General features: G+C 43.9%; 4 protein-coding genes across 4 annotated transcripts in view; 1 reads left to right on the top strand and 3 right to left on the bottom strand.

Annotated features, from left to right (window-relative positions):
• CFAP126 (cilia and flagella associated protein 126) overlaps positions 1–2730 on the bottom strand; it is a 16858-nt gene extending 14128 nt beyond the window's left edge. The window contains exon 1 of the mRNA XM_060758289.2: positions 2514–2730. Within this exon, the coding sequence (XP_060614272.2) occupies positions 2514–2597 (84 nt within the window). The 5' untranslated portion in view covers positions 2598–2730. The remainder of the gene's footprint in view (positions 1–2513) is intronic.
• A 29416-nt stretch (positions 2731–32146) lies between these two features.
• Positions 32147–43195, top strand: LOC132764615 (V-set and immunoglobulin domain-containing protein 8-like). The gene is made up of 5 exons (XM_060758641.2): positions 32147–32463; positions 34857–35021; positions 35111–35233; positions 40559–40694; positions 42339–43195. Exons 1-5 carry the CDS (start codon positions 32250–32252, stop codon positions 42733–42735), a joined length of 1035 nt encoding a protein of 344 aa, XP_060614624.2. The 5' UTR covers positions 32147–32249; the 3' UTR covers positions 42736–43195.
• Positions 43196–59813: 16618 nt separating this feature from the next.
• Positions 59814–101557, bottom strand: VSIG8 (V-set and immunoglobulin domain containing 8). The gene is made up of 7 exons (XM_067472674.1): positions 101509–101557; positions 88297–88475; positions 82637–82838; positions 79216–79377; positions 77325–77447; positions 74099–74333; positions 59814–60400 (listed from the first exon to the last, which is right to left on the bottom strand). The coding sequence occupies exons 1-7, from the start codon at positions 101555–101557 to the stop codon at positions 59953–59955; spliced, it is 1398 nt and encodes a 465-aa protein (XP_067328775.1). The 3' UTR covers positions 59814–59952.
• Positions 101558–111948: 10391 nt separating this feature from the next.
• On the bottom strand, positions 111949–143915 carry CFAP45 (cilia and flagella associated protein 45). The gene is made up of 12 exons (XM_067472446.1): positions 143733–143915; positions 137827–137958; positions 136764–136897; positions 134357–134501; positions 133313–133483; positions 128872–129050; positions 127038–127167; positions 124318–124464; positions 121177–121290; positions 117298–117491; positions 114251–114475; positions 111949–112110 (listed from the first exon to the last, which is right to left on the bottom strand). Exons 1-12 carry the CDS (start codon positions 143862–143864, stop codon positions 112035–112037), a joined length of 1779 nt encoding a protein of 592 aa, XP_067328547.1. The 5' UTR covers positions 143865–143915; the 3' UTR covers positions 111949–112034.
• Positions 143916–144179: the final 264 nt, after the last annotated feature.

The raw sequence follows: 144179 nt of genomic DNA, 5'->3' as shown, positions 1-144179 counted from the left end.
TGTGTCTTCCTTTATTACAGAACTGAATGGCCTTTGGGGTCCCTTGTAACTATGATTCTATAATAATAATCTCTGATGATGATAGTGACGGAGTCTCCATCTCTGGATGGCTGAATGGCCATCTGTCAGGAGAGCTTTGATTGTGTCTTCCTTTATTACAGAACTGAATGGCCTTTGGGGTCCCTTGTAACTCTATGATTCTATAATTAATAATCTCTGATGATGATAGTGAAGGAGTCTCCATCTCTGGATGGCTGGATGGCCATCTGTCAGGAGAGCTTTGATTGTGTCTTCCTTTATTACAGAACTGAATGGCCTTTGGGGTCCCTTGTAACTCTATGATTCTATAATTAATAATCTCTGATGATGATGATGATGATGATAATGACGGAGTCTCCATCTCTGGATGGCTGGATGGCCATCTGTCAGGAGAGCTTTGATTGTGTCTTCCTTTATTACAGAACTGAATGGCCTTTGGGGTCCCTTGTAACTCTATGATTCTATAATAATAATCTCTGGTGATGATAATGACGGAGTCTCCATCTCTGGATGGCTGGATGGCCATCTGTCAGGAGAGCTTTGATTGTGTCTTCCTTTATAACAGAACAGGGTTGAACTGAATGGCCTTTGGGGTCTCTTGTAACTCTATGATTCTATAATAATAATCTCTGATGATGATAATGACGGAATCTCCATCTCTGGATGGCTGGATGGCCATCTGTCAGGAGAGCTTTGATTGTGTCTTCCTTTATTACAGAACTGAATAGCCTTTGGGGTCCCTTGTAACTCTATAATTCTATAATAATGATCTCTGATGATGGTAATGACGGAGTCTCCATCTCTGGATGGCTGGATGGCCATCCGTCAGGAGAGCTTTGATTGTGTCTTCCTTTATTACAGAACTGAATAGCCTTTGGGGTCCCTTGTAACTCTATGATTCTATAATTAATAATCTCTGATGATGATAATGATGGAGTCTCCATCTCTGGATGGCTTTTTTTTTTTTTTTGGTCGTGTCAGGAGCCACTTGAGAAACTGCAAGTCGCTTCTGGTGTGAGAGAATTGGCCATCTGCAAGGATGTTGCCCAGGGGACGCCCAGATGATTTGATGTTTTTTTTATCATCCTTTTGGGAGGCTTCTCTTTTGTCCCCGTATGAGGAGCTGGAGCTGATAGAGGGAGCTCATCTGCCTCTCCAGGCCATCTGTCAGGAGAGCTTTGATTGTGTCTTCCTTTATTACAGAACTGAATGGCCTTTGGGGTCCCTTGTAACTATGATTCTATAATAATAATCTCTGATGATGATAGTGACGGAGTCTCCATCTCTGGATGGCTGAATGGCCATCTGTCAGGAGAGCTTTGATTGTGTCTTCCTTTATTACAGAACTGAATGGCCTTTGGGGTCCCTTGTAACTCTATAATTCTATAATTAATAATCTCTGATGATGATAGTGACGGAGTCTCCATCTCTGGATGGCTGGATGGCCATCTGTCAGGAGAGCTTTGATTGTGTCTTCCTTTATAACAGAACTGAATGGCCTTTGGGGTCCCTTGTAACTCTATGATTCTATAATTAATAATCTCTGATGATGATAGTGAAGGAGTCTCCATCTCTGGATGGCTGGATGGCCATCTGTCAGGAGAGCTTTGATTGTGTCTTCCTTTATTACAGAACTGAATGGCCTTTGGGGTCCCTTGTAACTCTATGATTCTATAATTAATAATCTCTGATGATGATGATGATGATGATAATGACGGAGTCTCCATCTCTGGATGGCTGGATGGCCATCTGTCAGGAGAGCTTTGATTGTGTCTTCCTTTATTACAGAACTGAATGGCCTTTGGGGTCCCTTGTAACTCTATGATTCTATAATAATAATCTCTGATGATGATAGTGACGGAGTCTCCATCTCTGGATGGCTGGATGGCCATCTGTCAGGAGAGCTTTGATTGTGTCTTCCTTTATAACAGAACTGAATGGCCTTTGGGGTCCCTTGTAACTCTATGATTCTATAATTAATAATCTCTGATGATGATAGTGAAGGAGTCTCCATCTCTGGATGGCTGGATGGCCATCTGTCAGGAGAGCTTTGATTGTGTCTTCCTTTATAACAGAACTGAATGGCCTTTGGGGTCCCTTGTAACTCTATGATTCTATAATTAATAATCTCTGATGATGATAATGACGGAGTCTCCATCTCTGGATGGCTGGATGGCCATCTGTCAGGAGAGCTTTGATGGTGTCTTCCTTTATTACAGAACTGAATGGCCTTTGGGGTCCCTTGTAACTCTATGATTCCATAATTAATAATCTCTGATGATGATAATGAAGGAGTCTCCATCTCTGGAGGTTTTTAAGCATTGGCTGGATGGCCATCTGCCAGGAGAGATTTGGGGCTCTCTTTAGGATTCTAGGGTTCCTAAAGAGAGTGTCTAGGCTCTCTTCCATCTTTAGGATGTTCTGACTCCCAAAGACAATCTCTCTAGGCAAAGGTGACACTTTTCTCCCCTTACCTGACCAGAACTGTAATGCGCTGCCATGCTGTTTCCTCTGGATGCTGTTTGGGCTGTTTCTTGGCAACGGTGGACTGTGCGCATGCGCGGAAGACAATAGGCAGGGAGAACAGAGGAGTGGGCGGAGAAGAGGCCTCTGAAGCCACGCCCATCTCTCAGTCAGGCCCCGCCCACTTTCCCCATTCATAGATTCAAATGAAACCTCTTTAAACCTGTTTACCAGGAGTCTCTTCCAACTCTATACATAAACAAGCATGTGGGCAATTCAACAGAAAGGAGGAAACAACAGAGGGGAAACAAACAGGCACATGAAATCACTCTCAACAAAAGATTCCCCCCAGGCACTTCCAAGCCATTGAATGCAAATCAAGGTGAGAGTCGACTGTGAGAGCCGTTCAGCAGTGGAACTCTCTGCCCCGGAGTGTGGTGGAGGCTCCTTCTTTGGAAGCTTTTAAGCAGAGGCTGGATGGCCATCAGTCAGGGGTGCTTTGAATGCAATATTCCTGCTTCTTGGCAGGGGGTTGGACTGGATGGCCCATGAGGTCTCTTCCAACTCTTTGATTCTATGATTCTATGATTCTATGTGATCAGCTGAAACATTCACAGCTAGCCCCAACAAACAAAAGTCCTTTGTATTGTCGAAGGCTTTCATGGCTGGAATCACTAGGTTCTTGTGGGTTTTTTCGGGCTATACAGCCATGTTCTAGAGGCATTTCTCCTGACGTTTCGCCTGCATCTATGGCAAGCACCACACTACCTCTGAGGATGCTTGCCGTAGATGCAGGCGAAATGCCTCTAGAATATGGCTCTATAGCCCGAAAAAACCCACAAGAACCTAAAAGTCCTTTGTCTCACCCTGGTCATTCCACAGATATATAAACCCATTTTTCCTACTTCCAACAGACCTCACTACCTCTGAGGATGCTTGCCGTAGATGCAGGCGAAACGTCAGGAGAAAAATTGCCTCCAGAAAATGGCCATATAGCCCGGAAAAACCTACAACAACCCAGTGATTCCAGCCATGAAAGCCTTCGACAATACAGAAAGGAGGAAACCATGAAAAGGAACAAAATCTGGCTACCAGTATTAAAAAAAACTCTGAAATCAGGTCAGTAAATAAAAAAAAATACTCAAAAGACAGGGGAAGTCTGGACAGGAAATAATCAGGGCGAGCTAACACCTCCCAACAAAGTATTCCACCAGGCAGGAAGAAGCCAGACCTTGAAGGTGCAAGGCCATTCAATGCTAATCAAGATGGCCAATGGAAACATTCACACTTGCCTCAAGCAGACAGGAGTTCTTTCTCCCACCCTGGACATAGTAAAGGTAAAGGTAGTCCCCTGACATTAAGTCCAGCCATGTCTGACTCTGGGGTGTGGTGCTCATCTCCATTTCTAAGCCGAAGAGCCGGCATTGTCCGTAGACACCTCCAAGGTCATGTGGCCGGCATGACTGCATGGAGCGCCCTTACCTTCCCGCTGGAGCGATACCTATTGATCTACTCACATTTGCATGTTTTCGAACTGCTAGGTTGGCAGAAGCTAGGGCTGACAGCCGAAGCTCACGCCGCTCCCCGGAATCGAACCTGCGACCTTTCGATCAACAAGCTCAGCTGCTCAGTGCTTTAACCCACTGCGCCACCGGGGGCTCCTTACACAGATATATCCACGCCATTTTCCTAGTTTCCAACAGACCTCCTCTGAGGATGCCTGCCATAGGTGTGGGTGAAACGTCAGGAGAGAATGCTTCTGGAACATGGCCAGACAGCCTGGAAAACTCACAACAACACAAAATTATTTGTGTATTTATTTATTATTTATTTAGGGCTTTTATATCCCGCCCTTTCTCAACCTCTGCAGAGGGACTCAGGACGGCTAACAAAGTGGCACTCCATGGCGCCCACATCATAAACATACAATTAACAGCAATGTAATAATAACATTAATGTAATGTAATAATATTATTGTTGTATTGTCGAAGGCTTTCATGGCTGGGATCACTAGGTTCTTGTGGGTTTTTTCGGGCTATAGGGCCATGTTCTAGAGGCATTTCTCCTGACGTTTCGCCTGCATCTATGGCAAGCATCCTCAGAGGTAGTGAGGTCTGTTGGAAATAGGACAATGGGTTTATACATCACACAGTCCTAGACACTTGGGAAGTGTCCGATGTGTGATCCAATACAACAGCCAGTAGAGTGTTTTCCGTGGAGTCATCTTGTGGTGTTTCAAATAATAATAATAATAATAATAATAATATCATCGTAGTGCAAAGGCTCTGGCACAAGCCAGTCAAGGTGGTCCCAGTGGTGATTAGCACACTGGGTGCAATGCCTAAAGGCCTTGGCCTTGGCAGGAAAAATGAAATGCAAAGATACAGAATGGGGGACGATGATGCTTGGCTCGAGAGCAGTACATGTGAAAAAGATCTTGGAGTCCTTGTGGACTCCAAGAGCCAACAATGTGGTGTGGTGGCAAAAAAAGCCAATGGGATTTTGGCCTGCATCAATCGGAGCCTAGTGTCTAGATCTAGGGAAGTCATGCTCCCCATGCTCTCTTCCGCTTTGGTTAGACCACACCTGGAATATTGTGTCCAATTCTGGGCACCACAGTTCAAGAGAGATATTGACAAGCTGAATGTGTCCAGAGGAGGACGACTAAAATGATCAAGGATCTGGAGAACAAGCCCTATGAGGAGCGGCTTAAGGAGCTGGGCATGTTTAGCCTGAAGAAGAGAAGGCTGAGAGGAGATATGATAGCCATGTATAAATATGTGAGAGGAAGCCACAGGGAGGAGGGAGCACGCTTCCTTTCTGCTTCCTTGGAGACTAGGACGTGGAACAATGGCTTCAAACTACAAGAAAGGAGATTCCATCTGAACATGAGGAAGAACTTCCATTGCGCCCACATCATAAATATACAATCAACAGCAATGTAATAATAACATTAATGTAATGTAATAATATTTATTTATTTATTATTTATTACTGGTACTTTTACCCCGCCCTTCTCAACCCCCGGAGGGGGACTCAGGGCGGCTTACAAAAAAGGCAGAATTCGATGCCTATACATAATAATACATAGTATACAAAAATATAAAAGAACGATATACAAAATGTAATTAAAAACGATTATCACAATAAACATCAACAACTGGTACCTAAAACATTGTATAAACATCATATAAAACATCATATAAAAGTCATTCTTATAATCAGCGTTTCGTTTCCGGAGTTCCACATGACCAATCCGTTAGTCATTTCCTAGCCATCAATGGAGATCTTCTTCATTTACCCACTTGTCCAAATGACTGGTCCCAGATCCATGTTTTTAGTTTTTTCCTGAAAGAAAGGAGCGTAGTTGCAGATCTGATTTCCCCAGGGAGAGAATTCCATAGGCGGGGGGCCACCACCGAGAAGGCCCTGCTCCCCGTCCCCGCCAATCTCACCTGTGATAGAGGCGGGGTTGAGAGCAGGACCTCCCCAGAAGATCTTAGGCTCCGGGGTGGGACATAGAGGGAGATCCGTTCGGACAGATACACTGGGCCGGAACCGTATAGGGTTTTATAGGTCAAAACCAGCACCTTGAATTGTGCTCGGAACTGGATCGGCAGCCAGTGGATAATATTATTATTATCTGGACGCATTATTCACGGATACATCACCCAGTCCTAGACACTTGGGAAGTGTCCGATGTGTGATCCAATACAACCGCCAGCAGTGATCTTGTTTTCTGTGGACTCTTCTTGTTGTGTTTCAAATAATAATAATAATAATCTTTCTTTGTATACCGCCCTATCTTCCCAAAGGGACACAGGGCGATTTCCAACGTATAAGGCAAAACGTTCAATTGCCCCAAAGGAAAATGTATTCATTACCGAGGAATCACAGGGTGTCTGTGCCCCACACCACTGGAGAAATTACACTGCTTAGCCGGTATTGCACCACCTGACATCCGCCGGGAAGTAGCAGCCAATAGTGAAAGGACCAAGGCAGAGACATCTCCAGCTCATCCCCTGTTTGGGTATCAGCCAGCCCGTCAACGACTTAAATCCAGACATAGTTTTCTAAGATCTACAGAGACACTCGCTGGAACACCTCAGCAAGCGAGAGTCCAAAAGTGGCAGGCTCAAACCCAGAACCTCAACCAAACGAGAGACTCCCCCCTGGGCACACAGAAAACTGGGCGACTTGGAAGGCACTGAACAGACTGCGCTCCGGCACCACGAGATGCAGAGCCAACCTTCAGAAATGGGGCTACAAAGTGGAATCCACGACATGCGAGTGTGGAGAAGAGCAAACCACTGACCACCTGCTGCAATGCAACCTGAGCCCTGCCACATGCACGATGGAGGACCTTCTTGCGGCAACACCAGAAGCACTCCAAGTGGCCAGATACTGGTCAAAGGACATTTAACCAACTACCAAGTTTGCAAAATCTGTGTGTTTTCTTTTTCTTTTTCTTTTTAATCTGTGTGTTTGTTTTGCTCTGTTAGAATTGTAACACAATGGTATGGTTGCTGATGACACGATAAATAAATACCGAGGAATCTAGGGACAACTTCCTCAAAATAGGTCGCGCTCTTGCCTTGATCGTATTTGTCCCTGTTCCAACGAGTCCTTTATAATCCTCGTAAACCACTCGGCTAATCCCCACTGGCACATTTGATAAGCCAGGAAGGGCAAGGATCCAGAGTACATGTGGACACTCTCACCTCTTCTAGGACCTTGTCCACGTCATCAGGCTGAACAACTTGAAACGAAGCCATCAAAACCTGACAGACAGGGGCCTCTGTTACATCCCTTGGTACTGTTCTAAAACTGGCCTCTAAGTCGGAACGTATCCAAGCGACTTTGTCTGCACAATGATGTGCAAACTCAACACATTGAGTTGTAAGTGTTCAGGGGTCCCCCCCCCCCCCGCTCCTGCCTTTCCAACAGCTGAGAGAGAAGTAATCTAAGGAAGTAATGCTACTCCTCTATTTTGCTTTGGTTAGACCACATCTGGAATATTGTGTCCAATTCTGGGCACCACAATTCAAGAGAGATATTGACAAGCTGGAATGTGTCCAGAGGAGAGCGACTAAAATGATAAAAGGTCTGGAGAACAAGCCCTATGAGGAGCGGCTTAAGGAGCTGGGCATGTTTAGCCTGAAAAAGAGAAGGCTGAGAGGAGATATGATAGCCATGTATAAATATGTGAGAGGAAGCCACAGGGAGGAGGAGGGAGCAAGCTTGTTTTCTGCTTCCCTGGAGACTAGAACGTGGAACAATGGCTTCAAACTACAAGAGAGGAGATTCCATCTGAACATGAGGAAGAACTTCCTGACTGTGAGAGCCGTTCAGCAGTGGAACTCTCTGCCCCGGAGTGTGGTGGAGTCTCCTTCTTTGGAAGCTTTTAAACAGAGGCTGGATGGCCATCTGTCAGGGGTGATTTGAATGCAATATTCCTGCTTCTTGGCAGGGGGTTGGACTGGATGGCCCATGAGGTCTCTTCCAACTCTTTGATTCTATGATTCTATGGTGTTGCCGCAAGAAGGTCCTCCATCGTGCATGTGGCAGGGCTCAGGTTGCATTGCAGCAGGTGGTCAGTGGTTTGCTCTTCTCCGCACTCGCATGCCGAGGATTCCACCCTGTAGCCCCATTTCTTAAGATTGGCTCTGCATCTCGTGCTGCCAGAGCACAGTCTGTTCAGCGCCTTCCAAGTTGCCCAGTCTTCTGTGTGCCCAGGGGGGAGTCTCTCATCTGGTATCACCCATGGATTGAGGTGCTGGTTTTGGGCCTGCCACTTTTGGACTCTCACTTGCTGGGGTGTTCCAGCGAGTGTCTCTGTAGATCTAAGAAAACTATGTCTTGATTTAAGTCGTTGACGTGCTGGCTGATACCCACACAGGTGAACCACCGCCTCCTCCTGAGAACAATGTATAATATCACAAAGGACGACCACCTCACCCGCCTCATAGGAAACCTGCTACAAAACAGGAGCTTCTTTGTTGAGTTCCAGGGCCAGAGAAGCAGATGGCGGAAACAGAAGAATGGCCTGCCTCAGGGGAGCGTGCTCGCTCCATCCATGTTCAACATTTACACAAATGACCAGCCACTGCCAGAAGGGATGGAGAGCTTCATCTATGCTGATGATCGTGCCATTACTGCTCAAGCAGGGAGCTTTGAGATGTTTGAACAGAAGCTCTCCGAAGCTCTAGGTGCTCTTACTGCCTATTACAAGAAAAAACCAGCTGATCCCTAATCCATCTAAAACACAGACATGCGCCTTTCACCTTAAGAATGGAAAAGCATCCCGAGCTCTGAGGATTACCTGGGAAGGGATCCCACTGGAGCATTGCAGCGCACCCAAATACCTGGGAGTCACTTTGGACCGTGCTCTGACCTTCCCAATGCCGCGACCCCTTAACATTTATTTGTTTGTTTATTTATTTATTTATTTATTTACAGCTTTTCTATTCCGCCCTTCTCACCCTGCAGGGGACTCAGGGCGGATTACAGTGTACACATATATGGCAAACATTCAATGCCAATTTTTGACATACAAACATACATAGAGGCAATTCAACTTTTTCTGGCCGCCAGGGGAGCTGTCGCTTTCATCGTCCATCTGCGATGCTGATGAAGCACTTCCGCATTCCCCGCATGCTTCCCCGCTGGAATGCTTTGCTGGAGTCTTCTTTATGGCCTCATAAATCAGTTAATTTAGCCTCCCCATACTTTAAGGTGGTACCTTATTTTCCTACTTGACAGATGCAACTGTCTGTCGGGTTGCAAAGGTCGACAACAGGCTACACACAATTGGTTGGAAACCCACTCCAACCCGGGCTGGCTTCGAACTCATGACCTTTTGGTCAGAGTGATCTTAATGCAGCTGACACTCAGCCAGCTGCGCCACAATCACGGTGCTCATATAGTTCCTCATGAGGTGGTGACCCCCAACCATTACATTATTTTCATTGCTACTTCAAAACTGTAATTTTGCCACTGTTTTGAATCGTGATGTAAACATCTGATGTATTTTCATTCACCAAACCAAATTTGACACAAATACCCGTTATGCCCAAATCTGAATACTGGTGAGGTTGGGGCGGAGGGTGGGGCGGAGAATTGATTTTGTCATTTGGGAGTTGTAGTTGCTGGGATTTATAATTCACCTACAATCAAAGAGCATTCTGAATTCCTCCAATGATGGAATTGAGCCAAACTTGGCACACAGAACTCTCATGACCAACAGAAAATACTGGAAGGGTTTGGTGGGCATTGACCTTGAGTTTGGGAGTTGTAGTTCACCTACATCCAGAGAGCACTGTGGACTCAAACTATGACAGATCTGGACCAAACTTTGCACTCAGTATGCCCGAATGTGAACACTGGTGAAGTTTGTGGAAAATAGGCCTTGACATTTAGGAGTTGTAGTTGCTGAGATATATAGTTCCCGTACAATCATAGAATCATAGAGTTGGAAGAGACCTCATGGGCCATCCAGTCCAACCCCCTGCCAAGAAGCAGGAATATTGCATTCAAATCACCCCTGACAGATGGCCATCCAGCCTCTGTTTAAAAGCTTCCAAAGAAGGAGCCTCCACCACACTCCAGGGCAGAGAGTTCCACTGCTAAACAACTCTCACAGTCAGGAAGTTCTTCCTCATGTTCAGATGGAATCCAGCCTCTGTTTAAAAGCTTCCAAAGACATGAGCCAACATGTCTTTGGAAGCTTAAACATGAGCCAACAATGTGATGTGGCCGCAAAAAAAGCCAATGGGATGTTGGCCTGCATCAATAGGAGCCTAGTGTCTAGGTCCAGGGAAGTAATGCTACCCCTCTATTCCGCTTTGGTTAGACCACACCTGGAATATTGTATCCAATTCTGGGCACCACAATTGAAGAGAGATATTGACAAGCTGGAATGTGTACAGAGGAGAGCGACTAAAATGATCAAGGGTCTGGAGAACAAGCCCTATGAGGAGCGGCTTAAGGAGCTGGGCATGTTTAGCCTGAAGAAGAGAAGGCTGAGAGGAGATATGACAGCCATGTATAAATATGTGAGAGGAAGCCACAGGGAGAAGGGAGAAAGCTTGTTTTCTGCTTCCTTGGAGACTAGGACGCAGAACAATGGCTTCAAACTACAAGAGAGGAGATAATAATAATAATAATAATAATAATAATAATAATAATAATAATAATTTTATTTGTACCCCGCTACCATCTCCCGAAGGACTTGGTGTGGCTTACAAGAGGCCGAGCCCAAATAAAATAGTAAAAACAACAGCAACAACAAACAGCAAAATAACTCAAAAAACAAGGCAATAACATTAACAACACACAATGATCCAATTAAAATCAATGGCAGGGCCAAATGTAATAATTAAAATTAAAAGTGCTGGGCATGACCAGGTGGAGTGTTTGGAGGGGGATGGGCATGCAGATATCCTGGATCTCTGATAAAGTGCATTGGGACATAATGTTAGGTGTTTCCTTATTCTTGGAAGCTTCTTTGGAAGCTTTTAAACAGAGGCTGGATGGCCATCTGTCAGGGGTGATTTAAATGCAATATTCCTGCTTTTTGGCAGAATGGGGTTGGACTGGATGGCCCAAACTCTTTGATTCTTTGATTCTATGATTTCCATGAAAGAAGGAGCCTACACCACACTCTGCGGCAGAGAGTTCCCCTGCTGAACGGCTCTCACAGTCAGGAAGTTCTTCCTCATGTTCAGATGGAATCTCCTCTCTTGTAGTTTGAAGCCATTGTTCCATTGCCTCCTAGTCTCCAAGGAAGCAGAGAACAAGCTTGCTCCCTCCTCCCTATGAAGAGTCGGAAAAATGGAATAAACAGCTACATTGCAAAATGGACGGACAACCTAGGCTACTCAATTGCAACATCGGCATGGGAAAATACTTGGAAGAAAAAACTGAAATGGATCAATTCATACAGTCTAAGGGAAAATTGGATAAAAATGCTATATCAGTGGTATCTAACACCAAGTAAACTGGCAAAATATTATAAAAACACAACAGAAAAATGTTGGAAATGCAAAGATAACAAAGGCACCTTTTTCCATCTCTGGTGGACTTGTAAGAAAGTAAAAAAAATTTGGAAGAAAATACATGACATCGTGAAGGAAATACCAGAACTAAGAATGGAGGAAAAAGCACAATATTATTTACTAGGAATCATAGACTTCGAAATAGAGGAGAATAAAGATAAACTCTTTTTCCACATGGCGACCGCCGCGAGATTAGTGTTGGCAAGTAAGTGGAAAAATGAGGACATCCCAACGACAGATGAATGGAGACTTAAGTTGATGGATATAATGAACATGGACAGTTTGACGCAGCATTTGATATCCAAACAGACGATAAGAAGAAAAACTACGGATTGGTCTCTGTAGAGAAATGTTTATTATAAAGTGTTTATTATACTGTGTTTAAACTGTATTTATGTTTTACATGGGTTGCCATGGCCTAGCTGTGAGAGATAGGTTGCCATGGTGACAAGGCAGAAGAGGAGGTGGGCGGAGCTTAAGGAGAAAAAGGTTTGAAAGTGACAGTTAATTTTCAGTCAGGAGGATGAGACCCTGAGAGGAGGAGCAGAGTCAGATAGGACTCTGGGAAAGTAGCAGAGTCAGATAGGACTCTGAGAAAGTAGTTTAGTCAGGAGGAAGAGACCCTGAGAAGAGGAGCAGAGTCAGTTAGGGCTCTGTGTTGTGAAGCAGTGTAAATTCAGTTAGTTCTTAGTATTTGTGAATATTTCTTCAGCAAGGGAGCTGAAGGTGAAACCTCGTTAGATTGCTTGAGTTAAAAAGAATCTAACGGAGGGGGTTTTAGGATCGCCAGTAGCGAAAGACTGGAGATCAGTGGTTTGATCCGGTATAGGACAAACAGTGTGAATATTCACAACAGGGAACACTGAAATAATAAAGCACTTCACTGAAGAAGGAGTTTATAAGATTGTAACATCAGAAGCCTGAATGTATCTCAACCAAGCCATATTGTAACCATCAAGCATGTGCCAAGTTCAACATCTCAATATTATTTATTATTATTATTATTTGCTTTATTTCTATACCGCGTTTCTCAACCTATAATAGGTGACTCAATGCGGTTTACACAATATTAATTACCACAACAATAACAATTAAACACAGCATACCCAATAGCAAACACACAACCATTCATACAATGCCTCGATCGCAAACAAGATCCAGTCTCATATCCTTATGCCGTTCCTATGTTCAGTTTACCGTCATTCTGTGTACAATTGCGCTGATTAGCCAAACGCTTGCTCAAAAAGCCAGGTTTTGAGCTTCTTCCTAAATGCCAGCAACGAAGGGGCCTGTCTGATGTCGTTTGGTAGGGCATTCCATAACCATATTGCAACAATTACGCTTTGTTAACAATAAACTTGTTCTCTTTGTTATTTTAAACCTGCCTCCTCCATTGATTTTACGTTTGGTGCATTCCACTCTACCAAAGTTACCTCACAACGCAAATAGGGATAAACAGAGACTTTAATACCAGCGTCTCTATATATAATGGTGGCAGTTTAATCTAGCAGTCTCGGAACTTCCTTACAGTTAATGGTGGCATTAGGAGAATTAATACTTCCTCACATTTAGTGGGATTAACAGCGTCCTTACACATTTTTGGTGGTCCCATTTAGGTGACATTGGCACGTCTTTACAGTCTCCAATAAGGAACTACTTGGATGGGAAGACAAAAAGACAGGAATGAAGAAAGAGAGAGAAAACAAGAAGAATGAAGAAATAAGCAGAAAGAACGCACGAACACTAACCAACTAACGGGGGGAAATGATAATCTGAGGTATACCATAAAGCATACTAATACACTTCACGTCCCACTTCCTTTACCACCCACACTCCTTACTCTTTCCCCCCCCCCCCACCCCTTCCCGATAAGATAGGATAGGAGACACCTTCACCGTCCGCTACACCCCCCTTCCCCTTACCCCGTCCATTAGAACCCCCCCCCCTTCCCCCGTCCTTGCCCTCCCTACTCTACCCTCCCAACGCAACCCAGTCCAAATTCTATAAAATTTAGTAGTCCAATGATTAACACCTGTCGATGTACTGCTATCAAAAACTTTAATAAAAAATATTTTTTAAAAAAAGAGTCGGAAGCGACTGAACAACTAAACAACAAAGATCAGAATAAATTATAGAGTTTTTTTTAAAGGAGTGTTGTTATTAACATTACCAATGACGAGACATTATTAAATCCAAACCTCAATGTCTAATTTGAATAATTAATTGTAATAGTAACAGTTAACATTCTTTTTGCTCAGTGAAGCTAATTGCAAGTAAGGTTGATCATTATGTGGTTAAGTCATACTACTCCCTGCCTGCTTTCTTAATTAATTTTACTGCTTGGCTTCTCCGCAACAGGGATGTGAGGTGTCCCAAATGTTGTGCACGTCATCCCTCATTGGCAGGTGCAAAAATGAGTAAATTGCTCGCTAAGGTGTGTTTCTTGTCCCATTTAATGCTTCCTGTTTCATTCCAAACCAAACTCAAAAGGGCTCAGTCATGACGCGAGGAGAGGCCCAAAGTGTACAATTGCACTCACTTCCTATTTCTTGACATTCGTGGAGAGTCACATCCTCTGCGTCTCGTGCAAAAGCACAAACCCAACCAGCCGGTTGAACCAACTGTGGCCCATCGCCAAATGCTTCTTTGCCTTTCTTGCCTTGCAGGGAAGGAAACACCAAAGAAGGTGGAAAGGACCAAAGACAAAGAGAAAAAGAAGGGGAAGAAAAGGAGTGGAAAGGAAAGGATTGGAAAGGATAGGATAGGATAGGAAAGGAGAAAGGAAGGAAGGAAGGAAGGAAGGAAGGAAGGAAGGAAGGAAGGAAGGAAGAGAAAAGAAAGGGGAAAAGGCATAAAACAAGGGAAGGATAGAAAGAAGGAAAGAGAAAGGACCAGCTGCGTGGGGTAAGAAAGACAAAGAAGGGGAGAAAGAAAAAGCATGAGGAGAGGGAAATAACAAAAAGAAGGGAAGAGTAAAAAGGGAAGAAAAAGAAAAAATGAAGGGAGGGAAGAAAGGAAAGGAGGGAAGGTGCGAGGGAAGGAGAGAAAAAGATGGGAAGAGAAAGGAAGGGATGAAGGAAGGGAAAAAAATAAGGAAAAGAAATGGATAGAAAGAAGGAAAGAGAAAGGAAGAGAGATGGAGTAAGAACCAACTGTGGCCCATCGCCAAATGCTTCTTTGCCTTTCTTGCCTTGCAGGGAAGGAAACACCAAAGAAGGTGGAAAAGACCAAAGACAAAGAGAAAAAGAAGGGGAAGAAAAGGAGAGGAGAGGAGAGGAGAGGAGAGGAGAGGAGAGGAGAGGAGAGGAGAGGAGAGGAAAGGAAAGGAAAGGAAAGGAAAGGAAAGGAAAGGAAAGGAAAGGAAAGGAAAGGAAAGGAAGGAAGGAAGGAAGGAAGGAAGAGAAAAGAAAGGGGGAAAGGCATAAAGCAAGGGAAGGATACAAAGAAGGAAAGAGAAAGGAGCAGCTGGGTGGGGTAAGAAAGACAAAGAAGGGGAGAAAGAAAAGGCATGAGGGGAGGGAAAGAACAAAAAGAAGGGAAGAGTAAAAAGGGAAGAAAAAGATAAAATGGAGGGAAGAAAGGAAAGCAGGGAAGGTGGGAGGGAAGGAGAGAAAAAGATGGGAAGAGAAAGGAAGGGATGAAGGAAGGGAAGAAAAGAAGGAAAAGAAATGGATAGAAAGAAGGAAAGAGAAAGGAAGAGAGAGATGGAGTAAGAACCAACTGTGGCCCATCGCCAAATGCTTCTTTACCTTTCTTGCCTTGCAAGGAAGGAAACACCAAAGAAGGTGGAAAAGACCAAAGACAAAGAGAAAAAGAAGGGGAAGAAAAGGAGTGGAAAGGAAAGGAAAGGAGAGGAGAGGAGAGGAGAGGAGAGGAGAGGAGAGGAGAGGAAAGGAAAGGAAAGGAAAGGAAAGGAAAGGAAAGGAAAGGAAAGGAAAGGAAAGGAAAGGAAAGGAAAGGAAAGGAAGGAAGAGAAAAGAAAGGGGGGAAGGCATAAAGCAAGGGAAGGATAGAAAGAAGGAAAGAGAAAGGAACAGCTGGATGGGGTAAGAAAGACAAAGAAGGGGAGAAAAAAAAGGCATGAGGGGAGGGAAAGAACAAAAAGAAGGGAAGAGTAAAAAGGGAAGAAAATGCTTCCTGTTTCATTCCAAACCAAACTCAAAAGGGCTCAGTCATGACGCGAGGAGAGGCCCAAAGTGTACAATTGCACTCACTTCCTATTTCTTGACATTCGTGGAGAGTCACATCCTCTGCGTCTCGTGCAAAAGCACAAACCCAACCAGCCGGTTGAACCAACTGTGGCCCATCGCCAAATGCTTCTTTGCCTTTCTTGCCTTGCAGGGAAGGAAACACCAAAGAAGGTGGAAAGGACCAAAGACAAAGAGAAAAAGAAGGGGAAGAAAAGGAGTGGAAAGGAAAGGATTGGAAAGGATAGGATAGGAAAGGAGAAAGGAAGGAAGGAAGGAAGGAAGGAAGGAAGGAAGAGAAAAGAAAGGGGAAAAGGCATAAAACAAGGGAAGGATAGAAAGAAGGAAAGAGAAAGGACCAGCTGCGTGGGGTAAGAAAGACAAAGAAGGGGAGAAAGAAAAAGCATGAGGAGAGGGAAATAACAAAAAGAAGGGAAGAGTAAAAAGGGAAGAAAAAGAAAAAATGAAGGGAGGGAAGAAAGGAAAGGAGGGAAGGTGCGAGGGAAGGAGAGAAAAAGATGGGAAGAGAAAGGAAGGGATGAAGGAAGGGAAAAAAATAAGGAAAAGAAATGGATAGAAAGAAGGAAAGAGAAAGGAAGAGAGATGGAGTAAGAACCAACTGTGGCCCATCGCCAAATGCTTCTTTGCCTTTCTTGCCTTGCAGGGAAGGAAACACCAAAGAAGGTGGAAAAGACCAAAGACAAAGAGAAAAAGAAGGGGAAGAAAAGGAGAGGAGAGGAGAGGAGAGGAGAGGAGAGGAGAGGAGAGGAGAGGAGAGGAAAGGAAAGGAAAGGAAAGGAAAGGAAAGGAAAGGAAAGGAAAGGAAAGGAAAGGAAGGAAGGAAGGAAGGAAGAGAAAAGAAAGGGGGAAAGGCATAAAGCAAGGGAAGGATACAAAGAAGGAAAGAGAAAGGAGCAGCTGGGTGGGGTAAGAAAGACAAAGAAGGGGAGAAAGAAAAGGCATGAGGGGAGGGAAAGAACAAAAAGAAGGGAAGAGTAAAAAGGGAAGAAAAAGATAAAATGGAGGGAAGAAAGGAAAGCAGGGAAGGTGGGAGGGAAGGAGAGAAAAAGATGGGAAGAGAAAGGAAGGGATGAAGGAAGGGAAGAAAAGAAGGAAAAGAAATGGATAGAAAGAAGGAAAGAGAAAGGAAGAGAGAGATGGAGTAAGAACCAACTGTGGCCCATCGCCAAATGCTTCTTTACCTTTCTTGCCTTGCAAGGAAGGAAACACCAAAGAAGGTGGAAAAGACCAAAGACAAAGAGAAAAAGAAGGGGAAGAAAAGGAGTGGAAAGGAAAGGAAAGGAAAGGAAAGGAGAGGAGAGGAGAGGAGAGGAGAGGAGAGGAGAGGAGAGGAGAGGAGAGGAGAGGAAAGGAAAGGAAAGGAAAGGAAAGGAAAGGAAAGGAAAGGAAAGGAAGGAAGAGAAAAGAAAGGGGGGAAGGCATAAAGCAAGGGAAGGATAGAAAGAAGGAAAGAGAAAGGAACAGCTGGATGGGGTAAGAAAGACAAAGAAGGGGAGAAAAAAAAGGCATGAGGGGAGGGAAAGAACAAAAAGAAGGGAAGAGTAAAAAGGGAAGAAAAAGAAAAAATGAAGGGAGGGAAGAAAGGAAAGCAGGGAAGGTGGGAGGGAAGGAGAGAAAAAGATGGGAAGAGAAAGGAAGGGATGAAGGAAGGGAAGAAAAGAAGGAAAAGAAATGGATAGAAAGAAGGAAAGAGAAAGGAAGAGAGAGATGGAGTAAGAAATACAAAGGAAGGGAGAAAGAAGAGAAAGGAAAGGGAAAGGTATGAGAGAAGGGAAAGAACTAGAATGAAGGAAAGAGAAAAGGGAAGAAAAATGAAGGGAGGAAGGGAAGAAAGAGGAAGGGAAGAGAAAGAAAAGCAGGGAAGGCAGGAGGGAAGGAGAAAAAGAGAAAAGATGGGAAGAGAAAGGAAGGGTTGAAGGAAGGAAGGAAGGGAAAGGAAGAATGAAAAGAAAGGATGAAAGGCATAAAACAAGGGGAAAGAAAGAAAGAAAGAAAGAGAAAGAGAGCTGATGGGATAAAAAAGACAAAGGAGGAGAGAAAGGAAGAGAAAGGAAAGGCATGAGCGGAAGGAAAGATCTAGAAAGAAGGGAAGAGTAAAAAAGGAAAGAAAAAGAAAGGATGAAGGGAGGGAAGAAAGGAAAGCAGGGAAGGTGGGAGGGAAGGAGAGAAAAAGATGGGAAGAGAAACGAAGGGATGAAGGAAGGGAAGAAAAAAAGAAATGGATAGAAAGAAGGAAAGAGAAAGGAAGAGAGAGATGGAGTAAGAAAGGAAGGGAGAAAGAAGAGAAAGGAAATGGAAAGGTATGAGAGAAGGGAAAGAACTAGAATGAAGGAAAGAGAAAAGGGAAGAAAAATGAAGGGAGGAAGGGAAGAAAGAGGAAGGGAAGAGAAAGAAAAGCAGGGAAGGTGGGAGGGAAGGAGAAAAAGAGAAAGATGGGAAGAGAAAGGAAGGGTTGAAGGAAGGAAGGAAGCGAAGGGAAGAAAGAAATGGAAGAAAAGAAAGGGTGAAAGGCATAAAACAAGGGGAAAGAAAGAAAGAGAGAGAAAGAGAAAGAAAGAAAGAAAGAAAGAGAGCTGACGGGATAAGAAAGACAAAGGAGGAGAGATAGGAAGAGAAAGGAAAGGCATGAGTGGAAGGAAAACTAGAAAGAAGGGAAGAGTAAAAAGAGAAGAAAAAGAAAGGATGGAGAGAGGGAAGAAAGGAAAGCAGGGAAGGTGGGAGGGAAGGAGAGAAAAAGATGGGAAGAGAAACGAAGGGATGAAGGAAGGGAAGAAAAGAAGAAAAAGAAATGGATAGAAAGAAGGAAAGAGAGAGATGGAGTAAGACATACAAAAGATGGGAGAAAGAAGAGAAAGGAAAGGGAAAGGTGTGAGAGAAGGGAAAGAACTAGAAGGAAGGGAAGAGAAAAGGGAGGAAAACAATGAAGGGAGAGAGGGAAGAAAGAGGAAAGGAAGAGAAAGGAAAGCAGGGAAGGCGGGAGGGAAGGAGAAAAAGAGAAAAGATGGGAAGAGAAAGGAAGGGTTGAAGGAAGGAAGGGAAGAATGAAAAGAAAGGGTGAAAGGCATAAAACAAGGGGATAGAAAGAAAGAAAGAAAGTAAAAGAAAGAGAGCTGATGGGATAAGAAAGACAAAGGAGGAGAGAAAGGAAGAGAAAGGAAAGGAATGAGCGGAAGGAAAGATCTAGAAAGAAGGGAAGAGTAAAAAAGGGAAGGAAAAGAAAGGATGAAGGGAGGGAGAAAGGAAAGCAGGGAAGGTGGGAGGGAAGGAGAGAAAAAGATGGGAAGAGAAACGAAGGGATGAAGGAAGGGAAGAAAAGAAAAGAAGAAACAGAAATGGATAGAAAGAAGGAAAGAGAAAGGAAGAGAGAGATGGAGTAAGAAAGGAAGGGAGAAAGAAGAGAAAGGAAATGGAAAGTTATGAGAGAAGGGAAAGAACTAGAAGGAAGGGAAGAGAAAAGGGAAGAAAACAATGAAGGGAGAGAGGGAAGAAAGAGGAAGGGAAGAAAAGCAGGGAAGGTGGGAGGGAAGGAGAGAAAGAGAAAGATGGGAAGAGAAAGGAAGGGTTGAAGGAAGCGAAGGGAAGAAAGAAATAGAAGAAAAGAAAGGGTTAGAGGCATAAAACAAGGGGAAAGAAAGAAAGAAAAAAGAAAGAGAAAGAAAGAGAGCTGATGGGATAAGAAAGACAAAGGAGGAGAGAAAGGAAGAGAAAGGAAAGGCATGAGCGGAAGGAAAGATCTAGAAAAAAGGGAAGAGTAAAAAGAGAAGAAAAAGAAAGGATGGAGGGAGGGAAGAAAGAGGAAGGGAAGAAAAAGGAAAGCAGGGAAGGTGGGAGGGAAGAAAAGAAATGGGAAAGCATAACATGAGGGATGGAGAGAAAGAAGGAAAGAGAAAGAGAGAGGGATGCGGTATGAAATGCAAAGGAGGGGAGAAAGAAGAGAAAGGAAAGGGAAAGGTATGAGAGGAGGGAACTAGAAACAAGGGAAGAAAAGGATGAAGGGAGGGAGGGAAGAAAGATGAAGGGAAGAGAAATGTGTGGGAGAAAGAAAAGGAAGGGAAGAGAAAAAGGAAAGAAAGAGAGGATGAAGAGAGGGAGGGAAGAAAGAGGAAGGGAAGAGAAAGGTGTGCAGAAAGAAAAGGAAAGGAAGAGAAAGGGGGAAGAAGGAAGGGAGGGAAGAAAGGAAAAAAGTCATGGTGAAGAAAGGAAGGGTACGTAAGGAAAAAACGACATTAAGAAAAAAGAGAGGGAAAAAGCAAGGGAAAAGGGAAGAGACTCCAAGGGCCATCAAGTCCAACCCCCTGCCATACAGGAAAACACAATCAGAGCACACCTAACTGATGGCCATCTAGCTTTTGCTTAAGGAATGAAGGAAATAAAAGTAGAAAAGAAAGATAGATAGAAAAGAAAGAAAGGATATGAGGGAAACGGTGGAAGGAAAGAAAGAACCACAAAGAAAATGCATACCCAAGCCACGCCGGGTATAGACACCAGTAAACTGATAAATCAAAGTATCACATTATGTCCCCATATTCTTAATTCACATAAAGTGAGCCCCCAGTGGCGCAGTGGGTTAAACCCCTGTGCTGGCAGGACTGAAGACCGACAGGTCGCAGGTTCGAATCCGGGGAGAGGCGGATGAGCTCCCTCTATCAGCTCCAGCTCCTCATGTGGGGACATGAGAGAAGCCTCACACAAGGATGATAAAAGCATCAAATCATCCGAGCGTCCCCTGGGCAACGTCCTTGCAGACGGTCAATTCTCTCACACCAGAAGCGACTTGCAGTTTCTCAAGTCGCTCCTGACACGAGAAAAAAAAATTCACATGAAAAGGGACTTAAGTCCCAGACCCCTTAATACAGTTCCTCACGTTGTGGTGGTATTAATAAATGTTGTGGTGACCTCCAACCATATATTATTTTTGTTGCTACTTCACAACTTTCATTTTGCTACTGTTATGAATTGTAATGTAAATGTCTGATAGGCAGGATGCATTTTCATTCACTGGACCAAATTCGGCACAAATACCCAATACTTCCAAATTTGAATACTGGTGGAGTTGGAGAGGGATTGATTTTGTCATTTGGGAGTTGTAGTTGCTGGGATTTATAGTTCACCTACAATCAAAGAGCATTCCCAACTCCCCCAACAATGGAATTGAAGCACAGAGTTCTCCCAAGACCAACAGAAAATATTAGAAGGGTTTGGAGGGCATTGGCCTTGAATTTTGGAGTTATAGTTCACCTACATCCAGAGAGCACTGTGAACTCAAACAATTATGGATATGGACCAAATTTGGCACAAATACCCAATATTCCCAAATGTGAACACTGGTGGAGGGGGGGGGGGGGGGTAGAACTTGACAATTGCACGTTGTAGTTGCTGGGATTTATAGTTCACCTACAATCAAAAGAGCATTCTGAACTCCACCAGTGATGGAATTGAACCAAACTTAGCACACAAACTTGGCAAACTTGGCACATGAGAAAATGATAGAAGAGTGTGATGGGCATTGGCCTTGAATTTTGGAGTTGTAGTTCACCTACATCCATAGAGCTCTGTGGGCTCAAACAATGATAGATCTGAACCAAACTTGTCACGAATACACAATATGCCCAAATGTAAACACTGGTGGAGTTTGGGGGAAATAGACCTTGACATTTGGGAGTTGTCATTGCTGGGATTTATAGTTCACCTACAATTAAAAAGAATTCTGAATTCCACCAACGATGGAATTGAACCAAACTTAGCACACAAACTTGGCTGGCAAACTTGGCACATGAGAAAATGTTAGAAGGATGTGATGGGCATTGGCCTTGAATTTTGGAGTTGTAGTTCATCTACATCCAGAGAGCACTGTGGGCTCAAACAATGAAGGATCTGGACCAAACTTGGCACGAATCTATATAAATAAAAATGTAATGTTTGTTTGTGGGATTAACAGAACTCAAAACCACTGGACGAATAGACACCAAATTAGGACACAAGACACCTAACAACCCAATGTATATCCTTCAATAAAAAATGATTTTGTCATTTGGGAGTTGTAGTTGCTGGGATTTATAGTTCACCTACAATCAAAGAGCATTCTGAACCCCACCAACGATGGAATTGAACCAAACTTGGCACACAGTTCTCCCATGACCAACAGAAAATCCTTGAAGGGTTTGGTGGGCAGTGCCCTTTGGTTTTGGAGTTGTAGTTCACCTACACCCAGAGATCTTTGTGGACTCAAACAATGATGGGTCTGGACCAAACTCTACACAAAGACTCAGTATGCGCAAATGTGAACACTGGTGGAGTTCGGGGAAAATAGAATCTTGACATTTGGGAGTTGTAGTTGCTGGGATTTATAGTTCACCTACAATCACAGAGCATTCTGAACCCCACCAACGATGGAATTGGGCCAAACCTCCCACACAGAACCCCCATGTGGGTCACAGCAACGCGTGGCAGGGGACAGCTAGTACTCAATATGCCAAAATGTGAACACTGGTGGAGTTGGGGGAGTGACCTTGACATTTGGGATTTGTCACTCCTTGGGTGAGTAGGTGTCTTGTGGCCAAATTTGGCGGCAATTCGTCCAGTGGTTTTTGAGTTATGTTAATCTCACAAACAAACATTACATTTTTATTTATATAGATTATTATGATAGGTGCTTGGTTTTGCCGTTGCAGTCCGACCCTCCGGTGCTGAACTTCCAAAAGCCAAGCAGGGAAAGGACATTTGCCCCGTTTGAAAACACTCAGGAGTCACCCTCCATGTGAAAGGAGACTCACTCTCCTCTTGACGGCTGACTAAGAGCATGACTGGGATGGCAACTGGGTGGACGCTTTGCCCATTCATCTTTTAGGAGTATCGGGCCTGAGAGGGAGTGGCCTGGCAGAATATATCAAAAAGAGCGTGGCTCCTAGCCATTTCCATCAAAGACCTCTTCACCCACACCAAAGTCCATTCTGGAAAGATGGCTGGGGCATGGCACCTTAAGCTTTTTCTCCTGTCTCTCATGCCAGGTAAGGGTTAGCGTCAATGAGGACCATCCTCTCCAGGTGGCATATGTCTGTTTTATATCTGGGTTTGGGATGTTGGGATGCATGTATATTGAACGTGAAGTGGGAGTTGTGTGGTTGGGAACCATGCTTGGATCAGCCATTATGCAGGAAAAGATCTTTCTATGGTGATGTCTTTTGGATTTCAGTACAGATCAGATCTTTGATTTCAAATAATTTGTTTGGGAATAGATAGATAGATGTTGTTGTTCATTCGTTCAGTCGTCTCCGACTCTTCGTGACCTCATGGACCAGCCCACGCCAGAGCTCCCTGTCGGCCGTCACCACCCCCAGCTCCTTCAAGGTCAGTCCAGTCACTTCAAGGATGCCATCCATCCATCTTGCCCTTGGTCGGCCCCTCTTCCTTTTGCCTTCCACTTTCCCCAGCATAATTGTCTTCTCTAGGCTTTGATGTGGCCAAATACTTCAACTTTGTCTGTAGTCTCCTTCCCTCCAATGAGCAGCTGGGCTTTATTTCCTGGAGGATGGACTGGTTGGATCTTCTCGCAGTCCAAGGCACTCTCAGCACTTTCCTCCAACACCACAGCTCAAAAGCATCGATCTTCCTTTGCTCAGCCTTCCCTAAGGTCCAGCTCTCACATCTGTGGGTGACTACAGGGAATACCATGGCTTTGACTAGGCAATGGATCTTGGTTGCCAGTGTGATGTCTCTACTCTTTACTATTTTATCGAGATTGGACATTGCTCTCCTCCCAAGAAGGAAGCATCTCCTGATTTCCTGGCCACAGTCTGCATCTGCACTCATCTTTGCGCCTAGAAATACGAAGTCTGTTACGGCCTCCGCGTTTTCTCCTTCTATTTTCCAGTTGTCAATCATTCTTGTTGCCATAAACTTGGTTTTTTTGATGTTTAGCTGCAACCCGGCTTTTGCGCTTTCTTCTTTCACCTTGATTAGAAGGCTCCTCGGCTCCTCCTCGCTTTCGGCCATCAGAGTGGTGTCATCTGCATATCTGAGGTAGTTAATGTTTCTTCCAGCCATTTTCACCCCAGCTTTGCATTCCTCAAGCCCCGCACATCCTCGCATGATGTGTTCTGCATACACGTTAAAAAGGTTGGGTGAGAGTATGCAGCCTTGCCATACGCCTTTCCCAATCTTGAACCAGTCTCCTGTTCCGTGGTCAGTTCTGACTGTGGCTACTTGGTCCTTGTACAGATTCCTCAGGAGAGAGGGAAGGGGGCTTGGGATGCCCATCCCACCAAGAACTTGCCACCATTTGTGATGATCCACACAGTCAAAGGCTTTAGAATAGTCAATGAAGCAGAAGTAGATGTTTTTCTGAAACTCCCTGCCTTTCTCCATTCTCCAGCATCCGGATATTGGCAATCTGGTCTCTCATTCCTCTGCCTTTTCTAAACCCAGCTTGAACATCTGGCAGCTCTCGCTCCATGTCTTGCTGGAGTCTTCCTTGCAGGATCTTGAGCATTCCCTTACTGGCATGAGAAATAAGGGCCACTGTACGGAAGTTTGAGCAGTCTTTCGCATTTCCCTTTTTTGGTATGGGGATATAATAGATAGATAGATAGATAGATAGATAGATAGATAGATAGATAGGATAGATGTATTTCTCCTTCTTGCAATCTAAATATGGTGGCACTCCATGGAAACGTCACTTTTCTGGGTCAAGAACTATGCTATTTTTCAACATGTCAGTGTTGTACTTAAGGGTTTGCATATAAGTATATGGATATGGATATAGATCAATGGAGCCCCCGGTGGCTCAGTGGGTTAAAGCACTGAGCTGCTGAGCTTGTTGATCGAAAGGTCGCAGGTTCGATTCCGGGGAGCGGCGTGAGCTTCCGCTGTCAGCCCTAGCTTCTGCCAACCTAGCAGTTCGAAAACATGCAAATGTGAGTAGATCAATAGGTACCGCTCCAGCGGGAAGGTAACGGCACTCCATGCAGTCATGCTGGCCACATGACCTTGGAGTGTCTACGGACAACGCTGGCTCTTCGGCTTAGAAATGGAGATGAGCACCACACCCCAGAGTCAGACATGACTGGACTTAATGTCAGGGGACTACCTTTACCTTTACCTTATAGATCAGTGTTTCTCAACCTGGGGGGTCGCAAAGGGATTTCAGAGGGGTTGCCAAAGACCATCAGAAAACATGTATTTCTGATGGTCTTCAGAACCCCTATGGCAGAGAAGTCTCTCACCACTTGTCCTTCTCTTCCTATATTTCCTATGAGTCTCCTTCGGGGTGAGAAAGGCGGCATTTAAAGGCCGTAAATAAATAAATAAATAAATAAATTTGGAAACAGGCGGTGAATCCTCCCACCAAAAGCCCTCCCACCTTCTCTCTGGATGTAGGTGAACTACAACTCCAAAACTCAAGGTCAGTGCCCACCAAACCCTTCAAGTGTTTTTTGTTAGTCATGGGGGTCCTATGTGGGAAGTCTGGCCCAATTCTATCATAAGTGGGGTTCAGAAAGCTCTTTGATTGTAGGTGAACTATAAAACCCAGCGACTACAACTGAGCATTCTGAACTCCACCAGAGATGGAATTGACCCAGACTTGGCTCACAGAACGCCCATGACCAGCAAAAAATAATGAAAGGGTTAGGTGAGCATTGGCCTTGAGCTTGGGAGTTGTAGTTCACATATCTCCAGAAAGCACTGTGGACTCAAACAATGATAGATCTGAACTAAACTTGGCACGAATACTGTTGGAGTTTGGGGAAAAATAGACCTTGACATTTGGGAGTTGTAGTTGCTGGGATTTATGGTTCAACTACAACCAGAGAGCATTCTGAACCCCACCAACAGGGGCGGCTCAACCCATTACGTAAAGTAAGCATTTGCAGTATAGTTGATATACTGCGACTAAATATATAGTTGATATATAGCGACTAAAATGATCAAGGGTCTGGAGAACAAGCCCTATGAGGAGCAGCTTAAGGAGCTGGGCATGTTTAGCCTGAAGAAGAGAAGGCTGAGAGGAGACATGATAGCCATGTATAAATATGTGAGAACAAGCCACAGGGAGGAGGGAGCAAGCTTGTTTTCTGCTTCCCTGGAGATTGGACACGAAACAATGGCTTCAAACTGCAAGAAAGGAGATTCCATCTGAACTTGAGGAAGAACTTCCTGACTGTGAGAGCCATTCAGCAGTGGAACTCTCTGCCCCGGAGTGTGGTGGAGGCTCCTTCTTTGGAAGCTTTGAAACAGAGGCTGGATGGCCATCTGTCAGGGGTGATTTGAATGCAATATTCCTGCTTCTTGGCAGAATGGGGTTGGACTGGATGGCCCAGGAGGTCTCTTCCAACTCTTTGATTCTATGATTCTATGATTCTGTTTTGCCCAGGGGTGCTCTTGGGGGAAAATAGACCTTGACATATGTGAGTTGTAGTTACTGGGATGTATAGTTCACCTACAATCAAAGAGCATTCTGAACTCCACCAATGATGGAATTGAACCAAATATGGCACACAGAACTCCCACGACGAACAGAAAACATATATCAGTTATTGGTTGGGGGGGGGCGCCAAAATACTGTTTGCTTACTGTTGAAAATTACCTAGGGCCACCTCTGCCCACCAATGATAGAATTGGGCCAGACTTCCCCCATAGAACTCCCATGACCAACAGAAAATATTGTGTATCCTGATGGTCTTTGGTGACCCCTCCGACCCCCCTTCGCAACCTTCCCAGGGAGCGTCATATAGGGAGCATATCACCCCTCTGCTATGTCAGCTCCACTGGCTGCCGATCCAGTTCCGAGCACAATTCAAAGTGCTGATTCTGACCTACAAAACCCTATACGGTTCCGGCCCAGCGTATCTGTCCGAACGCATCTCCTTCTACGTCCCGCCTCGGAATTTAAGATCTTCTGGGGAGGCCCTGCTCTCGGCTCCACCTCTATCACAAGTGAGGTTGGTGGGGACGAGGAGCAGGGCCTTCTCGGTGGTGACCCCTCACCTGTGGAATTCACTCCCCGGGGAAATTAGGACATTGACATCCCTCCTTTCCTTTAGAAGGAAATTAAAAACATGGATCTGGGACCAGGCTTTTGGGTAATCCGGCAGATAGACAAAGGACAAGCGACGACTAGAATGGATGGATTTGACCATGTGGAATTGAATTTACGGACTCTGAGCTGAAATTGTTGAGCACTAGACCTGTTTTTATGAATTATGAGGTATAATGGAATGTTTTAATTGTTTTAATTACTGCTATATATGTTTTATTTTTATCTTATTGTTGTGTTGGCATCGAATTGTGCCTTTTGTAAGCCACCCTGAGTCCCCCCTCGGGGGTTGAGAAGGGCGGGGTAGAAGTGCAAGAAAGAAATAAATAGTCCCGACCCCCATGTTGAGAAACACTACTCTATAACATCTCCTTAAACCCCACCAGTATTTAAGGTTGGATCATGATGAGTACCAAGTCTGGTCCAGATCCATCAAGCCATGGAGGAACCATCTTGGACCATAGATATAGATAGGATACACACACACACACCTTTATATATAAGCAAATGTATATTCACATGCATTGTATCAATAGCATAATGTCCTCTGCCCAAATATTGCTAGTAAAGTGGGAGCAGTGGTTGATCAGACTCCAATTCTCCACAGAGAAGGAAGAGCGGGTTTCTCTAAGGCAGGATTCTGCAAAACCTTCTGAAAGGTGCAACAGTCTTACCTTGGAAACTAGATTTCTTTTCTCATTATCTTAACCAATGCCCTGTTTTCAAATCTTCCCCATTCACTAGCAATTTTGCCAGCGGTAAGGATCAATGCCAAAGGACGGGAGGTGATTTACTTGGCCAAGGGGCAGTCGGCCAAGCTGGTCTGCCCCTATGAGCTGGAGGCCCACGATGACGGTCCGGACAGCCTGGACATTGAATGGACTCGAATGAACTCCGATCCGACCAGTCTAGATAATGTGGTGAGTAATCATAGAATCATAGAATCAAAGAGTTGGAAGAGACCTCATGGGCCATCCAGTCCAACCCCATTCTGCCAAGAAGCAGGAATATTGTATTCAAATCACCCCTGACAAATGGCCATCCAGCCTCTGCTTAAAAGCTTCCAAAGAAGGAGCCTCCACCACACTCTGGGGCAGAGAGTTCCACTGCTGAACGGCTCTCACAGTCAGGAAGTTCTTCCTCATGTTCAGATGGAATCTCCTCTCTTGTAGTTTGAAGCCATTGTTCCGCGTCCTAGTCTCCAAGGAAGCAGAAAACAAGCTTGCTCCCTCCTCCCTGTGGCTTCCTCTCACATATTTATACATGGCTATCATATCTCCTCTCAGCCTTCTCTTCTTCAGGCTAAACATGCCCAGTTCCCTAAGCCGCTCCTCATAGGGCTTGTTCTCCAGACCCTTGATCATTTTAGTCACCCTCCTCTGGACACATTCCAACTTGTCAATATCTCTCTTGAATTGTGGTGCCCAGAACTGGACACAATATTCCAGATGTGGCCTAACCAAAGCAGAATAGAAGGGTAGCATGACTTCCCTAGATCTAGACACTATGCTCCTGTTGATGCAGGCCAAAATCCCATTGGCTTATTTTGCCGCCACATGACATTGTTGGCTCATGTTTAACTTGTTGTCCACGAGGACTCCAAGATCTTTTTCACACGTACTGCTCTCGAGCCAGGCATTGTCCCCCATTCTGTATCTTTGCATTTCATTTTTTCTGCCAAAGTGGAGTATCTTGCATTTGTCACTGTTGAACTTCATTTTGTTAGTTTTGGCCCATCTCTCTAATCTGTCAAGATCGTTTTGAATCGTCCTCCTGTCCTCTGGACTATTGGCTCTCCCTCCCAATTTGGTGTCATCTGCAAACTTGATGATCATGCCTTCTAGCCCTTCATCTAAGTCATTAATAAAGATGTTGAACAGGACCGGGCCCAGGACGGAACCCTGCGGCACTCCACTTGTCACTTCTTTCCAAGATGAAGAGGAAGCATTAGTGAGCACTCTCTGTGTTCGCCCATTTAACCAATTCCAGATCCACCTCACCGTAGTTTTGCCTTGCCCACATTGGACTAGTTTCCTTGCCAGAAGGTCATGGGGGACCTTGTCGAAGGCCTTACTGAAATCCAGGTACGCTCCATCCACGGCATTCCCCGCATCTACCCAGCTTGTAGCTCTATCGAAGAAAGAGATCAGATTAGTCTGGCATGACTTGTTTTTGATAAATCCATGTTGACTATTAGCGATGACTGCATTTGTTTCTAAGTGTTTGCAGACCGCTTCCTTAACAATCTTTTCCAAAATCTTGCCCGGTATTGACATGAGGCTGACCGAACGGTAGTTGTTTGGGTCATCCTTTTTTCCCTTCTTGAAGATTGGGACCACATTGGCCCTCCTCCAATCTGCTGGAACTTCTCCCGTTCTCCAAGAACTCTCAAAGATAGTTGCCAATGGTTCCGAAATGACTTCCGCTCGTTCCTTCAGTACTCTGGGGTGTAGTTGATCTGGCCCTGAAAGGGGACTTGAACTCATTTAGAGCGGCCAGGTATTCCTTTGTCTTAAATATCTTCTCACATGTCTCCTGTACCATCTTCCAAAAGGTCTTCATTTTGGGGCAAGTCCACCACGCGTGGAAGAAGGTTCCGACTTGCGTTTCGCATTTCCAACATTTGTTCTGGGAATTTTTGTACATTACACTTAATTTTTGGGGAGTCATGTACCATCTGTACATCATCTTGATCTGATTTTCCTTTAGGTCTGTTGAATAGGTATACTTGATCTTTTTGGTCCATAATTTCTCCCATTCTGTCAAATTTATTTCTCTTCCGATGTTTGATGCCCATTTAATCATGCTTTCTTTGACTAGCTCTGTCTCTGTTGCCCAGGTTAGTAATTTGTTGTAGATCTTCATTATCGTTTTTCTTTCTTTCAGTATAATCTTTTCTTGGAAGTCATCTTTTTCAGTAAAGCCTGCTTCTTTGTCTTTCTTAAAATATTCCTTGAGCTGAATATACTGGAACCATGAGACGGTGTTGAATTTTTGGGCGATTTCTTCCTTTGTTTTCAATTGCAGTATACCATCTTTTTTAATTAGTACATCTTTGTATGTAGGCCACTTTGACCATCCTAGTAATCTTCTCTGCCCAGCTTCCAGTGGGGAAATCCATAAGGGGGTCTTTGAGTAGAGTTTGGTTTTATATCTGGTCCAGATTTTCATTAGTGCAGATCTAATTTTTCATTAGTGCAGATCTAATAATGGTGACACTATTATAATGTGATACAATATAATACTAATAGTACAATATAAAATTGTATATTTTATTTTACATGTAATATTACTAATAATATTACGGTATATTGCAGTGGTTCTCAACCTTCGTAATGCCGTGACCCCTTAATACAGTTCCTCATGTGGTCGTGACCCCCGACCATAAAATTACTTTCATTGCTACTTCGTAACTGTAATTTTACTATTGTTATGAATCGTAATGTAAATATCTGATATCCAGGGTGTATTTTCATTCACTGGATCAATCTGGTCACAAATACACCCAAATCTGAATACTGGTGGGGTTGGGGGGAGTAATTTGTCATTTGGGAGTTGTAGTTTCTGGGATTTATAGTTCAGCTACAATTAAAGAGAATCCTGAACTCCACCAATGATGGAATTGAACCAAATTTGGCACACATAACTCCCATGAACAAGAGAAAATACTGGCAGAGTTTGGTGGGCATTGACCTTGAATTTTGGAGTTGTAGTTCACCTACATCCAGAGAGCAGTGTGGACTCAAACAATGGTAGATCTGGACCAAACTTGGCATGAATACTCCATATGCCCAAATGTGAACACTGGTGGAGTTTGGGGAAAATAGACATTGACCTGTGGGATTTGTAATTATGGGATTTATAGTTCGCGTACAATCAATGAGTTTTCTGAACTCCACCAACGATAGAATTGGGCCAAATTTGACACCCGGAACCCCTTTGACCAACAGAAAATACTGTGTTTTCTGATGGTCTTCGGTGACCCCTCTGACACCCCCTCACGACCCCCCCAGGAGTCCCGACCCCCAGGTTGAGAAATGCTGATATAGTGGTATAGTACAATATAGTAATATATCATACTATTATTGTGCTGTTCTAATAATATAATATTTTGTATACACATATAATATTGGTAGTATTGTAATGTAATACAATATAATACTAATAATAATACAATATAATAATTTTATTTTTCATATTACAGGTAATATTACTAATAATATTACAGTATTGTGGTATAGTACAATATAGTAATATATCATACTATTATTGTGCTGTTCTAATAATATAATATGTTGTATACACATATAATATTGATAGTATTATAATATAATACAATATAATACAAATAATAATACAATATAATAATTTTATTTTTCATATTACAGGTAATATTACTAATAATATTACAGTATTGTGGTATAGTACAATATAGTAATATATCATACTATTATTGTGCTGTTCTAATAATATAATATTTTGTATACACATATAATATTGATAGTATTATAATAATATAATAGTAATAATAATACAATATAACAATTTTATATTTCATAATACAAGTAATATTACTAATAATATTACAGTATAGGTAATACTAATAATAATAGAGTAAAATAATGGAAATGTAATATTAACAATAATAATAAATAGAGTAAAATAATAAATGTAATAATAACAACAATAATAAATAGCGTAAAATAATAAATACAATAATAACAATAATAATAATGTAAAATAATAAATGTAATAATAATAATAATAATAATAATAATACATTTATTATGTATTTATAACAGAGTAAAATAATAAATAACCTTGACTCGAGTATAAGCCGAGGTGGACTTTTTCAGCCTACAAAAAGGTCTGAAAAACTAGGCTTATACTCGAGTATATACAGTATATATAAGGACTATAAATAAAGTGTGTGTGTGTGTGTGTATGGGAAGTATTATTGAAATGGAAAGTATTATTCCCGTAGTACCTCTAATAATAGGGTATTACACTCAGTGGGTTAAACCGCTGAGCTGCTGAACTGAACTTGAGGTCGCAGGTTCGAATCCGGGGAGTGGGGTGAGCTTCCACTGTTAGCCCCAGCTTCTGCCAACCTAGCAGTTTGAAAACATGCAAATGTGAGTAGATCAATAGGAAGGTAATGGTGCTCCATGCAGTCATGCTGGCCACATGACCTTGGAGGTGTCTATGGACAACGCCGGCTCTTTGGCTTAGAAATGGTGATGAGCATCAATCCCCAGAGTCGGACACGACTGGACTTTACCTTTACCGACATTCCCAAACCTTTTGTCGATTCAGCAGCGTTCTCTGATTCCTGCCCAGCAGATTCTCAGTTACCACGACCACAAAGTGATCTATCCTGGCAAGCATTACATACAACAAAGAGGGAGTTTTGGAGCTCAGGAACAAGCACAGCATTTAAGCAACTTCAACATGGCGAAAGAGAGCTCCGTTGGACACCGTCTTGGTCTCGTGCCCGACTGCTGTTCTGGTTTGCAACAGCGAATCAACTTTGTCATCCCCGATCCCAGCCAGTATGACGCTTCCATCAACCTGCAAGATGTTCAGATTTCTGATTCCGCAACCTACGAATGTAAGGTGAAGAAAACCACGCTGGCAAGCCGTAAAGTGACCATCATGGTGCTTGGTGAGTTGGGACTTTTCTCAGAGAATAAGGACATTGGTATCTCAAAGTGTGGGGGAATATCCAAAAGTATTTTTGGTATATACTGTATATATTCGAGTATAAGCCTAGTTTTTCAGCCCCCTTTTTAGGCTGAAAAATATCACCTCGGCTTATACTCGAGCAGAGGCGGCCCTAGGTAATTGTCAACGGTAAGCAAACGGTATTTTGCCCCCCCCCCCAACCAATCATTGAAATATATATTCTGTTTGTCGTGGGAGTTCTGTGTGCCACAACCAACCAATCATTGATATATATTTTCTGTTTGTCGTGGGAGTTCTGTGTGCCATATTTGGTTCAATTCCACCATTGGTGGAGTTCAGAATGCTGTTTGATTGTAGGTGAACTATACATCCCAATAACTACACTTGCCGCACTTGCTCCCTTGCCTAGCCTGCTTTGGGTCCGGAGGCGTACCTGCACCAAAAGTCACCTCTTCTCCTGACTTTCTCCTCAGCCATTGGGACCGAGAGAGAGAGAGAGAGAGAGAGAGAGAGAGGTGGAGATGCCCACCTTTCCTGAAGGTAGGCACAAAAACAAAGGAGGGAGCGGAGGTGGGAGGTACCTCCAGCCGGAGGGGCTCTCTCTCTCTCTCTCTCTCTCTCTCCAAATGGCTGAAGAGAAAGTCAGGAGAAGAGGTGACTTTTGGTGCCCACGCTGGGGTCTTCAGACACGCCTCTGGACCTGAAGCGGGCCAGACGTGGCGGCTCCGCCCCTTGGCCCACCCACGGATTGGGGAGAGGAGAGGAGGCGGGTGGAGCGCCGGGGGATCGGGAAAGGGAGCCGGTCATGGGGAAGGGATTGAACGTGGAGAACGGTTGAGCTCGCGGACCCGGTGGCCAGGTGGAGCAGGAACAAGAGGGGCTAGGCGAGGCTCAAGGGCCCTTTGGGAAGAGGATCGCTCGGTAGCAAGGCAAGAAAGCCAAGGCTCCCCCAGACTGCTAGGGCTGTTGTGCACTGAGGGGGCGCTCCTCAAGTGGCGGTCAAGGGGCATTTACAGAGGCGCCTCTGCGCCCCTGGCAAAAAAAAAGTGTTCTGCGACCGCTTACTTTGAGTAATGGATGAGCCGCCCCTGTACTCGAGTCAAGGTTATTTATTATTTTACTCTGCTATTAGTATTTTTTAAAGTTATTTTTATTTAGAATATGTTGCTCCTCGAGACTGGAGCTGAAAGAAAGAGAAGGAGAATACTAGAATTCCCCTTAGGTACATAATAATAATAATAATAATAATAATAATAATAATAATCCTTTATTTATACCCCGCTACCATCTCCCGCAGGACTCAGTGCGGCTTACAAGAGGCCGAGCCCAAAATACATCAGAAACAAAAAACACAACAACAACAGTACAACAATAAATAACTCATAGCAAAGGAAAAAAATAATCATAGAATCATAAAATCAAAGAGTTGGAAGAGACCTCATGGGCCATCCAGTCCAACCCCCTGCCAAGAAGCAGGAATATTGCATTCAAATCACCCCTGACAGATGGCCATCCAGCCTCTGCTTAAAAGCTTCCAAAGAAGGAGCCTCCACCACACTCCGGGGCAGAGAGTTCCACTGCTGAACGGCTCTCACAGTCAGGAAGTTCTTCCTCATGTTCAGATGGAATCTCCTCTCTTGTAGTTTGAAGCCATTGTTCCATTGTGTCCTAGTCTCCAAGGAAGCAGAAAACAAGCTTGCTCCCTCCTCCCTGTGGCTTCCTCTCACATATTTATACATGGCTATCATATCTCCTCTCAGCCTTCTCTTCTTCAGGCTAAACATGCCCAGCTCCTTAAGCCGCTCCTCATAGGGCTTGTTCTCCAGACCTTTTATCATTTTAGTCGCTCTCCTCTGGACACATTCCAGCTTGTCAATATCTCTCTTGAATTGTGGTGCCCAGAACTGGACACAATATTCCAGGTGTGGTCTAACCAAAGCAGAATAGAGGGGTAGCATTACTTCCCTAGATCTAGACACTAGGCTCCTCTTGATGCAGGCCAAAATCCCATTGGCTTTTTTTGCCGCCACATCACATTGTTGGCTCATGTTTAACTTGTTGTCCACGAGGACTCCAAGAGGTTTTTTACACGTACTGCTCTCGAGCCAGGCATCACCCATTTTGTATCTTTGCATTTCGTTTTTCCTGCCAAAGTGGAGTATCTTGCATTTGTCCCTGTTGAACTTCATTTTGTTAGTTTTGGCCCATCTCTCTAATCTGTCAAGATCGTTTTGAATCCTGCTCCTGTCCTCTGGAGTATTGGCTATCCCTCCCAATTTGGTGTCGTCTGCAAACTTGATGATCCTGCCTTCTGGATTCTGGATCCTGTCCACAATCTCTCCATTCCCCAAGCCTCCCTCTCCTTTCTTTCAGAGAGACCATCTGTTCCCAAATGTTCAGTTGTGGGCAAAGTCTCTTTGGGACACGATGTCACCCTCTGCTGTTCCTCGGACGCCGGCAACTCCCCTCTTGCATACCAATGGGCCAGAGTGTCCGGTCACCTTCATGGGAACACCATATCTGCTTTTGCGACAAAAGGTAAGGATGCCGTCAGTGCCCAAAACAATTCATGTTGCATCTTGCCAAACTTGGTTCTCTCACCCAATAATGCTGTCTTGACTCTTCAGGTGTCAATCCTGGTGACATCGTCATTAAGAACCTCTCGCATGAACATGTTGGCCTCTACCAGTGCAGCGTAGCCAACAAGGTTGGATACAGCCAATGCGTGCTGGAGATCAGTCTAGCAGATGGTAAGAGAGCAGCACTGTTTTACATTGTTGAACCACTGAGCAGCTGAACTTGCTCACTGAAAGGTCGGTGGTTTGAATCCACAGGATGGGGTGAGCTTGAAGCTTTAGGGGGGTCAACTCCAAGGGGAGATGACCCTTAGTTCCCACCAAAGAGGGAACGCTACCTTGGCAAGCCTTCAGAGAAGCCTGATTCCAGCAATTTTATTTAATGTTAATAATTGAAATGAGACCCTTGCCAAAGCGAAGAAGGGGCATCGAGGTGTTTATTAGCGATTCAGCTGCAATCGGATGCATTGTAGGAATAATTCCACCACAAGCATGCAGGAGCACAGTGATGCAGGCATATTTATACAATTTTTGAAAACCCAGAGTTCAAACTTCCCGCCCCGGCTCCTCTGACATTCCCCGCTGTGATTGGGCAGCAGGGCGAGCAGCTGGGGAGGAGCCTCCCACCCCCTGGGCTCCTGGACCAATCAGGGAGCTTCAGGGGCGTGCTGGATCCAAGGGGGAGGGCTCCTGTTGCCCGCCGGCCAGCGAATCACAAGAGGGGAGGCGGGACGACAGAACACAAAGAGAGTTCATGAATGGGTCAATGGAAACTGGCCATGTGCTCAGCGAAACAAAGGAAAAATGTCTCCAGCCGATGCAGCTTATTGTCCTTTGAGTGGTGCAAATCACCATATATGAGGAAGTCTGGTTGTTTTCCAGGCTGGCAAACAGGGCGTTTGTGGAGATGAGACTGATACAATTGTGTTGTCGTGAAAGTGCAATTGAGTAAATCAAGGGGAGGGCAAAAGGGAACTCTTTGTCCTCCTGGTAGGAAAATGATATTTCTGCTAAAGGGCAAGCTGAAATGCCTGGGCTATCCTCCGAGGGGCAAAACAGCTGGCCGGATCTATTATCCATGCAAAGGGAAATGACTGATAAACATTCTGAATGATTTGCAGCTCAATAGCTCTTTTCTGGTGGGATTTCTTCATGGGTTTGAGGGGAAACAAAGGCCAGGAGGGGGGAAAGGGGTTCTGGCCATGAAAGGACCAGAAATATAATTTTTATACATGTAAAAAACCCAAAAGGATAGAATTTTATAAAGGTAATCCATGCAGGGGACAGAAAGGAGTTCATAGTAAATGGCAAATCCGTAAGAATCAAATGATAAATCCACAAAAGTATCATCCCTAGGTTCATAAGAGACTTTCAGGAAGGTTCCCAGGAGCCCTGCGCTCCTGCTGGCCCAATGCTGCCCTTGTCCTTAGAGAACTATAAGTCACTATCCCTTATTTGGGGGGGGGGGTGCTCGACATCAAGCTCCCACTGTTAGCCCCAGCTTCTGCCAACCTAACAGTTTGAAAACATGCAAATGTGAGTAGATCAGCGGGAAGGTAACGGTGCTCCATGCAGTCATGCTGGCTACATGACCTTGGAGGTGTCTATGGACAACGCCGGCTCTTCGGCTTAGAAATAGAGATGAGCAGCACCCCCCAGAGTCGGAAACGGCTAGACTTAATGTCAGGGGAAAACCTTTACTATTGATATCAGAATCTACTATAATCAACTAGCGTATATCCCCGGTTGTCCAAAGGATTGCTACCTGCCTTCTTTCTCCATTCTCCAGGCTGAGAAGGCCTACCTCACAATTTCTTCATGGCAAGACTTTAGCAACTCTCTTTGGATAGGCTCTCTAAGTGGCTCTTCCTTTCTTTCCTCCATTTCTGTCTTATATCCTTCCTTCCCTCATATACCTTTCATGAAGGCTTGATGAAAATACATAATTCACATATTGGAAAATATATATTTGATGTAACCATTAGGCTTGGGTAAATTTGGTTCTAAACTCGTTTTGTTTTTAGGGGGCCCTTGCATTTCGTTTTTTTAAATAATTCTGAAATTTTCCTTTTAAAATTTTTGAAATATACGAAATTTCGTATAATTACGAATCGATTCGTTAATGGCGGACGCGATTGCGCAATATGCTAAAAAAACCTCCAAATGGGACAGGGGGAACTTCTGAAGCTTCCCTCTCCCTCTGTTGTTGACTGTTGGTGTGATAAAACAAACAACAACTATAAAACTTGCACCAGACATGCCAAAATAATTACGAAATAATTACAAAATAATTACGAAATAATTACGAAATAAATTGAAAAAATTGTTTCGAATCTAATTTACTCCTCACACTATTCCTGCATGGCTCAATATTGGATCGTAAGCTAATTTAAATACGAATTAATAACGAATTACGAAATTAACGAACGAAACCACCCAAGCCTAGTAACCATATTAGAAAAAGGAGTTAGAAAATATATAAGAGAATTGTATGTATGTATGCATGGCCTTCACTTCACTTGACTTCTTACAAGCTGCAAAATTAGGGAGGCCAACATCTAGGAAAAGGAATGTCTAGAGGCCTGGCATATTTCAAGAGGCACCTGGTTGTTGTTGTTAATTCGTTCAGTCATCTCCGACTCTTCGTGACCTCATGGACCAGCCCACGCCAGAGCTCCCTGTCGGCCGTCACCACCCCCAGCTCCTTCAAGGTCAAGCCAGTCACTTCAAGGATGCCATCCATCCATCTTGCCCTTGGTCGGCCCCTCTTCCTTTTACCTTCCACTTTCCCCAGCATAATTGTCTTCTCTAGGCTTTGGTGTCTCCTCATGATGTGGCCAAAGGACTTCAACTTCGTCTCTAGTCTCCTTCCCTCCAGTGAGCAGCCGGGCTTTATTTCCTGGAGGATGGACTGGTTGGATCTTCTCGCAGTCCAAGGCACTCTCAGAACTTTCCTCTAACACCACAGCTCAAAAGCATCTCTCTTCCTTCGCTCAGCCTTCCCGAAGGTCCAGCTCTCACATCCGTAGGTGACTACAGGGAAGACCATGGCTTTGACTAGGCAATGGATCTTTGTTGCCAGTCTGATGTCTCTACTCTTGACTATTTTATCGAGATTGGACATTGCTCTCCTCCCAAGAAGGAAGCGTCTCCTGATTTCCTGGCCACAGTCTGCATCTGCAGTAATCTTTGCACCTAGAAATACAAAGTCTGTCACGGCCTCCACATTTTCTCCCTTTATTTTCCAGTTGTCAATCATTCTTGTTGCCATAATCTTGGGGTTTTTTTTGGGGGGGGGGGGGGGGTTGTTTTTGTTTTTGTTTTTTTTTTTTTGGTGTTTAGCTGCAACCCGCCTTTTGCGCTTTCTTCTCAGGCACCTTATCGTAAGCCTAATGAGGTGGCCATTAAGAGGTTTCAGGAACACCTTATTTATTTATTTATTTACTTTCTTTGTATACCGCTCTTCTCAGCCCTTAGGCGACTCAGAGCGGTTTACAACAGTTTAGATATACACAATACAAAATCATTAGGCATTTAAAAGCAATAGCATCACAATCTTATCTTAGGATGGATGGAGACTCTTGCTATCAGGTCCAGTAGACATTCTGAAGACGGTCCTCATTAATAGCAACTCTTCAGATAGGGATGCTAATGAAGATTGACAAGGTGTTGAGTTTGAAAATATGCTATTGAAGTCAATGTAAAAGTAGAATTTTGTGACGCACATTGTGATAGAATCATAGAATCATAGAATCAAAGAGTTGGAAGAGACCTCATGGGCCATCCAGTCCAACCCCCTGCCAAGAAGCAGGAATATTGCATTGAAATCACCCCTGACAGATGGCCATCCAGCCTCTGCTTAAAAGCTTCCAAAGAAGGAGACTCCACCACACTCTGGGGCAGAGAGTTCCACTGCTGAACGGCTCTCACAGTCAGGAAGTTCTTCCTAATGTTCAGATGGAATCTCCTCTCTTGTAGTTTGAAGCCATTGTTCCATTGCGTCCTAGTCTCCAGGGAAGCAGAAAACAAGCTTGCTCCCTCCTCCCTGTGGCTTCCTCTCACATATTTATACATGGCTATCATATCTCCTCTCAGCCTTCTCTTCTTCAGGCTAAACATGATGTCTGTATGATGCATGCATAATTATTTTAAAAGGTATATAAACCAAGGATTTCCTTTGTTCTGAACCCTTCTTTCCTGGCTTACCAAGAGGGTCCATATCCGGTTGGCGCCAACCGAGAATAAAGCCGTGTTTTTCAGTTCTCAGGATCTCTCTTTGTCTCTTTTCCTCAAACCTTCTCCCTGCCATTTCACCTTCTCTCTCACACTCTCTTTCTCTTCCTTTTTCTTTTCTCTCCTCCCATCATACTTTTCCTCCTTTCACATCCCTCCCTTTTTCTTTCTCTCCCTCCTTTCTCCCTTTCATTCCCTTCTTTTTCTCTTTCTTCATCCCTTTTTCTTCCCTTCTTCCACCTTCTTTACTTCCTTCCCTTCCAACCTTTTCCCCTTTCCCTTTTCCCTTTCTTCATCCCTCAAACCCCACTAGGAGTTTGAGTTAGTCAGGGGGGTTCTGTGGTCCAATTCCATCTTAATTAAAAATTCCGGTTTTTAATTGCATCGTGCCATTATCGTATTGTTTTGCTTTGTTATGAGTTATTTATTGTTGTATTGTTATTAGAATCATAGAATCAAAGAGTTGGAAGAGACCTCATGGGCCATCCAGTCCAACCCCATTCTGCCAAGAAGCAGGAATATTGCATTCAAATCACCCCTGACAGATGGCCATCCAGCCTCTGCTTAAAAGCTTCCAAAGAAGGAGCCTCCACCACACTCCGGGGCAGAGAGTTCCACTGCTGAACGGCTCTCACAGTCAGGAAGTTCTTCCTAATGTTCAGATGGAATCTCCTCTCTTGTAGTTTGAAGCCATTGTTCCGCGTCCTAGTCTCCAAGGAAGCAGAAAACAAGCTTGCTCCCTCCTCCCTGTGGCTTCCTCTCACATATTTATACATGGCTATCATATCCCCTCTCAGCCTTCTCTTCTTCAGGCTAAACATGCCCAGCTCCTTAAGCCGCTCCTCATAGGGCTTGTTCTCCAGACCCTTGATCATTTTAGTCGCCCTCCTCTGGACACATTCCAGCTTGTCAATATCTCTCTTGAATTGTGGTGCCCGGAATTGGACACAATATTCCAGATGTGGTCTAACCAAAGCAGAATAGAGGGGTAGCATTACTTCCTTAGATCTAGAAACTATGCTCCTATTGTTATGTCTTATGATGTATTTGGGCTCGGCCTCTTGTAAGCCGCACCGAGTCCTGCGGGAGATGGTAGCGGGGTATAAATAAAGGATTATTATTATTATTATTATTATTATTATTATCGTTAAGTGGACACCCCAGCCACACAAACATACATATTTTCACTTTTATTATATGTATACAGTATACAAATTTAATCAGTTATGCAAAATCACAAACATCACAACTTTTCCCCTCTTTCAGATTCCAACCAGATGATCATTGTTATCGGAGTCGTCCTTGGTTCTCTGCTGTTCTTGATCCTGCTTCTGTGTCTCACTATGTGGATTATTTACTGCGTCCGGAGGAGGAAATTCAAAGAAGAAGTCAACCAGATCAGGTGAATTAAGACAAAGACATGGGGACGCATTTAGTTTTAAGTCTGTGCTATGTACTATAATTACATCCCGTTACATCCCGTTTAGACTACTGCAACGCTCTCTACGTGGGGTTGCCTTTGAAGACTCCAGAACGTTGGACTAATTGGAAGCTCCAATTAGTCCAACGTTCGGCAGCCATGATACTAACAGGAGCGGAGCGCAGGGAGCATACAACTCCTCTGCTGCACCAGCTCCACTGGCTGCCGATCTGCTACCGGGCTCAATTCAAAGTGCTGCCGTTGGCCTTTAAAGCCCTAAACGGTTCTGGCCCAACCTACCTATCCGAACGTATCTCGGCCTATCAGCCCACCAGGACCCTAAGATCTTCTGGGGAGGCCCTGCTCTCTATCCCGCCTGCTTCACAGGTGCGGCTGGCGGGGACGAGAGACAGGGCCTTTTCTGTGGTGGCCCCTCGGCTATGGAACGCCCTTCCCATGGAGGTAAGATCAGCCCCCTCGCTGATGGTGTTCCGAAGAAGATTAAAAACCTGGATGTTCGAACAGGCATTTGGTTAATTCGGTGCAATGAATGTGATGATTGAAGGATTGGTAATATGGACGACGAACTGGATCACGATTTTAGTCAGGAGATGCATTGGATTGTTATTGATGTGCCAATATTGTGTATTATGCTTTTATGGTTTTAAATTGTATACTGTTGACTGTTGTATTTTGTTGTAAACTGCATTGAGTCGCCGGCTAGGCTGAGAAACAGCGGTATACAAGTATACCGTCCCCTCTCCAATGCCAGAGATACAGCTTAATGGTGTCACATTAGAAAATGTCGACCATTTCTGCTACCTTGGCAGCCACCTCTCCACCAAAGTCAACATCGACGCCGAAATACAACACCGCCTGAGCTCTGCAAGTGCAGCATTTTCCCGAATGAAGCAGAGTGTTTGAGGACCGGGACATCCCTAGGGATACCAAGGTGCTTGTCTATAAAGCCATTGTCCTCCCAACCCTGCTATATGCCTGTGAGACGTGGACTGTCTACAGACGTCACATGCAGCTCCTGGAACGATTCCATCAGCGCTGCCTCCGGAAAATCCTGCAAATCTCCTGGGAAGACAAGCGGACAAACGTCAGTGTGCTGGAAGAAGCAAAGACCACCAGCATTGAAGCGATGGTCCGGATGCCTGACCACCGTCTCCCAAAGCAGTTGCTCTACTCCGAACTCAAGAACGGAAAACGGAATGTTGGTGGGCAGGAAAAGAGATTTAAAGATGGGCTCAAAGCCAACCTTAAAATATCTGGCATAGACACTGAGAACTGGGAAGCCCTGGCCCTTGAGCGCTCCAGCTGGAGGTCAGCTGTGACCAGCAGTGCTGCAGAATTCGAGGAGGCACGAGTGGAGGGTGAAAGAGCGAAACGTGCCAGGAGGAAGGCGCGTCAAGCCAATGCCCTCACTGCGGAAGAAGATGCAGAGCAAGAATAGGGCTCCACAGCCACATACGGACCCACAAGGAAACCCATGATGGAAGACCATCTTACTCGTCCAACGAGGGATCGCCTAAGTAAGTAAGTAAGTAATACAAGTATAGTAAATAAATAAATAAAAATGCCACAAAATGAGGCAAATATTTATTATTTTCTCTTTTTAAGGGTTGACAGCGCTCCTCCGCGGGGAAGAGGTGGGAGGAAAAGCAACAAAAACGCACAACGAGGAAAGTATGAACCTCCAAAGGAGCAGGAAGCCGTTGAGATGCTCTGTCCAACAGACCAAGATCTGAATTCCAGAAATGCGGAGAGCGAGGTTCAGAACAAGGGCTCCACGTCTGTCATTACAAAGGCCAGAGTCCATTGTCCCCCAGCCATTCCTTCCTTGGCCTCGTCGCAATGTCGAGTTCCAGCTCCGTTTCAACTACCCGCTAGCCCTGTAGGAACGGAGACGTCTACATCTCAACGGGATACGGCTCAGGCAAAGCATGGACCTTCTGAACGATGTGGGGACATTCATACCATTGTGTCAGCCAGGAGTAGAAAAGATCTGGTACTCTAAGTCCCCTTAGTGCAATGTTTCTCTGCCTTCCTAATGCCGCGACCCCTTAATACAGTTCCTCATGTTGTGGTGACGCCCAACCACAAAATTATTTTCATTGCTACTCCATAACTATAATTTTGCTACTGTTTTGAATCATCCTGTAAATATGGAGCCCCCGGCAGCACTGTGCCGGCAGGACTGAAGACCAACAGGTCGCAGGTTCGAATCCGGGGAGAGCTCGGATGAGCTCCCTCTGTCAGCTCCAGCTCCCCATGCATGGACATGAGAGAAGCCTCCCAAAAGGATGGTAAAACACCAAAACATCCAGGCCTCCCCTGGGCAACGTCCTTGCAGACGGGCAATTCTCTCACACCAGAAGCGACTTGCAGTTTCTCAAGTTACTCCTGACATGACCAAAAAAATTTGTAAATATCTGACATGCAGGATATATTTTCATTCACTGGACCAAACTTGGCCCAAATACTGGTAGGGTAGGGTGCGGGTGATTTTGTCATTTGGGAGTTGTAGTTGCTGGAATTTATAGTTCACCTACAATCAAAGAGAACTCTGAACTCCACCAATGATGGAATTGAACCCAACTTGGCACACAGAACTCCCATGACCAATGGAAAATACTGGAAGGGTTTGGTGGGCATAGACCTTGAATTTGGGAGTTGTAGTTCACCTACCTCCAGAGAGGACTCAAACAATGATGGATCTGGACCAAACTTGGCATGAATACTCAGCATGCCCCAATGTGAGTTTGGGGGAAATAGAGCTTTACATTTGGGAGTTGTAGTTACTGGGGTTTATAGTTAACCCACAATCAAAGAGCATTCTGAACCAAGGATAGAATTGGCCAAACTTCCCACACAGAACCTCCCATGCTTTGAAGAGACTTGCTAATGTGAGCCTCCCTCCAGCCTCTATGCTCTCCCTTGCCCATGCATGCGCACCATGTTGCCATGCGCCAAGCATGCCTGCTCTCCCCTCCCCGCTTAGAGTTTCGGAAACAGCCCTCCCCTTGGCTAAGAGGCCGGCCAATCACAGCGAAGGATGGCTTTTGGTGGAAGGATTCACCTGTCTGTTTCCAAAAAGGAAGTGAAGGACAGGCAGAAAGATCTTCAGCCTTCTTTGCCAAAAGGGTTCTGAAGGCCGTCAGAAATATATGTTTTCTGGTGGCCTTTTGTGATGCCCCCAGGGGTCCTGACCTTCAAGTTGAGAAACACTAACATAGTGTTATTCAAAGTTCATTTGGTATGATGAATCATAGAATCATAGAATCAAAGAGTTGGAAGAGACCTCATGGGCCATCCAGCCCAACCCCCTGCCAAGAAGCAGGAATATTGCATTCAAATCACCCCTGACAGATGGCCATCCAGCCTCTGCTTAAAAGCCTCCAAAGAAGGAGCCTCCACCACACTCTGGGGCAGAGAGTTCCACTGCTGAACGGCTCTCACAGTCAGGAAGTTCTTCCTCATGTTCAGATGGAATCTCCTCTCTTGTAGTTTGAAGCCATTGTTCCATTGCGTCCTAGTCTCCAGGGAAGCAGAAAACAAGCTTGCTCCCTCCTCCCTGTGGCTTCCTCTCACATATTTATACATGGCTATCATATCCCCTCTCAGCCTTCTCTTCTTCAGGCTAAACATGCCCAGCTCCTTAAGCCGCTCCTCATAGGGCTTGTTCTCCAGACCTTTTATCATTTTAGTCGCTCTCCTCTGGACACATTCATAGAATCATAGAATCATAGAGTTGGAAGAAACCTCATGGGCCATCCAGTCCAACCCCATTCTGCCAAGAAGCAGGAAAATTGCATTCAAAGCACCCCCAACAGATGGCCATCCAACCCCTGTTTAAAAGCATGAGGATTCATCGTGTCTTTGTTACAGTCTGCCCTTTTTCTTTCATTTAATATAATTTGTTCTATTGTAGCTCACCTTCTGAATGTAAGACTTTCTGACAACGTTCAATAAAAATTTGCAGCTGGCTGTTGAAAGTGATGAAAAGTCATTATGTTTTGCGATTTATCCCTCCCTTGCTGGATCATCACCTTGTTGTGGTGAGCAAAGCCATTTGGGGTCATGCATTCCCAGAATCATCATTGTGTTGGCACGGCTGTGCCAGGAGATTTGAATTTCTTTTCTTGCACTGTTAGTTCGTTTAAATTCATTTGGGCCTTGCATTTTGCAATTGGGTAGCTTTCCCCAGGTTGCAATCATAGGGCCAACAACCTATCAATCATCATTAGAACCGTTAGATCCGCCCCTTTCCCCAGGTTTGGAGGGAAAAGGGGACTTTTAGTGCAGTCTCACAGTTTAGAGCCTTACAGTGTGGACGTGTGGGCTCTTCTCTGCCCCACCTGTAAAAATCTTCGCTTCTTACAGCTCTGCCGGGGTTAAAGATATAGATCTACAGCCAGCCTTTGCTGGGGGAAAAGGGAAAACCTTTGTTAGGGAGTAAAGTTACAGTTCCACAGCTTTGCTAGAGGAATACAATCAGCCTTTGCTGGCCAAGGAAATAGTTCCTACAGCCTTCGTGGAGAAACTAAAAGCTTGGCAGATCTGCTGCAACCATTGCCTAGTAAGGGATCACTCAGGCTATCCATAACGCAGCTTGGAGCCGGGAGTTGGGGCCTCAAGCCAGCAGGGTTAAGAAAGATTGGCCAAGGAGGGTCAGAAGATTTCCCTAAAGAGGAAAGGAACAGTTTTCAAGCAGTTGCCTGTCCCTTGTCAGCAGGTCGAGAAAGCTACCAGTTTTTCAAGATTATAGACTAGGACGCAGAACAATGGTTTCAAACTACAAGAGAGGAGATTCCATCTGAACATGAGGAAGAACTTCCTGACTGTGAGAGCCGTTCAGCAATGGAACTCTCTGCCCCGGAGTGTGGTGGAGGCTCCTTCTTTGGAAGCTTTTAAACAGAGGCTGGATGGCCATCTGTCAGGGGTGATTTGAATGCAATATTCCTGCTTCTTGGCAGGGGGTTGGACTGGATGGCCCATGAGGTCTCTTCCAACTCTTTGATTCTATGATTCTATGATATGGCATTTTATTCATTTGTTCGAAGATTTAAGCCTTAATAAAGAACTTTGTTGGACTTATTTTGAGCCTCTACAGAACTTTGTTTTGGGAAACCTATGGGACCCTTTAGCTGAGGCACCCCAGCGTCCTGTTGGGCATACAGAAAGCACGTCCTATAAACAGTCATTGTCATAGGCCCAGTGCACGACAGCACAATTCTAGCATCCTAGAGTTGGAAGAGACCTCGTGGACCATCCAGTCCAATCCCATTCTGCGAAGAAACAGGAAAATCCCATTCAAAGCACTCTGACAGATGGCCATCCAGTCTCTGTTTCAAAGCCTCTAAAGCATAGAGTTCCACTACTGAACAGATCTCACAGTGACAGTCAGGAAGTTCTTCCTCATATTCAGATGGAATCTCCGTTCTTTCCTGTAGTTTGAAGCCATTGTTCCATTGCGTCCTAGTCTCCAGGGCATCATAGAATCATAGAATCATAGAATCAAAGAGTTGGAAGAGACCTCTTGGGCCATCCAGTCCAACCCCCTGCCAAGAAGCAGGAATATCGCATTCAAATCACCCCTGAAGATGGCCATCCAGCCTCTGCTTAAAAGCTTCCAAAGAAGGAGCCTCCACCACACTCCGGGGCAGAGAGTTCCACTGCTGAACGGCTCTCACAGTCAGGAAGTTCTTCCTAATGTTCAGATGGAATCTCCTCTCTTGGTGTTTGAAGCCATTGTTCCGCGTCCTAGTCTCCAAGGAAGCAGAAAACAAGCTGGCTCCCTCCTCCCTGTGGCTTCCTCTCACATATTTATACATGGCTATCATATCTCCTCTCAGCCTTCTCTTCTTCAGGCTAAACATGCCACGTTCCCTAAGCCGCTTCTCATAGGGCTTGTTCTCCAGACCCTTGATCATTTTAGTCGCCCTCCTCTGGACACATTCCAGAAAACAAGCTTGTTCCTTCCTTCCTATGACCTTCCCTCACATCTTGAAACATGGCCCTCATCATGTCTCATCTTCTCTTCTGCAGGCTAAATGTGCCCAGTTCTTTAAGTCGCTCCTCATAGGTTTTGTTCTCCAGATCCTTAATCCTCTGAGTTGCCCTCCTCTAGACACATTCCAGCTTAGGAGTTGACATCCCCCTTCCATTGCATACAATGTGATTCCAAGTAAAGTGCACTGACAAATGCAGAATAGAGCATGGGTAGCATGGCTTCATGCTACCCTAGACTCCTATTGATGCAGACCAACATCCCATTGGCTTTTTTAGCCACCACATAACATTATTGGCTCCTGTTCACCTTCCTCCCCACGAGGACTCCAAAGTGTGCGCTAGCTGCACCCGTACCTTGGGAAGTCGGATCTGGCCACGGTGATCCACGCTCTTGTTACATCCCGGATAGATTACTGCAATGCACTCTACGTGGGGCTGCCTTTGAAGACTGTTCGGAAACTTCAATTAGTCCAGCGGGAGGCAGCCAGATTGCTCACCGGAGCGTCATACAGGGAGCATACCACCCCCCTGTTATGTCAGCTCCACTGGCTGCCGATCCAGTTCCGAGCACAATTCAAAGTGCTGGTTTTGACCTACAAAACCCTATACGGTTTCGGCCCACCGTGTCTGTCCGAACGCATCTCCCTCTACGTCCCACCTCGGAGTTTAAGGTCCTCCAGGGAGGCCCTGCTCTCGGCCCCGCCTCTATCACAAGTGAGATTGACGGGAACGAGGAGCAGGGCCTTCTCGGTGGTGGCCCCTCACCTATGGAATTCACTCCCCGGGGAGATTAGATCATCACCATCCCTCCTTTCCTTTAGAAGGAAATTGAAGACGTGGATTTGGGACCAGGCGTTTAGGCAAGCTGGCAGATAGATAAATAAAGGACAACGACGACTGATTGGGAAATTGTGGAATGAAGTTATGGACTCTGAGTTGCGAACATTGAGCATAAGATTGATTGTTTTAACTGTCGAAACTGTTTTAATTGCTGTCTATATTTTTATCTGTATTACTGTGCAGGCATCGAATTGTACCTTTTTGTACAATTGTGCCCTGAGTCCCCCCTCGGGGGTTAAGAAGGGTGGGGTAGAAGTATATGAAATAAATAAATAAATAAATTTTTCACGCGTACTGCTGTCGAGCCAGGCACTGCCCCCCATTCTGAATCTTTGCATTTCTTTTTTTCTGCCTAAGTGGAGTATCTTGCATTTGTCCCTGTTGAGTTTCCTTGTGTTAGTCTTGGCCCATCATCTCTCTCATCTGTTCGGATCGTTTTGAAATCTGCGCCTTTCTTCTGAAGTCTTGGCTCTCCCTCCCAATTTAGTCCCATCTGCAAACTTGATGATCCTGCCTTCTCACCCTTCCTCTAGGTCATTCCTTGTCTGCAAACACTTAGACGCTAATGCAGTCATCACTAATAGTCAACACGGATTAATCAAAAACAAGTCATGCCAGACTAATCTGATCTCTTTTTTCGATAGAGTTCCAAGCTGGGTAGATGCAGGGAATGCTGTGGATGGAGCGTACCTGGATTTCAGGAAGGCCTTCGACAAGGTCCCCCATGACCTTCTGGCAAGGAAACTAGTCCAATGTGGGCTAGGCAAAACTACGGTGAGGAGGATCTGGAATTGGTTAAGCAAACGAACCCAGAGGGTGCTTCTCCCCAATTCTTTCTCTTCATCCTGGAAAGAAGTGATGAGTGGAGTGCCATCCGCAGGGTTCCGTCCTGGGACCGGTCCTGATCAGGATCCTCATTAATGACTTGGACGAAGGGTTAGAAGACAGGATCATCAAGTTTGCAGACAGGACCAAATTGGGAGGGAGAGCCAAGACTCCAGAAGATAGGAACAGGATTCAAAATGATCTTGACAGATAAGAGAGATGATGGGCCAAAATTAACAAAATGAAGTTCAGCAAGAGACTCCACTTAGGCAGAAAAAAATGAAACGCAAAGATACAGAATGGGGGACAATGCCTGGCTCGAGAGCAGGACGTGTGAAAAAGATCTTGGAGTCCTCATGGGGAGGAAGGGGAACATGAGCCAACAATGTGATGCAGCGGCAAGAAAAGCCAATGGGATTTTGGTCTGCATCAATAGGAGTCTACTGTCTAGGTCCAGGGAAGTCATGCTCCCCATGCTCTATTCCACCTTGGTCAGACCACATCTGGAATACTGTGTCCAATTCTGGGCACCACAATAGAAGAGAGATGTTGACAAGCTGGAATTGATGGGGAGATATTGGAGATTTTTATGCACATATTGTATGTACTTTACAATAACTGTAATGTATAGAAAAATCAGGAGCATGTTTCTTTGTTTGCTTGCATTTGTAAGAGGTAAAAAAGGCACAGTCAACGCCTTTATCATCACTCTGGTTTGCTTTTGGACACAATTCCTCACCAGAGTCCCAGCTGGAAATAAAGCCGTCATTTTCTTTCTCCATAAATTGATATTATCTCTCCTATCATGCTGCTACATTTAGTTTTCAGAGGAAGGTAACTAAAATGATCAAGGGTCTGGAGAACAAGCCATATGAGGAGCAGCTTAAAGAGCTGGGCATGTTTAGCCTGAAGACGAGAAGGCTGAGAGGAGACATGATAGCCATGTATAAATAGGTGAGAGGAAGTAATAGGGAGGAGGGAGCAAGCTTGTTTTCTGCTGCCCTGGAGACTAGGAACAATGGCTTCGAACTGCAAGAAAGGAGATTCCATCTGAACATGAGGAAGAACTTCCTGACTGTGAGAGTCATTCAGCAGTGGAACTCTCTGCCCTGGAGTGTGGTGAAGGCTCCTTCTTTGGAAGCTTTTAAACAGAGGCTGGATGGCCATCTGTTGGGGGTGCTTTGAATGCAATATTCCTGCTTCTTGGCTGGATGGCCCACGAGGTCTCTTCCCACTCTATGATTCTATGATTCTACTTTTTTCCAGGAGGAAGGGTCTCCCATTGTTAGAGACCCTAAATTGGGTCTTCTTAGGTCCACATCACGGGATCACGTAAGGAAGGAGACAGTCCCAAAAAAAGATTAAAAAACAAGGGTTATTTTAGTTTCTTCATGAAGAAGACGGACAGCGTGTCAGCATACGTAGATGTTACCCTTCCAGTGACTGCCACATCCCCTTGGCTTTTTGACCACTGATATATAACCTCAAGTGAAAAAGAACATTTTTTTTTGTCATGGAAAGTAATCTCTTTCCTGCCCCCTCCCTTGACCTTTTGATGGAAAGTACCTTCTTGTACCTGCAGACTCTGTGCTTAACCACAACCTTTGAACTTAACCACAATACAACTGCTGATCTCTACATGTCACATCTTGTTTCTTAAAAACATTTTCTTCCGTGTTGCTCTTTTTCTACAGAGAAAGGGTATGTTTCTCTTTTGCTGTTAATTTCATTCAAAGCCCCTTGCTTAGCATTTGCAAATTTCACTCAAAGACCCTTTCACGATGGTGGCAAGGCCACAAACAAGCCACCAGGCGAAGCACGATCTAAAGAAGAGAGATGGGCAGTGTAGGCTTTGCATGCACTGCTTCCTTGACATTTGGACCGCCAAGCGGAAAGGTTGCCTTGGCTGCAGCAGAAGAGGAGTCCCTTTCTGGGAAAACAAACAAACACATTTGATGCAATTGGCTTCATAACCGGCATTCCTAATGCTATGCTTCAAAGCCGCGATTAAAAACACAGGCCCATCTGGAGCTTAATTCCTTGGAAAAAACACCACAGCAACAACAATTAAGCACCAATTACATTTGACTGTGTAAATTACCGCCTTAGATTTTGAAGTAAGTGACTGTTTCAGTTGAATTTTCCTAAGGGCAAAATCGTTTCAAACAACATTCCTGAACCAGCCACAAAACAGAATAAGCGGAAGACACGTCTTTAATCTAACTTTTCATAGAATCAGAATCAAAGAGTTGGAAGAGACTTCATGGGCCATCCAGTCCAACCCCATTCTGCCAAGAAGCAGGAATATTGCATTCAAATCACCCCTGACAGATGGCCATCCAGCCCCTGTTTAAAAGCTTCCAAAGAAGGAGCCTCCACCACACTCTGGGGCAGAGAGTTCCACTGCTGAACGGCTCTCACAGTTGGGAAGTTCTTCCTCATGTTCAGGTGGAATCTCCATTCTTGTAGTTTGAAGCCATTGTTCCATTGCGTCCTAGTCTCCAGGGAAGCAGAAAACAAGCTTGCTCCCTCCTCCCTGTGGCTTCCTCTCACATATTTATACATGGCTATCTCCTCTCAGCCTTCTCTTCTTCAGGCTAAACATGCCCAGCTCCTTAAGCTGCTCCTCATAGGGCTTGTTCTCCAGACCCTTGATCATTTTAGTCGCCCTCCTCTGGACACATTCCAGCTTGTCAATATCTCTCTTGAATTGTGGTGCCCAGAATTGGACACAATATTCCAGATGTGGTCTAACTAAAGCAGAATTGAGGGGTAGCATTACTTCCTTAGATCTAGACACTAGGCTCCTATTGATGCAGGCCAAAATCCCATTGGCTTTTTTTGCCGCCACATCACATTGTTGGCTCATGTTTAACTTTTTAAACTTTTCTTTCATATGCCTGGGTCCCCGGCGTTCCCCAGCTTATTTGAAAAAGTCCATTTATAATTGTATGAAATGCATAAGGTTGTGGGTGAACTACAACTCCCATCATGCCAGTTGAAATTTGTTATGTTGGGTAAGTTTGCTCTAGATGCATCCTTGGTGGGGTTCAGTGTGCTCTCTGGCCTGTGGGTGACCTGGGAAGAGGAGCATTTATTTGGTGGGCAAACAATAAGAATAAATGATGTTTTTAGGATTTCAGTACAATCTGTTTTATGGATAACCTCAGTGGACAAGGTCCCAGGAATTTTTAAATGGTATATGTCGCAATTTATTTATTTATTTGTTTGTTTGTTTGTTTATACTAGCTTGGGTACCCTGGCACAACCTGGGGATCACAACCAGACACAGTGAAGACATCTGCCCTTGCGCTATGCTACTCTGCTGCTGAGTATGCATGCCCAGTGTGGAACACATCTCACCACACTAAAATAGTAGATGTGGCTCTTAATGAGACATGCCGCATTATCACAGGGTGTCTGCGCCCCACACCACTGGAGAAATTACACTGCTTAGCCGGCATTGCACCACCTGACATCCGCCGGGAAGTAGCAGCCAATAGTGAAAGGACCAAGGCAGAGACTTCTGACCCCTGTTTGGGTATCAGCCAGCACATCAACGACTTAAATCAAGACATAGTTTTCTTAGATCTACAGAGACACTCGCTGGAACACCCCAGCAAGCGAGAGTCCAAAAGTGGCAGGCCCAAACCCAGTACCTCAATTCATGGGTGATACCAGATGAGAGACTCCCCCCTGGGCACACAGAAGACTGGATGACTTGGAAGGCATTGAACAGACTGCGCTCTGGCACCACGAGATGCAGAGCCAATCTTAAGAAATGGGGCTACCGGGTGGAATCCTTGGCATGCGAGTGCGGAGAAGAGCAAACCACTGACCACCTGCTGCAATGCACCCTGAGCCCTGCCACATGCACAACGGAGGACCTTCTTGCGGCAACCCCAGAGGCACTCCAAGTGGCCAGATACTGGTCAAAGGACATTTAACCAAATACCAAATTTGCAAAATCTGTGTGTTTTTTTTTTCCTTTTTCTTTTTAATCTGTGTGTTTGTTTTGCTCTGTTAGAATTGTAATACAATGGTGGCTGATGACACGATAAATAAATACCCGGTGTTGCCAGAGTTATTTGAAAATGTCAATTTTATAATTGTACAAAAGGCATAAGGTTGAGGGAGAACTACAATGCCCATCATGCCAGGTTTGTCGTCGAGGGCATCCCAGGCCCCTGCCTTCAAGCTGGTGTGACCAGCAAAAGGGAGTTCCACAGTTCCTGGGTGCAAAGATTGTGCCAAACTGGTGAAATGTGCCCCAATAGCAAGCTCAACCAGGGACTCTGCACGGCTGTATGCTCTCTCCTTTCACTTCCCCGCCAAGCCCCAACTTTGTAACAAATCCCTAAATAAAGATTAATGAAATTGCAACTTTTAACTCTCTAGCTTGATACTTTGTGTCTCTTCTTGCCTGAAACAATCCCAATGCATGAAACTAAGCTTTTCCAAGCCGCGGGAGACTGCAGGCCTGCCTGGAATGCCTTCCTGGCGTTCCAGGGAGGCCAAATCTGCGCTCCCCCAAACCGCGGATACGGAAAAACCCACGGGCCCCCGTATCCACAAGATGGCGGATCGCCTCCATTTTGGTGGCATATTTTTCCTAGCTTAATTCTAACACTATCTGCTATCTCACTTTTTGCATTTCGGGCTTCTACGGCCGGGGAATAATCTTTTAAGTTTTGAGAATATTGTTTCAAGAAACAGCTGATTGTCAAAAGGCCAGCTCCGCTGCTGCTGCGCCACTGCGTTTCGCCATTCCATCGCCTCTGCCAAGCCCCTGCCCTGAAGACTCGGTGTGGCTACCCCATGAGGCTCTTGGGGAAGAGCCTGGCCTTTGGACTCCAGTCTTTGGAGGGAGTTATAGTTTCCCAAGGACCAAAGACCAACTCGATCTTGGCGCTGCAGGAATCCATTTCTTGGCTCAGTGGAAATCACCCAGCTCCTTTTGTGGCTGTTGGACTTTCTTCAAAACTTTTTTTTGGATCAAATGATCTCATTTCCCTTATGAAATTGCAGATCCATCGTTGTTTGGGTTCACAGTGCTCTCTGGATGTAGGTGAACTACAACTCCCCCAAATCAGGGTGGATTTTCCCCAAAGACCTCCAGTGCTTTTTGCTGGTCATAGGGGCTCTGTGTACCAAATTTGGTCCAATTCCATCTTTGGTGGAGCTCATTGATTGCAGGTGAACTACAAATCCCAGTAGCTTCAACTCCAGGCCAATTCCTCTCACAACCCACCAGTATTCAAATTTGGGCATATCGGGTATGCATCCCAAGTTTGGTCCAAATCCATCATTATGCGTCCCAAGTTTGGTCCAGATTCATGGTTATGTTGTTATGTTATGTTATTTTATTGTGTATAATTTTGCTTTATCGTCTTTGTACTCATATGTTGTATGTATTTTACTGTGTTGTTATTGTGTTTTGGTTTTACTTTATTGTAATATGCTGTTGGGCATGGCCTCATGTAAGCCACCCCGAGTCCCCATTGGGGAGATGGTGGCGGGGTATTAAATAAAGATTATTATCATTATTATTATTATTATTATTATTATTATTATCATTGTTCGGGTTCATAGTGCACTCTGGATGTAGGTGAACTACAACTCTAAACCCCTCCAAAGACCTCCAGTATTTTTTCTTTCTCATGGGGTTCTGTGTGCCAAGTGAGTTCCAGGTCCGTCATTGGCGGAGTTCAGAGTTCTCTTAGAACTCTGAACTATACATCCCAGTACCTACAACTCCTCTAAATCATGGTGAATTCTTCCCAAACCTCTCTAGTATGTTCAGTTGCTGATCAATTCCTCTGTTTGCCGTGTGGCATAGAAAGGAATAGGAAAGGGTTAAGGGAGAGACAGTGGGCGGGGTCATGCAAATTCCACACAAATGGAAAGAGAAAGGAACCCTGGGATGTCTGTGGTAGAGGAAAAACAGAAAATCTAGGATGAAATTGTCCTTGAATGAAAGCCTTCAGTTGGATGGTGTTGGTGGAGGACATTGGCAGGGCTCTTGGACATGTTCATGGTGCTCACTCTAACCTGCAATGCCATTGGAGGGGAGGCCATTGGTGTTTCCTGAGGAGTGGGAGATGTAGCTGTTTGTGGAGGCAGGAGCTGTCTGTGTAAGTGGGCACTGTGTAAGTGGGCACCCCAGCCACACACATGCATATTTTCACTTTTATTGTGTGTGTGTGTGTTATTGTCACACATAGCATATAATGAACCTGGACCACACTTGGCACACAGAACCCCCATGACTAACTCAACCTACTAGACGGGTTTGAGAGGACAGGACTGACTTACCACAGTGGGAGTTGTAGTTTACCCTGCAGTCAGAGGTCACTTATGATTGATATTGAGCAAGAATTTGGGGGTTTTTGCCTTAGAGACCAATCAGACCCACCAAAGAGGACCCGTTTTAACTCTGGCGAGAAGGAAGCGCCAAATGTAATTTTCCTAATTTTCCCAAATAAATCTCACCAAAGTTGAAGAAAATGCCACCGAGTTGTTTATTTCGTTCCAGCTGGAGCAAATGCCAAACTGCAATCATTTGCCAAAGGCAACATAAAATACAAGGCAAAACTTGGCCTTGGTAGTCCACGCTCTGGTTACATCCCGCTTAGACTACTGCAACGCTCTCTACGTGGGGTTGCCCTTGAAGACGGCTCGGAAGCTCCAATTGGTCCAACGTGCGGCAGCCATGATACTAACAGGAGCAGGGCGCAGGGAGCATATAACCCCCCTGTTGTACCAGCTCCACTGGTTGCCGATCTGCTACCGGGCTCAATTCAAGGTGCTGGCATTGGCCTATAAAGCCCTAAACGGTTCCTGCCCAAGATACCTAACTGACCGCCTCTCGGCCTATGAGCCCACGAGGACTTTGAGATCTTCCGGGGAGGCCCTGCTCTCGATCCCGCCTGCGTCACAGGCACGGCTGGCGGGGACGAGAGATAGGGCCTTCTCGGTGGTGGCTCCTCGGCTGTGGAACACCCTTCCCGCAAACATCAGGCTAGCCCCCTCCCTGTTGATATTCCGCAGGAAGCTAAAGACCTGGTTGTTTGAGAAGGCATTTGAATAGTAGTGCAATGACGGGTAACTCAACCATAGGAATGGAACAACGGAAATGGTATCGGATTGTGAACTTGACGATGAGACAACTCGGAATGGTTTGTAGTTATATTGATGTTTTTGATGTGATGTTTTGATAATGATGTACTATGGATTATTTTTTGTATGTTGTATTTTGCACCTGTTTTTTATGTTGTACACCGCAATGAGTCGCCATTAGGCTGAGAATCACGGTATATAAGCGAAGTAATAAATAAATAAATAAATAAATAAAACAGTACATTTTTATAGAGAAACAGAGCTGTCAAATTCAAACTTCCCGCTCCTGCTCCCCCTCGCCAGCTTTGCGCTCATTGGTTGGAGTCATCAGCCTTAGGGAGAGGTGCAGCTGGCTCAGCTGTGCCTTAGCCAATAGGAGAGCCAGCGCCGCTTTGACCTCTTACAATGGGGAGCGAGGAGGCGGTCCAAGTGGGAAACAATGAACCAGGAGGAAAAGATGAATGGATTAAGTGACCTAATGTTTGTACAATTACCGGCGATAACTTTTTAAGTCCTCAAGCTTGCTTCTTTTATTGTCCTGAGTGCTTGAAATATACCTCTTTGTCTGACTCGGAAGTCAGCCCTTTATAATCCTTAGGTCCAAGATATGGATTTAGTGATGATATCTGACTGTGGTATCAGCCGGAGGAATGGAAACAAAGAGATAGGCTGTGGTGACATCTAGATCCTCCAGAGGCGAGATGTCACCTTTTGTGAGGAGTGATTAAATCTGCCATGGGGCCCATCCTTCAGATGGGCTAAATTGGGTTACTCCGAGGTCTAAAGGATTATGCACATTATTTATTTATTTATTTATTTATTTATTTATTTGACTTGTATACCGCTACTCCCAATTTGGCTCGGAGCGGTCTAGAGCAGTAGATTAAAACAATACAATTAACTTTAAAATACAGTAAAACAACAACAGACATAGTCCCGAGTTATTCACCCATCGAATGCTTGTCGGAAGAGAAAGGTTTTACAGGCTCTCCGAAAAGCAAGTAGGTCTCGGATAGATTGGGTTTCAACTGGCAAGGCATTCCATAAATAAGGGGCTACAATCGAGAAGGCTCTCTGCCTAGTAGAGGACAGATGATAAATCCGGATGTTGGGGACTTCAAGCAAATTTTGGTCTTCGGACCGAAGTAATCTCTGGGGTTGGTAGGGGGGTAAGCGGACCCTCAGGTACGCCGGCCCCAGACCATATAAGGCCTTAAAGGTTAATACCAGCACCTTGAAAGTAATCCAGTACTCAATCAGTAGCCAATGCAGCTGTTGTAGAATTGGGGTGATACGACACCTTGCCGGCGCCCCGGCATTTTGCACCAGCTTCAGTTTCCGGATCACTGACAAAGGAAGGCCAATGTAGAGGGCGTTACAGTAGTCAAGCCTCGAGATGACTGTTGCCTGGATCACCGTAGCCAGGTCATTCCTAGATAGGTAGTGTGAAGGAGACTGTTTTAATGCCACCGAATGCCACCAATTTTGAAGGAGCGTGTGGTTGAAGCTTACTGCCACCTAATCTGTGAGGGAAGCTGGGCAACGATCAATATCAGCCTAGGAGCTATTTTATAAAGGAACTGTTAATGACAGAAGGTTTTATTCAGTGGATAGCGTAGCATTTACTGTCTCTGGCTGACTTCACTATTGCAGGCTGTTCAACTTAGGAGAAACTGTATCAGGCAAGGCTTGAGGAAAACAGTAACAAGTTTATTTTAACAGAAGTATAACATGTTTAACTGTTTCTTCACAAGAGGCACAGATCTTGATGGTTACATTAGAAAGGTTTCATGAATAATTTCAGGCACAGACTTCAAAACGTTTCACAGCAGGCATAGCAGGCTTAAACCCAGCCAAACCTTGATTCTTAATTTAGAATCAACAACCCCCTGTAGCTCTCTCACTACCGGGTCTTTCTCTACAACCACTTTGCTCACCAATTGATTTCCTGAATCCCCACCCTGAGATTCAGTCTTTCCTATAGCACACCGGCTACAGACACATTCCCTGAATCCCCACCCAGAGACTCAGTCCTCTCAGTAGCTCACCGGCTTACTGACTGACTTTTTAAAACAGCTGCCTCCTGAAGAGGCAGTTGGCTCCGCCCCTGTTGCTATGGCAACTCAGCTAACGCCAAGCCACCATCTCCAACAAAACATAATCCTCCATACTTACTATCCCTAAACTACCGTTTAAATTACACATAACCAAAGGAATAAAATTTACACATCGTCACAGGTAGGGAGCCAGTCGCCTAGCCTGATCTTATTGTCCATGCAAGAGTTTCTGTTGAGTCCTTTTGTCAGGGGATTTAGTGGGCTTCAGGAAATGTGAAACTTTTTCCTGTAGCCCTGAGGTGCTGGGTTCACGAAGAGGTGGCATTTTATATTACATATAGGGATATTGCGCCAGTTTGAACGCGATCCATTGACCCGTGAATACAGGGGCCCCATGGGTCTCCATATCCACAGTCCAGGGGACTGCAGTTTCGGCCTCCCCGGGATGCTGGAAATGCATCCCCGGTGAGCCGACAGCGATCTGTGGCTCGGGAGAGGGAAGGTTCACGCTGGAGAGAGTTAGAGGCAGTAAAAGGACACTCTGTAGAGGAAAAAGTTACAATTTGATGATACTTTATTTGGCGATTTGTTACAATGTTAGGGTGAGAGGAAGAAAGCAAGACAAAGGGAGGTTTTTAGTTGAAGCTCTGCTATGGCCACACTCCCAGCGATGCTGGCCCAATTGGACAACCAGGAACTGCGGGACCCCCTGCTGCAGGTCAGATCAGCTTGAACGCAGGGAGCACTCCGTTGCCCGTCATTATATATTTATGCTGTTTACGGGTGAGGGAAAATGTTGGGTTTGTAAACATAAGAGAAAGAAGCAACTCTCTGGACAGGAAAAACCTTTATTAAAGGAATCTAGCCCCATAGACTTGGTTAAGACTCCACAGACATTGGATCATGATACTTAAATAACACCGTAATAATACAAATACAAATATGTTTTCCAAGGTCGACAAGGGCTTTTAAATACAAACAAAGTGTGCTAAATTTATAGGGTGCTATTCCTTAAATATTAGGAAGGATTTCCTGATGGAGAGAACAATTCCATCTTTTTCCAATAGCCTCTTTGTTGTTGTTGATGCCCAAAGGCAACTCCATCTCTGGAGTTGCAGAACCTTTTCTTTATCTGGACGAACACAGTGGACAAACACAGAGAGTGCTCACCAATGCTTCCTCTTCATCCTGGAAAGAAGTGACAAGTGGAGTGCCACAGGGTTCCGTCCTGGGCCCGGTCCTGTTCAACATCTTTATTAATGACTTAGATGAAGGGCTAGAAGGCAGGATCATCAAGTTTGCAGACGACACCAAATTGGGAGGGAGAGCCAATAGTCCAGAGGACAGGAGCAGAATTCAAAACGATCTTGACAGATTAGAGAGATGGGCCCAAACTAACAAAATGAAGTTCAACAGTGACAAATGCAAGATACTCCACTTTGGCAGAAAAAATGAAATGCAAAGATACAGAATGGGTGACGCCTGGCTCGAGAGCAGTACGTGTGAAAAAGATCTTGGAGTCCTCGTGGACAACAAGTTAAGCATGAGCCAACAATGTGATGTGGCAGCAAAAAAAGCCAATGGGATTTTGGCCTGCATCAATAGGAGCATAGTGTCTAGATCTAAGGAAGTCATGCTACCCCTCTATTCTGCTTTGGTTAGACCACATCTGGAATATTGTGTCCAATTCTGGGCACCACAATTCAAGAGAGATATTGACAAGCTGGAATGTGTCCAGAGGAGGGCGACTAAAATGATCAAGGGTCTGGAGAACAAGCCCTATGAGGAGCGGCTTGGGGAGCTGGGCATGTTTAGCCTGAAGAAGACAAGGCTGAGAGGAGATATGATAGCCATGTATAAATATGTGAGAGGAAGCCACAGGGAGGAGGGAGCAAGCTTGTTTTCTGCTTCCTTGGAGACTAGGACGCAGAACAATGGCTTCAAACTACAAGAGAGGAGATTCCATCTGAACATGAGGAAGAACTTCCTGACTGTGAGAGCCGTTCAGCAGTGGAACTCTCTGCCCCGGAGTGTGGTGGAGGCTCCTTCTTTGGAAGCTTTTAAACAGAGGCTGGATGGCCATTTGTCAGGGGTGATTTGAATGCAATATTCCTGCTTCTTGGCAGAATGGGGTTGGACTGGGTGGCCCAAGAGGTCTCTTCCAACTCTTTGATTCTATGATTCTATGATTCTATGATCTTTTGAACATCAAAATGATGATGTTCTTCAGGATGGACTAAAATTGAGATGAAAAACAAAACGAATGCGGGAGAAATACACAGAGTTGTCCGTGTTTCCCAGCTAAGGGTTGAGCCCTCTTCTCGTTTTGGGCATGCTTTGGCCCGACTTCAGTGTCTTGTGGCTCAAAGTCCCAACCGGCCTCATATCAAAAGGCCTTCTTTGGTTGAGGCCTGCATCATGACGACAGCACTCTTGTAGTGCTTGGTGTTCCCGTCCTTCCAGCGGACGCAGCCTGGCTCCGAAGCAGGGCTGTCGAAATTGTGTAAGCTGGAGTAAACCTGAGACTGGCTAGTGTGGTTCTTGCCCTTGGCGTATTGGACGGAGGAGTCGGCGAGGGGATACGGGTCTCTCCGTTTGGAGGCATAGCCGTGGCTGGCGAGAGGCTCTTGCTCCGAACTGGGCAGAGAGACGGGTTCCAGGTCGCTGTCAGAAGGAGAGGCCATCTTGACCTGGACGATGGGAGGGATATACTTGCAGCCGGGGGCTCGGTGGCCGGTCCGGAACTGGTACCCCAGCAGGGAGTGGAGGCTGCCCGTCTGGCTCAAGGCCTGGCTGCAGGGTCGGCTCGGAGGAGCATCGGCGTCCACACTGGGAAGGAAAAAGGTCAGAGATTGTGAAACAAGTCATGGCAGAGCTTTCCAAACATTTCGTGTTTTGGAGACACACATCATTTCACAACATGGGAATTCAGCTTCATGTAAACTGCCTACTTTCCCCCTTCTCCAGATCAGAGAAGGAATAATTTCCATGGCAATGCTGGGCTGGCTCTTTCTTTCCTTTCTCCATTTCCCCCATTCACATTCTCCTCTTTTTTCTCCTTCCTTTCCCTCTTCCCTTGCTTTTCTTCATACACATTCCTTCCTCTTCCTTACTTCTTTCTTTCTTTTTTCTTTCTTTCTTTCTTTCCTTCCTTTTCCTTTTCTTCCTTCCTTCCTTCCTTCCTTCCTTCCTTCCTTCCCCTTCCCTTCCCTTCCCTTTTCTTTCCTTCCTTCCTTCCTTCCTTCCTTCCTTCCTTCCTTCCTTCCTTCCTCTTCCCTTCTTTTTTCTTTCTTTCTTTCTTTCTTTCTTTCATTCCTTCCTTTCCCTTCCCTTCCTCTTTCTTTCTTTCTTTCTTTCTTTCTTTCTTTCTTTCTGTCTTTCCTTCCTCCCTCCCTTCCTTCCTTCCTTCCTTCCTTCCTTCCTTCCTTCCTTCCTCTTCCCTTCTTTTTTCTTTCTTTCATTCCTTCCTTCCTCCCTCCATTTCTTTTCCTTTCTTTTTCTTCCTTCCTTTTCTTTCTTTCTTTCTTTCTTTCTTTCTTTCTTCCTTCCTTCCTTCCTTCTTTCCTTCCTTTCTCTTTCCTTCTTTTTCTTCCTTTCCTTCTGCCTTCATTTCTCCATTTCTTATTCTTCCCTTCTTTCCCATCCTTTCCTTCCTCTCATACTTTTCCCTCTTTCCTTTCTTTCTTCCTTCCCTCTTTATCTTCCTTCCTTCCCTTAATTCATCCTTCCTTTCTCTTCCCTTCTTTTTCTTCCTTCCTTTCCTTCTTTCCTTCCCTTTCTCTCTTTTTTCTTTTCTCCCTCCCTTTCTTTTCCCTTCTTTTTCTTTTTTCTTTCTTTTCCTTCATCTCTTAATTTCTCCATTCCTTATTCTTCCCTTCTTTCCCATTCTTTCCTTCCCTTTCTCTCACGCCTTTCCCCCTTTCCTTTCAACCCCCTTTCCCCTTTTTCCTTCCCTTTAAATAATCTCTTCCTCCTTTCTTTCTCTTCCCTTCATGTTCTTCCTTCCTTCCTTCCTTCCTTCCTTCCTTTCCTTCATTCATCCTTTCTTTCTTTCTTTCTTTCTTTCTTTCTTTCTTTCTTTCATTCTTCCCTTCTCTTCCTTCAACTTTTTGTTCCTCCTTTCCTTATTCTTCCCTTCTTTCCCATTCTTTCCTTTCTCTCATGCCTTTCCCCCTTTCCTTTTAACCCCTTTTCCCCTTCTTTTTCCTTCTTCCTTCCCTTTAAATCATCTCTTCCTCCTTTCTTTCTCTTCCCTTCATGTTCTTCCTTCCTTCCTTCCTTCCTTCCTTTCCTTCATACATCCTTTCTTTCTTTCTTCCTTCCTTCCTTCCTTCCTTCCTTCCTTCCTTCCTTCTCTTCCTTCAACTTTTTCCCCTCCCTTCCTTATTCTTCCCTTCTTTCCCATTCTTTTGTTTCCTTCCTTCCTCTTATACCTTTCCCGCTTTCCTTTCTGTTCCTGCCTTCCTTCCCTCCTTTTCCTTTCCTCCTGCTCTGTCCCTTCCTTCTCCATATCTTTTCATTCTCCTTCCTTCCTTCTCTCCCCCTCACCTAGAAGCGGCCAATCCACTTGGCTCCCTTTCTTTCCCAGTGACATCACAGAGGGCCACTTCACCTAGCTACTTCACCTGGCTTTTCTTCCCTCTGCTCTGAGTCTGAAAGGGGTGGGATTATTTTTTTTAGTTCAAGCTTCTCAATGATTTAAGTAGAAGAAACCAACCAACAGACCAAAATACCTTGATTTTTTATATATGTATATCATAGAATCATAGAATCAAAGAGTTGGAAGAGACCTCATGGGCCATCCAGTCCAACCCCATTCTGCCAAGAAGCAGGAATATTGCATTCAAATCACCCCTGACAGATGGCCATCCAGCCTCTGCTTAAAAGCTTCCAAAGAAGGAGCCTCCACCACACTCCGGGGCAGAGAGTTCCACTGCTGAACGGCTCTCACAGTCAGGAAGTTCTTCCTAATGTTCAGATGGAATCTCCTCTCTTGTAGTTTGAAGCCATTGTTCCGTGTCCTAGTCTCCAAGGAAGCAGAAAACAAGCTTGCTCCCTCCTCCCTGTGGCTTCCTCTCACATATTTATACATGGCTATCATATCTCCTCTCAGCCTTCTCTTCTTCAGGCTAAACATGCCCAGTTCCCTAAGCCGCTCCTCATAGGGCTTGTTCTCCAGACCCTTGATCATTTTAGTCGCCCTCCTCTGGACACATTCCAGCTTGTCAATATCTCTCTTCAATTGTGGTGCCCAGAATTGGACACAGTATTTCAGATGTAGTCTAACCAAAGCAGAATAGAGGGGTAGCATTACTTCCTTAGATCTAGACACTATGCTCCTCTTGATGCAGGCCAAAATCCCATTGGCTTTTTTTGCCGCCACATCACATTGTTGGCTCATGTTTAACTTGTTGTCCACGAGGACTCCAAGATCTTTTTCACACGTACTGCTCTCGAGCCAGGCATCGTCCCCCATTCTGTATCTTTGCATTTCATTTTTTCTGCCAAAGTGGAGTATCTTGCATTTGTCACTGTTGAACTTCATTTTGTTAGTTTTGGCCCATCTCTCTAATCTGTCAAGATCGTTTTGAATTCTGCTCCTGTCCTCTGGACTATTGGCTCTCCCTCCCAATTTGGTGTCATCTGCAAACTTGATGATCATGCCTTCTAGCCCTTCATCTAAGTCATTAATAAAGATGATATATATGACTGATTCTATGCAATGCAGAATCATAGCGCTGCAAAACTATAATCAAAGCCTTTTGCTCCTCAGCCAGGTATATCTCGCCATCTCACCAAACCCTGCTGTCGGAAACAGCTATTCCAAGACGGATTGTATCTGAACAGGCCGGTTTTAACTGTCATGATGAATAAGAGCGGCTGACATTCGCAGGGCTGGGCCAAGGCATTTTGCTTGCCTACGGCAGAGGGCAAGGCGTCTCCCTCTTCCTGATTGCTGTCTGGACAAGCTATTAAGGATTTCTTCATTACTGGCAATGGAAGAGCATCCTCCTCCACCCCTCAAGGACACGGGATCACTGCGGGAGCACCGAATGAGCTTTGTGATCCCCAGCAAATGCCATCTCTCTTGTAGAATCATAGGATTCTAGAGCTGGCCCCAAGAGGCCATCCAGCCCAGCCCCCTCCTGCCAGGCAACGAAACACCATCCAAGCACACACAAAACACAAGCTAAAAAATATTTCAGGCAGACTTTTAAAGAAGAACATTGTTAATATCACGCCAGGGGATGCTGTGTAGTGTTTCCTGTATTTTAAATTCATTATTATTATTCTGGTCACTTCTGATTCCACAGCAAGCTGGCTTCAAGAAAGGCCAAAGCTGCACATCGCAAGTGCTGAACCTGACTCAGCACATAGAAGATGGCTTTGAGAGGCAGCAGATCACAGGCGCTGTCTTCCTAGACCTGTCAGCAGCCTATGATACTGTCAACCACTGCCTCCTCCTGAGAAAAATGTATAATATCACAAAGGACTACCACCTCACCCACCTCATAGGAAACCTGCTACAAAACAGGAGCTTCTTTGTTGAGTTTCAGGGCCAGAGAAGCAGATGGCGGAAACAGAAGAACGGCCTGCCTCAGGGAAGCGTGCTTGCCCCATCCATGTTCAACATCTACACAAATGACCAGCCACTGCCAGAAGGGACAGAGAGCTTCATCTATGCTGATGATCGTGCCATTACTGCTCAAGCAGGGAGCTTTGAGATGGTTGAACAGAAGCTCTCCGAAGCTTTAGGTGCTCTTACTGCCTATTACAGGGAAAATCAGCTGATCCCTAATCCATCTAAAACACAGACATGTGCCTTTCACCTCAAGAACAGACAAGCATCCCGAGCTCTGAGGATTACCTGGGAAGGAATCCCACTGGAACATTGCAGCGCACCCAAATACCTGGGAGTCACTGGACCATGCTCTGACCTACAAGAAGCACTGCCTGAATATCAAGCAAAAAGTGGGTGCTAGAAACAATATCATATGAAAGCTGACTGGCACAACCTGGGGATCACAACCAGACACAGTGAAGACATCTGCCCTTGCGCTATGCTACTCTGCTGCTGTGTACGCATGGCCAGTGTGGAACACATCTCACCATGCTAAAACAGTGGATGTGGCTCTTAATGAGACATGCCACATTATCACGGGGTGTCTGCGTCCTACACCACTGGAGAAATTACACTGTCTAGCCGGTATTGCACCACCTGACATCCGCCGGGAAGTAGCAGCCAATAGTGAAAGGACCAAGGCAGTGACATCTCCAGCTCATCCCGTTTGGGTATCAGCCAGCACGTCAATGACTTAAATCAAGAAATAGTTTTCTAAGATCTACAGAAACACTCGCTGGAACACCCCAGCAAGCGAGAGTCCAAAAGTGGCAGGCTCAAACCCAGAACCTCAACCAAACGAGAGACTCCCTCCTGGGCACACAGAAAACTGGGCGACTTGGAAGGTACTGAACAGACTGCGCTCTGGCACCACAAGATGCAGAGCTAACCTTAAGAAATGGAGCCACAAAGTGGAATCCTCGACATGCGAGTGTGGAGAAGAGCAAACCACTGACCACCTGCTGCAATGCAACCTGAGCCCTGCTACATGCACGATGGAGGACCTTCATCCAGAGGCACTCCAAGTGGCCAGATACTGGTCAAAGGACATTTAATCAACTAGCAGGATTGCAAATTTTGTGTTTTGTCTGTTTGTTTGTTTGTTTTGTTCTGTTAGAAAGGTAATACAATTGTCTGGTTGCCCCTGACACGATAAATAAATAAAAATAAAATGGAAGAGCATCCTCCTCCACCCCTCAAGGAAATGGGATCACTGCGGGAGCACCGAATGAGATTTGTGATCCCCAGCAAATGCCATCTCTCTTATAGAATCATAGAATCCTAGAGCTGGAAGGGACCGCAAGAGGCCATCCAGCCCAGCCCCCTCCTGCCAGGCAACGAGACACCATCCAAGTACACACAAAACACAAGCCAAAAAATATTTCAGGCAGACTTTTAAAGAAAAACATCATTAATATCATGTCAGGGGATGTTGTGTAGTGTTTTCTGTATTTTAAATTCATTATTATTATTATTATTATTATTTAAAAATTCATTATTATTATTATTATTATTATTATTATTATTATTATTATTATTGAATGTATTGTCGAAGGTTTTCATGGCTGGAATCACTGGGTTGTTGTAGGTTTTTCAGCCTATATGGCCATGTTCTAGAAGCATTCTCTCCTGATGTTTCGCCTGCATCTATGGCAAGAATTCTGAGGATGCTGGCCATAGATGCAGGCAAAACGTCAGGAGCGAATGCTTCTAGAACATGGCCATATAACCCAAAAAACCTATTATTATTATTATTATTATTATTATTATTATTATTGGCCCCCTGGTGGCGCAGTAGGTTAAACTGCAAAGCTGCTGAACTTGCTGACCAAATGGTTGGCAGGGTGAGCTCCTGCTGTTACCCCAGCTTCTGCCATCCTAGCAGTTTGAAAACATGCAAATGTGGGAAGATCAATAGGTACCACTCCGAAGGGGAAGGTAACAGCGCTCCATGCAGTCATGCCGGCCACGTGACCTTGAAGGTGTCTGCGGACAACGCCAGCTCTTCGGCTTAGAAATGGAGATGAGCACCATCCCCCAGAGTTGGACATAACCAGACTTAATGTCAAGGGCAATCTTTACCTTTACCATTATTATTATTATTATTATTATTATTATTATTATTATTATTATTAGATACATAACAAGATTAGTACACAACAAACAAGATCGCTACGCTGGCTTTTGTATTGGATCACACGTGAGACACTTCCCAAGTGTCTAGACTGTGTGATGTATGGGCGAAGAATGTGTGCAGATCTGAGTAGGGTTGCAACTGTCCAGTGCTTTGAGTCTGTTTAAGAGAGAAAAAGTGGTATAAATAATAATAATAATAATAATAATAATAATAATAATAATAATAATGCAACTGTCCACTGCTTTGAGTCTGTTTAAGAGAGAAAAAGTGGTATAAATAATAATAATAATAATAATAATAATAATAATGCAACTGTCCACTGCTTTGAGTCTGTTTAAGAGAGAAAAAGTGGTATAAATAATAATAATAATAATAATAATAATAATGCAACTGTCCACTGCTTTGAGTCTGTTTAAGAGAGAAAAAGTGGTATAAATAATAATAATAATAATAATAATAATAATGCAACTGTCCACTGCTTTGAGTCTGTTTAAGAGAGAAAAAGTGGTATAAATAATAATAATAATAATAATAATAATAATGCAACTGTCCACTGCTTTGAGTCTGTTTAAGAGAGAAAAAGTGGTATAAATAATAATAATAATAATAATAATAATAATAATGCAACTGTCCACTGCTTTGAGTCTGTTTAAGAGAGAAAAAGTGGTATAAATAATAATAATAATAATAATAATAATAATAATGCAACTGTCCACTGCTTTGAGTCTGTTTAAGAGAGAAAAAGTGGTATAAATAATAATAATAATAATAATAATAATAATAATAATGCAACTGTCCACTGCTTTGAGTCTGTTTAAGAGAGAAAAAGTGGTATAAATAATAATAATAATAATAATAATAATAATAATGCAACTGTCCACTGCTTTGAGTCTGTTTAAGAGAGAAAAAGTGGTATAAATAATAATAATAATAATAATAATAATAATAATAATGCAACTGTCCACTGCTTTGAGTCTGTTTAAGAGAGAAAAAGTGGTATAAATAATAATAATAATAATAATAATAATAATAATAATAATGCAACTGTCCACTGCTTTGAGTCTGTTTAAGAGAGAAAAAGTGGTATAAATAATAATAATAATAATAATAATAATGCAACTGTCCACTGCTTTGAGTCTGTTTAAGAGAGAAAAAGTGGTATAAATAATAATAATAATAATAATAATAATGCAACTGTCCACTGCTTTGAGTCTGTTTAAGAGAGAAAAAGTGGAATAAATAATAATAATAATAATAATAATAATAATAATAATGCAACTGTCCACTGCTTTGAGTCTGTTTAAGAGAGAAAAAGTGGAATAAATAATAATAATAATAATAATAATAATAATAATGCAACTGTCCACTGCTTTGAGTCTGTTTAAGAGAGAAAAAGTGGAATAAATAATAATAATAATAATAATAATGCAACTGTTCACTGCTTTGAGTCTGTTTAAGAGAGAAAAAGTGGTATAAATAATAATAATAATAATAATAATAATAATAATGCAACTGTCCACTGCTTTGAGTCTGTTTAAGAGAGAAAAAGTGGTATAAATAATAATAATAATAATAATAATAATAATAATGCAACTGTCCACTGCTTTGAGTCTGTTTAAGAGAGAAAAAGTGGTATAAATAATAATAATAATAATAATAATAATGCAACTGTCCACTGCTTTGAGTCTGTTTAAGAGAGAAAAAGTGGTATAAATAATAATAATAATAATAATAATAATGCAACTGTCCACTGCTTTGAGTCTGTTTAAGAGAGAAAAAGTGGAATAAATAATAATAATAATAATAATAATAATAATAATGCAACTGTCCACTGCTTTGAGTCTGTTTAAGAGAGAAAAAGTGGAATAAATAATAATAATAATAATAATAATAATAATAATGCAACTGTCCACTGCTTTGAGTCTGTTTAAGAGAGAAAAAGTGGAATAAATAATAATAATAATAATAATAATGCAACTGTTCACTGCTTTGAGTCTGTTTAAGAGAGAAAAAGTGGTATAAATAATAATAATAATAATAATAATAATAATAATAATGCAACTGTCCACTGCTTTGAGTCTGTTTAAGAGAGAAAAAGTGGTATAAATAATAATAATAATAATAATAATAATAATAATAATGCAACTGTCCACTGCTTTGAGTCTGTTTAAGAGAGAAAAAGTGGTATAAATAATAATAATAATAATAATAATAATGCAACTGTCCACTGCTTTGAGTCTGTTTAAGAGAGAAAAAGTGGTATAAATAATAATAATAATAATAATAATAATGCAACTGTCCACTGCTTTGAGTCTGTTTAAGAGAGAAAAAGTGGAATAAATAATAATAATAATAATAATAATAATAATAATGCAACTGTCCACTGCTTTGAGTCTGTTTAAGAGAGAAAAAGTGGAATAAATAATAATAATAATAATAATAATAATAATAATGCAACTGTCCACTGCTTTGAGTCTGTTTAAGAGAGAAAAAGTGGAATAAATAATAATAATAATAATAATAATAATGCAACTGTTCACTGCTTTGAGTCTGTTTAAGAGAGAAAAAGTGGTATAAATAATAATAATAATAATAATAATAATAATGCAACTGTTCACTGCTTTGAGTCCGTTTAAGAGAGAAAGGTAAAGTTTTCCCCTTGACATTAAGTCCGACTCTGGGGGTAGGTGCTCATCTCCATTTCTAAGCCAAAGAGCCAGCGTTGTCCGTAGACGCCTCCAAGGTTATGTGGCCAGCATCACTGCATGGAGTACCTTTACCTTCCCACAGAAGTGGTACCTCTTGATCTTCTGCTAGGTCAGCAGAAGCTGGGGCCAACAGCAGGAGCTCACCCCACTCCCTGAATTTGAACCACCGACCTTTCGGTCAGCAAGTTCAGCAGCTCAGTGGTTTAACGCACTGTGCCAACAAGGGCCCTTAAGAGTGAAAAGCAGTATATAAATTAATAACAACAGCAACACATCTATTTCATAGAATCATAGAATCAAAGAGTTGGAAGAGACCTCATGGGCCATCCAATCCAACTCCATTCTGCCAAGAATCAGGAATATTGCATTCAAATCACCCCTGACAGATGGCCATCCAGCCTCTGTTTAAAAGCTTCCATAGAAGGAGCCTCCACCACACTCCGGGGCAGAGAGTTCCACTGCTGAACGGCTCTCACAGTCAGGAAGTTCTTCCTCATGTTCAGATGGAATCTCCTCTCTTGAAGTTTGAAGCCATTGCTCCGCGTCCTAGTCTCCAGGGAAGCAGAAAACAAGCTTGCTCCCTCCTCCCTGTGACTTCCTCTCACATATTTAGACATGGCTATCATATCCCCTCTCAGCCTTCTCTTCTTCAGGCTAAACATGCCCAGCTCCTTAAGCCGCTCCTCATAGGGCTTGTTCTCCAGACCCTTGATCATTTTAGTTACCTGTCTGGACACATTCCAGCTTGTATTACATTATAATATTATTATTAATAATGTGTGTGTGTGTTTGTGTGTGTATATATATAATATTATTATCATAGCACAATATTGTTGTTGTTGTTCATTCGTTCAGTCGTTTCCGACTCATTTTAGTCGCCCTCCTCTGGACACATTCCAGCTTGTCAATATCTCTCTTGAATTGTGGTGCCCAGAATTGGACACAATATTCCAGGTGTGGTCTAACCAAAGCAGAATAGAGGGGTAGCATTACTTCCTTAGATCTAGACACTATGCTCCTATTGATGCAGGCCAAAATCTCATTGGCTTTTTTTGCCGCCACATCACATTCCTGACTCATGTTTAACTTGTTGTCCACGAGGACTCCAAGATCTTTTTCACACGTACTGCTCTCGAGCCAAGCATTGTCCCCCATTTTGTATCTTTGCATTTCGTTTTTTCTGCCTAAGTGGAGTATCTTGCATTTGTCACTGTTGAACTTCATTTTGTTAGTTTTGGCCATTCATCTCTCTAATCTGTCAAGATCGTTTTGAATCCTGCTCCTGTCCTCTGGAGTCTTGGCTCTCCCTCCCAATTTGGTGTCGTCTGCAAACTTGATGATCCTGCCTTCTAGCCCTTCATCTAAGTCATTAATATTATTTATTTATTTATTTGATGCATTTATTAACCGCCATTCTCAGCCCTTTAGGGCGACTCATGGCGGTGTACACACATATAAAAGACAATTTACAAAGAGGCAATTACAACAACATATAAACTACATAACAATTACAAAACTACACTAAAAATCCGCTTCGTCTCATAGTGGAATCATAACCAATCTCATATTCCTTGTTCCATTCCAGTCATCTTTACCACATTGTTATAGCACTTAATTAAATGCCTTCTCGAACAGCCATGTCTTGAGGCTTTTTCGGAAGGACATGAGGGAGGGCGCCTGTCTGATGTCTGCAGGGAGAGTGTTCCACAGCCGGGGGGCCACCACCGAGAAGGCCCTCTCCCTCGTCCCCGCCAGGCGTGCCTGTGAGGCAGGCGGGATCGAGAGAAGGGCCTCCCCAGACGATCTCAAGGTCCTCGTGGGCTCGTAGGCCAAGATGCGGTCCGAAAGGTATTTTGGGCCGGAACCGTTTAGGGCTTTGTAGGCCAAAACCAGCACCTTAAATTGGGTCCGGTAGCAAATCGGCAGCCATTATTATTAATATTTAGCATGCAAGCCTTATTTTCTCGGAAGCAATACACCTGACTCTGGGCTGCATCAGGTCCGGTGTGAACGGAAGAGTCAATTGTGCCTTTTGGAAGCCTTAAATGGTGACTACATCTTGCGGCTGCTAATTTCACCCATTAGCCATGTTCGTTCTTAAATGAGGACCTATTTTCCTGTTGTTGTTTTTTTGGGGAGGAAGGGATGCCTGGGAGGGCAGCGGCACTTGGCCTGCTCAACCTGCATTTGGGACTAAACTGGTATAATTACAAAACCATCCTAAGCGCTCATTATTTGCCCGGCAGAAAGGAAGTGAGACCTCTCTTAATAGCTTCCTCTCTGCACTTGGGAAAGGGAGGAGCAGGGCAGCGCTTCCTCACCTCGGGGCTGCAAATTAGAACACATCACAGACCCACTTTGTTTACTCCGGCATTTCCCATTAGCAACGTACTCCTGATCGGCTTTAGCTATCCTTCTATTTCTATTATTATTATTATTATTATTATTATTATTATTTTAAACACAACAAGATGAGTCCACAGCAGACAAGATGACTCTGCTGGCTGTTGTATTGGATCTTGACAGATTAGAGAGATGGGCCAAAACTAACAAAATGAAGTTCAACAGTGACAAATGCAAGATACTCCACTTTGGCAGGAAAAATGAAATGCAAAGATACAGAATGGGGGACAATGCGTGGCTCGAGAGCAGTACGTGTGAAAAAGATCTTGGAGTCCTCGTGGACAACAAGTTAAACATGAGCCAACAATGTGATGTGGCGGCAAAAAAAGCCAATGGGATTTTGGCCTGCATCATTAGGAGCATAGTGTCTAGATCCAAGGAAGTAATGCTACCCCTCTATTCTGCTTTGGCTAGACCACATCTGGAGTATTGTGTCCAATTCTGGGCACCACAATTCAAGAGAGATATTGACAAGCTGGAATGTGTCCAGAGGAGGGCGACTAAAATGATCAAGGGTCTGGAGAACAAGCCCTATGAGGAGCGGCTTAGGGAACTGGGCATGTTTAGCCTGAAGAAGAGAAGGCTGAGAGGAGATATGATAGCCATGTATAAATATGTGAGAGGAAGCCACAGGGAGGAGGGAGCAAGCTTGTTTTCTGCTTCCTTGGAGACTAGGACGCGGAACAATGGCTTCAAACTACAAGAGAGGAGATTCCATCTGAACATGAGGAAGAACTTCCTGACTGTGAGAGCCGTTCAGCAGTGGAACTCTCTGCCCCGGAGTGTGGTGGAGGCTCCTTCTTTGGAAGCTTTTAAGCAGAGGCTGGATGGCCATTTGTCAGGGGTGATTTGAATGCAATATTCCTGCTTCTTGGCAGAATGGGGTTGGACTGGATGGCCCATGAGGTCTCTTCCAACTCTTTGATTCTATGATTCTATGATCATACGTCGGACACTTCCCAAGTGTCTAGGACTGTGTGATGTGAATGATGTGTGCAGATCCCAGTAAGGTGGCCTTCTGCAGCTAGCAGATGGTAATTTTGTCAGTGCCAATTGTGTTTAAGTGCAGGCCAAGGGCTTTAGGCACTGCACCCAGTGTGCCAATCACCACTGGGACCACCTTGACTGGCTTGTGCCAGAGCCTTTGCAGCTCGATATTATTATTATTATTATTATTATTATTATTATTATTATTACTACTATTATTATTATTTGAAACACCACAAGATAATTCCACAGCAAACACTCTACTGGCTGTTGTATTGGATCACGTCAGACACTTCCCAAGTGTCTAGAACTGTGTGATGTATCGGTGATGGCCATCTGTCAGGGGTGATTTGAATGCAATATTCCTGCTTCTTGGCAGAATGGGGTTGGACAGGATGGCCCAGGAGGTCTCTTCCAACTCTTTGATTCTATGATGATGATGATGATGATCATAGAATCATAGAATCAAAAAGTTGGAAGAGACCTTATGGGCCATCCAGTCTTTCTGCCAAGAAGCAGGAATGTTGCATTCAAATCACCCCTGACAGATGGCCATCCAGCCTCTGTTTAAAAGCTTCCAAAGAAGGAGCCTCCACCACACTCCGGGGCAGAGAGTTCCACTGCTGAACGGCTCTCACAGTCAGGAAGTTCTTCCTCATGTTCAGATGGAATCTCCTCTCTTATAGTTTTTAAGGTCCTTTTTAAAGGTTTCTAGGGTAGGGGCTTTCCTAATTAGAAAATGTTGACCATTTCCGCTCCCTTGGCAGCCACCTCTCCACAAAAGTCAACATTGACACTGAAATACAACACCACCTGAGCTGAGTGCAGTATTTTTTCAATGAAGCAGAGAGTGGGGATCTGGACATCCGTAGGGATACCAAGGTTCTTGTTTATAAAGCCATTGTCCTCCCAACCCTGCTAATGCCTGCGAATGGAGGGCAAAAGGGAGAAACGTGGAATAATGTCCAGGAAAGGAGAAAGAACGTTGAGGCTAAGCAGTAGTGTGGGATTGTATACCTACTCTCCAAAGGTGCAGCGGAAGAGCCAGGTTTTAAGGTCCTTTTTAAAGGTTTCCTAATTTCTCCTAGTAGTGAGTTCCAACGTAGAGGAGAAAGCTCTGTGCTTGTGAAGCTGGCAGGGGTGAAAGAAGGGCCTCCCCAGATGAACGAAGGGCCCTGGATGGTACATGGAGGGAGATGCGATCATGAAAGTAGGCTGGTCCCAAAGCAGTTATTATACTCCCAACTCAAAAATGGAAAATGGAAGTTTGGTGAACAGGAAAATAGATTGAAAGATGGGCTTAAAGCTAACCTTAAAAACTGTGGCATAGATACCGAGAACTGGGAAGCCCTGGCTCTTGGGTGCTCTAACTGGAGGTCAGCTGTGACCAGCAGTGCTGCGGAATCCAAAGAGGCACCAGTGGAGGGCCAAAAGGAGAAATGTGCCAAGAGGAAAGAAGGTGTGTCAAGCCAACCCTGACCAGGACTGCCTTCCACCTAGAAACCGATGTCCTCATTATGGAAGAACATGTGATCTCGAATAGGGCTCCACAGTCACCTACGTATCCACCACCAAGACACTAGATTTGGAAGGCCATCATACTTGGAACAAAGGGGATCACCTAAGTAAGTAAGTAAGTAAGTAAGCAAGCAAGCTATCGTGATGCTCACCAGATGTCATTGCCCTTGATCTGCACACACTCCTGCTTGGTGTCTTCAGTGCTGGAGCAACAGGAAGAGCAACAGCAGTCCCAGCAACGGTCTTTTCCGCAACAACTGTCACAACATGCACAACAACGCTTGTTGCGGCAACAGCAGCAGCACCACGTCACTCCCCCTGCGATGAGGGCCGCAGCCAGGAGGCAGATGGTGACCGACCCTCCGATGACCCAATCGTAGTAGAAACCTGCTCAAAACAAAGTAAGCACCATTAGGTTGCAACAGATTTTCCGTCTGGCCATGTTCTAGAAGCATTCTCTCCTGACATTTTGCCCAGACATCCTCAGAGGTTGTGAGGTCTGTTGGAAACTAGGCAAGTGGGGTTGATATATCTGTGGAATAATGTCCAGGGTGGAAGAAAGAACTCTTGTCTGTTTGAGGCAAGTGTGAAAGTTGCCATTGGCCACCTTGATTAGCACTGAATGGCCCGCCAGCTTCAAAGCCTGGCTGCTTCCTGCCTGGGAGAATCCACAGATATTCCACAGGTATATACACTTCGCTTGCCTAGTTTCCAACAGACCTCACCTCTGAGGGAGAAAGAACTCTTGTCTGCTTGAGGCAGGTGTGAATGTTGCCATTGGCCACCTTGATTAGCATTGAATGGCCTTGCAGCTTCAAAGCCTGGCTGCTTCCTGCCTGGAGGGATCCACAGATATTTCACAGGAATATAAACTTTGCTTGCCTCACCTCTGAGGGAGAAAGAACTCTTGTCTGCTTGAGGCAGATGTGAATGTTGCAATTGGACACATTGATTAGCATTGAATGGCCTTGCAGCTTCAAAGCCTGGCTGCTTCCTGCCTGGGGGAATCCACAGATATCCCACAGGTATATACACTTCGCTTGCCTAGTTTCCAACAGACCTCACTTCTGAGGGAGAAAGAACTCTTGTCTGCTTGAGGCAGGTGTGAATGTTGCAATTGGACACCTTGATTAGCATTGAATGGCCTTGCAGCTTCAAAGCCTGGCTGCTTCCTGCCTGGGGGGATCCACAGATATTTCACAGGAATATAAACTTTGTTTGCCTCGCCTCTGAGGGAGAAAGAACTCTTGTCTGCTTGAGGCAGGTGTGAATGTTGCAATTGACCATCTTGATTAGCACTGAATGGCCTTGCAGCTTCAAAGCCTGGCTGCTTCCACAGGTTGCAATTGACCATCTTGATTAGCACTGAATGGCCTTGCAGCTTCAAAGCCTGGCTGCTTCCACAGGTATATACACTTCGCTTGCCTAGTTTCCAACAGACCTCATCTCTGAGGGAGAAAGAACTCTTGCCTGCTTGAGGCAGGTGTGAATGTTGCAACTGGACACCTTGAGGTGGCCTTAAGGACCATGAGTTTTCTATCGCTGGGAAGGAGATGTAACTAGATGGGCCCTGTCTAGGCTTCCATGTAATGCATTATGTGGTAAGATAGACATATAGAATCCTAGAGTTGGAAGAGACCCCATGGGCCCCTGCCATATGGGAAAAGCCCAATCAAAGCACTCCAGACAGATGGCCACCCAGCCTTGTTTAAAAACACCAGGCATGGGCAAACTTCGGCCCTCTCTCCAGGTGTTTTGGACTTCAACTCCCTCATTTCCTAACAAGGCTGGATCTAGATTGCCATATAATGCCCTATATGCTCAGTGCAAACCCATATAATGCAGTTTCAAATGACATTATATGGCAGTGTAGATGAGCCCTATGTGATATTCCTCTGGGTGTAATGATCTAAAAGTTATAGCAAAGTCAATCCTTGTCATATCACACTGATAACAGAAGTTACTGTATATACTCGAGTATAAGCCTAGTTTTTCAGAGCTTTTTTTTAGGCTGAAAAAGTCCCCCTCGGCTTATACGTGAGTCAAGGTTATTTATTATTTTACTCTGTTATAAATACATAATAAATGCATTATTATTATTATTATTATTATTATTATTATTATTAGGTTCTTGTGGGTTTTTTCGGGCTATAGAGCCATGTTCTAGAGGCATTTCTCCTGACGTTTCGCCTGCATCTATGGCAAGCATCCTCAGAGGTTGTGAGGTCCTCAGAAGTTGTGAGACCTCACAACCTCTGAGGATGCTTGCCATAGATGCAGGCGAAACGTCAGGAGAAATGCCTCTAGAACATGGCTCTATAGCCCGAAAAAACCCACAAGAACCTAGTGAGTCCAGCCATGAAAGCCTTCGACAATACATTATTATTATTATTATTACATTTATTATTTTCCTTTATTATTGTTATTATTGCATTTATTATTTTATTTATTTATTTACTTATTTACTTGCAGCTTCTCACGGGGGACTCAGGGCGGATTACAGTGTACACATATATGGCAAACATCCAATGCCAATTTTAACATACAACATATACAGACATACACAGAGGCTATTTAACTTTTTCTGGCCGCCAGGGGAGCTGTCGCTTTCATCGTCCATCTGCTACACTGATGAAGCACTTCCGCATTCCCCGCATGCTTCCCCACTGGAATGCTTTGCTGGAGTCTTCTTTATGGCCTCATAAATCAGTTAACTTAGCCTCCCCGCACTTTAAGGTGGTACCTAATTTTCCTACTTGACAGATGCAACTGTCTTTCGGGTTGCAAAGGTCGACAACAGGCTACACACAATTGGTTGGAAACCCACTCCAACCCGGGCTGGCTTCGAACTCACGACCGTTTGGTCAGAGTGATCTTTAATGCAGCTGACACTCAGCCAGCTGCGCCACAATCTCGATTTACTCTATTTATTATTATTGTTAATATTACATTTCTATTATATTACTCTATTATTATTATTACCTTTATTATTTTAATGTATTGATTTTCATTGGAAGGATACACAAGCACATTTACTTTGAAGAAGGTCAGAATGATGTAATCAGAGTTGGGCAGTCATCTTAAATATTCAAAACCATTTGACCTCTTGATGCCTCAATTAATGGAATTTTATTTGTATCTATTTTTATTTTGAAATTTACTAATAGCTGCTGCATTTCCCACCAAGTCAATACTCAAGTCAATCAATTTTTTGTGGTAAAATTAGGTGCCTTGGCTTATATTCAGGTCGGCTTATACTCGAGTATATACGGTATTTATAATTTGGTTATTTGGTGAAAAATCGATGGCTCGCAAGTAACTTAATAGTTCTAAGGAGGTTTTTCCTGATTCCCGTGACAAATCCGGCAAGCGCCTTACCTCCATCAAATCCGATATCGACTGAGCAATAAGCGACACCCACATTGTTGCCCACTTTGCACTGATAGGTCCCCACATGATCTTCGCACAAGCCATAGATGTGGTAGTCACCCGGCATGGAGCCTGTTTCCAGCGAAAGAAGAAGAAAGTCCCAATTTCAGGTTAGATTTTCCAGACTGAGTCTCTGCACTGAGCTTTCCATTTTTTAAAAAAACATGCCCAAATTTATTTGTGTGTGTGTGTATACACACACACAGATAGTAAAGGTAAAGGATTTCCCTTGACATTAAGTCCAGTCGTGTCCAATTCTGGGGTTTGGTGTGCAACTCCATTTCTAAGCCAAAGAGCCAGCGTTGTTCATAGACGCCTCCAAGGTCGTGTGGTCGGCATGAATGTATGGAGTGCCGTTACCTTCCCTCAGAAGCAGTACCTATTGATCTACCCACATTTGCATGTTTTCGAACTGCTAGGTTGGCAGAACCAGCATGAGCTCACCCCACTCCCTGGATTCGAACCACCAACCTTTTGGTCAGCAAGTTTAGCAGCTCAGTGGTTTAACCTGCTGCACCACCGGGGGCCATATATATGTATATAAATATGTGTGTGTGTATTACATGCGCGCGCACACACACATATCCAAACATATATTTACATATTTACATGTGAGTGCACATATGTATGTGCATATGTGCATATGTAACTTAATAGTAAAGCTTTGCAAACCATCCAAATAACATATAAAGTATTTATGCACAAATAAAACAGAGAAAGGAAGTAAGAAAGTATTCAGAAGGAAGGAAGGAAGGAAGGAAGGAAGGAAAGAAGGAAGGAAGGAAGGAAGGAGAAGGAAGGAAGGAAAGAAGGAAGGAAGGAGAAGGAAGGAAGGAAGGAAAGAAGGAGAAGGAAAGAAAGAAGGAAGGAGAAGGAAGGAAGGAAGGAAGGAAGGAAGGAAGGAAGGAAGGAAGGAAGGAAAGAAGGAGAAGGAAGGAAAGGAGAAAGAAGGAAGAAGGAAGGAAGGAAGGAAGGAAGGAAGGAAGGGAGGAAGGGAGGGAGGAGAAGGAAGGAAGGAAGGAAGGAAGGAGAAGGAAAGAAGGAAGGAAGGAAGGAAGGAAGGAAGGAAGGAAGGAAGGAGAAAGAAAGAAAGAAGAAGGAAGGAAGGAAGGAAGGAAGGAGAAGGGAGGAAGGAAGAGAGGAAGGAGAATGAATGAATGAATGAATGAAGGAAGGAAGGAAGGAAGGAAGGAAAGAAGGAGAAGGAAGGAAGGAAAGGAGAAAGAAGGAAGGAAGGAAGGAAGGAAGGAGAAGGAAGGAAGGAAGGGAGGGAGGAAGGGAGGGAGGGAGGGAGGGAGGAGAAGGAAGGAAGGAAGGAAGGAAGGAAGGAAGGAAGGAAGGAGAAGGAAGGGAGGGAGGGAGGGGAAGTGAGGAAGGAAGGAAGGAAGGAAGGAAGGAGAAGGGAGGGAGGGAGGGAAGGAGGGAGGGAGGAGAAGGAAGGAAGGAGAAGGGAGGAAGGAAGGAAGGAAGGAAGGAAGGAAGGAAGGAGAAGGAAGGGAGGGAGGGAGGCTCTTAAATCACAATCTAATCTCCATTCAGCATTCAGAGCCCCATCTACACTGACCACTGAATGCAGTTTCAAACCAGTATTGAGAAAGTGGTTTGGCTGTGGAGAGGATTACATAGGAAATCCTGGAACCAATTGGAGACTTGAATGTTGATGAGACAAACCACAGAGCACTGATGATACACATGAAGGGCTTTCTTTTGGTGCTCTTCCTTGAGAGTTTGTTGTCCGACTGCAGCTTTGAACTTTGTGTAGTGGTCAGTGTGGATGGGGTCCAGCACCCAAAAGGTCCCATTTAGACCACCCAGGGGCGACCATCCTGCTGCAACTCACCCATAGATCCCCCCGGAAGCCTGTCTATGAAAGGCTGTCCGCCCAACATCGACCAATGATAGCTGAGGGGCTGGGAGCCCACCGAAGTAGAGCAGCGTAGGATGATGTCCTGCCCGTAGGCAACGTCGCCAATGATCCAGCACTGAGGGGCCGCCGGCCTTTCTAGGAGGCAAACAGAGAGTGGGCATCAGCATCGTAAGTAATTATTATTATCCCAATGGCATCTAAATCCCCTTCCATGCTGCCATATAATCCAGATTATCAAAACAGATGATCTGCTTTGAACTGGATTATATGAGTCTACACTGCCATATAATCCAGTTCAAAGCAGATAATCTGGATTTTATATGGCAGTATAGAAGAGGATTCAGATACCACTGGGGTAATAGAGAGGCATTGAACTCACTAGCAAAACTGATCCAAAAGGCTGGGTAATGGGAATGAGATACCTCTACCAGTCTTCTTCTGCTCTTGTATAGAAAACTATGATATCTAAAGATATTAGAACGAATTTAGTTTTCTGAATGAGTGTCCCAAGTAATCCCAGGAACAGGCCTTAAATTTAAGACACCAAAAATATATGTGGTTGGGTTGTGTTATAGGTCCTAGAACAGTGTTTCTCTACCTGGGGGTCAGGTCCCCAAACATGAGGAGGTTTCACAGGGGTCACCAAAGACCATCAGTTGTTGGGTTCACAGTACTCTCTGGATATAGGTGAACTACATCTCCCCTAAATAATTGTCAATTCCTCCAAAATCCCTCCCATGTTTTCTGTTGGTCATGGGGTAAGTTTGGCCCAATTCTATCGTTGATGGGGTTCAGAATGCTCTTTGATTGTAGGTGAACTATAAATCCCAGAAACTACAACTCCCAAATGTCAAGGTTCATTTTCCCCAAACTCTAGCAGTGTTCACATTTGGGCGTACTGAGTATTCATGCCAAGTTTGGTCCAGATCCATCATTGTTTGAGTCCACAGTGCTTCTGGATGTAGGTGAACTACAACTCTCAAACTCAAGGTCAATGCCCACCAAACCCTTCCAGTGTTTTCTGTTGGCCATGGGAGTTCTGTGTGCCAAGTTTGGTTCAATTCAATTGAATACTGGTGAGGTAGGGAGTTGATTGATTTTGTCATTTGGGAGTTGTGAACTATAAATCCCAGCAAGTTTGGTCCAGATCCATCATTGTTTGAGTCCACAGTGTTTCTGGATGTAGGTGAACGACAACTCCCAAACTCAAGGTCAATGCCCATCAAACCCTTCCAGTATTTTCTGTTGGCAATGGGAGTTCTGTGTGCCAAGTTTGGTTCAATTCCATTGAATACTGGTGGGGTTGGGAGTTGATTGGTTTTGTCATTTGGGAGTTATGAACTATAAATCCCAGCAACCACAACTCCCAAATGACAAAATCAATCAACTCCCAACCCCACCAGTATTCAAATTTGGGCGTATGGGGTATTTGTGGCAAATTTGGTTCAGTGAATGAAAATACATCCTGCATATCAGATATTTATATGACAATTCATAACAGTATCAACATTACAGTTATGAAGTAGCAACAGAAATAATGTTACGCTTGGGGGTCACCGCAACAGGAGGAACTGCATTAAGGGATTGCAGGATTGGGAAGGCTGAGGAATACTGTCCCAGAATTCTCCTGTATTCCCTCATCCCGTATGACCAATAGTCAAGGCAAGTTTTCCAAGCTCTAGATAAAGGCATGATGTTAATCCCTCTGTTCCGTCTCCCAGGAGCCTGATTTCCCTTCCTTTATAGTTGATTGAGGTTGCTTCCTCTTGAATTTTCTCCCAGAGTTGCTGCAGCTTTGCAAGAGTCTTAAAAGTTAATAGTATCAGAGTCTGCAGGTCTCTTTGAAACTATTGGCTTAGAGAGCAGCGCTTTGAGTTTAGGGACCGCCTTTTCTCCCAGGGAAAGATCTCCATTTTAGATTCTCCCCTGCCTTTTCAGTTTGAGGAAAGACTTCAGACGTGCTGCTGGCTAGGCAGTTAGCTCTGGGAAACCCATTGCAAAAACTAAATTGAGTAAGCTATATTAAGCTATAGATAGTATATTATACATTATAGATAAGTATTAAGCTATATTGAGTTATTTATTATTATTATTTATTTACTTTGCTTGTATACCGCAGTTTCTCAGCCCGTAGGCGACTCAACGCAGTTCACAACAAGAGCAAAAAGACAATCATAACAACATACAATTTAAAAACCATTAACAGCATAGTATACAAAGTAATGACACATCAATAACAACACATTAACGTCTCGTAACTAGAATCGTGATCCAATTCGTCGTCCATAATTCCGTTCCTATATTCATCGTATTCATTGCACTATTTATCCGAATGCCTGTTCAAACAGCCAGGTTTTTAGTTTCCTTCGAAACACCATTAATGTAGGAGCTGATCTAATGTCCATGGGAAGGGCGTTCCACAGCCAAGGGGCCACCACAGAGAAGGCCCTGTCCCTCGTCCCCACCAGCCGTGCTTGTGATGCAGGCGGGATCGAGAGCAGGGCCTCCCCAGGAGATCTTAGAGTCCTGGTGGGTTCGTAGGCAGAGATACGTTCGGATAGGTAACTTGGGCCCGAACCATTTAGGGCTTTATAGGCCAACGCCAGCACTTTGAATTGAGCCCGGTAGCAAATCGGCAGCCAGTGGAGCTGGTGCAGCAAAGGAGTGGTATGCTCCTTGCGCTCCGCTCCTGTTAGTATCATGGCTGCCAAGCGTTGGACTAGTTGGAGCTTCCGAGCCGTCTTCAAAGGCAACCCCACGTAGAGAGCGTTGCAGTAGTCTAGGCGGGATGTAACCAGAGCGTGGACTACGGTGGCCAAGTCAGACTTCCCAAGGTACGGGCGCAGTTAATATAGATAGTATATTGTGTATTGAGCTGAATTGAGATATTATAGACAGATAAGCTTAATTGAGAAGATTGAGTTATATAGTTATAGAGAGAGAGTCTTGACTGTTTTGTCTCCAGAACTAACTTTAAGTTATAGATAGGGGGGGGGGGGGGGACCTGCTTTTTTCTAAACCACAACAGCTTAAGGTTAGGGTGTAAAGATTCCAGGATCTTATCTGCCATTTGGAGAAAGGGTTACCTCTGTAACTAAAGAAAAGAAAGAAGATTTTTGTAGTTTCATCTACTGACTGTTTATTTGCAACTTTGATGAACTGTGCCAAGTCTTCAAGGACTTTGAATAAATAAATATCCTTTTTTGATGTTTAAACCAGTAATAATCTCAGTTGCTGAGTATCTCAAGCTTCTCAATATAGACACCTGCAGTTTGCCCAGGCATAGAGAAAAGCACATCATAGTTTTATTTTTTATATCATCTGGGCGGACGGCACACCCTCCTTCACCGTAAAGGGGATTTCAACCTTGATCCTGAGGAGAAAAGAGACCCACCTTGCACCGTGATAGTGACTTTGTGGCTGGCTTCCGTGGTTTTCTTGACTTTGCACTCGTATGTGGCGGAGTCCGTGATCTGCACATTCTGCAGTTGCATGGAGGCATCGTACAGGCTGGGGTCTGGGGAAGCAAATCCCACCCGCTGCTGGAGTTCAGGAGGCCCAGGATAGGTGATCCGGTGATCATGGTAACCAAGGAGCTTTTGGGGATTCAAAGCATAATTAACAGAATGAAAAACGAGTTGGAGAGAGGAGAAAACGAGTTGGATACAGACACAGAACGAGGGACACCTGACTTGAGAGCAGTACATGTGAAAAAGATCTTGGAGTCCTCGCGGGAAGTCATGCTCCCCATGCTCTATTCTGCTTTGGTTAGACTACACCTGGAATATTGTCTCCAATTCTGGGCACCACAATTGAAGAGAGATATTGACAAGCTGGAATGTGGGTCCAGAGGAGGGCGACTAAAATAATCAAGGATCTGGAGAACAAGCCCTATGAGGAGCGGCTTAAGGAGCTGGGCATGTTTAGCCTGAAGAAGAGAAGGCTGAGAGGAGATATGATAGCCATGTATAAATATGTGAGAGGAAGCCACAGGGAGGAGGGAGCAAGCTTGTTTTCTGCTGCCCTGGAGACTAGGACGCGGAACAATGGCTTCAAACTACAAGAGAGGAGATTCCATCTGAACATGAGGAAGAACTTCCTGACTGTGAGAGCTGTTCAGCAGTGGAACTTTCTGCCCCGGAGTATGGTGGATGCTCCTTCTTTGGAGGCTTTGAAACAGAGGCTGGATGGCCATCTGTCAAGGGTGCTTTGAATGCAATATTCCTGCTTCTTGGCAGAATGGAGTTGGACTGGATGGCCCATGAGGTCTCTTTCAACTCTTTGATTCTATGATTCTACGTGTGAAAAAGATCTGGGAGTCCTCGTAGACAACAAGTTAAACATGAGCCCACAATGTCATGCGGCAGCTCAAAAGTCAATGGTATTTTGGCCTGCATAAACAGGAGTCTAGTATCTGAGAGAAGTCATGCTACCCATGCTCTATTCTGCTTTGGTCAGACCACACCTGACCAATTCTGGGTACTACAATTGAAGGGAGATGTTGACAATAATAATAATAATAATAATAATAATAATAATAACATCAACTACTACTACTGTTCTGTTGAAACGAATTGCTTTTAAAACAGGACGTGCAACTTTAGCCCAGCGGGAAGCCAGGGGGCCCGAAGAGAAATTCTTAAGGATTTTCACCACAAACAGTCTCTAGAGGGCTTGTGAAATATAACAAAGTCTTTTATTGGTGAACAATCAACAGAAACTTTTTTTGTCTTCAAAAGGTTAAACAAATGCTTTCAGGCTTTTGTGCAACTGGTTGCTTCTAACTGTTACTTTTACTCTACAGGAAAATCCCTTTCCAAACTTCTCCCAGGCTAACTGTGATCCTAAACCTAACTGATGTGGGCTCCACTACCGGGTTGAACTGCGTCTCAAAGCACTGAGTGGACCTACCAAAAGGCCTGTAGTCACTTCAGCTGGAGTTCTTAGATGTTCAAAGCTGTTTTTCCCTCTGAAATTCCTCAGAACTTTAGGGCTGTTTTCCCTGGGAATCTTTGGGAATCCTTTTGCTCTTAAGACTGTTCTCCCCTGGGAAGTCGTAAGGGTTGAAGCCTTTGTACAGGAGAAGTCTGTATAAGTCCTGTACATCGACTTTCCTTGTTGAGAATGACTGAAAATGGCTCCCTTCCCTTCTCAATTGTCCTGAAGAGGGGGCAGAACCAAACTTAACGATGATGGACAGGGGCCCTGCCCTATAACTGCAAAGTTTAACAGGAAGCCACCCTTAGAATCATAGAATCAAAGAGTTGGAAGAGACCTCATGGGCCATCCAGTCCAACCTCCTGCCAAGAAGCAGGAATATTGCATTCAAATCACCCCTGACAAATGGCCATCCAGCCTCTGCTTAAAAGCTTCCAAAGAAGGAGCCTCCACCACACTCCGGGGCAGAGAGTTCCACTGCTGAACGGCTCTCACAGTCAGGAAGTTCTTCCTAATGTTCAGATGGAATCTCCTCTCTTGTAGTTTGAAGCCATTGCTCCGCGTCCTAGTCTCCAAGGAAGCAGAAAACAAGCTTGCTCCCTCCTCCCTGTGGCTTCCTCTCACATATTTATACATGGCTATCATATCTCCTCTCAGCCTTCTCTTCTTCAGGCTAAACATGCCCAGTTCCCTAAGCCGCTCCTCATAGGGCTTGTTCTCCAGACCCTTGATCATTTTAGTCGCTCTCCTCTGGACACATTCCAGCTTGTCAATATCTCTCTTGAATTGTGGTGCCCAGAATTGGACACAATATTCCAGATGTGGTCTAACCAAAGCAGAATAGAGGGGTAGCATTACTTCCTTGGATCTAGACACTATGCTCCTATTGATGCAGGACAAAATCCCATTGGCTTTTTTTGCTGCCACATCACATTGAACCACCATGAGAATTTCGGTGAACCACCATGAGAATTTCGGGGGGGGGGGGGGGGGCTGAAGCCCCTCAAGCCCCCCCCCCCCCCCCCCCCCCCCCCCGGCTACATGCCTGGTCCAATTCCATCTTAATTAAAAAATTCCGGTTTTTAATTGCGTCGTGTCATTGGCTTTTTTTGCCGCCACATCACATTGTTGGCTCATGTTTAACTTGTTATCCACAAGGACTCCAAGATCTTTTTCACACGTACTGCTTTCGAGCCAGGCGTCACCCATTCTGTATCTTTGCATTTCATTTTTTCTGCCAAAGTGGAGTATCTTACATTTGTCACTGTTGAACTTCATTTTGTTAGTTTTGGCCCATCTCTCTAATCTGTCAAGATCGTTTTGAATTCTGCTCCTGTCCTCTGGACTATTGGCTATCCCTCCCAATTTGGTGTCGTCTGCAAACTTGATGCAGAATCCCAAGCCTTGGGCTGCAAGCAGACACTTAATACAAAGCAAATAGAGTTGGAGCTTCTGGTATAGCTGTACCAGCACAACTACTTTATTTATACCCTTCTCCATCTCCCCCAGGGGGATGGCTTACATAAGGCCATGCCCATCAATACAATAAATACAGTATTACACAAAAATATAAAATTGCAAAAACCAATATAATAGACAACACAGCAATATAAAATCAAAACATCAAAACATAAGGAATTTCACTGGGCAGGGCCAATTCAAGAATAAACATGCAAAATTATTAAAAACACTGGGAGATAGGCAATGTAAAATTGTCGTGAAGGGGAAACTGGGGATGAGGAAGGCTTTAATTGAACGAACCATAAAATAAAGTAGGTTCTTGTGGGTTTTTTCGGGCTATAGGGCCATGTTCTAGAGGCATTTCTCCTGACGTTTCGCCTGCATCTATGGCAAGCATCCTCAGAGGTAGTGAGGATGCTTGCCATAGATGCAGGCGAAACGTCAGGAGAAATACCTCTAGAACATGGCCTATAGCCTGAAAAACCCCACAAGAACCTAGTGATTCCAGCCATAAAAGCCTTCGACACCTCACTACCTCTGAGGACGCTTGCCATAGATGCAGGCGAAACGTCAGGAGAAATACCTCTAGAACATGGCCTATAGCCTGAAAAACCCCACAAGAACCTAGTGATTCCAGCCATGAAAGCCTTCGACACCTCACTACCTCTGAGGACGCTTGCCATAGATGCAGGCGAAACGTCAGGAGAAATGCCTCTAGAACATGGCCCTATAGCCCGAAAAAAACCCACAAGAACCTAGTGATTCCAGCCATGAAAGCCTTCGACAATACATAAAATAAAGTGCTTCTGAGGTCATTTTGGACAGGGAGTGTCCTACATCCAATCATTGAAGGCACATTGGAATAACCAGGTTTTCAGGTTCCTCCTGAAAATTGCCAGCATGGGGGCTTGCCAATATCTCTGGGGAGTGAGTGCCACTACAGAGAAGACCCTCTCTCGTCCCCACAAGTCGCACTTGCGATGTGGGTGGGAGTGAGAGAAGGGCCTCTCCGGAAGATCGAAGAAGTCGCAGGGGTCCGTAAATGGAGATGGAAGGTGTCAAGAGGAGGGTGATTCAAAGGATCAAGGATCTGGAGAACAAGCCCTATGAGGAGTGGCTGAAAGAGCTGGGCATGTTTAGCCTGCAGAAGAGAAGGCTGAGGGGAGACACGATGAGGGCCATGGAGTCATAGAGAGGATAGAGCAGGCTTGTTTTCTGCTGTCCTGGAGACTAAGATGCAAACAATAGTTTCAAACTACAGGAAAGGAGATTCCACCTGAACATTAGGAAGAACTTCCTGACTGTGAGAGAGAGCTGCTCAGTGATGGTACTCTCTGCCCCAGAGTGTGGTGGAGGCTTCTTCTTTGGAGGCTTTGAAACAGAGACTGGATGAGCATCTGTCGGGGGTGGTTTGAATGCCATTTTCCTGCATTGGTTGGACTGGATGGTCCACCAGGTCTCTTCCAAATCTATGATCTGATGATTCTAAGATGTATGTTGAAGCAGGCTGCATTACAGGCAAAGCCACAGCTAAGTGGACGAACACAGAGAGTGCTCACTAATGCTTCCTCTTCATCCTGGAAAGAAGTGACGAGTGGAGTGCCACAAGCAGGGTTCCGTCCTGGGCCCGGTCCTGTTCAACATCTTTATTAAAGACTTAGATGAAGGGTTAGAAGGCAGGATCATCAAGTTTGCAGATGACACCAAATTGGGAGGGATAGCCAATACTCCAGAGGACAGGAGCAGAATTCAAAACGATCTTGACAGATTAGAGAGATGAATGGCCAAAACTAACAAAATGAAGTTCAACAGTGACAAATGCAAGATACTCCACTTTGGCAGGAAAAACGAAATGCAAAGATTCAGAATGGGGGACAATGCCTGGCTCGAGAGCAGTACGTGTGAAAAAGATCTTGGAGTCCTCATGGACAACAAGTTAAACATGAGCCAGGAATGTGATTTGGCGGCAAAAAAAGCCAATGGGATTTTGGCCTGCATCAATAGGAGCATAATGTCTAGATCTAAGGAAGTCATGCTACCCCTCTATTCCGCTCTGGTTAGACCACACCTGGAATATTGTGTCCAATTCTGGGCACCACAATTCAAGAGAGATATTGACAAGCTGGAATGTGTCCAGAGGAGGGCGACTAAAATGATCAAGGGCCTGGAGAACAAGCCCTATGAGGAGCGGCTTAGGGAACTGGGCATGTTTAGCCTGAAGAAGAGAAGGCTGAGAGTAGACATGATAGCCATGTATAAATATGTGAGAGGAAGCCACAGGGAGGAGGGAGCAAGCTTGTTTTCTGCTTCCCAGGAGACTAGGACGCGGAGCAATGGCTTCAAACTACAAGAGAGGAGATTCCATCTGAACATTAGGAAGAACTTCCTGACTGTGAGAGCCGTTCAGCAGTGGAACTCTCTGCCCCGGAGTGTGGTGGAGGCTCCTTCTTTGGAAGCTTTTAAACAGAGGCTGGATGGCCATCTGTCAGGGGTGATTTGAATGCAATATTCCTGCTTCTTGGCAGGGGGTTGGACTGGATGGCCCATGAGGTCTCTTCCAACTCTTTGATTCTATGATTCTATGATTCTAGACTATCTGGGTTTAGTACTTGCCGTCCAAATACAATATGGTTATCTAAATAATCCCAAACTCACCTGCTTGTCCTGAGGATAGGGACCAGGCTTCACCTGCTTCCATTCAATGTCCCAGTCATTTTCGGGAGTGTTGTCTTCTGGGTCCGACGCAAAGGGGCATCCCAGCCTGATGGACTCCCCTTTGGGCAGGTAGATGACCTTCTGCTCGCCTTCGTTGATCCTCACAGCACCAGCTCCTACTGAAAAGCAACACAACATACACAACACTGTGTTTATCATCCCAACATATTGGTTGTCTAAAAGTACTGCTGCATCACTTCATGTGGTTGCCACCATGCTCATATCATCAACATATGTTCGTGTTGTCAATGTATGCTCATATGAACATGCTCACTTAAAGAGCTGGGCATGTTTAGCCTGCAAAAGAGAAGGCTGAGAGGAGACATGATGAGGGCCAGGTATCAATACATGAGGGCAAGACATAGGGAGGAGGGAGCAAGCTTGTTTTCTGCTGCCCTGGAGACTCGGATCTGAAACAATGGTTTCAAACTAGAGGAAAGAAAGGAGATTGCACCTGAACATGAAGAAGACTGTTCAGCAGTGGAACTTCTGGAATGAGAGAATCAGCCGTCCACGAAGACGTTGCCCAGGGGACGCCCGGATGTCTTGCAATCCTGTGAGGAGGCTTCTCTCATGTCCCCATGCCAGAAGGGACAGAGAGTTTCATCTATGCTGATGATCGTGCCATTACCGCTCAAGCAGGGAGCTTTGAGATGGTTGAAGAGAAGCTCTCCGAAGCTCTAGGTGCTCGTACTGCCTATTATAGGGAAAACCAGCTGATCCCTAATCCATCTAATACACAGACATGTGCTTTTCACCTTAAGGACAGACAAGCATCCTGAGCTCTGAGGATGACCTGGGAAGGAATCCCATTGGAGCATTGCAGCGCACCCAAATATCTCGGAGTCACTCTGGACCGTGCCCTGACCTACAAGAAGCACTGGCTAAATATCAAACAAAAAGTGGGCGTTAGAAACAATATCATACGAAAGCTGATTGACACAACCTGGGGATCACAACCAGACACAGTGAAGACATCTGCCCTTGCGTTATGCTACTCTGCTGCTGAGTACTCATGCCCAGTGTGGAACACATCTCACCACACTAAAACAGTGGATGTGGCTCTTAATGAGACATGCCGCATTATCATGGCCTGTCTGCACCCTACACCACTGGACAAATTACACTATTTAGCCGGTATTGTACCACCTGATATCCACCGAGAAGTAGCAGCAAATAGTGAAAGGACCAAGGCAGAGACATCTCCAGCTCATCCCCGGTTTGGGTATCAGCCAGCACGTCAACGACTTAAATCAAGAAATAGTTTTCTAAGCTCTACAGAGACACTCGCTGGAACACCTCAGCAAGCGAGAGTCCAAAAGTGGCAGACTCAAACCCAGAACCTCAACCAATGGCTGATACCAAATGAGAGACTCCCTCCTGGGCACACAGAGGACTGGGTGACCTGGAAAGCACTGAACAGACTGCGCTCTGTGACATCTCCAGCTCATCCCCTGTTTGGGTATCAGCCAGCACGTCAACGACTTAAATCAAGAAATACTTTTCTAGAGATTGGCCTGTAGTTGTTTAAAACAGTAGGGTCAAGGCAGGATGGAAATTTCCCCCGAACCAATGAAGCAGTAATAATGAACACAAACCAATCTAATAACCCACCTCTGGCAGTTTAACTACCCAGGAAGTAAGCACGAGTGGTCTTCCTCACAGCCCTAAAGATCCTGTCCACGTCATCAGGTATTTATTTTTTTATCATGTCAGGAGCAAACCAAACAGTTGCATTGCATTTTTTAACAAACAAACAAAACACAAAGTTTGCAAGCTTGGTAGTTGATTAAATGTCCTTTGACCAGTATCTGGCCACTTGGAGTGCCTCTGGTGTTGCCGCAATAAGGTCCTCCATTGTGCATGTGGCAGGGCTCAGGTTGTATTGCAGCAGGTGGTCAGTGGTTTGCTCTTCTCCACTCTCGCATGTCGTGGATTCCACTTGGTAGCCCCATTTCTGAAGGTTGGCTCTGCATCTCGTGGTGCCAGAGAGCAGTCTGTTCAGCGCCTTCTAAGTCGTCCAGTCCTCTGTGTGCCCAGGAGGGAGTCTCTCATTTGGTATCAGCCATTGGCAGAAATTCTGGGTTTGAGCCTGCCACTTTTGGACTCTCGCTTGCTGAGGTGTTCCAGCGAGTGTCTCTGTAGATCTTCGAAAACGATTTTTTGATTTAAGTCGATGACGTGCTGGCTGATATCCAAACAAGGGATGAGCTGGATATTTCACTGCCTTGGTCCTTTAACTTCCCGGCGGATGTCAGGTGGTGCAATACCGGCTAAACAGTGTAATTTCTCCAGTGGTGTAGGGCGCAGACACCCTGTGATAATGCGGCATGTCTCATTAAGAGCCACATCCACTGTTTTAGTGTGGTGAGATGTGTTCCACACTGGGCATGCATACTCAGCAGCAGAGTAGCATAGCGCAAGGGCAGATGTCTTCACTGTGTCTGGTTGTGATCCCCAGGTTGTGCCAGTCAGCTTTCGTATGATGTTGTTTCTAGCGCCCACTTTTTGCTTGATGTTCAGGCAGTGCTTCTTGTAGGTCAGAGCACGGTCCAAAGTGACTCCCAGGTATTTGGGTGTGTTGCAATGCTCCAGTGGGATCCCCTCCCAGGTAATCCTCAGAGCTCGGGATGCTTGTCTGTTCTTAAGGTGAAAGGCGCATGTCTGTGTTTTAGATGGATTAGGGATCAGTTGGTTTTCCCTGTAATAGGCAGTAAGAGCACCTAGAGCTTCGGAGAGCTTCTTTTCAACCATCTCAAAGCTCCCTGCTTGAGTGGTGATGGCAAGATCGTCAGCATAGATGAAACTCTCTGTCCCTTCTGGCAATGACTGGTCATTTGTGTAGATGTTGAACATGGATGGAGCAAGCACGCTCCCCTGAGTCGGGCTGTTCTTCTGTTTCCGCCATCTGCTTCTCTGGCCCTGGAACTCAACAAAGAAGCTCCTGTTTTGTAGCAGGTTTCCTATGAGGCGGGTGAGGTGGTCGTCCTTTGTGATATTATACATTTTTCTCAGGAGGAGGCGGTGGTTCACAGTATCATAGGCTGCTGACAGGTCTATGAAGACGGCTCCTGTGATCTGCTGCCTTTCAAAGCCATCTTCTATGTGCTGAGTCAGGTTCAGCACTTGCAATGTGCTTTTGCCTTTTCTGAAGCCAGCTTGCTGTGGGATCAGACAGGGGTCTATATTTTCCATAATTCATAATTCAAACGGTCCAGAGTGACTCCCAGGTATTTGGGTGTGCTGCAAAGCTCCAGTGGGATTCCTTCCCAGGTCATCCTCAGAGCTCGGGATGCTTGGTCATCAGGTTGAACATGTTGAAATGCATCCCACAAGATCAGACAGAGAGAGGCCTCAGTTATCTCCCCTGGCATTGCATTTAAGTTGGTGTCCAATGTTTTGCAAGATTCTCCATATAATTTCCTTTCCTTCCTGTTTTCAAACCCACCCCATCCAGCAGACATGGGGCATTTTTTTGTGGCTTACGTAGCTTAGTTATATCACTTATTTGAAATATTTCTGTGTCACATTCCAGCCCTCAATGTTCATTTATTTACACCCTGCATTTTCTCTCCACAAAGGAGACTCAATGCAGCTGCTAATGGTTTTAATGATTTTATTGGTTTTCATTCTGTCTTTTTAATCCCTCCCATATTTAATTGTGCTTTAATGTTTAGCGACTTCAGATTTTAATTGGGAGCCGCGTTGGCGCAATGAGTTAATCCCTTGCTGACCTGAATGTCAGTGGTTCGAACCTGCGAGATTATTATTATTATTATTATTATTATTATTATTTATTTGACTTGTATACCGCTACTCCCAATTTGGCTCGGAGCGGTTTACAGCAGTAGATTAAAACAATACAATTAACTTTAAAATACAATAAAAACAAGAACAGACATAGTCCCAAGTTATTCACTCATTGAAAGCTTGTCAGAAGAGAAAGGTTTTACAGGCTTTCCGAAAAGCAAGTAGGTCTCAGATAGTTTGGGTTTCAACTGGCAAGGCATTCCATAAATAAGGGGCTGCAGCTTCCCATGCAGGAACATGAGAGAAGCCTCCCCAGGCACAGATTAACACCTCCCAGCAACAGATTAACACCTCCCAGCAACAGATTTTCCCAGGCTCAGGCAGGCCTTCAAATGCTAATGAAGGTGATCAGCCAAACATTCACACCTAACTGCAGCAGGGAAGAGCTCCTTGCCCCACCCCAGCCATTCCACAGATATATAAACCCATTTTTCCTACTTCCAACAGACCACACAACCTCTGAGGAAGCTTGCCATAGATGCAGGCGAAACGTCAGGAGAAATGCCTCTAGAACATGGCCCTATAGCCCAAAAAAACCCACAAGAACCTAGTGATTCCAGCCATGAAAGCCTTCGACAATACTCCCCAGGATGGTTAAACATTTGGGCATCCCCTGGGCAACGTCTCTGCAGACGGCCAATTCTCTCACATCAGAAGCGACTTGCAGTTATCTCAAGTCACTTCTGACAGAATAAAAAAAAGTTGCACAATTTTAATTAGCTGCTTTGAGTCTCCTTGAGTGAGAGAAAGCGGGATACAAATATCATGAATAAATAAGTAAATGTTTTTATGTGCAATTACGCAAATGGTTTTCCAAAAATTCTATCCATATTTTAATGTATTTGCTTCATGTTTTTACGTGTCATGTTAGTGGCCTTGAGTCAGGAGAAAGGCGGGATAAAAAATAAGTAAACAAATAGTAAACACAGTCTAAAAACAGAATTATAATCCGTTGAAACACCAGTTGTAAACATTGAATAAGACCAACCCAATTTCCTTGAATAGCGACTTCCAGAGTCAAGGCACTGCTACAAAGACCACATCTACATTGCCATTATAAAACAGTTTGAAACTGCATTACATGATCAATAGAGACCAGTTATTCCCAACCTTTTTTTGACCAGGGACCACTCTCCTGTTGGAGCATGTAAGAAATCAGTTTGTGTGTGTGTGTGAACTGTAAGATGCATGACACTGATTGATTAGATTGATTAGCTGAGTGAGCCTGGGACTTTTGGTTACTGTTACAATTTACTCAGGTTTGAGCTATGCAGGTGCTGAGAGAGAAGCAGAGAGAGACAGTTTGGAGTGCGCTCTTGTTTTATGAGCTGCTGGAGGAAGATTTTTCACATGGACAAAGAGAGATTATTTTAAATCTCTCTAAAAGTCGATGCAACTGATCACATAATTATAAATATATTGTTCTGAATTACAAAGAGTAAACTACTTGTTCTTTATTGAGCATATTTTCTTTCTCTGGCAAGACAGTGTGGACTGATCAAACTAGAACTACACGTGGTTTATTTTACATTACGCCACATCTCCAACATTAGCACTGTGCTGTTGCACGCTGGGCCTGTGATAGTGTCTGTTTACAGGACACGCTTTCTGTATGCCCAACGGGATGCCGGGGTGCCTCAGCTGAAGGGTCCCTTAGGTTTCCCAACACAAAATTCTGTAGAGGCTCAAAGTAAATTCAACAAAGTTCTTTATTAGGGCTTAAACCTTCAAACAAATGAATTAAATGCTTTATAATCTTGAAAAACTAGTAGCTTTCCCGAACTGCCAACAAGGGACAGGCAACTGCTTGATAAACCGTTCCTTTCGTTCTTGGGGAAACCTTCTGACCCCTCCTTGGGCAATCTTCCTTTTCCTTATTGGCGTGAGGTCCCTACTCCTGGTTCTAATCTGCTTTATGGATAGCCCGAGTGTCCCTTACCAGATAAGGTTTTTTGAAGATCTGCCAAGCTGGTGTCGTTTAGATTTTCCACGAAGATTGTGGAACCATTCCTTTTGCCTAGCAAAGCGGGCTGTATTTCTCAGCAAAGCTGGCTGTATTTCTTTTCTTTTTTTTTCCCCAGCAAAGCTGTGAGAAATGAAGCCTTTTTGTCTGTTAGGCTCCAAGCTGTGAGACTGAACTAAAAGTCCCCTTTTCCCTCCAAACCTGGGGAAAAGGGCGGATCTAAAGGCTCTAATGATGATTGATAGGTTGTTGGCCCTATGATTGCAATCTGGGGAAGCCACCTGATTGCAAAAAGCATAGCTCGAATAGATTCATGCAAACTAACAGTGAAAGAAAAAGATTCAAATCCCCTGGCACAGCCGTGCCAGCACAGCACCAAAAGGGTTACAAATCACTTTAGATTCGGTCTGGTTATTTGGGGTGCCGATTCAAAAAATTGCATTGGATAGACCACATCAGCTCTAGTTTCTGATACACAACATATGCCATCCAGTAGGCACCCTCTGCTCGCCCACAGAAAACCATATTTAATAATCCAGAGCTGATGTGATAATGGTACTCTTTCATAGGATGTCAGGAGCCTCTCCCCTCCTGACATCCCCATTGCCTTGGCACTATAAGAGGGTTTTGCGAGGCCAGTTGCTTTTGTTGTTGCGTGGTTTCAAGCCAATGTTGTGGTAATGGTGAGGCCGCGGACCATATTTTCATTCTTGCGGACCATTATTGGTCCACAGACCACAAGTGGGGAACTGATGTAGACTCATATAATGCAGCTGAAAGGTTTTCATGTTGTGTTCCCATACATTTCATCGTGACAGTTTATATTAGTGTCTGAATCTCTAATAAGAGGTTGGTTTAACCTCCAGTTAATGAGTGGAACTGAATGACGGTGTTGCGAAATGATGCATAAAAAGTGCTTGGCAATGTCGCTTTTATGTCACTATGTAAAATACCACCTTTGAAGTTTGATAACGTTTTGAATCCCACACCCTTACATCTTTTCTCCCCATCTCGTACACACACAGACACATTGCTTGTTGTGGTTTGTCCTAACCTGTTCTGAAAACTGAGATCACCGTCTCAGATTAAAGTAATAAAAGGCCACGATAATAATTAGGAACCACTCCGTAGTAACCTGTTAGACAGCTCGATCCAACAATTAAAATAATGGGAGAGCATCTCTTCCAACAGTCCCTGCTTACGAGGAATTATCTCGGATTTCTGGCTGTCTGACACCATTGCTTCTGTTGATATTCCGATACCATCATTCCCAGTCTGCATGGCGGATCATCAGAAGGTATGGGAGTTTAGTAACATCTGGGAACCCAAATTGGTAACAACTAAAGAGCATGGAGTACATATATATATATATATCTAGAGCAGAACTTGCCAGACATGTCATGTTGATTATATACATTTTAGACAATGAATCCTTTCACGACAGTCATTCAGTTCTATTCACAAACCGGAGATTAAACCGACTCCTTATAAGACATATAGACATATACATAAACTGTTGTGGATGAGTCTCTGAGTAGTAGTAACAACAGGGAGTTGGAGACTAGGCATGCAAAAAGGTCTACTCAGGAGCAAGAATCTATTGAAGAGCAACAGCAGAAGAGAATTTGGCAAATACTTACTGAACCCACTGATGAAGAGTCTTTTGAAGGGTTTGATGGGGATGATGGGTTTGGCAATGAAGCAGATTATATGAGAAGTGCTGGGAATGGCAGTGATGGGGTTGGGGATGAGATGGGTTGGACAAAAGTAGCAGAAGTGAGAGAAGTGTGTGAGAAGCCTACAAGGAGTGACACATTCAGAGGGCTTGCTGGGGATGAAACTTGTATTTCATTAAAACCTTTCATTTATAGTTTTTACAATATATGTTGTATTACTTATTTCATATAGACTTGTTACGTTTGTGTGACACACTGACACAGGAATACACAAGATTAGCACACAGCAAACAAGATCACTCTTTTTTGCTGTTGTATTGGTTCACACGTCGGACACTTCCCAAGTGTCCGACATCCAAGTGTCTAGGACTGTGTGATGTATCCACAAATAATGCAGGCAGCTCCCAGAAGGGTGGCCTTCTGCAGCTGGCAGATGGTAATTTTGTCAGTGCCAATTGTTTACAAGTGCAGGCCAAAGTCTTGAGGCACTGCACCCAGTGTGCTGATCACCACTGGGACCCCCTTACTGGCTTGTGCCAGAGTCTTTGCAGTTCAATCTTTAAATCCTCATCTCGTGTCAGTTTTTCCAGTTGTGTCTCTTCAATCCTGCTGACGCCTGGGATTGCAACATTTACGATCCATACTTTGTTATTTCCACGATTATGAGGTCAGGAGTCTTGTGCTCCAAAATTCTGTCAGTCTGAATTCAGAAGTCCCATGTTCTTGTCGTTATTTGAAATACAACAAGATTAGTATAGCAAACAAGATCACTTTGCTGGCTGTTGTATTGGATCACACGGCAGACACTTCCCAAGACAGATCCAAGTAGGGTGGCCTTTTGCAGCTGACAGATGGTACTTTTCTCAGTGTTGATTGTGTTTAAGTCCAGGCCAAGGTCTTGAGACACTGCACCCAGTGTGCCGATCACCACTGGGATCACCTTGACTGGCTTGTGCCAGAGTCTTTGCATTATTATTGTTGTTACTAGCTGTCCCCTGCCACGCGTTGCTGTGGCCCACATGGGGGTTATGTGTGGGAGGTTTGGACCAGTTCTATCGTTGGTGGGGCTCAAAATGCTCTTGGGGGAAAATAGACCTTGACATATGCGCGTTGCATTTACTGGGATGTATCGTTCACCTACAATCAAAGAGCATTCTGAACTCCACCAATGATGGACTTGAACTAAATATGGCACACAGAACTCCCACGACGAACAGAAAATATATATCAGTGATTGGTTGGGGGGGGGGGGCACCAAAATACTGTTTGCTTACTGTTGAGGATCACCTCTGCTCCCCACCAAACCCTTCCAGTATTTTCTGTTGGTCATGAGAGAACTGTGTGCCAAGTTTGGTTCAATTCCATCATTGGTGGAGTTCAGAATGCTCTTTGATTGTAGGTAAACTATAAATCTCAGGAAATACAACTCCCAAATGACAAAATCATTTTTTTAGTAAAGGACATACATTGGGTTGTTAAGTGTCTTGCGTCCAAATTTGGTGTCAATTCGTCCAGTGGTTTTTGAGTTCTGCTAATCCCACAAACAAGCATTACATTTTTATTTATATAGATTATTGTTGTTGTTGTTGTTGTTTATTGGGTAATAAGACTTTCTCTAGATAAAGCAACACATGCACCCCTTGGATTGTGGTCTCAAACATAACATAATGATTCCCATATGATAAATATTCCCATTGTGTCATCTAAAATATGGAGCATAACCAAAAGAAGGTGAGCAAACAAATTTGAACTTCCTGCCAGTGTTGGTTCTCCAGGAGTTGGCCAACTTTTGACTGTCAGATATATGGATAATGGGAGTTGTAGTCCAACAACTTCCTAGAGCTAGAATTCATGTGACACATCTGGTGCAAGAAACATCCAGCGCTTGGGGGAAACCCTCAAGCACTGACTAGCATGACACATTGTGTGGAATCCCCAACAGGATCTTATGGAGGTAACAATTGTAAAACAACAACAACAATTTGTTACATGGCTCTCCACAGTTCAAACACAACGGCATCAGAATGCATATATTAAAATAACTCATATGAAGATTAAAATATAATACTAATAGAATGTCAAGTTGGAACTCATCGTTTTGGATTTAGAAAAGCAAGTCGGAACAACAAGAACTATCGTTGGTTAGTTATTGTAGGTTTGCTTGTTTTTCAGATTAAGAAATAAAGCAATTGCTTTTGTATTTCGTGTCATTTGTTTCAATAATAATAATAATAATAATAATAATAATAACAATGGTATAGTGGATTAAACCGCTGAGTTGCTGAACTTGCTGACTGAAAGGTCGCAGGTTCGAATCCGAGGAGCGGGGTGAGCTCCCATTGTTGGACCCAGCTTCTGCCAACCTAGCAGTTTGAAAACATGCAAATGTGAGATCAATAGCAGTCATGCTGGCCACATGACCTTGGAGGTGTCTACAGACAATGCTGGCTCTTCAGCTTAGAAATGGAGATGAGCGCCAGGCTCCAGAGTTGGACACGACTGGACTTAATGTCAGGAGAAAATCTTTACCTTTGCCTAATAATAATTTATTTCTAACCCGCACTTCTTTCCCCGAAGTGCGGGTTAGAAATAAATGTCTTTGTCATTTGTATGATTGTATGTTTGTTCCTTTGAATAAGAATTACTTTTTTTAAAAAAAAAGAGCAAGCATTGTAAAATTATTGTTATTCAAAGTGATTTATTATTATTATTATTATTATTATTATTATTAGTCACTTTGAATAACAATAAAAAATTTGCTTGCTCTTTTTTAAAAAATCTTATTATTATTATTATTATTATTATTATTATTATTATTATTATTATTGGAGCCCTCGGTAGTGCAGTGGGTTCAACCCCTGTGCCGGCAGGACTGAAGACCGACAGGTCACAGGTTCGAATCCGGGGAGAGGCGGATGAGCTCCCTCTATCAGCTCTAGCTCCTCATGCGGGGACATGAGAGAAGCCTCCCACAAGGATGATAAAAACATCAAATCATCCAGGCACTTCTTGCAGACGGCCAATTCTCTCACACCAGAAGTGACTTGCAGTCACTCCTGACACGACAAATTATTATTATTATTATTATTATTATTATTATTATTTATTACTACTACTACTACTACTACTAATTGCTGTTACGATCCAATAACTCTATTGCGGAGGTACAATGGGTTAAACCAGTGTTTCTCAACCTTCCTAATGCTGCAACCCCTTAATACAGTTCCTCATATTGTTGTGACCCCCAACCACAAAATTAGCGACCCCTCTGACACCCCTTCACAGTTGGGGTCCCAATCCCAGGTTGAGAAACGCTAGGTTAAACTCTTACGCCTGCAGGACTGCTGACCAAAAGGTTGGTGGTTTGAATCCAGGGAGCGAGGTGAGCTCCCATCTGTCAACTCCAGCTTCCCATGCAGGGATGATGGGGCGATATTGGTAAAATAGATATTTATTTATGCATATATTGTATGTACTTTACAAGCACTGAAATGTATAGAAAAATCAGGTTCTCTCTCTGTATTAGAAAGAATGCTGAAGGAGATCTGTGTCCAAGGCACAAGCAGGAGGGGGATGAACATTCCAGAAAGGGGGAGATAAGCCCGTCCTAGTAGCAACAGAGATAAGTAAAAAGTAAGGAGCCAATCTCTCTCCCTCCTGACAAGTCAAAGTAGGCCCCTTGATTGATGAATGTAAGCTGTAAGTTGTATGCTGCTCTTTAGAAAGAAATACACAGACATGCCTTTTGTATGTTGGAAGATAGAATTTGATATTTCTATGATGCTAAAGTGACGCAGAGAATGATGTCAGTGTATGTAGAAGCATGTTTCTTTGTTTGCCTGCATTTGAAGTGTATAAAAGGCAGTCAACGCCTTTATTGGACACTCTGGTTGCTTTTGGACACAGCTCCACTCCAGGGTCCCAGCTGGAAATAAAGCCGTACTTTTCTATCTCCGAAGAGGATCTCTCTTGATATTATCTCTCCAATCATGCTGCAACAGAGACATGAGAGAAGCCTCCCACAGAATCATAGAATCATAGAATCAAAGAGTTGGAAGAGACCTCATGGGCCATCCAGTCCAACCCCCTGCCAAGAAGCAGGAATATTGCATTCAAATCACCCCTGACAGATGGCCATCCAGCCTCTGCTTAAAAGCTCCCAAAGAAGGAGCCTCCACCACACTCCGGGGCAGAGAGTTCCACTGCTGAACGGCTCTCACAGTCAGGAAGTTCTTCCTCATGTTCAGATGGAATCTCCTCTCTTGTAGTTTGAAGCCATTGTTCCGCATCCTAGTCTCCAAGGAAGCAGAAAACAAGCTTGCTCCCTCCTCCCTGTGGCTTCCTCTCACATATTTATACATGGCTATCATATCTCCTCTCAGCCTTCTCTTCTTCAGGCTAAACATGCCCAGTTCCCTAAGCCGCTCCTCATAGGGCTTGTTCTCCAGACCCTTGATCATTTTAGTCGCCCATTTAGTCACAGGATGGTAAAACATCAGGTAAAGGACCTGCGGTGGCACAATGGGTTAACCCTTGTTCTGGCTGAACTGCTGACCTGAAGACTTGAAGGTTGGCGGTTCAAATCCACAAGATGGTGAGCTCCCATCTGTCAGCTCCAGCTTCCCATGCAGGGACATGAGAGAAGCCTCCTACAGGATACTAACACATCTGGATGTCCCCTAGGCAACGTCTCTGTAGAAGCTGACTCTTTCACACCAGAAGCAACTTAATAATAATAATAAGATTTTACTTGTTCCCCGCTACCATCTCCCCAAGAGACTCGGTGCGGCTTACATGAGGCCGAGCCCAAACACAACAATACAAGCAATAATAACAACAATACAAGCAATTGAAAGAAAAACTTTCAGTATATTCTCAATTCATGTCTGACACAATTTTTAAAAAGCTACAAAATAAGGCCTAAATTGTATATATGTATGTACCGTATATACTTGAGTATAAGCCGACCCGAATATAAGCCGAGGTACCTAATTTTATCACAAAAAACTGGGAAAAAGTATTGACTCGAGTATAAGCCGAGGGCGAGAAATGCATCCACTATGGGTCGATTTCAAAATAAAAATAGATACCAATAAAATTACATTAATTGAGGCATTAGTAGGATAAATGTTTTCGAATATTTACATAAAACTGTAATTTAAATAAGACTGTCCAACTCTGATTAAACCATTATTCTAACCTTCTTCAATGTGATATGTGATTACATATCCTTCCAATAATAATAAAGAGAGCAAAATAATAAATGTGATGAAAATAACTGAGTAAAATAATGTAAATGTAATAATAATAAATAGAATAATAAATGTAATCAAAACAGTAATATAGAGAGTAAAATAATGCATGTAATAAAATAATAATAAAAAAATAATGTAAATGTAATAATAGAATAAGATAATAAATGTAATAAAAATAATACTTATAACAGAGTAAAATAATAAATAACCTTGACTCGAGTACAAGCCGAAGGGAGCTTTTTCAGCCTAAAAAAGGGACTGAAAAACTAGGCTTATACTTGAGTAGATATAGTATGTTTGTGTGTGTATGTGTGTATAGAATCATAGAATCATAGAATCAAAGAGTTGGAAGAGACCTCATGGGCCATCCAGTCCAACCCCATTCTGCCAAGAAGCAGGAATATTGCATTCAAATCACCCCAATATATTGTGTATATATGCATCTTACCTAGAAAGATGTGGATGAGTAGGATCTGGCAGCCCTTGTTGCTTGCCATGGTGACTTTCCGCAATGCAAATGAATGGCAGGATCCAAGCCGACTGCAGGCAAGGCAGCTCCTGCCAAATAAGTTGGTGAATGGGAGAGTGTTGATGTTTTAACCCTCCTGGGCTTGCATCATGTGTGAGGTCAGGATTCCTTTGGATTGACTTACAGCCGGTGATTGTGCACCTCGAAACCATAAAAGCCGGCCGGGGACCCACCCTGGTCGCCTTTGAAGTTGCCACACACTTAGCAATTAAGACATTTTTTTCCGTCTACAGAGGAAGTTGAGGAGTGAAGTCTCCTTCGGGTGGCATTGGCTGAAGTCTTCTCCAAAGTGTGTCTCCGAGGCCAATGCACCAGAAAAGGAGCCTTCCTTCCGCAAAGACCTTTACATACACCCAATATTGTGTTTTAATTTCATTTTTGAACTACCCTCCTATTTGATGAGGATGTGAGATATACACAATGATATAATAAAACAGCGGGAAAGCAGGGAAACCTTTCACTAGGATTCCTTCTGTAGAGAAATGTTTATTATAAAGTGTTTATTATACTGTGTTTAAACTGTATTTATGTTTTACATTGGTTGTCATGGCCTAGCTGTGAGAAATAGGTTGCCATGGTGACAAGGCAGAAGAGGAGGTGGGCGGAGCTTAAGGAAAAAAAGGTTTGAAAGTGACAGCTAATTTTTAGTCAGGAGGAAGAGACCCTGAGAGGTAGCAGAGTCAGATAAGGACTCTGAGAAAGTAGCTCAGTCAGGAGGAAGAGACCCTGAGAAGAGGGCAGAGTCAGTTAGGGCTCTGTGGTGTGAAGCAGTGTAAATTCAGTTAGTTCTTAGTATTTGTGAATATTTCTTCAGCAAGGGAGCTGAAGGTGAAACCTCGTTAGATTGCTTGAGTTAAAAAGAATCTAACAGAGGGGGTTTTAGGATCACCAGTAGTGGAAGACTGGAGATCAGTGGTTTGATCCGGTATAGGACAAACAGTGAGAATATTCACAACAAGGAACACTGAAATAATAAAGCACTTCACTGTAGAAGGAGTTTATAAGATTGTAACATCTAAAGCCTGAATGTATCTCAACCAAGCCATATTGTAACCATCAAGCATATGCCAAGCTCAACATCTCAATATTGCAACAATTACGCTTTGTTTAACAATAAACTTGTTCTCTTTGTACTTTAAACCTGCCTCCTCCATTGATTTTACGTTCGGTGCATTCCACTCTACCAAAGTTACCTCACAACGCAAATAGGGATAAACAGAGACTTTAAGACCAGCGTCTCTAAACATATTGGTGGCAGTTTAATTTAATAGCAGTCTAGGAACTTCTTTACACTTCTTTCTCTCTTCTGCAGCATTTTTGTCATGTGGACAATAAGGGACTATTGTTATTTATTTATTTGGGGTTCTTCTACCCCGCCCTTCTCACCCCGAAGGGGACTCAGGGCAGCTTACAAAAGCAAAGGCACAATTTGATGCCTGCATCATAAAACAATCATACACAAAATTACATCAATTCACAGTTAACAACAATGTATGCATTATAACCATAAAATCAATAAAATCAATAAAACCAAATACAAACTCAATTTCTCCTCTTACATGGTCAGCGTTCGCTAACTCATAGATCTAGTTTTACGTTCCACTTCATCAATCCTGCTGGTCTTACTCGCCTGATTGTCTGATTTAATTGCCAGAGTACCCAAAGGCCTGGTCCCATAACCAAGTCTTCACCCTCCTCCTAAAGGCGAGGAGGATGATGATGCCCTGATTTCTCCCGGGAGTGAATTCCACAGGTGAGGGGCCACCACTGAGAAAGCCCTGCTCCTCGTCCCCACCAGCCTCACTTGTGACAGTGGTGGGGTCGAAAGCAGGGCCTCCCCAGATGATCTCAGACTTCGGGGTGGGACGTAGAGGGAGATACGTTCGGACAGATACACTGGACCAGAACCGTACAGGGTTTTGCAGGTCAAAACCTGCACCTTGAATTGTGCTCGGAACTGAATCGGCAGCCAGTGGAGCTGACACAGCAGGGGGGTGGTATGCTCCCTGTATGTTGCTCCAGTGAGCAGTCTGGCTGCCGCTCGCTGGACTAGTTGAAGTTTCCGAACAGTCTTCAAGGGCAACCCCACGTAGAGAGCGTTGCAGTAGTCTATTCGGGATGTAACAAGAGCGTGGACCACCGTGGCCAGATCAGACTTCCCGAGGTACAGACGCAACTGGTGCACAAATTTTAATTGCGCAAAAGCTCTCCCACCACCGCTGAGACTTGGGGTTCCAGGCTCAGCGATGAGTCCAGGATCACTCATCGCTATTGTTAGTCCTACCTCGATTAATCAAAACAATTGAACATTATTATCCAACAGATTATTATTATTATTATTATTATTATTATTATTATTATTATTTGCAGTTACAATCCAACAGTGCTCCATGCAGTCATGCCAGCCACATGACCTTGGAGGTGTCTATGGACAATGCCAGCTCTTTGGCTTAGAAATGGAGATGAGCACCAACCCCCAGAGTCGGACACAACTGGACTTAATGTCGGAGAAAACTTTTACCTTACTCTTTACCTATCCAACAGCTGATTTGTTGTTGTTGTTGTTGTCAATTACTAATTATTAGTATCATAATTATTAGTATTATAATTTTATAATATTATTAATTATAATTATAATTATTATTATTATTATTATTAGGCTTTTTACCTTCAAAGCTCCACAGTCACCTACAAACCCACTAGCAAGACATTACACTTGGAAGGCCATCATGCTTGGGCTACGAGGGATCCTTGATCCGCATGTTCTTCCACAGTGAGGACATCGATTTACAGGTGGAAGGTGGTCTCGGTCAGCGTTGGCTTCCTCCTCTTGGCACGTTTCTCCCTTTCACCCTTCATTCATGCCTCTTTGAATTCCACAGCACTGCTGGTCACAGCTGACCTCCAGTTAGAGCATTCAAGGGTCAAGGCTTCCCAGTTCTATGTCTATGCCACAGTTTTTAACGTTGGCTTTAAGTCCATCTTTCAATCTCTTTTATTATCCACTAACATTACATTTCCTATACATTTTTTAATGTATTTATTTTGATACATCCCAACAATCAACAAAATTTTGCCGTACAGAACTTATTTCAATATACATTATTCCAAAAGTAAGCATTCCTTAAATGACCTTCTGTACAATGTATTGTCGAAGGCTTTCATGGCTGGAATCACTAGGTTCTTGTGGGTTTTTTCAGGCTATAGGGCCATGTTCTAGAGGCATTTCTCCTGACATTTCACCTGCATCTATGGCAAGCATCCTCAAAGGTAGTGAAGTATCCTCACTACCTCTGAGGATGCTTGCCATAGATGCAGGCGAAACGTCAGGAGAAATGCCTCTAGAACATGGCCCTATAGCCCAAAAAACCCCACAAGAACCTAGACCTTCTGTACATTCCTTAGTTATGTATCGCCCAACAAACGGGGCACCCCTCTCCCCCCTCTCCCCGGGGCACAGCAATTCTAATTCATGTTGTTGCATCAATTTAACCGTGTGGAAAGCCTGGTTCCAAATGTTGTATCTATTGTCTCCGTCTATTTTGTCTATTAACACAGACCATTTCCTAAACCAATCTTGTTCTCTTTGACTATTTATATACTTGTTTTTTTCCTTTGATTGATAAAATCATTAATTATATATTCTGATAGATAGGCCCATCAGGTTTCCAAATCCCATTTTGTGTCGTCTCTCCATCCTATATTGTGGCCTGTATTGTGGCTGTCATATATTTTAGGATTTCTGTCCAATTATTGTTATCTTCCTTTACCCTTTATGGTGAGGGACATGAACCTGGCTTTATTCCACATTAATTCTTTCCCTATTATGTCTTCCATTACAGTCCTTATTATGCCATAATAGTTCTGGATTTTGATACAATCCCACCACATGTGGGAGAATGTGCCAATCCCCCCACACTTGTGCCAGCATTTGTTTGAGATATTTCCCATTATGTGTGCTAATTGGGTGGGGGTCCTATGCCATTTGGAGATTATTTTCCTTTGGGTTTCCTTGATCCTCATATGTTTAATTTTATGAATATTGTGTCTTGGATTGACAATATTCAATAAGTTCTGTACGTCAAAATTTTGTGAATTGTTGGGATGTATCAAAATAAATAATTTTTTTTAATGTATAGGAAATGTAATGTTAATGGACAATAAAACAGATTGAAAGATGGGCTTAAAGTCAAAGTTAAAAACTGTGACATAGACACTGGGAAGTCTTGGCCCTTGAGCGCTCTAACTGGAGGTCAGCTGTGACCAGCAGTGCTGTGGAATTCAAAGAGGCATGAATGAAGGGTGAAAGGGAGAAACGTGCCAAGAGGAGGAAGCCAACGCTGACCGAGACCACCTTCCACCTGTAAATCGATGTCCTTACTGCAGGAGAACATGCGGATCAAGGATCCCTCGTAGCCCAAGCATGATGGCCTTCCAAGTGTAGTGTCTTGCTAGTGGGTCTGTAGGTGACTGTGGAGCTTTGAAGGTAAAAAGCCTAATAATAATAATAATTATTATTATTATTATTAATAATAATAATAATAATATTATAAAATTATAATACTAATAATTATGATATTAATAATTAGTAATTGAGAACAACAACAACAACAACAACAACAACAAATTAGCTGTTGGACAGGTAAAGAGTAAGGGAAAGGTTTTCCCCTGACATTAAGTCCATTTGTGTCCAACTCTGGGGGTATATGTTCATCTCCATTTCTAAGCTGAAGAGCTGGCATTGTCCATAGACACCTCCAATGTCATGTGTCTGGCATGACTGCATGGAGCACCGTTGGATAGTAACAGCAAATAATAATAATCAGCTGTTGGATAATAATGTTCAATTGTTTTCATTAGTCAAGGTAGGACTAACAATAGGATTGAGGCATGTCTACATACTTTGCCCCTTATTGTCCACATGACAAAAATGCTGCAGAAGGGAGACAGAAGGAATCCTAGTGGAAGGTTTCCCTGCTTTCCCGCTGTTTTATTTGAACTTTTTCCAATTTTCTATAAGTTAATTTCTCACTGAAGTTTTTCTCTTGTTTCCAATTTTCTATAAAGGTCGTTTTTATTTTGTAAGTTAAGGTGATTAATTCCTCATATAGTAGCCCGATAATCCCTTTGTCTATTTCTACTTTCAATTATTCTGTCAAATGGGGTTTCTGCTACTTCTCTTCTTTTCATGGCCTGAGCTTTACTAGACAGACCTAACCATGCTATCCAGTTTCCATGACCACATTTGTCTTTTATCTTATCCCACTTTATTATTTCTCCATTGGGTTCCATGAGGTCCCCTATCCTTTTGATTCCATTTTCCTTAAGTGCCCTAACTAGATTCCTGAATGTCTTGTCCTTATTTTCCAAGATTTCTAATGGGAAATGGTCGATTTTATTTGTAATGTATTTTGACATTTTTTCCAAATTAACAACGTTGTTAAGCATGGGCCGACTTTAAAGTTCTTTAATTCTTTTCTGTCTATTCTCTCTCCCATATACGTTCCCCTTTGCCAACTGTTTGCTTCCTTTTCTATTTGCACTTATCTTTTCGACCCTCCCAATTCGAATTCTAATAATCTTGCCAACTGACTAGCCTCATAATATATTCCCAAAGAGGGAGCCCCCCATCCACCCATTTCTTTACTATAATATAGAAAGTTAGCAATTCTGTTTTTGTTTCCTCCCACATTTCCTATACATGAGCTGGGAGTATTAGTAACTGCTTTAGGAGATGGTGATCAGGCATTCGGACAATGTGGCATTCAGTCCAGCGGAGTTGATGGCGTAGGAGCATCGCTTCAATGCTGGTGGTTTTGCTTCTTCCAGCACGCTGCCATTTCCCTACCTGTCTTCCCAAGAAATTTGTAGGATTTTCCAGAGGCAACGCTGATGGAATCGTTCCAGGAGTTGCGTGTGACGTCTCTAGACAGTCCACATTTTGCAAGCGTAGAATAGGGTTGGGAGGACAAACGCTTTATAAACAAGCACCTTGGTCTCCCTACGGATGTCCCGGTCCTCAAACACTCTCTGCTTCATTCAGAACAATGCTGCACTCGCAGAGCTCAGGCGGTGTTGTATTTCAGTGTCAATGTTGACTTTTGTGAAGAAGTGGCTGCCAAGGGAGCAGAAATGTTCAATGTTTAATGTTACGCCATGAAGTTTTTTTGGCATTGCAGAGGGATTGGCTGGTGGCTGCCGGAAAAGCACTTTGGTTTTCTGTTCAATGAGAGGCCGAGCTTCTCATATGCTTCAGCAAAGGTGTTTAGAATGACTTGTAGTTCTTCTTCTGAATACGCACATTATTACTATTATTAATTGTGGTTACTTATTATTATTATTATTATTATTATTATTGCTCTTATTATCCAATAACTCATATCCAACTCCAGAATGGCAACATCAGCTGATGCGGCATAACATCAGCATGAGATGAAGCAAGGTTTGGGAAGGGAGGAATGGAGCAGAAAGAAGGAAAGAAGGAAGCTTGGCGGAGCCTCCAAGATGCAAATCAGTGCAATGACACAAAGGAGGAAGGGGCCGAGACTGATGAAGGAGGACAGAGGAATGAAGGAAGGCCAGGCAAGCAGCAAGGAGAGCCCCACCAAGGAGGACTTCTGGTGCTCTGCCCCACTCTGCTCAATGGAGGGCTTGCTTGTCTATTAGTCTGTGGCTTAATGGCAAAGATGAGATCCCAATGATAGAGGGGGTGACAGGGGCACAGGAGGGGAGAATGGCAGCCGCAGAAACAAAAGGAACGAGGTACTCCTTCCTTCCTTCTCAGAATAATAGAATTGGAAGAGACCCCAAGGACCATCCATTCATCATAGATTTGGAAGAGACAAGGTCATCTGCCCTTCCTTCCTTCCATCCATCATTCATCCATCATAAAATTGGAAGAGACAAAGGTGATCTGTCCTTCCTTCTTTCCTTCCTTCCTTCCTTCCTTTCTTCCATCCATCTATCCACCCACCCATCATAGGATTGGAAGAGACAAGAGCCTGCTCACCTGCCTCCTTCCCTTCCCTTCCCTTCCCTTCCCTTCCCTTCCCTTCCCTTCCCTTCCCTTCCCTTCCCTTCCCTTCCCTTCCCTTCCCCTTCCCCTTCCCCTTCCCCTTCCCCTTCCTTCCTTCCTTCCTTGAAATACAGATTGAAAGAGACAATAGCCATCTTTCCTTCCGTCCTTCCTTCCTTCCATCCATCCATCCTAGAATTGGAAGAGACAAGAGCCTGCCTTCCTTCCTTCCTGCCTGTCTGCTTGCCTGCCTCCCTCCCTCCTTTCTTCTTTCCTTCCTTCCTAGAATCATAGAATTGGAAGATACAAGAATGATCCTTCCTTCCTTCCTTCCTTCCTTCCTTCCTTCCTTCCTTCCTTCCTTCCTTCTTTCATAAAACTGAAAGAGACAAGGGCCTTCCTTCCTTCCTTCCTTCCTTCCTTCCTTCCTTCCATCCATCCATCCATCCATCCTAGAAGTGGAAGAGACAACGGTGATCTGTCCTTCCTTCCTTCCTTCCTTCCATCTATCCACCCACCAATCATAGAATTGGAAGAGACAAGAGCCTGCTCACCTGCCTCCTTCCCTTCCTTCCTTCCTTCCTTCCTTCCTTCCTTCCTTCCTTCCTTCCTTCCATCCATCCATCCATCCATCCATCCATCCATCCATCCTAGAATTGGAAGAGACAAGAGACTCCCTCCTTCCCTTGAATTATAGAATTGGAAGAGACAAGAATGATCTTTCCTTCCTTCCTTCCTTCCTTCTTGGAATAATAGACTTGAAAGAGACCTGAACAGTTGTCACTGAGTGGCAGAGAGTCTGAGAAAATACCTGGGCGCTTAGCAGTGCCAACTCAGTTTACCCAACGGAATTCTCCCAGTTCCCTCCACCCATCATCTCCTGTTCCTCAGTCAAGGGATGCTCCGGCAGGAGATCCTCTGAAAAGATGCCTCTTTTGTGGCAGGGATAGGACTTCTAAGAACTCTCTCTTCCTTCCCCAGCCCTGCTTCTCCCAGGCTGTTTACCTTCAAAGCTATCCACCTTTCCAAACCCTGAGATCTTGAGTGAAATACAATCTGTAGAGGCCACTCATGGCCTTCCTTGGGGTTTGCTCAAGACTTTTCTTTATCCGACTTGTGAGCACAAAACATGGTGATCTTATCTTGCCCAAACCCTGCTTGTTCCTCTGTTGTGGTGCCATTTTCCTTTGCCCTGGTTTGGAGTTGGCTTGATCAAAACAATATACATTTGACACCATGTTCCAGAGACTTCTTGGTCCATAGTTTTCAGAGGCAGATCTCATACCTTTTTGATAACCCTGGAGTGCCACCCAGTGGGGATAATTCCTGTCTGATATATATCCAACTAATAGCAGGTAATATTTTTCTCAACATGGCAAGCTGTTGTAGATGCAATACTATATACATCAGGCATGGGCAAACTTCGGCCCTCCAGGTGTTTTGGACTTCAACTCCCACAATTCCTAACAGCTGACTGGCTGTTAGGAATTGTGGGAGTTGAAGTCCAAAACAGCTGGCGGGCTGAATTTTGCCCATGCCTGATGTAGAGTGACATTTTCCCAATATGACAAACAGAACGCGTGTGTATAATGTTGGATTTGTGTATAGTCAGCTCATAAGGTGTAAATAAGCTACGTAACAACATTTGAAAAAAAATCTGTTCCCGGTTTGAAAGTGTTATTTCCTGTTGAATTGTGCAGTACTTACTTTGAAAGTACCGTATATACTCGAGTATAAGCCGAACCGAATATAAACTGAGGCACCTAATTTTACCACCAAAAATGGGAAAACTTATTGACTTGAATATAAGTCGAGGGTGGGAAATGCAGCAGCTACAGGTAATACAAAATAAATATAGATACCAATAAAATTACATTAATTGAGGAAACAGTAGGTGAAATATTTTTCAATGTTAACATAAAACTGTAATTTAAAATAAGACTGACCAACTTTGATTAAACCATTATTCTAACCTTTTTCAGTGTAAATGTGCTTACATGTCCTTCCAATAATAATAAAGAAAGTAAAATAATAAATGTAATAACAACAATAAAGTAAAATAATAAATGTAATAATAAGTGTTGGGGTTCAGCCTGTGTGTGAACTTGAACCTGATTCTCTGATTGTATTTCCTGATGCCAGTGTAGATGTCAACGTGAATTCTGAGGCCAATTTAGATTATGATGGTGAAAATCCTACAGCCTTGGAAAGTGAAAGTCAAAATTCCCATGAGAACATGCATTCCGAGCCGAGCGGAGACGTTTCACTCCCTTTTCCTCCCAGTCTTAGTTCTCCAGAGAATCTGACACCTGGTCTGCCTAATAAGGATAGGCAAGGGCAGATTTGGCAGAGCCGGGGTGAAGCACAAAGTTTACGTAGGTCAACCAGATTGAGAGAAATGCAAACAAAAACTTCAGGCGTGTCTCGCAATAGATTTCTCGGCCTTAAGTATGCCTGGCCTGAATGCAGCTTCAGATTCATGTGCAAGCTTTTGCAGGTCTCCTGATTCAAGTGGCCTTGTTCCTCGGAGGTTTTCTAGTTGTTCCAAGTACGGTTAGTGGATTGCTAACAGGTTCCAGGATTCAGCAGTTTTGCTGATGGTTTCATGATCTTGTTTATGGACATTTCTTGTTGCTGACTTTTTACCTTTGCATATTTCCTCTATTTTGTATTCATCTTTCATCAATAAAGAAGGATTGTTTTCCTAAAGTCAAGTGTGGTGGATTGTTGTCTGAGGGTCCAGTTTCCTGCTCTGGGTTGCACAATAATAATAAATAGAGTAAAATAAATGTAATAAAATAATAATAAATAATGCAAAATGTAATAATGCCAATAATAGAGTAAAATAATAAATATAATAACAATAATACTAAAGTAAAGTACTAAATGTAATAATAGTATTAATAATAAATAGAGTAAAATAAATGTAATAAAATAATAATAGAGTAAAATAATGCAAATGTAATAATACCAATAATAGAGGAAAATAATAAATATAATAACAATAATACTAAAGTAAAATACTAAATGTAATAATAGTATTAATAATAAATAGAGTAAAATAAATGTAATAAAATAATAATAGAGTAAAATAATGCAAATGTAATAAAAATAATAGTAATAACAGAGTAAAATAATAAATATCTTTGACTCGAGTATAAGCCGTGGGCAGCTTTTTCAGCCTAAAAAAGGGGCTGAAAAACTAGGCTTATACTCGAGTATATACAGTAGTTGTTCTACTCCAGAAACTTTGTTTTTGTGGCTGCCACAAACTATGTTGAATGGGTCGAGACTTAATAAGAGATGGAAAGCAAGAAGAAACAACCACACAAGTCCAGAAATACCTCTATTAAGAAAATACTTTTGAGAAAATAGAAAATCTAGGTTACACATGGAAATGCGACAGCGCTCCTTTGTGGGGTTTCCCCATTCAGCGCACTGGGGCTGACTGCACGAAGGCTTTGCGTTCCACCTGAGCGCAGTATTTTTCAGGGAGGCCAACAGCTCTGCAAGAAACAGAAAAGAGAAGCTAGTTAGGTTTGTGAACCATAGGCGCAGGGGCATGTGAACTAGTCCTGGTTGTCACAGCATCAGTAAGCCCATATCTACATCAGGGCTTCATAAACATTGAGCACTGACCCCAAGTGGGGTCCCTTTCGCTCAGTGTTGGGGTCCTGAAAAAATTGGCAACAATAAAAAGATTCCTGAATGCCACCTAGTGGCTGTTTGAGACATTGACACAAATCTGTTGTGCAGCTTTGTGAACATCCTGCGGCTCCTCCACGATGACATGATGGCAATAGACATGGACTGCAAAGGCTCCAAGTCATTAGCGCTGAATAGGTCTTGCAATTTCAAAGCCTGGCTGCTTCCTATCTGGGGGAATCCTTTGTTGGGAGGTGTTAGCTGGGAGGTTAAGGTGGAATCAGGTGTCAAACAGGGATGTGTCATTGCCCCAACCATATTTTCCATCTTCATCACTATGACACTTCATTTTCTTGATAGGAAGCTTCCCACCCAAGTGGAAATAATCTATTGGACAGATGGTGAGCTATTTAACCTCAGCAGACTGAAAGCCAAAACCAAGGTCACAACAACATCTGTTATAGAACTCCAATATGCCGATGATAACACAGTCTGTGCACATTCAGAAGAAGACCTACAAGCCACTCTAAACACCTTTGCAGAAGCATACGAGAAGCTTGACCTCTCATTGAACATTGAAAAAACCAAAGTGCTCTTCCAGCAGTCACCAGCCCATCCCTCTCCAATGCCAGAAATACAGCTTAATGTATTAATAATAAACTTTATTTGTATTCCGCCACCATCTCATAGAATCATAGAATCATAGAATCAAAGAGTTGGAAGAGACCTCGTGGGCCATCCAGTCCAACCCCCTGCCAAGAAGCAGGAATATTGCATTCAAATCACCCCTGACAGATGGCCATCCAGCCTCTGCTTAAAAGCTTCCAAAGAAGGAGCCTCCACCACACTCCGGGGCAGAGAGTTCCACTGCTGAACGGCTCTCACAAAAAATCTCCCCAATGGGGACTCGGAGCGGCTTACATGAGGCCAAGCCCAAACAACAAATACAATAAAAATAAAACCAAAACACAACCGAATACGCAAACAGTAAACAGCAACATCATAATAAAATAAAACATGTAAATACATAGCAATGTAAAATGACAATAGACACACTCACAATGACAATGGGCGGGCTGCATGTAATGATTAAAAGAGAGACTAATTGAAACTAATTTAAAATTCGGGCAAGATAAAAGAGACAGATTATTTGCGGAGGAGAACTTATTATAGTGGGGGTTGTGGAATCAGGTTTTTCTCACAGAAGGGGGGGCAACATATACTCCAATGGCAGAACGTTGAGGCTAAGCAGTAGTGTGGGATTGTATACCTACTCTCCAAAGGCGCAGCAGGAGAGACAGGTTTTAAGGTCCTTTTTAAAGGTTTCTAGGGCTTTCCTAATTAGAAAACGTTGACCATTTCCGCTCCCTTGGCAGCCACCTCTCCACAAAAGTCAACATTGACACTGAAATACAACACCAACTGAGCTCTGCAAGTGCAGCATTTTTTCAATGAAGCAGAGAGTGTTTGAGGATCTGTTTGAGGCAAGAGTGAATGTTGCAAAGTGTAAATGTTGCAAGTGTAAAAGCCTGGCTGCTTCCTGCCTAGAAGGGAATCCTTTGTTGGAAGGCGTTAGCTCGCCCTGATCATTTAATGTCTGGATTGTTAAGGACCAAGTGATTTTTGAAGGAGGGCTCGTAGTTCAAGTAACTACGAGTCCTCCTTCAAAAATAAGCCCTAGTTCCAAATCATTTTAAAAAGTCAATTTGGAAAAATAAGGCATCCCCTGAAAATAAGCCCTAATGGATCCTTTGGAGAAGCCAACATGAATATAAGACACTGTTTTATTTTGGGGAAAACAGAGTTGCAATAAAAAAAGTTTGGGTGGAAAGAGGCCACACTTCAAACAAATTTAAAGGGCCTGAGTCATGGTTTGGACCATTTCAGATCTGTTTCTGAAGTGGATGAGGAGGAAATAGACTAACCAAAAGCACTCTATGCGCCATTTGCACATAAGGTCGGAAGAAACTGGGATTGAGTTGGGTAGCTGAGCAGACTCACCGGAGCTCGTCCAGCTTCTTCCGCTTGATCTCGTTGAGTCGCTCGCTGCGCCGGCGCGCCTCTTCTTTCAGGCGTTTGCCCTCCTCGAAGATGGCGATGCGCTCCTGGATCTGCTTCTGTTGGTGCTCGCGCACCTGGCGCCGGATCTCATCGGCATGGATCTGCTGGAGAGTCGCACGCCGCTCGTGCTCTTTCTGCTCCTTCGCAATCTGCTCCTTCTGGATCCTGGAACAGACACAGAAGAAGGGACCTATGGGCTTTCCCTCCAAATCCATGAGGCTACACCTTCTTCAACTCAGTCCCTGAGTTACAAACACCGGAGTTACAAACGACACATAGTTAAGCATGGGGCTAAGACAACAGAAAGGGAGAGAATCTCCTCCAGGAAGAGAAATCCACCCTTGAAAGAGTTATTATGATGGGGAAAGGTGTCTCCATCTGCGATTCTAAAATGCACCCCATTATCAGACATGTTTATATAAGAAGAACATCTTCTAATACCAAAAATGACTACCACAATTCGCACCCCCCCCCCCCCCCAAATGTGTGAATTAACAACATTGTTGTGGCTTGGCTATTTGACACATTGGACTACCAAATGCTCTGCGACTGCAGCATTTTTCCAAATGACACAGTGTTTGAGGATTGAGACATCTGTAGGGAGACCAAAGGGCTTGTTTATAAAGCCATTGTTCTCCCAACCCTGTTATATGCGTGTGAAACGTGGACTGTCTATAGATGTCACACTCAACTCCTATAATGATTCCATCAGTGTTGCCTCCGAAAAATCCTGCAAATCTCTTGGAAAGACAGGCGGACAAGTGTCAGTGTGCTGGAAGAAGCAACGACCACCAGCATTGGAACGATGCTCCTACGCCAGCAGTTCTCAACCTGGGGGTCGTGACCTCCAAGGGGGTCGCCTGGCCATTTCAGAGGGGTTGCGAGGCCGCCTTCGTTGGCCCCACCCCAAGGGCTCAGGCCAGGCGAGGGCTCCTTCACGCGAGGCCATCGTCGGGACATCTGAGCGGGTCGCAAGGGGGGTGTCAGATGGGTCACCAAAGACCATCTGTTGACCATGGGGCTTCTGTATGGTAAGTTTGGCTCAATTGTATCATTGGTGGGGTTGAAAATGCTCTTTGACTGCAGGTGAACTGTAAATCCCAGCAACTATAGCTCAACTATAGCTCCCAAATGTCTGATTTAATTCTTTGCCCACATGAAAGGAGGAGGATGAATGGGAGTGTGATGGTGTCGGACAATTTGGCTCTTTTAACTGTGATGATAATGTTTTAATGTGTATAGTGTTGATATTTTAATCGTGTTATGAAGTGGCATTGTGTTGTCATTGTATATTCTTTGTATGTTAACACATGTTGTGAACCGGTCTGAATCCCTCTTTGAAGGTGAGAGGGTTGGTATATAAAACCTCGAAATAAATAAATAAATAAGGTCTATTTTCACCAAACTCCACCACTGTTCACATTTGGCCATATTGAGCATTCATGCCAAGTTTGGTCCAAATTGATCATTGTTTGAGTCCACAGTGCTCTCTGGATATAGGTGAACTACAACTCCAAAACGCAATGCCCATCAAATCCTTCCAGTATTTTCTATTAGTAATGGGAGTTCTGCATGCCAAGTTTAGTTCAATTTCATCATTAGTGGAGTTCAGAATGCTCTTTGATTGTAGGTGAACTATAAATCCCATCAACTACAACTCCCAAATGACAAAATCTCCCCCCCCCACCCCCACCCCACCAGTATTCAAATTTGGGCCTATTGGGCATTTGTACCAAATTTGGTTCAATGAATGAAAATACAACCTGCATATCAGATATTGACATTACGATTCATAACAGGAGCAGCATTACAATTATGAAGTAGCAATGAAAATAATCTTATGGTTGGGGGTCACCACAACATGAGGAACTGTATTAAGGGGTCGCAGCATTAGAAAGGTTGAGAACCACTGTCCTACGCCATCAACTACGCTGGACTGAATACTACATTGTCCAAATGCCCGATCGCCATATACCCAAAGCAGTTACTACACTCCCAACTCAAGAACGGGAAATGTAATGTTGGTGAACAAGAAAAGAGATTTAAAGATGGGCTGAAAATTAACCTTAAAAACTGTGGCATAGACACCGAGAACTGGTGTCTAGGCTCTAGCTCATTGTTTCTCAACCTGGGGGTAGGGACCCCTGGGGGGGTTGTGAGGGGGTGTCAGAGGGGTCACCAAAGACTATCAGAAAACACAATATTGTCTGTTGGTCATGGGGGTTCTGTGTAGGAAGTTTGGTCCAATTCTATCATTGATGGGACACAAACTGTTCTTTGATTGTAGGTGAACTATAAATCCCAGCAACTACAACTCCCAAATGTCAAGGTCTATTTTCCCCAAATTCCACCAGTGTTCATATTTGGGCATATTGAGTATTCATGCCAAGTTTGGTTCAGATCCATCGTTGTTTGAGTCCACAGTGCTCTCTGGATGTAGGTGAACTACAACTCCCAAACTCAAGGTCAATGCCCACCAAACCCTTCCAGTATTTTCTGTTGATCGTGGGAAAATACATCCTGCATATCAGATATTTACATGACGATCCATAACAGTAGCAAAATTACAGTTGTGAAGTAGCAATGAAAATAATTTTATGGTTGGGGGTCACCACAACATGTGGAACTGTATTAAGGGGTCGCGGCATTAGGAGCGTTGAGAAACACTGCTCTAGCTGGAGGTCAGCTGTGACCAGCAGTGCTGCAGAATTCAAAGAGGCATGGATGGAGGGTGAAAAGGAGAAACATGCTAAGAAGAAGGCGCGTCAAACCAACCGTGACCAGGACCACCTTCCACCTGGAAACTGATGTCCTCACTGCAGAAAAACATGCAGATCAAGAATAGAGCTTCACAACCACCAACGAACCCACTACCAAGACACTACACTTGGAGGACCATCATCCTTGGGCTACGAGGGATCACCTAAGTTAGTAACTACAAAAACCCCGCAGGAGTGTTTATTCCAGCTTCCCTGTGTCCTCCTTACCGGACAATCCTCTCGAATTCGGCTCGGTCCCGCTGCACCTGGACGGCCATGTTGTGCTCTTTCTGGGCCACCTGCTCCAAGCGGCTCTGCTTCAGCATGGCTTCCGTCTGAGCCTTTTTGTGAGCAGCGTCCTTCTCCTTCCGGCGCCATTCCCGCTCGGCTGCCTCCTGGTTGCGCTTGGCCCTGAGGGCGTCCTGAAGAGAGAGAGGAAGGGGCACAGAGGATGGCATCCGGCTAGCGACATAGACAAGCATAACTTTTTCGGTGCGGAAGGAGCTCTTCCGCACCTCCTTAGAATCATAGAATCAAAGAGTTGGAAGAGACCTCATGGGCCATCCAGTCCAACCCCCTGCCAAGAAGCAGGAATATTGCATTCAAATCACCCCTGACAGATGGCCATCCAGCCTCTGCTTAAAAGCTTCCAAAGAAGGAGCCTCCACCACACTCCGGGGCAGAGAGTTCCACTGCTGAACAGCTCTCACAGTCAGGAAGTTCTTCCTAATGTTCAGATGGAATCTCCTCTCTTGTAGTTTGAAGCCATTGTTCCGCGTCCTAGTTTCCAAGGAAGCAGAAAACAAGCTTGCTCCCTCCTCCCTGTGGCTTCCTCTCACATATTTATACATGGCTATCATATCTCCTCTCAGCCTTCTCTTCTTCAGGCTAAACATGCCCAGTTCCCTAAGCCGCTCCTCATAGGGCTTGTTCTCCAGACCCTTGATCATTTTAGTTGCCCTCCTCTGGACACATTCCAGCTTGTCAATATCTCTCTTGAATTGTGGTGCCCAGAATTGGACACAATATTCCAGATGTGGTCTAACCAAAACAGAATAGAGGGGTAGCATTACTTCCCTAGATCTAAACACTATGCTCCTATTGATGCAGGCCAAAATCCCATTGGCTTTTTTTGCCGCCACATCACATTGTTGGCTCATGTTTAACTTGTTGTCCACGAGGACTCCAAGATCTTTTTCACACGTACTGCTCTCGAGCCAGGCATCGTCCCCCATTCTGTATCTTTGCATTTCATTTTTTCTGCCAAAGTGGAGCATCTTGCATTTGTCACTGTTGAACTTCATTTTGTTAGTTTTGGCTATTCATCTCTCTAATCTGTCAAGATCGTTTTGAATTCTGCTCCTGTCCTCTGGACTATTGGCTATCCCTCCCAATTTGGTGTCATCTGCAAACTTGATGATCATGCTTTCTAGCCCTCCTTCCAAGACATCTCCTTCCGCACAATCTACGTTGAGATATATAACACTATGTAACACTATGGTTTTTGTTCCTGGATTATAAATATCATTTCCTAACTGGTTCTAGCATATAAACATGTGGAAAGGTTTATAAAACTGCAAAAACTGTTTTTGTGGGACATCCTGCAGCACATTTTGCTCTTGTTTTTCAATCTCCAGAGGAGGACGACTAAAAGTCCAGAGGAGGGTCTGAAGAACAAGCCCTATGAGGAGCGGCTTAAGGAGCTGGGCATGTTTAGCCTGAAGAAGAGAAGGCTGAGAGGAGATATGATAGTAAAGGTAAAGGTAGTCCCCTGACAAGCCCTATGAGGAGCGGCTTAAGGAGCTGGGCATGTTTAGCCTGAAGAAGAGAAGGCTGAGAGGAGATATGATAGCCATGTATAAATATGTGAGAGGAAGCCACTAGGGCTGGGTAACCACGGAAAAATTTGTTTCTAAACTCGATTCGTTTCCAGGGGGCGCTAGCGTTTCCAAATTCTAAATACTTCCGAAATTTTGAGATTTCAAAATTTCGTTGTTTACGAAATTTCGTTAATTTCGAATCAATTCGTTAATGGCGGACGCGATTGCACAATATGCTAAAAAAACCTCCAAATGGGACAGGGGGAACTTCTGAAGCTTCCCTCTCCCTCTGTTGTTGACTGTTGGTGTGATAAAACAAACAACAACTATAAAACTTGCACCAGACATGCCAAAATAATTACAAAAAAATTACGAAAAAATTACGAAATAATTTCGAAATAATAACGAAACAATAACGAAATAAATTGAAAAAATTGTTTCAAATCTAATTTACTCCTCACACTATTCCTGCATGGCTCAATATCGGATCGTAAGCTAATTTAAATACGAATTAATAACGAATTACGAAATTAACGAACGAAACCGCCCAGCCCTAGAAGCCACAGGGAGGAGGGAGCAAGCTTGTTTTCTGCTGCCATGGAGACTAGGATGCAATGGAACAACGGCTTCAAACTACAAGAGAGGAGATTCCATCTGAACATGAACTTCCTGACTGTGAGAGCCGTTCAGCAGTGGAACTCTCTGCCCCGGAGTGTGGTGGAGGCTCCTTCTTTGGAAGCTTTTAAACAGAGGCTGGATGGCCATCTGTCAGGGGTGATTTGAATGCAATATTCCTGCTTTTTGGCAGGAGGTTGGACTGGATGGCCCATGAGGTCTCTTCCAACTCTTTGATTCTATGATTCTATGATTCTATGATCCTGCAGCACATTTTGTTCTTGTTTTTCAATCTCCAGAGGAGGACAACTAAAAGTCCAGAGGAGGGCGACTAAAATGATCAAGGGTCTGGAGAACAAGCCCTATGAGGAGTGGCTTAAGGAGCTGGGCATGTTTAGCCTGAAGAAGAGAAGGCTGAGAGGAGATATGATAGCCATGTATAAATATGTGAGAGGAAGCCACAGGGAGGAGGGAGCAAGCTTGTTTTCTGCTTCCTTGGAGACTAGGACACAATTGAGCAATGGCTTCAAACTACAAGAGAGGAGATTCCATCTGAACATGAACTTCCTGTGAGAGCCGTTCAGCAGTGGAACTCTCTGCCTCAGAGTGTGGTGGAGGCTCCTTCTTTGGAAGCTTTTAAACAGAGACTGGATGGCCATCTGCCAGGGGTGCTTTGAATGCTTCTTGGCAGAATGGGGTTGGACTGGATGGCCCATGAGGTCTCTTCCAACTCTATGATTCTATGAGAACCCCTGACCATAAGAGCTGTTCATCAGTGGAACTCTCTGCCTCTAAGTCTGGTGGAGGTTCCTTCTTTGGAAGCTTGGAGGCTTGATGACTATTTGTTGTGAGAGCTTTGATTGGGCTTTTCCTGCCTGGCAGAATGGGGTTAGACTGGATAACCCCTTGGGGTTCATTCAAACCCTATGAGTCTATTTAAAAAACACTCAATGAATGCTGGGCACATTCTAACCAGGGAAGTATGAGAAGTGTGCTCATTCCATGTAGTCTTGAACATTAATCAAGGAAGGAGCAACCTTGTGCCAGTTTCTACACTGCCATATAATCCAGTTCAAAGCAAATAAACTAGGATTATTATTCAGTTCTTGTGGGTTTTTTCGGGCTATATGGCCATGTTCTAGAGGCATTTCTCCTGACGTTTCGCCTGCATCTATGGCAAGCATCCTCAGAGACCTCACCTCTGAGGATGCTTGCCATAGATGCAGGCGAAACGTCAGGAGAAATGCCTCTAGAACATGGCCATATAGCCCGAAAAAACCCACAAGAACTGAGTGATTCCAGCCATGAAAGCCTTCGACAATAGGATTATTATTATTATTATTATTATTATTATTATTATTATTATTATTGAATCCTACAATTAGAAGAGACTACCCACTCCAACTCCATTCTGCCATGCCTGAAAAGCACAATCAAAACATCCCCAAAAGATGGCTGTCCAGCTTCGCCTAAACAGCCTCCAAAGGATCCTTCACCGGACTCCAAGAAAGTGAGTTCCACTGTTGAACAGCTGAGTTATTCCTAATATTCAGGTGACCTTGGTTTACCTGGAATTTGAATCTTAGTCTCCAGGGCAGCAGAAAACAAGCCTGCTCCCTCCATGACCCATATCCGCTTATGTGCTGGGGGACGTTCCCACGTTCTACGATACCTGCTCTGCTTGGTGGTCCTGGGCTTTCTCTTGCAAGGCCCGCAGGCGGGCCGTCTCCATCTCCTTCTCGCGGTGGATTCTCTTTTGCTCCTCCTCAAAGTCAGCCTCCCGTGCCTATGAAAGGACAAAGAACACCTGGGTCAGGAAAGTATGGGGTGGTTAACTTGGAAAAGTTACCTGGGAGATTATAGTTCCCAAAATCTCTCCATCACCATGATTCATCACAAAGATTCTAGACACTGTTCAGAAAGAGAAATTTCCCACTTGTCTAAGAATGTTGCTGGACATATACTAGTCCTCAGTTGGTAGTCAGTAGCTGCAGAAAGAGGCGCCCCTTAACTCTCTCACTGATGTCAAGCACCCCCCCCCCCCAAAATAAGGGATAGTGACTTATAGTTCTGCAAAGGACAAAGGTACCAGACTGCACAATAGGGGTTAAGTCTTGGTCAATTTGTCAAGGCCTTAACAAACAATGAGGACCCCATGAAACTTTGGGAATGGCTAGACCTTGGGGTCTCTGCCTCTCTCTCGAGAGCTGTAGTTTTCCAAGGACCATGGGACCGGCTTCCATCCCAGCGCTGCAGGGCTTTGTGTCTTGACCCAGTGGAACTCCATAGACTCCCTTTGTCTGGCTTTTTGAATTCTGCTACATTCCTGGACTTCACTCTCTTCAAGGACTCGCTCTCTACCCATGAACTTTCTTCAAGACAACTTATGAATTCATGCTGTGTCCTGATATCGTCTGCTTTTTATAATTGGTAATATTAATCTCTCTCTGGGGTCCCGGATGGGAAGATAGCTGCATGTGATTTCCCTGTGTATAATTTCTATATGTAAGGGAACCCCCTGGCCTTCAGAAACAAAAGACTGAAACCTCCCCCTCTGCTTTTGTTTACTTAGCATTAACCTCAGGCTGCCATCATTGTTCCTCTGTCTCACAGCCAGGAAGGATCAGGACACATGTTGACCCTTTGTCTCACAAGAGCACATGGCATTCCTTTGTTTAAGGACCCCTTTCCCAGATTCCTTTGTGTTCCCTCATCCCACCTCCATTTCTCCTGATTGGCTGTCGCCACCGGGTGGCAGAGGTCTCCCCATTGGTTCCTACGGACCACTGCAGCCCATCGCCCAATCATGGCAGGGAACAACAGGGAAGCCGGGGCGGGGGGTTTGAACTCTGCAAATTTGAATTTACTATACATATGACTGCATTGGTGTGATCTCCTCATGCTTAGCTTGGCGAATGATTGCAGCTTTGCATCCGGTTTCAGCTGAATCGCATTAAACTTTGATGGCCTTTCTTCAACAAGTGAGACTTTTCATTGGGAAATCAGGGAAAAATATGGGATGCTTCTCTGTCTCGCCAGGGAAAAAAAGAACTCTTTGAGGAGTCTAATTGGTCTCTGCCTCCTGGCAAAGACCCCTAAATTTTAGCTCTATAACATCACCACCAGAGAGTAAAATAAAGGAGGAAGCTCTTCCGACTTCACTGTGCTTTTCAAGTCTCACCACTTCATCGCATTGAAGCAGGGAAGCGTTTGGTAGAGTAGGTTTATCACTGAGCTCAGTCATACTCCGCTTTGAAATGAAATGGATGATTTCCCTACCTTCATCACACTGATACATCACACAAATGATCAGCCACTACCAGAAGGGACAGAGAGTTTCATCTATGCTGACGACTGTGCCATCACCACTCAAGCAAGGAACTTTGAAATGGTTGAACAGAAGCTCTCCAAAGTCTATATGCTCTTAATAATAATAAAAAAACCTTATTTATACCCCACCACCATCTCCCCAAGGGACTCGGAGCGGATTACATGAGGCCAAGCCCAACAACACATCAATAAGAACAAAAAGCAATAAACAAAAACAACAAACACAATAAAATTAATATAAATGCCAGTTTTTTATTACTGGCAGGCTACTTCAACCAGAGAAGTCAGCCATAGCAGAGCACCTGAGGAACCAACCTGGACACAGCATATTATTTGAATGCAATATTCCTGCTTCTTGGCAGAATGGGGTTGGACTGGATGGGCCGTGAGGTCTCTTCCAACTCTTTGATTCTATGATTCGATGATTCCAACACAGAAATGCTGGACCACTCTCACAACCCCCGTGTCAGACTACACAGAGACTACACAGAGAAGCCATTGAAATCTACAAGCATGTGGACAACTTCAACAGAAAGGAGGAAATCTTGAAAATGAACAAAATCTGGCAAAAAAACCTAAAATTACAACAGTAAAACAACAGAGAGGAAACAATCAGGACATCTAATCACCTCTGAACAAAAGATTGCCCCAGGCACTGCCAGGACACCAAATGCTAATCAAGGTGATCAGTTGAAACATTCACACCTAGCTCCAGCAGACAAGAGTCCTTTGTCCCACCCTGGTCATTCCACAGATATATAAACCCATTTTCCTAGTTCCAACAGACCTCACTATGAGCTTGCCATAGATCAGGGGTCCTCAAACTTTTTAAACAGAGGGCCAGGTCACAGTCCCTCAAACTGTTGGAGGGCCAGATTATAATTTGAAAAAACATGAATGAATTCCTATGCACACTGCACATATCTTATTTGTAGTGCAAAAAGCAATACAGTAATTAAAATAAAGAACAATTAAAATGAAGAACAATTTCAACAAATATAAATTAGTATTGGCTGATGCGATAGGAATTGTTGTTGTGTGCTTTCAAGTCATTTCAGACTTAGGCTGATCCTGAGCGAGGGCCGGGTAAATGACCTTGGAGGGCTGTATTCGGCCCGCGGGCTGTAGTTTGAGGACCCCTGCCATAGATGCAAGTGAAATGTGAGGAGAGAATGCCTCTAGACCATGGTCATATAGCCCGAAAAAACCTACAACAACCCACATAAAGAATGCTCTGAACCCAACCTAATGTGATGAACATGGTGGGTTAGTACATTGAAAGTGTTTGACTCAGTGGTATTTAATCAATGTAATGAAGTCCTCAGTGATGCTCAGGTCAAAGCACTGTTTTCAAAAGCTACCACTTCATTCAACTTTCCTCTGGAACATCAAGAAAAAGCATCCCCTAAGCATCAGAATTAACAATAACGATGAGCCAAAATGAAGGCATGCCACAGCCCTTCTTGAGCCATCTGCTCCATACCAACTTCTGCCTCTGGTACTCCAGCACCCGCATGTCAGCCATCCGCTCTTGGGCCAGCGTCTCCTCTTTGCGCTTCTGGTTCTCGTCATTGATTTGCCTGATCTCGGCCTGGATCCTCAGCTGCTCCAGCCTCCGGCGCTCCATTTCCTAGAAAGATGGACCCCAAAGACAGCTAAGCAACACTATTCACAGTTTCTGCACAATCCCCATGCAATGCCTTGAAACCATAAGGTTTGTAACATAAGGGAAATTACAATCCACATATATAGAGACTGCAGTGATGCAAAGATTCCAGAAACTAAGAAACAATGGAAAAGAAAATGTTTGGGAAAATGGGGAAAAATGAAATTAGCTCTCTTTGCAGATGAGAAACTACTTTATCGATATGCTATAACCCACCTTTAGCCACGAGGAGAGGCAGGTAATGAAGTCAAACATGACCCCCCCCCCCCCCATAAGAGATAGTAACTTATAGTTTTGCTAAGGACAAGGACATCAGGCTGGATAATAGGGGTCAAGTCTTGGTCAATTTGCAAAGACATTAACAACAACAACAACAACAGGGACCCTTCCCATGTCAGATAGTGTGTACATTTAATCAAGATTTTATGCCCTATGTTTCATATATAGCAGAAGGTAACACATTTATTACTGAGAAACCATCTCCCTTTACACTCTCTTGAAATTCTATGGGACTTCTTTCCCTTCTGAAGGACTCTTAGAAACTTTTTGTAAACTTTACCTTTTCAAGCCCCCTATGAATGACCCTTGCCTGACCCTTCTGCCCTGTTCCCTTTTATAAGAAATGTATTAAAAAATATAAGAAGCCACTCTCAGTGACCCTGGGAAGGAGGAAATCTCCTGTTTGAAAAGAACCTTGTCAAAGGACATATTTGCATGGACAATACAATGGGCTTTGACCCTGGGGCTTGGAGTTTGACTCCCCAGAGGAAGATGCCCACTTGGCATAAATGATTGTATCTCAACAAGACAAAGGGCCTTCAGAAAGCCACACTTTGTCCTGATCTGTTTACTCATTCAAACTTCCCTCGACCAAAACTTCAACCAAGATTGCCCCATTGTCTCCATATCACGGCTCAAGGAAAATCCGGATCCTGGCAGGCTTGCCAGACATCAACATTGATTGTCACCCTTCAATACAATAAACTGGCTGGCTTAAAGGCCCCTGAGGACTCGCTGGCCATTTGGACACCACATATTTCCATAATCCACTCAAGATTTCATTGTTTCCCTCTCGCCCCGCCTCCCTCTCTCCTGATTGGCCAGGGGGACGAGGCGGCAGAAGCTCACCCATTGGCTGAGGTGCTCAGGAGGCGGCCAAGCCTCCTTCCAGCTGTAGAGCACCAGCCAATCATCGCTGAGCCGGCAGAGGGGCGGGGAGCGGGAAATTCTAAACTGACAGTTCTGTTTTATGTATAAAAAGGCTTTATTTTGTATTCACTGTATGCTTGCCTGATGAAATATCACGGCTTTGCATCCCTTCCAGCTGGATCGCAATAAAATATCTCGGTGGTTTCTGCTTCAACTTGGTGAGATTTATTTTGCAATATTGGCTTCTCTTTTCTCACCAGGCAACCCACAATGGCTTGGGCCTAATCCACAGCCATTCTAAATTGCTCGACAACAGTAAGACATATAATAGTTAAAGTAAAGGTTTCCCCTGACATTAAGACTAGTCATGTCCAACTCTGGGAGGTAGTGCTTATCTCTATTTCTAAGCCAAAGAGCCGGCATTATCCATAGACATCCCCAAGGTCATATGGCCGGCATGACGGCATGGAGTGTTGTTACTTTCCTGCTGAAGCGGTACCTATTGAGCTATTCACATTTGCATGTTTTTGAACTCTAGGTTGGCAGAAGCTGGGGCTAACAGCAGAAGCTCACCCTCGCTCCCCGGATTCAAACCACTGACCTTTTGGTCAGCAAGTTCAGCAGCTCAGCAGTTTAACCCACTGCACCACCTGGGGCTCCAATACAATTGGATTGAATTGTTGCCGACTGTAAACTGCCTCGAGTTGCCTTCGGGCTGAGAAAGGCAGTATACAAATATGGTAAATAAATAAATAATCGTATTATCATTATTAATGGGTTACTATTAATATAATAATATATTGTTGCTAATACTAACCACTAGATGGCGCTGAGAGAGAAAAAGACAGCATGCTGAATAAACAGCAAATGAATGAATTACCAGGAAAGTCCATTCATAGTTCAAATCAATTAATGCAACATATAATCATTGTTGTTGTTGTTGTTGTTGTTGTTGTCGTCGTCATCATCATCATCCCACTTTTTCTATCCACACTCAATTATGAGGTGTGTGTGTATATATATATATATATATATATATATATACCACAGTAGGGTTTTTTTTAATGTCACGAAAGACTTGAGAAACTGCAAGTCACTTCTGGTGTGAGAGAATTGGCCATCTACAAGGACATTGCCCAGGGAATGCCCAGATGTTTGATGTTTACCATCCTTGTGGGAGGCTTCTTTCATGTCTCCACATAGGGAGCTGGAGCTGACAGAAGGAGCTCAACCCACTCTCCCCAAATTCAAACTGCTGACCAGCAGTCCTGCTCGCACAAGGATTTAACCCATTGCACCACCAGAGGCTCTTATAACCAGAGTAATGCACAGTAAGGACAAAATGGGAGCTCTTCCACTCACCCAGAGCCATGCCATTCCTTACTTACTCTTTCATCTTCAAACTGCAGTCGTTCCAGGTAGTCCAGCATCTCTTGGGCTTCTTGATCCCGTTGCTCGGACCTTATGGCATGCAATTCCTTGTTCTTCTCTATTTGCTCCATCATGTGGCGCCTGCCCCTGGAAACCAGGCAACGGAAAGAGTCTCTTTGTTGCAAATTAAAAGCCTCACTAGTCAGTTTTGGTAGCTAGAACCCTAGGGAGCAATGACCCCTGGCTTTGGAAGCTAGAACCTTAGGAAGCAATGAGCCCTGGTGTTGGAAGCTAGAACCTAGAAAGCAATGAGTCCTGGCTTCGGAAGCTGGAACCTTAGGAAGCAATGACCCCTGGCTTCAGAAGCTAGAATCTTAGGAGGCAGTGAGTGTTGGAAGCTAGGACCCTAAGAGGCAATCAACCCTGGTGCTGGAAGTTAGAACTCTAGGAGGCAATGAGCCCTGGCTTTGAAAGCTAGGACCCTAGCAGGCAATGAGCCCTGGTGTTGGAAGCTAGGACCCTACGAGGCAATGAACCCTGGTGTCAGAAGCTAGAACCTAGGAAGCGATGAGTCCTGGCTTCAGAAACTTGAACTCTAGGAAGCAATGAGCCCTGGCATCAGAAGCTAGAACCTAGGAAACAATTAGACCTGGCACCGGAAATTAGAACCCTAGAAAGCAATGAGCCCTGGTGTTGAAAGCTTTAGGAAACAATGACCCCTGGTGCTGGAAGCTAGAACCCTAGGAAGCAATGAGACCTATGTACTGTTGAAGGCTTTCATGGCTGGAATCACTAGGTTCTTGTAGGTTTCTTCGGGCTATAGGGCCATGTTGTAGAGGCATTTCTCCTGACATTTCACCTGCATCTATGGCAAGCATCCTCAGAGGTAGTGAGGTCTGTTGGAAATAGGAAAATGGGTTTATATATCTGTGGAATGACTGGGGTGGGGCAGAGCTCTCTGCTGAAGCTAGGTGTGAATGTTTCAGCTGACCACCTTCATTAGCATTTGAAGGCCTGCCTGAGCTTGGGAAAATGTTCTGTTGAGAGGTGTTAAGATGTGCCTGGTTGTTTCCTCTCTGCTGTTTTGTTGTTGTGATTTTAGAGTTTTTTAATACTGGTAGCCAGATTTTGTTCATTTTCATGGTCTCCTTTCTGTTGAAATTGTCCACATGCTTGTGGATTTCAATGGCTTCTCTGTGTAGTCTGACATGGTGGTTGTTGGTGTGGTCCAGCATTTCTGTGTTCTCAAATAATATGCTGTGTCCAGGCTGGTTCATCAGGTGCTCTGCTATGGCTGACTTCTCTGGTTGAAGTAGTCTGCAGTGCCTTTCATGTTCCTTGAATCGTGTTTGGGGGCTGCGTTTGGTGGTCCCTATGTAGACTTGTCCACAGCATTCACACTTAGCTTCAGCAGAGAGCTCTCTGCCCCACCCCAGTCATTCCACAGATATATAAACCCGTTTTCCTATTTCCAACAGACCCCACTACCTCTGAGGATGCTTGCCATAGATGCAGGCGAAACGTCAGGAGAAATGCCTCTAGAACATGGCCCTATAGCCTGAAAAAACCTACAAGAACCTAATGAGACCTATCTTCGGAAGCTAGAACCCTAGGAGGCAATGAGCCCTGGTGTTGGAAGCTAGGACCCTAGGAGGCAATGAGCCCTGGTGTTGGAAGCTAGGACCCTAGGAGGCAATGAACCCTGGCTTCAGAAACTAGAACCTAGGAAGCAATGAGCCATGGCATCAGAAACAGAACCCTAGGAAGCAATGAGCCCTGGCTTTGGAAGCTAGAACCTTAGGAAACAATGAGCCCTGGTTTCAGAAGCTAGAACCCTGCTTGCAAACTCACCTGTACAATTCCTCCTTCCTCTTTCGCTCCAACTCATCTTGCATATTGTTGGCCTTCTGCCGCTCCACCTCCATCATCCTCGCCAGCCGCATCTGCTCTTCGATCATCTCTTTCTCGATCTGCTTCTTCTCAAGGATCTGAGCATCGCGAATGGCATGGCATTTCGCCTCCAGGACGACCTGCAAAGAGCAGGGGAAGAAATCCTAATCAGTGTGTGAAGCAGTTGCGTGACTCCATCTGAAAAACCTAGCTCTACACTTTAATTTAAAATTATTTTTAATTTATTATTTACATAATGTCTTGCTCATAGATATAAACTGCTACTGGGGGCGTACGGCTAAAACAAGTCTGGCTAGTTTAGCTATGTATGTACGAGGGATGTTCATTAAAGATTTCCCCTGACCCACTTCTATTTATCACAGGATGCTGAAACTGCCCATGTGTAATGATATCAGTCTCTATAGGTTACACGCCAATTGACAACTCAGAACTGAGAACGGTCTTGATGTTACAGGTGCTGAAGTGGAGTGAGGTTTGAGAATGCACCGAGTTGAAGACAGAGCAGTCCTCCAGTTCCTTTCCTTGAAAGGCCGCACACCAAAGGAGACATTCAATGAGATGAAAGAGGTTTCTGGTGGTGATACTCCATCACATGATGGAGTCAAGAACTGGCACCGTCCATTCAAATGTGGTCAGATTTCGGTGGAAACAGCTCGCATTCCATTGCAACCCCACTCTGCTATTGATGAATACACCATCCAGCAAGTGGAGGTCGCCGATTTGGAAAATTGCCGCATAACCATTCGCCACCTACCCCAAGATGTCAAGATGACTGTGGGGTCTGTGAAAAAAAATCACCCAAGACCATCTTCCCATACATAAAGTATCCGCTCACTGGGTCCCCCAGCTATGTCATGAATGACTTTTCAATAACTTTGAAGCTTGGGTTCTTTTTATTGCAATTTCCAGTGTGAGAAGGCATATCAGTTTACAGAAAAACATTTAGACAAAGAATGACACTGGACATACAGACATACAGATTCTATGCAACTACATTGGATTTACAATTATATTGGTTAACAAACAAACAAAGGGGAATTACATTTTCACTCAACATTCACACACATGTACACACATTCATCCACATGCATCCAAAATATTACCATATCTTTTTCTCCCTCCTTGGAGAAGCACCTGTTAGGCCAGACCCTGCTTTCCTGCAGCCATAGTTCCATAAATTCCATAACTTCAAAACGCTGAGATACCAAAACTCCCAGCAATATGTCCTTAAACACACTTTAATAATAATTTAAGATTGTCTGCACATTTCTTCCCTCTCCAAAATTTCTATCCCAGTTACATGTCACCTTGTTCATGCCCAGCATTATTTTTAAATTTTTAATTATTACATTTGGCCCAGCCATAGGTTTTTTAATGCATCATGTTATTGTTATTGCTTATTGCTTATTTTGCTTATGAGTTTATGTATTGTTTTTGTATTGTTGTTGTTATTGCTTATTGTTGTATTGTAAGCCACACCAAGTCCCTTGGGGAGATGGTAGCAGGGTACAAATAAAGATTATTATTATTATTATTATTATTATTATTATTATTGTTATTATTATTATTATTCTTTCCCCAAGCACAATGCCAAGGGCCAGATCTCTGTTTTCCATAAAGCAGAACCTGACTCCCTGCACAAAATCTAATACTCCAAAAGCACACTTCTTTCCCTTGAGAAAGAAGCCCCAAAGTGATCAAACTGCTCCCAGGCAAATCTGCCACTCTCTGAATACACCATCTCTCGCCTTCCCATGGAGCAGAGCATGGCGGGTGAACAGCGTCTCTGTGTTCTGGTACAGCCGCACCAGGAGCTCCAGCTTATCTTGCTATTTGTTGATTACTGCATGTATTTTAAAGTTCTATGCCTTTGCAGTTAGATGGCTTTCCTTAATTTGCATTTATTGGATCTATGACCTGTCAATTATCATTAGGTTCCCTGGTCCCGCCCCCTTTTTGGGTTTTGGAGAGAATAGGAGCCATTTTGTGTCAGTCCACACAGAGAAGTCTTTCATACAGGACATAAAACCAGGAGCTCCTGTAGAAAGCTTCGTCTTTTACAGCTTGGCCGGGGAGATACAGCCTCATAGCTTGGCCAGAGAGATACAGTCTCAGCACAGCTCTTTTGCTGAGGATTTTACAGCCTTACAGCTCCTTTGCTGAGGGAATCCAGTCCCACAGCACTTCAGCCAGCCATCACTGAAACCTGAACACCTTCTTTTCCCCTGGAAGTCTACAAAGGACCCTGTTTGGTAAGGGCCACTCGCAGCAGCCAGAAGCAGTTGGTACCGGGTGTAGGGGCTCCACGCCAACAGAGGCAAAGACACACTGCCCAGATAAGAGGTTAAGGATTTCCCCATTAGTCAAAATACAGTTATGAAGATAGTGCCTGTCCCCTCTGGACAAGATTGAGAAAGCCAATAGACTATTAAAAAAGCCTTGAAGTACCTGTTTGATTTCAATAATAAAGAACTTTGTTGAACCTTTAAGCAATCTAAAGACTCTGTTTAAAGAAATCAAAGGCCTTTAATCGTGGCAGCCCCGGCGTCCCGTTGGGCACACAGAATTTATGTCCTGTCTGCAGTCTTTGTACAGGCCCAGCATGCGACAGCACACTCTGTCTGTCACAATTTGAGCAATATTCTGTTGATGTTGTACATTACATTAATGATAGATGTCTTCCATCCTGGATCCATCTCAGTGTTGATCTTGTTGATTGGTGTTAACAAGCACAAGGCTTGTGTTGACTTCCTTCTTAACATAAGGAAGGTTGCAAATATTTTCTTTATCACTGTCCCGTTCTTATCAGGGTTTCTCATTAGCAAGTCCAGCAAGCAGGTATTAGTCATTGCAGGCCTTAATATTATACTGGTGTTTCCAAAATACATCCATCCATCCTTCCATTCATTCCCACACATCATATTAAATTCACATTTATCAAATTTGCACATTGAATTTCTTATTACAGCTCCTCACACCTTTCCGAAAGCAGGAACGATTCGAATGCTTGACAATAATGTGCCATGGAAACCAGGAGGACTTTTTCAACAGACTCATCACACAGGATGAAATCTGGGTCCATCACTCTGATCCCGAGACTAAAGTCCAGTCGATGCAATGGAAGCATCCTGACTCACCACCTCCAAAGAAGGCACATGCCCAACTCTCGGCAGGCAAGGTCATGCTCACAGGATTTTGGGACCAGCACAGAATGGGATGGATGGATTTCCTAGCAAAGGGGACCATGATCACTGGGGTAGACTAGGTCTCACTCCTGTGGAAATTGCAGGAAGCCATCAAAACCAAGAGACAATGTGGCATCCTCCCCAAAGGTGTCCGCCTTCTGCAAGACAACGTACCTGTTCACAACTTGGCTGTTGCCCTAATGGAAGAAGCACGGTCCTCTGGCTTGGAAATTCTACCGCATCCACCTTTTTCACCTGACCTCGCACCATCGGACTTCCACCTCTTTCCAACAAGGAAATTACTTGTGAAGGGCAAGCATTTCTCAGATGATGAGCATCTAATTTCTGAAGTCACAACATGGCTTGTGGAGCAACCTGTCGACTTCTCCAAGCAAGGTGTTGACAGTTGCCTCAAAAGATGGGAGAAGTGTGTGTCCTGAGGTGGCACCGGTGGGGAGAAGAAGGACTCAGAACCAGGCCAAGTTTCATTGCTCTCCGTCCACAGGAAGTGGGTCAGGGGAAACCTTTAATGAATGCCCTTAATATGTATGTATGTGTGTTTCTGTGTGTTAAAGCAGATATGTTTGTTTATCTGTGCCACAAAGGCTGTTGCTAGGTGCACTAGCCTTCTATGATGTCACTGGCAAAGAAAGGTGACATAAGGAAGGAAGGAAGGAAGGAAGGAAGGAAGGAAGGAAGGAAGGAAGGAAAGAAGGAAAGAAGGAAGGAAGGAAGGAAGGAAGGAAGGAAGGAAGGAAGGAAAGAAGGAAAGAAGGAAAGAAGGAAAGAAGGAAAGAAGGAAAGCAGGAAAGAAGGAAAGAAGGAAAGAAGGAAAGAAGGAAACTTGGAGACTAGGACACGAAACAATGGCTTCAAACTACAAGAGAGGAGATTCCATCTGAACATGAGGAAGAACTTCCTGACTGTGAGAGTCGTTCAGCAGTGGAACTCTCTGCCCTGGAGTGTGGTGGAGGCTCCTTCTTTGGAAGCTTTTAAGCAGAGGCTGGATGGCCATCTGTCAGGGGTGATTTGAATGCAATATTCCTGCTTCTTGGCAGGGGGTTGGACTGGATGGCCCATGAGGTCTCTTCCAACTCTTTGATTCTATGATTCGAAGGAAGGAAGGAAGGAAGGAAGGAAGGAAGGAAGGAAGGAAGGGAAGGAAGGAAAGGAAGGGATCGCAACATCACTAATACCTCACTGAGCGCCTTGATCTCTTCTTCTTGCTCCATGCGCAGGTTGGCAGCTCGCTCTAGCAGGTACTGAGCTCGTTCCTTGGCCTCCTCTTCCAGGTCATTCAGCTTTTCATTCTTCTTCCGCAGGATCTCCTTCAACTGCATGGATTTCTTTCGCTCATTCACAGCGGCCTGAGAACGAGATAGAACCACAGAGAGACCCAAGTCAGATGCATGATTCTAGTTCCGAACTGTTGGAATAGTCTTCTCAAAACTGTAGAACTGTCCCGATTGGAACCACAACATTTTAATGTCAGTCCTTGATGCTCTTTACTTACTGTCCAGATTTAGAGGGTTTTTTTAATACTGGTAACCAGATTTTGTCCATTTTCATGGTTTCCTACTTTTTGTTGCCATTGTCCACATGTTTGTGGATTTCTATGGCTTCTCTGTGTCTACCACTATTAAAAAGGCTCTAAAATCAGGATAGTAAATAAAGAGCAACTCTCAAGAGGAATTCCAGACAGGAAACAATCAGGGCCAGCTAGCACCTCCCAACAAAGGATTTCCCCAGGCAGGAAGCAGCCAGGTTTTGAACCTGCAAGGCTATTCAATGCTAACCAAGCTGGCCAGTGGCAACATTCACATTTGCATCCAACAGACAAGAGTTCTTTCTCCAACCCTGGACATACAAACCCCACTTGCCTAGTTTTCAACTGACCTCACAACCTCTGGGAATGCCTGCCATAGATGTGGGCGAAATGTCAGGAAAGAATGCTTCTGGAAAGTGGCCATACAGACCAGAAAACTCACAGCAACCCAATAATAAAACAGTGAATGAAGACATAGATGAAATCAAATATTGGTAACGCATAGGCTATTGTGGAAAATCACACAGAATAGAGGTAAGTTTTAAACTGCAAGCCTGTGGCTTGTGGATGAAAGATGGAATATTTATAAGAAATATTCATGCAAAAAAATGAAATATGGGGATCTTAATGCAATAAAAAGGGAATGCACTGCAATGTCTGCCTTGAGAAAAAGAGAGAGAGAGAGCACACATACAATGATGGCTTCCCGCTCGGCCTTGAGGGCCACTTCTTGAGCAGTCCGTTCCTCTTTTGTCAAGACGCGGGATGCATCCTTGATGCGCTCAAAGTCCTTGGGGCTGATGATTAAGGACTCCCCCGAAGGATCCACGGTGGGCACACTGCATGCAAGGGACAGAAAAGAGAAATGTTTTGACAAATCACAATCTGAATATATTGTTGTTTCGGCTAGCATATTATTGTTGTTGTTGTTGCTATTATTAATTGATGATGATAATAATTATATATATATATACACTAGCTGTCCCCTGCCATGCGTTGCTGTGGCCCAGTCTGATGATCTGGAAAATAAAGTAATAAGAAGTGTTGGTTTCTAATATATGTAAAGCATTAAGTAGTTCTGCCTTTTCCCTATCCCCTGACAGCATTGCCCCATCTTCTTGTTGAAAAGGCCCTATTGTCGCCTTGTTCTTCCTTTTTCTACTGACATAAGAAAAGAAGCCCTTTTTAATTGTTTTTAATGTCTCTGGCAAGCCTGAGCTCATTTTGTGCTTTAGCCTTGCGGACCTTTTCCCTACAGATGTTGGCTATTCGTTTGAATTCTTCTTTGGTGATTTTTCCCTTTTTCCACTTCTTGTGCCTGTCTCTTGTGTGTCTTATTATTATTATTATTATTAACTTTATTTGTACCCCGCTAGCATCTCCCGAAGGACTCGATGCGGCTTACACAGGCCGAAGCCTCAGAAACACAATACAGTAAAAACATAACGCAACAATAGTAAACAAAGCAAATCAAATAGTCAAGCAAAATAACAAACAACAGTAACAATACATCAAGACACTTTAAAACTAGGCCGGCCAGCGCAATGGGGTACAGGGTTAAAAGTGCTGGAGTGGCAGGAGGAACATGGGATTAGAAATAGTGCGGTGTGCAGTAATATTAATTGTACTAAAGTGCTTCTAGGACTTGGGATGGGGGATTCCTAATCTGAGAAGGCACATCGGAACAGCCAAGTTTTTAGGTTCTTTCTGAAAGCTGCTAGAGTAGGGGCCTGTCGAAGATCTTTTGGAAGGGCATTCCAAAGTCTTAGCACAGTTAGAAGTTCTTTAGACATCCATTCTGGCTTCTTTGCACTTGTCCTATTTTTTCTCTTTGTTAGCACGGTTTGCAATTGCGCCTTGAGTATTTCATTCTTGAGAACTTCCCATCCATCCGTAACTCCCTTGTCTTTTAGTATCTGTGTCCATGGAATGCTGCTCAGTGTTTCCTTCATTTTTCGGAAATCAGCTCTCCTAAAGTCCAAAAGGCGGGTTTATTTAAGCCATGCTTTTTGCAGTCAGGTAGCTTCCCCAAATTGTAGTTATAGGGCCAGCAAACTGGCAATCATTGCTAGAGTCTTTAGACCCGCCCTTTTTCCCAGGGTTTTGGAGGCAAAGGAGGACTTTTGTTCAGTCTCACTGTTTGAAGCCTAACAGCAGGACATGTGGGATTCTCTTTCCCACCTGCACAAAAGCTTCACTTCTCACAGCTCTGCTGGGGGAGTAAAAGGATAGCTCCACAGCTTTGCTGGGGGAATACAGCCAGCCTTTGCTGGGGCAACAGGACAGTTCCTACAGCCTTTGTGGAGTAAAACTAAAGGACACCTTTCGGCTTGGCAGATCTACAGCAACCATTGTCAGGTAAGGGACCACTCGGGCTATCCATAAAGTAGCTTGGAGCTGGGAGTAGGGGGCCTCACGCCAGCAAGGTAAAGAAAGATTGCCCAGGGAGGGGTCAGAAAATTTCCCTAAGGAAGAAAGGAACAGTTTACCACCAGTTGCCTGCCCTTGATAGCAGATTGAGGAAGCTACCTGTTTTCCAAGGTTATAAAGCATTTAATTAATTTTTTTGAATATTTAAGCCCAAATAAAGAACTTTGTTGAACTTATTTTGAGCCTCAATAGAACTCTGTGTTGGGAAATCTAAGGGGCCCTTCAGCTGAGGCACCCCGGCATCCCGTTGGGCATACAGAAGGCACACTATGGTATTACATTATAATAGTATAAATATATGTATATATATTATATTATATTAGCTGCATTTCTATACCGCTTTTCTCACCCCTGAGGGCACTCAAAGCGGTTTACAACATAATAAATGGCAAATTCAATGCCTCACATATGTATAAAAATATCACATATCTAAATCAATAACATATAATTGTAGATTAAAACAATTAAAACTATAACAACAGCAAACATAGATATAAGCATGAAACATATTATTGCTGCAATTAACAATGTAGACCCCTTCTCTCTCCCTCTTAGCAAGTAAGACCCACATTTCTTTTTTTCAGAAATTGGGGAGAGGAAGAGGAGTAAGGGATGTATGAAGATATGAAGGATAACAAGTAGGAGAGCAGACATAAAAAGGGCTCACTCACACAAGGTCTCGGATGAGGTCTCTGCCAATGATGCGGATGGTCTTGGGTTTGTGGCCCCATCCGAGGGACTTCCCTGCCTTCTCCACTTCCCGGAGGACCACAATGGGGCTCCCTGAGCGGGAGAGCTGCACCTCCTGCAAGAACGAAACGTATCATTGGGTCACTCACAACATCTCCATTGGCTGGAAAGACTTCCCACTCTTTATTCTGGAAGTTCCAGAGCAGAATTCAAAACGAAATTAACAGGTTAGAGAGATGATGGGCCAAAACTAACAAAATGAAGTTCAATGGGGACAAATGCAAGATACTCCACTTAGGCAGAAAAAGGAAATGCAAAGGGACAGAATGGGAGACGATGCCTGGCTCACAGCAGGACATGTGGAAAAGGTCTTGGAGACCTCGTGGGGAGGAAGGTGAACATGAGCCAACAATGCGATGTGGCGGCGTAAAAAACCAATGGGATTTTGGCCTGTATCAATAGGGGTCTAGTGTCTAGATCCAGGGAAGACATGCTCCCCCTCTAATATGCCTTGGTCAGATCACACCTGGAATCACACTGTGTCCAATTCTGGGCTCCGCAAATAAAGGGAGATGTTGACTCTAAGCTGGAATGTGTCCAGAGGAGGGTGACGGATCAAGGGTCTGGAGAACAAGGGTCTTGAAGAGTTGGGCATGTTTAGCCTGCAGAAGAGAAGCCTGAGAGGAGACATGATGAGAGCCATGGAAAATATGTGAGGGGAAGCCATAGGAAGGAGGGAGCAAGCTTGCTTTCTGCTGCCTTGGAGACTAGGACGCAATGGAACAATGGCTTCAAACTACGGGAAAGGAGATTCCACCTGAACCTTACGAAGAACTTCCTAACTGTAAGGAGAGTTGTTTAGCAGTGGAACTCTCTGCGCTGGAGTATGGTGGAGGCTCCTTCTTTGGAGACTTTTAAGCAGAGGCCAGATAGGGGTGCTATGAATGTGATTTTCCTGCTTTTTGGCAGAAAGGGATTGGATTGGATGACCCACAAGGTCTCTTCCAACTCTAGGATGCTATGATTCTATGATCCTATTCACACCTTGTGGATCCCAAAGAGGCTCTCGTCCACTTCGGAGCTGGCGTGTTTGGTCCTATAGCGGATGTGGGAATGGGACCGGGATCGGGCCGAGGAGGCGTTGGAGGAGCCCCCAACGGAGCAGACACTTCCTGGCTGCAAAAGAGACAAGAACAGACACTCAAAAGGAGAGGCTAAAGCAGAGCTTTCCACCCTTTCCAAACACACATCCTTTCAAGACATGGTCGTTCTGTTTTCCTGCCAAACTGGAGATTAAACCAGAACTTTATAAGAAAAAAGACAGGAAAAAATGTCCAGACCTGCTTATTCAGTAAAGATTATATGACACTTCTTATAATATATATACTAGCCATCCCCTGCCACACGTTGTTGTGGCCCAGTCTGTGTATATGTGTTTTGTGTGTGTATACAGGTTGAGTTAGTCATGTGTGCCAAGTTTGGGGGAGTGTGTCAGAAGGGTCACCAAAGACCACCAGAAAACACAGTATTTTCTGTTGGTCATGAGGGATGTTTGGCCCAATTCCATCGTTGTTGGGGTTCAGAATGCTCCTTGATTGTAGGTGAACTATAAATCCCAGTAACTACAACTCCCAAATATCAAAGTCTATTTCCCCCAAACTCCATCTGTGTTTATATTTGGGCATAGTGAGTATTCGTGTCAAGTTTGGTCCAGATCCATCATTGTTTGAGTCCACAGTGCTCTCTGGACGTAGGTGAACTACAACTCCAAAACTAAAGGTCAATGCTCACCAAACCCTTCCAGTATTTTCTGTTGGTCATGGGAGTTCTGAGTGCTAAATTTGGTTCAATTCCATTGTTGTTGGAGTTCAAAATGCTCTTTGATTGTAGGTGAACTATAAATCCCAGCAACTACAACTCCCAAATGACAAAAATCATAATTTTTTGAGTGATGGTCACTCCTTGTGTTGTGAGACGTTTAGTTGCCAAATTTGGTGTGATTCCGTTCATTGGTTCTTTTGTTTTTAAGGTACTCATTACGCATAGAGCATTTATATATACATAGATAGTGAGAGATATATTAAGTTTTATATATGTTCTGTCGCCGCTGGACCTGAAATGAAGTGCCTTTAAGAGAGGATGTATGGCTTGGATCCAGCGGGAAGCCCGAAAAGAAGCCTTTAGAGAAATCTCCCTTATTAAACAGTCTTTATGAGTCTTGAACTTAAATATAACAGTCTTTTATTGATGAACAAACAGGAATTGTAAAGTTTTCTTAGCAGTCTCTTGGCTCTTGCAATCTTATTCACAGGGAACAGGCACTATCTTCAAAAACCTTGTTCAAAGGAAAATTCCCCTTTCTAGCTCCTCCCAGGCTGCTGTGAACCTAAACCTGACTGATTTGAATCCACTACCGGCTGAACGGCGTCTCAGAACCTAGCATACGTACCAACAGGCCTGTAGTCACTTAGCTGCTTTGATCGTTAGAGCTGTTATTCCCTCCGGAATTCCTCAGGGCTGTAAGGCTGTTTCCCCGGAACCTTTGGGAATCTTTAGAGCAGTGTTTCTCAACCTGGGGGTCGGGACCCCTGTGGGGGTCGTGAAGGGGTGTCAGAGGGGTCACCAAAGACCATCAGAAAACATAGTATTTTCTGTTGGTCATGGGGGTTCTGTGTGGAAAGTTTGGTCCAATTCTATCGGTGGGGTTCAGAATGCTATTTCATTGCGGGTGAACTCTAAATCCCAACAACTACAACTCCCAAATGGCAAGTTCTATATTCTCCAAACTCTCCCAGTGTTCACATTTGGGCATATTGAGTATTTGTGCCAAGTTTGATCCAGATCCATCATTTCTCGTGCCCACAGTGTTCTCTGGATGTAGGTGAACAACAACTCCAAAAACTCAAGGTCAATGTCAACCAGACCTTCCCCGTATTTTCTCTTGGTCATGGGAGTTCTGTGTGTCAAGTTTGATTCAATTTCATCATTGGTGAATTCAGAATACTCTTTGATTGTAGGTGAACTATAAATCCCAGCACCTACAACCCCCAAATGACAAAATCAATCCCTGTCCAGCCCCACCAGTATTCAAATTTGAGTGTATTGGGTATTGGTGCCAAATATGGTCCAGTTAATGAAAATACATCTTGCATATCAGATATTTACATTATGATTCATAACAATAGCAAAATTATAGTTGTGAAGTAGCAACAAATGTAATTTTTTGGTTGGGGGTCACCACGACATGAGGAACTGTATTAAGGGGTCGCGGCATTAGGAAGGTTGAGAAACACTGCTTTAGAGGCTCTCAAGACTGTTCTCCCCCGGAAAGTCTTAAGGGACGAAGCCTTTGCACAGGAGGACGTCTGTATACATCCTCTGCATTGACTTCCTTTGCTGAAACTAACTGAAAAATAGCCCCTTCCCTCCAAAAAACCAAGAGAGGGGCGGGACCAGGGATCCTAACTATAATAGACAGGTGGCTTGCCCTATGATTGCAAACTATAACAGGAAGCCACCCTGCTGCAAAATCCCAGCAATTTAGGACTATGAACAAACACTCAGTGCAAAACACAAAATTGGAGCCCCTGGAACAGCCGTTCCAGAACAATATAATCTTTTATTCAGAAGAACCACATAGCTTTGCAATCCAGATGAACCCAGGATTAGTTCTTTTCCTGGTGCATTAAAAATACACAGCTCTGAATATAGGATGCTGTTAAGAATTTGGATTGTGACCCAGGTATGGTCACCTTAAGGACTGCAACTGTCTGCATCCATGGCCATGCTCTGTATCTATGGCAACCTTCCAGCCCTCTTCTCATCACTTCCTTTGAGGAGGCTTCTCTACTTGCACACTGCCCTCTTGTGGCTGTGTCTGAGTACTGCATACATATACCTCCAATTGATCATTTGGGATGCCCCCAAAAGGGGTGGGTCAATTGGAAGTGGGTCTTTTAAGTTGGATATTGAGTGGTTGAGGTTGTTCATTCGTTCAGTCGCTTCTGACTCCTCATGACCTCATGGACCAGTCCACGCCAGAGCTCCCTGTTGGCCGTCACCACCCCCAGCTCCTTCAAGGTCAATCCAGTCACTTCAAGGATGCCATCCATCTATCTTGCCCTTGGTCGACTCCTCTTCCTTTTTCCTTCTATTTTCCCCAGCATAATTGTCTTCTCTAAGCTTTCCTTTCTTCTCATGATGTGGCCAAAGGACTCCATCTTGGCCTCTAATATCCTTCCCTCCAATGAGTGATATATGTACCATTTTTGGCGGAGCTTTGGCATAGAGTGCTACCAGTATGCAGATGATACCCAGCTACTCTTGCGTCTTGAACCTGGGACAACCGTGATTCCTGAGAACTTTAAGCTGTGTTTGGAAGCAGTGACGAGTTGGCTACGAGCAAGCAGACTAAAAGTAAATCCTGCAAAAACTGAGATACTCTGGCCCGGCCAGCCACCAGAATTAACCCAGTCTCTGCCTGATTTCGATGGGGAAGCTCTGGTTCCGTCTGCCACTGTTAAAAGCCTTGGGGTTGTGTTGGATTCATCTCTGACGATGGAGGCCCAGATCACTGCCATAAGCAAGCAGGCCTTTTTTCATCTTCGCCAGGCAAGGAAATTGGCATCCTACCTTTCGGTAGAAGCATTGGCAACGGTCATCCACGCAACAGTCACCACTAGGTTGGACTATTGCAATGCCTTATATGCTGGCCTTCCGAAGTCAACGACCCAGAAGATTCAGATGGTCCAAAATGCGGTAGCCAGGCTGCTAGTGGGATCATCTATAAGACTCCATATTACACCGATTCTGCAACAACTGCATTGGCTACCAATAGAAGATGGGATCTCTTATAAGATTCTGATCCTGACATTTAGAGCTCAAAATGGCCAAGGACCTTTATATCTTAGGGACCGCCTCATTCCTTTTCCCCATCAGTGGTCACCTCGATCCACCCAGGAAAATCTCCTATACATACCGGGCCCTAGGGAGGCACATTTGGAAGCTACAAGGCGTAGAGCTTTTTCGATCTATGCTCCAATTCTGTGGAACTCATTGCCTCCATATATTAGAGCAATGTCGGAGTTGCAACCTTTTGCAAAAGCGCTCAAGACTTGGCTGTTTGGTAACCGGATCAAATTTTGCCATAGTCACTGTTGAATGTTTTTATGTTGAATGTTTTATATTGGATGTTTTTATATTGAATGTTTTATATTGTGTATAAACTGTTTTAAATTGTAAGTCGCTCGGAGCACTTTGGTGGAAAGCGACTAATTAAGAAATAAAGTGATGATGATGATGATGGTCCTGATTCGTCAAGCCATGGAGGAGGCCTTTGCAGAACATACACACATATGCACATTTATGCCTATCGATTAGGAATAGCAAACAGCAAATGGCAGCATAATAATAATAATAATAATAATAATAATAATAATGTACTTTATTTACAATGTCTTTCAAGGCTGCCATATGAAACACCACATTGATGGAAAAAATTCAACATGGGAAGTTTCTAAATTCCTATGTAAATAAACAAGGGGCAAAGGAAGTATTTGGTACATTTGTAAAAAGATACAATATAACAAGAAATTAAGGGAGATGGAAAAGAGGGAAGAAAAGCAAGAAAGGCGTATGAGGAAAATGAAGAAAGAAAGAAAGAAAGAAAGAAAAGAAAAGAAAGGAATGGAGAAAGAAGCATAGGGAAGAAAGAAAAAAGAGGGAAGGAAGGGAAAGGAAAGGAAAGGAAAGGAGAGAAGAAGGAAGGAGGGAAAAGAAAGGAAGAAAAGAGGAAGGAAGGAAGAAAAAGAAAAGGAATGGACGGAACGAAGGAAAGAGAAGAAGGAAAAAAGGGAGGGAGGGAGGGGAGAAAGGAAGAAAAATGAAGAAAGGAAGGAAGAAAAGAAAGGAAGGATAGAAGGAAAAGGAAGGAGAGAGAAAGGAAGGAAGGAGGAAAAAGAAAAGCAGGAAAGGACGGAAGGAAGGAAAGAGAAGAAGGAAAAAAGGGAGGGAGGGGAGAAAGGAAGAAAAATGAAGAAAGGAAGAAAAGAAAGGAAGGATAGAAGGAAAAGGAAGGGGAGAGAAAGGAAGGAAGGAAGAAAAAGAAAAGAAGGAAAGAAAAAGAAGTAGGGACAAATGAAAGAAGGAAAGAGAAGAAAGGAGGAAAGGAAAGGAAAGAAGGAAGAGAAAGAAAGAGAGAAAGAAAGAAAGAAAGAAAGGAGGAAAAGGAAGGAAGGAAAGAGAAAAAAGGAAGGAAGGAAGAAAAAGAAACAGAAAGAAAGAGGAAGGAAAGAACAAAAGAGAAAGGAAGGAAAGAGCAGAAGAAAGGAAGGAAGGAGAAAAGGAAGAAAAGAAGGAAGGGGAGGAAGGAGGAAAAGGAAGGAGGAAAGAAAGAAAGAAAGAAAGAAAGAAAGGGAAGAGAAATTAAAGGAGAGGAAGGAAGGAGGAAAAATAAATGAAGAAGGAAAGAGACAGGAAACGAAAGAATGGAAGGAAGGAAGGAAGGAAGGAAAGAAAAGAAAGAAAGAAAGAAAGAGGAAGGAAAGAATGGAAGGAAGGAAGGAGAAAGAAGAAAGGAAAGAGGAAAAGGAAGGAGGGAGGGAGGGAAAAGGAAGTAAAGAGAAAAGAAGGGAAGGAAGGAGGAAAAAGGAAGAAGAAAAGGAAGAGGAAGGGAGAGGGGGAAAAGAAAGGAAGGAAAGAGGAAAAGGAAGGAAGGCAGAAAAGGAAGAAAGAAAAAGAAAGGATAGAAAGAGGAAGGAAGGAAAAAGGAAGGAATGATAGAAGAAAAAGAAAAGGAGGGAGGAAGGAAGGAAGGAAGGAAGGAAGGAAAGAGGAAGGAAGGAAGAAAAACTCTAATAAAGGGCTACTTCATATTTATAGAAATGTAATTTCTAGTATTTTTAAGGACTTCCAAGGCAAAAACCCAAGTAATTTCTTTTTACCAGACTCACCATTTTTACTGCTGCTGATGCCTGCAGGAAGCCCCGCCCACTGTTTACCCGTCGCCGTGGCAACCATGACCAAGCCCCGCCCCCGACGTAGACGTCAGCAACTGGGCAGCTGAAAGCAGGAAGTGACGTCATGTTGTTCTTCCCCAGGGCTGGGCCTGCCTCAGATCCATGGGATGGAAGACCCTTCAGCCTGCAGGTCTTCCCAAAGGATCTGGCTCTCTGCATTGATTGCAGTTTCAATTGACAAGAATGTCAACTTAATATCAAGCAAGTGTACTAATGTAGTACTAGTGTACTAGTGTACTAATAATAGCATGCAAATTTACAAATATAAACATAAAATTCTCTTACGTTCATTGTTGAAAATGGTTGTGCAAATTGCTAGATTTTTATAGACTAATTGTATAATTGTATGGATCATAATAAATTGTGGCAAGTTCTTGGTGG

Source organism: Anolis sagrei, chromosome 12 (genome assembly GCF_037176765.1).
Source record: "Anolis sagrei isolate rAnoSag1 chromosome 12, rAnoSag1.mat, whole genome shotgun sequence".
Classification (NCBI taxonomy): domain Eukaryota; kingdom Metazoa; phylum Chordata; class Lepidosauria; order Squamata; family Dactyloidae; genus Anolis; species Anolis sagrei.
Note: the sequence above shows the minus strand (reverse complement) of the source record. Positions and strands in the feature narration are given on the sequence as shown.

Excerpts from the sequence above, each read along its gene's own strand:
- VSIG8 (XM_067472674.1), bottom strand. The coding sequence starts at position 101,557 with ATGGCAAGCAACAAGGGCTGCCAGATCCTACTCATCCACATCTTTCTA. Across the intron at positions 82,839-88,296 it reads CCTATCCTCAGGACAAGCAG|CTCCTTGGTTACCATGATCA; the intron begins GTGAGTTTGGGA and ends AATCCCCAAAAG. Across the intron at positions 79,378-82,636 it reads AGTCACTATCACGGTGCAAG|AAAGGCCGGCGGCCCCTCAG; the intron begins GTGGGTCTCTTT and ends TTTGCCTCCTAG.
- LOC132764615 (XM_060758641.2), top strand. The coding sequence starts at position 32,250 with ATGGCGAAAGAGAGCTCCGTTGGACACCGTCTTGGTCTCGTGCCCGAC. Across the intron at positions 35,022-35,110 it reads ATCTGCTTTTGCGACAAAAG|GTGTCAATCCTGGTGACATC; the intron begins GTAAGGATGCCG and ends TTGACTCTTCAG. Across the intron at positions 40,695-42,338 it reads GAAGAAGTCAACCAGATCAG|GGTTGACAGCGCTCCTCCGC; the intron begins GTGAATTAAGAC and ends TCTCTTTTTAAG.
- CFAP45 (XM_067472446.1), bottom strand. The coding sequence starts at position 143,864 with ATGACGTCACTTCCTGCTTTCAGCTGCCCAGTTGCTGACGTCTACGTC. Across the intron at positions 136,898-137,826 it reads GCCTCTTTGGGATCCACAAG|GAGGTGCAGCTCTCCCGCTC; the intron begins GTGTGAATAGGA and ends TCGTTCTTGCAG. Across the intron at positions 114,476-117,297 it reads GAATTCGAGAGGATTGTCCG|GATCCAGAAGGAGCAGATTG; the intron begins GTAAGGAGGACA and ends TGTCTGTTCCAG.